This window comes from Rhamphochromis longiceps, linkage group LG8 (assembly GCF_057381845.1).
Source record: "Rhamphochromis longiceps isolate RC_006_pf linkage group LG8, R_longiceps_female_GT1.1, whole genome shotgun sequence".
NCBI classification, from domain to species: Eukaryota; Metazoa; Chordata; class Actinopteri; order Cichliformes; family Cichlidae; genus Rhamphochromis; species Rhamphochromis longiceps.
Window position 1 is genome coordinate 9278687 of NC_140564.1, and position 143855 is coordinate 9422541.

At 41.0% G+C, this 143855-nt stretch overlaps 6 protein-coding genes and 1 pseudogene across 16 annotated transcripts in view; 3 read left to right on the forward strand and 4 right to left on the reverse strand.

The window, feature by feature from the left end:
* Positions 1–16528: 16528 nt before the first annotated feature.
* Positions 16529–42079, forward strand: myocd (myocardin). 6 transcript variants are annotated; one of them, XM_085415653.1, is made up of 13 exons: positions 16529–16945; positions 23206–23271; positions 29177–29332; positions 32634–32818; positions 33723–33827; positions 34217–34554; positions 34964–35120; positions 35219–35761; positions 36167–36670; positions 37419–37565; positions 37918–38025; positions 38697–38754; positions 38884–42079. In XM_085415653.1, the coding sequence occupies exons 1-13, from the start codon at positions 16891–16893 to the stop codon at positions 39495–39497; spliced, it is 3036 nt and encodes a 1011-aa protein (XP_085271779.1). In that variant the 5' UTR covers positions 16529–16890; the 3' UTR covers positions 39498–42079. The 6 variants fall into 6 exon arrangements, with proteins under 6 accessions (XP_085271779.1, XP_085271780.1, XP_085271781.1 ...); XM_085415654.1 differs by having other exon boundaries at positions 38962–42079; XM_085415655.1 differs by lacking the exon at positions 37918–38025.
* Positions 42080–42246: 167 nt separating this feature from the next.
* On the reverse strand, positions 42247–54019 carry map2k4b (mitogen-activated protein kinase kinase 4b). Of its 5 annotated transcripts, none has more exons than XM_085415662.1 (13): positions 53801–54019; positions 51621–51656; positions 50031–50063; positions 48828–48888; positions 47884–48058; positions 46944–47063; positions 46710–46829; positions 46563–46614; positions 46343–46470; positions 45485–45562; positions 45247–45395; positions 45106–45151; positions 42247–44926 (listed from the first exon to the last, which is right to left on the reverse strand). In XM_085415662.1, the coding sequence occupies exons 1-13, from the start codon at positions 53910–53912 to the stop codon at positions 44813–44815; spliced, it is 1224 nt and encodes a 407-aa protein (XP_085271788.1). In that variant the 5' UTR covers positions 53913–54019; the 3' UTR covers positions 42247–44812. The 5 variants fall into 5 exon arrangements, with proteins under 5 accessions (XP_085271788.1, XP_085271786.1, XP_085271790.1 ...); XM_085415660.1 differs by having other exon boundaries at positions 48828–48930; XM_085415664.1 differs by lacking the exon at positions 50031–50063.
* Positions 54020–55526: 1507 nt separating this feature from the next.
* On the reverse strand, positions 55527–58869 carry adprm (ADP-ribose/CDP-alcohol diphosphatase, manganese-dependent). The gene is made up of 3 exons (XM_085415198.1): positions 58132–58869; positions 57659–57781; positions 55527–56399 (listed from the first exon to the last, which is right to left on the reverse strand). Exons 1-3 carry the CDS (start codon positions 58703–58705, stop codon positions 56080–56082), a joined length of 1017 nt encoding a protein of 338 aa, XP_085271324.1. The 5' UTR covers positions 58706–58869; the 3' UTR covers positions 55527–56079.
* A 682-nt stretch (positions 58870–59551) lies between these two features.
* Positions 59552–64232, reverse strand: rsph1 (radial spoke head component 1). Its single transcript, XM_085415199.1, has 7 exons — positions 64066–64232; positions 63860–63973; positions 63464–63569; positions 63221–63311; positions 62784–62919; positions 61740–61811; positions 59552–60788 (listed from the first exon to the last, which is right to left on the reverse strand). Exons 1-7 carry the CDS (start codon positions 64114–64116, stop codon positions 60666–60668), a joined length of 693 nt encoding a protein of 230 aa, XP_085271325.1. The 5' UTR covers positions 64117–64232; the 3' UTR covers positions 59552–60665.
* Positions 64233–70356: 6124 nt separating this feature from the next.
* LOC146663063 (myosin-4-like) lies at positions 70357–85170 on the forward strand. Its single transcript, XM_085417352.1, has 37 exons — positions 70357–70560; positions 70734–70877; positions 72199–72355; positions 72448–72475; positions 72558–72672; positions 72757–72849; positions 72929–72992; positions 73072–73170; positions 73266–73369; positions 73450–73588; positions 73782–73900; positions 75296–75445; positions 75524–75694; positions 75764–76070; positions 76161–76243; positions 76328–76415; positions 76511–76628; positions 76700–76823; positions 77739–77875; positions 77961–78216; positions 78299–78541; positions 78791–78967; positions 79048–79193; positions 79278–79368; positions 79478–79867; positions 80422–80548; positions 80628–80746; positions 81288–81484; positions 81587–81770; positions 81875–82040; positions 82304–82428; positions 82521–82829; positions 82901–83104; positions 84250–84375; positions 84479–84649; positions 84740–84940; positions 85021–85170. The coding sequence occupies exons 1-37, from the start codon at positions 70357–70359 to the stop codon at positions 85168–85170; spliced, it is 5826 nt and encodes a 1941-aa protein (XP_085273478.1).
* An 8761-nt stretch (positions 85171–93931) lies between these two features.
* On the reverse strand, positions 93932–97921 carry LOC146663064 (uncharacterized; annotated as a pseudogene).
* Positions 97922–98055: 134 nt separating this feature from the next.
* gas7b (growth arrest-specific 7b) overlaps positions 98056–143855 on the forward strand; it is a 64299-nt gene continuing 18499 nt past the window's right edge. Inside the window, exons 1-8 of one of the 2 annotated variants that reach the window (XR_014912997.1) lie at positions 98056–98514; positions 122750–122867; positions 129766–129843; positions 131215–131303; positions 132816–132869; positions 136925–137014; positions 140163–140278; positions 140496–140570. Coding sequence is in view for 1 of the 2 variants with exons in the window: in XM_085415669.1 (XP_085271795.1) it covers positions 98335–98514; positions 122750–122867; positions 129766–129843; positions 131215–131303; positions 132816–132869; positions 136925–137014; positions 140163–140278; positions 140496–140570 (800 nt within the window). In the remaining variant the exon portion in view is untranslated. The remainder of the gene's footprint in view (positions 98515–122749; positions 122868–129765; positions 129844–131214; positions 131304–132815; positions 132870–136924; positions 137015–140162; positions 140279–140495; positions 140571–143855) is intronic. The other variant, XM_085415669.1, reaches the window with a different exon arrangement.

The following is a 143855-nucleotide window of genomic DNA, read 5'->3' on the forward strand; positions in this document are numbered from 1 at the left end:
GTCACACAAGAAATGATTAAACTGAAAACATGGTTTGACAGAAACAAGTTATCACTAAATTTGAAAGAAAAAAAACTACATTTATGTTATTTGGAAATTGTAAAAAAAGATGTTGGAGCAAAATTGTTAATAAATAATGTTGAAGTACAGCAAGTTTCTCATACAAAATTTCTGGGTGTGATAATAGACAACAAAATCTGCTGGAGACCTCACATAAAGCATATACAAGCTAAACTGTCAAGAAGCATCTCTACTGAGTAAAGCTAAACATTTTTTGCCTTCCAAATCACTCCGGGTACTTTACTGTTCACTTATATTGACATACTGTGTGGAAATCTGGGGAAATACATACAAAACTTCACTTCAACCATTATGTAAAATTCAGAAAAAAGCAATCAGGATGATTACTAAAGCAGGATTTAGAGACCACACTAACCTTATGTTCTTGAAATTAAAAATTCTGAAGTTTATGGATCTTATAAAATATAAAACTGCAAAGATTATGTACAAAGCCAGATACAATGTTACCAGGGGACTATGAATTGAGGGGGAAATTAAATCTGAAGACTCTTAAAGCACGGACAAAGGTTAAAACCTTTTGTGTTACCATTTGTGGGGTAAAACTGTGGAACAGTTTAACTGTGGTCCTACAGCAATGTTCAAGCATTAGTTCATAAAGATGTTTTGAAAACTGCTTTTGGAAGAATATGAAACTGATAAAGTTGATCACCCATTGTATATATAACTATGCTAAATTGTATCTAAATTATATCTGTCACTGTAGCTATGTTTACACATGTCCTCCTTGTTTATTGTGTGGGGTAAGTGATGATGGGAATTAGGGGTAACAATGAATAGTGGGATTCAATAGAATGTTGAGCATGGGGTAGGGATTAATAAGTATGTTATACTTCTTCCTCCATTTCAGACTTAATAATTGTCATTTCATGTCATTTGTTTTGTCTGAGCACATACGTGTCTGTATTTACATATATATTCGTATTTGTAAATGCAAGTATGTGTACATGTGTATATATTGTTTTTCTGTATATGTCTGTGTGATGGACCGAGCAGTGAAGGAAACTTAGGCACAGGTTAAAATCCAAAAAAATGATTTTTTATTTAACCCAAAAAACATAATTGGTTAACTCATGCAAAAAGAATCAAAATCTTGGGCCCATAAAAGAGGTCAAAATAACAAAACTCCACTCAAAGTTGACAACACAACTGATAATTCATACAAACTGACCTAACTTAACAAGACAAAGGGGAAACTTAAATAGTGGCTGATCAGCCCACAAAAACAGGAGAAGGGGTAAAACACACAAAACCTAACTAAACCAAACATAATGAACTCCCCGTCCCCCCCCCCCCCCCCCCCCCCCCGTCCCCATGGTCCTGAGTTATGGCGTGAACCAATTTGTAGTATTCCTTTAAAGCTCGCTCCGCCCGTTTTCCACCTCTTGGCTCCTTAATCAAGGGACTGGAACAGCTGCAACTAAGGTAACTCCGAAAACAAAAAATTAATCATACATAACAGTGTAAACTAAAATGTGCGCACTTATTTTAGAATGCAGTGTTATGTGGATATGTGAATTAACTCTAAACCAAAGCCAGCTATTTATTGTCCTGTAAATAAATTCCTATATTTAAAGAAAGACATGTGAATGCAATGTTACTTATAAGCCTCTACACTAACATGGTGGGTATTACAATAACAATAACATATGACTAAAAGAAGGCTTCTGTTTAAGTTGTCTTTGACGTTGACCCCTTAGAGCTACATAATACTGAATTTTTGTTTTATTAAGTTTTTCTCCTGAGAAAAACAACAAAAATAATTGACATGCTTAAAAAAACATTAAAAACCTCCCCAAAAAGTCAGTGTTTGCCAAAATATATCTCCAAAATATAGGGCTAGGCTGAGGTTATGGGTAGACCTCAGAGGTTTAACATAAAAGCTCAAGGTCAAAGGTCAAAGGTCAAATTCACTCACAAGAACGTTACATTTGGCGTAGTGCAATCAAATACGTACCATTCTCCTGGGATTATTTGTGTGTAGAAGCAGGTGCTTGATGTCACACATATGTGACCAGGGAAGTGATTGGAACACCTGAATTAAATGATTTGAATAGGTGAGTGAAGACTTTTGGAAATACAGTGTATGAAAACAAATTATCCCACCAGATAGTATGTTAAGAGTAGTTTTGCAAAAATTGAACCCATTCATAAAAATAATGGTGGCTGTCACAGTGACATCTTTTACATCATACAGGCTATGATTTGTGTTGTTTCCCCTCCAGAGAAGTGGTTTACTACATAGTCTTTTAAAGACAGATGTGTTGTTTTTTTGCAAATTCAGTAATAATGTGATTTTTGGTCACTTTCACTTAGTTCTGCTGTCACATCTCCCATTCCTCACTGTTCTGTTGAGATCTTGGGGCTGTATCTCTGACAGGTGATTACTGTACAGTGTCACTTCTTCGTTTTACATGCTTTATTGTGCTTCTTTTTTTAACCTCTTTATAGGCATTTCCACGGCTCCATACAAATACTTGGTTGTTTTTACTGTATACTGGCAACAGAAGTTCAGCTTCATAGTTCATTCTTGACTGCAGAAATATTTGCCAAAAAACAGAATCATCGTCTCTTTCTGGCTTTGTTTCTTGATTCAAAAGGTCAACAGAAATGTATTGTACAAAGCAAAACTAATGGGTTACATCATTAATTTTAACCCCTCCTCCAGTCTCTGTCTGCACTGCCCTTTACATAGCACTTGTTATGCTGATAGGTGCTGTACTACAAGTGTAAATTTCAAAAAGTCAAATGATATCAGACACTGGGTTAAGGAGGAATCGCTGGCAGTGTTTCTGCATCATTTCTTTGTGGTCTAGGACACTGTGGAGTTGTCTCTCCTCTCCTTTCCTGCTGTTTACTCTTCCTCCCTCCCCCTCATCTCCTCCTCGTTCTCTCGGCTCGTGTGGAGCCTGTGAGTCGTGCAGCTTGTGATCATGGCGCTGGTCCACCGCTTAGCAGACAGGCAGCCAATGACATCATACTTCGCTGCGGATGTGTGTGTGGAGGGGGGGAGACATAAAGTGACACCTCTGGTCAGTGTGACACACCATTCGTCTCACCCACCAAGTTCATGCACTGAGTCAGTTCTCGCTGTGGTTGTAGCGGTGTGTTGTGCTGAACTCTAAATGTTATCTTTCTTATGGTTATTCCTGACTACTAGACTCAATCTGCTAGATACAGCAAATTAAATTATAACATTCAACCAAATGCCACATGGAAAAAGTAACAACTATAACTGCAATAGAATGGATTGCAATAGGATTTGGATTTGAAGTGTGTATAATTTCTAATTAGCTGCTGTGATTTAAACTGAGTAAATCCAAAGACAGTGCTGTGTGCAAATACTGAACACTGTGACCGTACACAGCGTGATCATCAGAAGATATGTGAGCGTTTTGTGTCTTAAAGCTGTCTGTGCTACGATGAAATAAAGTCCTGTTGCATGTAAAAGCTCAAACAAAAAAATGTTGGGATCCCATAAAGTTTGTGGACTGTGTAGAGACGTTGTTCTTGCTTGCGCTGACGATCTTACCATGTACAGTATGTCAACAGGTAACGAACAGGTTTTTTCCCGATCTCTGCATTTACAAAGTCAGCGCTCCACATTAAGATTTCTCTTGTTTTTAGTAGTTATGTGCAGGCTTTGCATCTTAAAGCTGAGCTGCAGGGTCTTGATTTAGACATACTTACAGTAAAATACTGTTTTTATAGAAGGTTTTTTGGTCATGCAAAGCTGTTTATACTACCTCTGAGACAAATTACTGTAACTTTGAAGAGTTAGTATCGTAAGATAAAATACAATGCAAAGGACACATTTTGGCCTATGTGAGATATGGGGCATCTAGATTAATAATGATCAAGTTAGATAAAAGCAGCTTGAAAGATCCCAGATCACATCTAAAGCTTTGTTTTCTTTTTCTTTTACCTCACAACAAATGTGCTACTGTCAAAAAGTATTTCTCTGCCATATTTCATCTCATTACAAGGAAACAGGCAAGACAAACACAATAAGGAAAGGAATAGGCAATAATCTTTAAAAAATATTGATGTAATTTCACTAACTTGGACTCCAGCTTCAGCTCACACTTGCCAGTGTTTTGTCTTCTTAGCATCCAGTCTTTATTCAATAAGCATATCCTCTGGACTTCACAAATTAAAATGGTAAGAAACACAAAAGAGATTGTGGACTGTATCTTATCTACAATAACCTTCATTTTTGGAAAAAAGAAAAAAAAGAGCACGGATTTAGTTAACAAAGTGCTAAAGAAAAATTATAAATACAAGGACCATTAAGGAAACAGTCTGAGGTATTGTCCAGACACTTAAAGCTTGAGGAGGATCCCATAAGAGAGTTGGTTGGAATTATTATATTATCAGCATCTCACAGTTTCCAGAAAGGAACTGCAGCTAAAAACCTTGGTGTCTGACATCATGGACCACTTTCAGAGGTCTGTTAGTCCTTCAGAGGAATCGTCATAATATTTCAAGTCTCAGTGTCTATATTTATGTAGATGAAATGTTCTTTAAATTGCATAGATAATTGCACAGATTTTTAAATTATTTTTATTTATATATTTATTGTTATTATTTATTTATTTGATGAACTGTTTTTATATTATAATAAAATATAATAAAATCACTCCAAATAGATGGCTAACTAAAGTAATTAAGCCTGAAAAATATAACTTAAAATCTGCACTGGCACTCTATCATAAGTGAGGTTGTCTCTTTCATTTCCCCCGTCCACAATATCCAAACCCAGGCTACATCTAGGGAAAGAAAACTGCCACAACCAATGAAGCAAAGGTGGTCGTTTTCCACATTTCCCAATCCTGTTAGATGAATCAACAGCATCCACTATCCGATTACTCTCAGTCATGACCAAGGTTTCCAAACCCATACAGCCTGGAAAGGTGTGCTGGGGTTTAATACACACAATCACACCAGAGAACAGGAAAAAAAATGCAACAAAAAATACACATCCAGACCCCTTCAGAACCCTAGAACAACATTTGATCACAACCTACTGAGGGTCCCTGGGGTGTTAAAAGCAAGCAGGACCATGTAGCTGTTGGTGCCCCTTTGTTGATTCAGCTTTTGGAATCGGGCGAGGAAGAAAGAAAGGTTTGTTTGAGCGAATTACTTATTGCGAGAAAAAAAATAATAAAGAAGCCAATGTAGCGAATCAATGGGTTAGCATGACGATAGCATAATTTCTTACTGACAAGTCGCATAAGTCAGGCCTTTCAACATCCCACAGAGTGGCGATAGCACATACAGCTGTGTGTTTGTTTTGAACACCGAATGGCAGAAAATGCCACTCCTGATGAATCCTTCACAGCACTGATAAGGCAACATGCACACACGTGACACATGTGCACACGCAGACAGATAAACAGACACACAGAGATGTAGTCCTCTATAAATAAGTCTTTGGTCCTGGAGGGTCAAGTGGAGTCCATGCCAGCAGATACCAGCTCTGTACCCAGGGATCAGTCTGTGGCCCGTGGCAACCCCTCTGTCTGCTGTCTGTCAGCCACCTCAAATTCTGTTCCCAGATCACATTACACAGCAGTTGGACTCGAGTGAGTCAGTTTTTCGTTTTTGTTTAAGTACACAACTCCGACGTTGAATCGGTGTCTGGAGTGGAATGTTTTACTCTGTCAAACAGACATCAGTGGGTGGAGGGCGGGGAGAGTGGTGGGGTTGTGCAGAGGACGGGCTCGTTGGGGTTGGGTCATACCAACAAAAACAAGGTCCTCATTGAGAGAAAGAATGTGCTGGCTGACAGGTCATTTCAGCCAGGCTGTTTAGGAAGTGCTGGACCAGCTCGGAAGATCTAGATAGCTAAATATTTGCACTAGTGAGTCTTTTCTTACCAGGAGTTGTTACTAGTTCTGCAATGATTCTGCGGTGAGTCTACATCAGGGTGTCTCCCTGTCACAGTCAGGTGATGGAGATGTGGATCAAGGATGACATTTTTAAATGTTTAAACCATGGGAGTTTTTTCTCAATCCTCATATTTAAAGGCTTGTACAATACTCCCCTCTATCTATCTATCTATCTATCTATCTATCTATCTATCTATCTATCTATCTATCTATCTATCTATCTATCTATCTATCTATCTATCTATCTATCTATCTATCTATCTTCCGTTCTTCATCAACTGCGCCATCAATTACTCAAGTTGCTGACCTCATATCTCATATCTCATGTAAAAGAATATTTTTATAAACTATGAACATCATCAGAAGTAATGATTGAATAAATTTCTTTCTACATGATGAATACTTTTCCCAGTATTTTGGTATTTCTTACTATTTTTATTTATCAAGCCTCAAAATGTTTTACTATTTATATTTGAAATACTTATCATCTCAGCTTTATTTAAATAGTTTCCAATAACAGTTTTCTCAAAGTGTGGGAATCCACATGAAAAGATGCCTTAGTATGACTAAGTACGTGGTGACAGGAGGCCTTCTGCCGTGATTGTTAGTGGGTGAAGCCAAAGGGAAGTCCAAAAAGAGGATTCAAAATACAGAAAGGCTGAAAGTAGACAGAAGTTAATAATGTTCTGATATTTGAATATGTGGGGACTAAACGTGCTCTACAAATATGTACAAATTAATTCTTTTCTCTTCTGTGTGAACTCTCATTAAAAATGAGATGTAGAAAAACAAAATAGTGTATCTCTTTTAGTTTTTTAACTAAGCGCCATGCCTGAGCTCTCACCATCTTACTTCATTTATTTTTTCACACTGCAGTGTACTGAGTTCACATATTTGTTTGTAGAAAGTAAAGTTCCTATTTGGAAAGCTTTGAGGCAGTGGCTCTCTGCCTTGTGTCAACACAGCTGATCGTCTCTCCACCGAACGCTGTGACAAAACAGTTTGTCCTGAAATTATTTCAGCTAATAATCAAACATGCTACTTCATCTTCACAAATTTTTACTTAATAGGTTTCTCGTTGTGGCTCCGTCAAGCTTGATGAAAGACATTTGCGTGGCATACCCGGTGGTTCCTCTTGATGGGCCTTTCATCTGGCCTGTTAGTCACGGACACACACATTAACAACAACAAAGCAGACTTTGAGTTATTAAATTTCTGATAGTGAAGTTTTGGGAATACCACATAAAGCCAGCACATATAGGCCTTGGTAATAGGCAGGAGTTACAGTTAAGCTTTAGTGATGCAGGCCCGTCTCTCTGTTGAAGCCTCGCAGACATACACCCACCTCCTCCCAGCTTGGCTGCACGCCAGCGCCTGCAGACTACAGCGGAGGCAAAGTCAATTGGCGAAATCTAAACAACCACAAAAGTACAAAACACTACGTCCCCTCAGCTTTTTACATAATGTGGAGAAAATCTATTTCCCTCACGCTGTTGTTGTGTTTTGGGATTACATTCAGATCGCTCGCAGCGCCAGTGCCTCTCACACATGTTGACATTTCCAACCTGGCGGCAGACATGCGCCGCTCGGACCCCGTGAGGCCCGAGGAGAGAACGCAGAGTGAAGGTGACCGACGCGCAGACCAGATAAAGATGGAGAGAGAGCAGAGATGAGGGATTTGAAGGGAGACAGGAGGGGAGAGTGCTGGCTCAGCCTCATCTTTCTGTCACTTCTGGTTTTGAATTCAGCCCACTCTGACTGGAACTTCATTATAACCGCAGCTCAGAGACGGAGGGAAACGCTGAACCTGACTCCTCGTCTGGCCCGGTCCACATCTTGCTCTTTCTTTCCCAGCCTCCCCCAACTCTTTTTCTTGCCTCTCCCTATATTTCTGTCTCCTCCAATCTCATTCTTTACTTTATGCCCTTTTCTCTTATACTCTTTATATTTCGGCGACTCTGTTTGCATTTCACAGTCGCCTCCTTTTTCAGTCCTCTTTTTCTTTTTAGTTGGTCTGCTTGTGTCGTGAGAAACCCCTCAGCTTTCTGATAAGGCTGATTGGTTGCTGATAAAGTACTGAATCACTCTCAAGACTTTCTGATAACTTATCCAACTGCCATCATCTAACCTTATATTACCCCATTGGCTTTCTCATGTTTTATAGTGGAAACAAAAAACAACTATATATTTATATAAAGTAAGCTAGTTAAGTAAGAATGCTAACAAGTGTAGCTTGCATCGCAGCATCTGTCAGTTAAACCTCAAAGAGACACAAACAAGAGTGCACCCATGTTAGGCATCAGCCCTACAACATGCTGTGGAAGGCTGAAATACTGTATTAGGCAATATTTCAGTAGCCCCTGTCTATTTGGGTTTTTGAACAGAAATGCTAGCTAGGGCTTAGCAAGCTAATGTATGTAGCAAAGGTACATGTAAACATGTTACTCACAGCTTTCTTAACTATCCAAATTCCACTACATCCAGTGTTGGGGAGTAACGGAATACATGTACCGCCGTTACATATTTAAAATACAAAATATGAGTAACTGTATTCCGTTACAGTTACCGTTTAAAAAGGTGGTATTCAGAATACAGTTACTTTGTTGAAATAAATGGATTACACTGCGGTACTTTCCTGTTTCATATTGTGGCGGGTCAGGACTGTTTGGGTTTTGTTTGACAGCTACGTTCTGTTGTTCCAGGCGGCAGCGTTACGGTTGCCATGGTTACAGGGTGACGCTCTCTCTCTGTGACTGTGTGTTTCCTGGGTGAGAGAGCGCCTTTTCGTTGTTGTTGTTGTTGTGCTAAGCTAACAGGCAGAATGCTACAAGCATAGCTCTAAAGAATGTAGCATCATGGGCAGTGTAGTCCGTGCTGCAGGGAGAATGGACTAACATACACGTTATGGGTCTGTGAGCGCGAGGAGGGAGAAAAAGGGGCGTGGAAAGGTACGAGTTGTCATCGAGGAAAAACGGGAGCTGGAAGCATGTAAATATAATAATAACCACTTCAGCCAAGAAGAGTGCCTGACGAGCCCAGTTGTAAGTAAGCTATTAAGACTCGACTGTACACCGTGTTCGTGTTTTCCTCCGAAAACAATAAGTTCCGTTGGAGCAGTCTTTCAACGCCTCTCTCTGTCTCTCGCAAGAAAAGTTGACCCACACAACAAAGTAAAGCTATTTTTCGGCTACGAGCCGACAGGGACCCCGCCGTATTAGTCAAAGGTCCCTTTACTACAGTTCGGAGTTGCGGACCTTCAGTAATAGTAATAAATCACACAGCAATAGTACATTCACGTTGTTGTAAAAAGCATGATAATATATTAAGTAATCCAAAGTATTCAGAATACGTTACTGTCATCGAGTAACGTAACGGAATACGTTACAGAATACATTTTGGGGCATGTATTCTGTAATGGAATACATTTTAAAAGTAACCTTCCCAACACTGACTACATCACAAGTTGATACTATATTTAATTATACTTTGGCTAAACTTTAATAAGTAAAATAAAATATACATGATAGTGACCTGAAAATAGTAGTTGGATATCATCAGTGATAAAAATGCTTGCTGCTTGTTTTGACCGAGGCACAACATGAAAAAGATACTTGCTGTCAAGTCCCAACGGGGACTTGTTTAAACTGATTCATCTTTTCTTGTTGGGATGGGTGAGACTTATTTTAAACCTGCTTGGCTGTATGAGTGCAGGACTCTAATATATCTCTCTAACCGCTTATTTAAATGTCAGTATTTACCCGAGAGCCAACCACCACAGAGACAGTGGACCAAGAGCTGCTGTCTGAGGTAGACCAGCACAAAGGCATTCACACTGATAGGACACAGCTGCTGCCACCAAGGCCGCTGAGACTCTTTAACAAACACATACACACCTACCAAAATAATTGGCCATAGAACCTGGTGTTCAGGTAGTGAACATCCAAGTTTTCAATTGTTGTGGAAGTTTTCCATTTAAACAAAGCCTGCAGACGAGCGGTGAGCGGTAGCTAACATTCTTTAATCAAAACACAAAGAACAGAAAACCAAGTTGGTGGAGAGGCTGCATGATCGCGGGGCAAACGGTCAGCAGAGTCTCTCGAGCCTAACATGGCTGTCAGTTAAATACCTTCTTCAGGAACAAAAGGCAGTACACAGCTGTTTCACACCTTAAGATTCACACTGCCTTGCTACTCCCAGAGTCCTCGAAGAGACAAAGATTCTTCCTGCGGCGTGGTCTGCTTCCCCCCAAGTTCCTTACTACACCCCCACCATTTGTCTTACTGTATGAGTGTGAGACATGTTAAAATCCAGTGGCACCAAGGCTTCATACAATAAAATAATGTGATTAATACATAAGTAAAAGAAATTCCAACAATATATTCATCTTTTCTGTATTATAGCTGTTTTTAGTTCAGGTCAGATTTACTATTTGCCAGTTTGGATATAATGTGGTCCAATGAAAATGCCTCCTTTTTCAGTTAGTCAATTAAGACACACCAGGATTGGCTTCATGTCTTTGTAAATGAAACAGGACTTGTCTTGTTTGCTAGGATATCTTTGGTAGAAGATCAAAACAGACCTTTATAAAAGAATCTAAGCTTGAATTTTCACGAGGCATTATTTTATAGAATACAATCGAATCATGGATGCTCATGAAACGTTAAAATGCAGTTTGAGCACAGATTTGTTCATCTGTGATGAATGGGGTTCATATGATCTCACAACATGACCAAAATTGAATCTTGTGTGTGTGTGTGTGTGTGTGTGTATACTTACTGAGTATAGTGAGTGTCAGGTGTGCACAGTCTGTGTAAGATCATTGCATTAACAAGTGATGAATCCTTTTAAATACTTAACATCAAAGACATATCCTACAGCTTTGATCATGGGGCATGTAAAAAACATAATTATGTTTCCCAGGAAATTGAGGCATTTTCATAAACTAAAATGAGAAAAATACCTAAACAAAAATACATCGGAGCGGTGCCAGTTTGTGGAAGCCAACATATTGAATCCAGTGGCTGAGAGAGACATTGCTGTTCCTCTAATCACATTTTATATATGTGGTTAGAAAGTGGTCACACTGTACATAGTACACCAGAGGTGGAGGAGAAGAGAATTAGGCATTCGTTTGTCGTGGGGGTAAATTTCTTTTAATTTTTAATATTTTGTCGGCACCCTACAGTGGACGGCTATTCAAACACTGTTTTCCTGTATTTGTGTCACTGTTGATGGTATCCTTGCATATAAACCACTACATTGGACACTGATGTGTCACTACATACCCTGCCACGCACTGTTTTTTTAATGTTACCATAGATGTATTACGTGTTTCATTGTAATTATTGTTATTTAACCCTTTCATGCATGAATTATGACAACCTCAATCAGAATTTTTTTTCTGAAGTATTTTTACTCATCAGCACTGCTCAGATATCGTGCAAGCAAAAACATGAAGGAGTGAGACAACAACCCCGCTAAACAACAAAAACTGTTGGTTATATGCATTATGCCAAATAATGTTAGGCTTGAGTAGCCTAAAAATCACACTTTTACTCTGATTAACATACCTTATATCAGAGCTTCCCAAAGTGTGGGGCCTGCCCCCTAGGGGGGCGAAGAGCCATTGCAGGGGGGGCGTGGTGTGAAAAGGAAGAAAAAAAAAACGCTTGGACACTGCTAGCACGGGGCGCCCACACAAACGCAAAGCAGGAGATGAAGCATCGCTGAATATGTTTCCAAACCAACTTCATTCTAAGCCAAAGACTAGAAAATATGGTGAAGCATATCTTCCCTTTGGCTTCACCTGCACAAGTGCCGAGGTAGGTCTCCCCTGCATAACTGCTTTTCGGACATCACAGACAAACAGTATCCTACATTCTTGATTTTTAGTTCACAAACACTTGTTGTAACGACCAACTACTCCTGACATTTAGAGATGTTAGCTCTTTATAACATTTTTCTTGTAAAACAAAGGGGGGCCTAGCAAAAAAAGTTTGGGAACCACTGCCTTATATAAACTCTCATGTGGGAGTTTATTTACTGTTACAGTCCAAATAATAGATCAACTTCAAAGTTTTAGTAACATTGACTAACAGCAGCTAACAGAAATGAACCCCAACAGCAGCATAAAAACAGCAGTGCATCCAGGGAGAAAGGTTATGGATATCCTCAATAACTCATCTCGGTATCACTGTCAGTGGACAGAAGTGGGTTTTTCTGGCTCGTCAGTTCTTATCCACATCTATTTACTCCTCTAGAATAAAGAGACAGGACTACATATTGACAGCTGAAGTAAACAATGGACTAACAACCTACTACACAAGTACACAAGCCATAGTTGTTTATCTATTAGCTTAACATATCTATTTGATATATAGATAGATGTAGCTATATAAATGCAGACTTTATATATGTGTGTGTTTTAAATTCTAAAATATTCTAACAAATTGGCTGATATAAGATGAAATGAGTCATGGCCATAACTAGTTTCCTGGCTAGCTACCAGACACACACAGAATTTAAAACAGTGATAGTTCAGATAAACCACATAATTAAGCTCAGCCTCAACCCTGACAGATCAAGCTTATCTCTGTGCATGCTCACATCACCTGGTGGCTCAAGTGACACCCTTCAGAACCCTGCTGGACAATCACGTAATCAAAGCTCTAGCCCATGACCTGGTGTATTCTAGTAGACAAGTTTGGGCATAAATTACCAAATGACATGTGGTTTTGTAGTATTTTAAGCTTTGTGAGTCAGTCTGTCATAATTCCACCTCATTATGAGACCTAAGTGATGGAAGATAGACGAGACAGGATGGTTGAAGATAGAGGGATGAAGGAGATAAGTTTTCAATTTTTCTCTGAAGTCGGGTGTCATGTAACAGCTGCTGCATGCTCTACAAGGCCACACAATGTCCAGCACATGTTGCATTCACACTGGACAGCGCATTCTAGTACACTTCCTCCTGTGACATTCTGTCAGGCAAATGGCTGCAGGACAGCTGGATTCCACAGATGGCATTTGACAGGAGATATTCCAAGCATTTAAAATACGATGCGACTGCTCCTATCAGCAGAAGGGGCTCCTACAGACCACTGATTCATCATTTACTGGAACTGGTGGAAAAGACAATGTGACGATGTCGTTAAAAAATGTCCAGACACGTCGTGTGTAATAACTGTTTGTACTAGATGTAATTTTTATTACATTGTGTCCAGTTTGGCCATTTTTGCGAGTCACATCTGCGTTATCTAAAACACAAGAAATCACCCAAAACACTAACAGTCATTTTTTGATCTACATGTCTGCACAGTTGGCCAATAAACAGTTTCTCTTGCCTTATGCTCCAGGCACAGACATTTGAGTAATTGCATCAGAGAAACATTGTTGAAATATGCATCACAGAAAAGAAAAAGCCGACCATCAACACACACTCTGCTGCATTCTTATTGTATATAATGTAAAAAATATGCACTCAGAACTGTCTCACGGCTGTATGAGTGTGATCATCTGCTCTCTTAGTGCTTTTATCGCACACGCTGAAACACACACAAACACACGTGCGCTTCCAGACAGTTCAGATGAGACTTGTCACATCCGCTGACATAGGCCCCAATTAAAGGGGAGGATTAAGCCAGGGCTGGGTGACCTCCTCAGGAATCTGTCTGAGACACTGTGTGTACACTGTCAAACCCTCTGACAGAACTTCCCTTTAAGCACTTTCACCTGCTAATTAAGACGGGACCGGTTCGTGTGTGCGTGTCGGTGTGCGTGCACCTGTGTTCATTCAGCGTACTCGCAAGACAAATGTACCTGCGAATGTCGGGGATAGATTTACAGCCCGAGGAGCTTCTATGTAAATATTTGACTTGAGAATCCTATGGCTTTCTTGGAGCTCACTCCAGCACACGTCAGGCACATGGGCTAACAGCAAACAGATAGACCGTATCATTTATTACCTTAAATTATTGCGTGTTTTGGTGTGCGCATCTCACTGGTGTGTGCAGGGGCTCTTCGGCAACAAAAACCAAGCAGTGTTTATGGTGTGAAGAGATTAAAATGGATAGTAGCGAGGCAGAAGCACTGAGCTGTTGCTGGAAAAAAGCTTTCAATGACTGATTAGCCCTCTTTCGCTGCAGTTTTTACACAGTGTGGAGAAAAGGCCTGTAGTAATCACACACTTGTCTTTGGTATTCTCTCTATTTAGCAAACTGAAAACGGGCAGGGTGGGAAATTAATGGAAAAATAACTTTCTAGCCAAAGTTGAGGTGGAGAAAAGCCTATAAATAGGGGGATACAAAGAGAAAGGGTCAAAAGGAGGCGAGAGTTTTCTTAAAAACGAATTCTTTTGAATCATCATATTATAATACAGAATAATTTGCTAGTAATAAACAAACTAAAATGACAATGCTTGTTAATATTTTACAATAAAATCCCTGTTAAGAAATGAAAGAGTATATTTTCTGGACCCTTGCACACCTTCACTGCTCCTGGTGTTTTTCTTTTCATGCTCCGGATCATATTCCATATAACTTTCCATTCAAATCTAAGGATAAACAGCAACGGTGAAATCCTCGATGTGTCCAGCCGACGTCCAATGTCGACAGAGGTTTAGGAGGCTCTGCACCCGGTGGGGCAGCAGTTGGCGAAGGCTGCCCTCAGAGGAGAACGTGCTATGTGGTGGGGATCACATGTTGAGGACAGGAGAATATAATATAAACTGCTGTGTGACTGAGCAAACTCAGTGATTGTACAAAAAGTCAAGACAAGTAGCTCAGAGAGGTTTATTTTAAATGCTAGACAGTTTCAGTGGTCATCAGTGTTGCTGTTGTTGAGGCAGGCATGTCTCATTTACAAGGGACGCCTGTTTGTATATCTCATGGTTTCAGAAGTCTGAAAATTATTCAAATTTAAAGCTGCAAAATAAATAATGTTACTCAGAACATGCTTTAAATCCTCCTCAGAGTCTGCTCCTTCACATACTGTAAATAACGACTTTTGCATTACAGTGGTATTATTTTCCCCCCTTAAGAGAGGATGTAAGTAATTGGTTATGTTTGTTTGTCTGTTTAGTGTCCACAATTTTCAAATTTTGTGTAGTTGTAGATGATTTAATGTTAGCTGGGTTAACGTCCAGGCCAAAGCAAATGTGAAAATCGGTAAAACTTTATATTACCAGCAGTTGTTATGGGTAATTTTCAAATGTCACAATAATATACTACTATTGTTAGTGCCCGAGGTCAAAGTTCACCTTGAAAAAAATCTGAAAGGAGACAGAGAAAGCTGTACGACACACTTCTTTAAATACTTAAAGTCACAGTGACACCATAAACTTTTGCAGCTGTCATATTCATGCTGTTCAGTCCCTCCCCTACGCTGCTCTGGCAAATCAGTCATCATTACTGGGCATAAAATGTATCGATACTGGTCTGTCTGTGCTTGATTAGCCTAATTAGCACTGTGTGAAGTAATTTGGCTTGAATGTGACTGGAAAGTCATACACTCTGGACTTCAAATCAAAGTGTTTTCACAACTGACATATACAGTATTTTTTAAAGTATAAACGAGTATTCAGTTGAAACCCAGCATTTCAGATGGAGTTGTAGTCAAAGTTGCCACAAACGATTATTTACCAGCTTCCTGAAAATGTTTCACAATAAAAGCCCTGTTAAGAAATGAAGGATTTCTTTCCACTTTCTTGGATTTAAATAGGAAACATTCCTACATATTTTTGTGTTTCCATTGTAGCATTGGTTGTGTGGTGTGGTCAGTGTTTCTGGGCCTAACAGATTGTTGGATAATGGATTTAATTAAGCTAAATTTGTCTTTTATTTACCTACATGTTGGTTTATTGAGGCTGTGTTTGCTGAAAAAATATAAAACATATTTGGAAGAGAATCTCGAGTTATGTTAGACTTCTGTCTTACGAGTCACTCATTTCTTGCCAAACAATTGTTAACCATCACCTTAAAATAAAGTTCAGTGAGGCTTAGTACAAGAACTACTTGCTACTTTCTGCAGTTCAGTCACTGTGAGGAAAATAAATGATAAGTAATCAGGTTTTCAGACAATATCTGTTTAAAGTTTTTTAAAAAATGTGGCAGCCATTAATACTTTTATTTATTGTACATTGTCCACATTGTTTGTTTCCTCTGTGTGTGTAAAGCCCAGTCTGATTATACTGCTACATTTGTATCACAAGTTTATTGAATATTGCTTTTATGCATTCTATTTATTACACAAGAATTGAATACTCCAGTGAAACTTGTTGCCACTCCTGCTTTTCTCGCTTTCTTCCTCCTGGCTGTACTGCTACTTCGTTATCTGCTCCTCTATCTTGATATTTCCCTCCCCATCTAACTCCCCCTCTCTCCTCTCTAATGACAGTCAACAAGGCTGATAGGCTGATATATTTACACTGGTGGCAAGGGAGGAAGAAATCATCAGCCAAACCCTGTCCTGCCCCTGGGCTCTGACAGGCGGGGCTTGGAGGAAACCCTGGCCGCCTAGCCACTCCCAGAGCAGGGCATATCTCTCTCTGCTGTCCCTGGCCCTGCTCAGATCTCACAGCTAGATGGGACCAAAGCTTTCTCAGGCCCACAGACTCACAGACACACTCCCACATCAGCTACCGGGGGGAGAGTGAGCGGAGAAGAGAAAGCAGCAGGCAGAGTGGAAGGCTGCTGCTGGTGGTGTGCACGCTGGCTGAGAGAAAGACAAGAAAGCCAGTGTTTGTTTTGTTTTGTTTTTGTTTTTTGCTGTGCCACTTTTCCTCTAGATCTGTTGATGAGCCAGGCTGGGTCAGCTCTGGGTCTCGTCTCAGTGTGGGGTTCAGAGGTCGGGGTCAAAGTGTCACTGCTTGAGTGTGCGTGGCTATTTTGCAACTTTTGAACACTGGAACTGTACTGTAAGCATTATGACTCTTCTGGGCTCTGAACACTCCATACTAATACGAAGCAAGTTTAGATCGGGTAAGTCCAGTGATGACTGAAACGTGACTTTTATTGCTTCTCTGTTCTGTCACAACTTATGAACACTTTCTGTGTACAGCTGTGTTTATTCTCAGAAGCCGCACAAACAGTTTGTCTGCCAACAGCATTTGAAAACAATTCTCCGTACGTTGTGTCATTCGTCTGTCTTCGCGGATGAGTTGTGTTGATACTCAGAATGTGCTCCTCAGTAACAGCAGCCGAGTGACAGGTGTGTGTAATACACAGTGCTGGCATGTGATGGCACAAGGAATAGCAGAGCGAGGTCGGCGTGAGTCAGAAAGCTTCCCGTCACTCTGTCACAGTATGATGGATTTACAGACGTGATGTCCATCAAACTCCTTGTAAATGACACGAGAGAGAATGATGTTTCAGACAGGTTAGTGCACTTGTTCAGTCCCAGTCACTAACCCTCTGCTGCTGCTGAGGAAAGCCAGTCAGACACTGTCGTTTTCAGGCTTTGATAAAAAGAGATTAGAGGTCAAAGGTTATCTAAATATGGCTGCATTGGAAGCTGCGTGTACCTGAGTATATCAAAGCGGGAGGAAGGGTCTGGACTACAGCACTGACTTAAACTCCTTCTAATACACATCAGATGTTGGGGATTTGTATCCATCTGTCTCCTTCACGTACACAGACTCCTTAATTCCGTCACTTTCTTATTCCCACACGCACTTTCCTTAGTTTGAACATACTTTGTCTAAGCTCGCACGTGTGTGTTTTCAGTGTGTTTGTAGTCTGAGCAACACTGCCACCTCCCTGAGGAAATTGCAACTGATCATAGCTGTTCAGCTTGTTCTACACTCAAAAAGCAGCTGCTTCAAAGCGGTGGCTGTAGTGGCTCTGGTTGCTACCTCCAGTGTGCCTGTGAGCTGTAATTGCGTTCCAGAAATGGCAGGCTAAATGATGCTTTTCCTTTGATTTGTTTAGAGCACATCAGTAGGGTGGGAAATGACCCCCGGTGCTCTGGGGAGCATGAGAGGCTGGATTCAAAAGCAGCATAAGGCTTTTCATGAAGGTTGCTCAGGGTCTGTGTTGCTCTAACCCTTGTGCTATAGCTTGTTATAATACAACACAGATGTAGAGATATTGTCCTTATGCCAAAGTTTGCTTGATATTACAGTCACAGGAGTTAATGCCGCCTGATAAAAGCGACTGCTTGAGCTCATTTATGAGCGCATGAGTGAAATGTTGTGCGTAAGCGAAGTAAAATTGCCCGTAAATGTCTCTGTGATAACTGCTGATGGCAGGGGAAGTCGAAGATGATCTGCTGTCAAGGATTTACAGTTTCTTTAACATGAAGTACGTTGACTTACACTACACAGCAATTGTCACTCCTATGCACCATGCTTAAATGACAATCAAACTAATCAAAGCCATGGGAACTGCTACCGCATGGTTGAAGCTAAAAGGAAAGATAAAGATCTCATTTAAGTGCTCCCCACGGAGCGCCGAATCTGAGTGTGTGAGGTACTGACGAGTTCTCATGCTGATTTGATTTAGAGCTCAAATGACCACAGTCCATGCTCTTAAGCTCAAGGCCATTGCATAATATTATGACAGAGACGTCAAATGCAGTGCCACATGTTAACCATATGTAAATCAGCAGTGCATACATGTGCTGTCTTTAATATATAACTATTTCAGACCCATTTTCACTTCTGATCCCAAATGTATAAAACATAAACACGCTGGATGTTTTCAACCTGGATCACCGAGAAAATCGAAATAGTAAAACAGGAAACTTAGTTTGATGTTCTTTTCTGAGCTGGCAAACATTTGATGTGGTATTTGTCACGTTTGAAATATGATCTGTGAGTTTATCAGTTAAAAGCAGAATAAGCCTTTCACTCCACCGGTGTCATCTATAAAAAATAAAAAAATCCATCTGACCCACAGCAAAAAAAAAGAACAAAATAAACAACAACAAAAAAGAAATTATTAACTTAGCTTAAAAAAAACAGGAGGAACCAGCAGTCTGCACTAAATGGATAAGCATACCATGCAGGCAGTCACATGACAAAATTTGTGGGTTTATTCTTTGTTTAGGAAAGTCCGTACTGAAGAAATTATCGCTGTTCTAGAGCCTTCATGAGACTCCTCCAGGCGCTAATTGCAACAGTTATTTTGAAGTATTATTCAATAAGTGATCAGAATAGGCTGTAAGTAAGAATCACTAGTTAAATGATATAAAAAAAAACAACAATTTGCTATAATAACCTACAATAACATTTTAAAAAACACTTTTACTTTTTTTGTAGAAAAAAACACTTTTGCTTCTCTTTTAGTAAATCTCTAATGTTAAATGCTGCACTACACTAGCACTAAATTAGTCTCATCTTGCATTTATAATGCTGTGCTATAACGAACGTGTCACCAGGTAAAATTGCAGCAGAATTCTTGTCTCTTCTGACAAAGTTGGTAATAAGTTACGAAATGAGAGACTACCCCACAACACGCTCTGCTGACGATGATTTGCAGTCTGGCGACACATAAAAGCACTTACCTGTGTTTCTGAACGCAAGTGAGATTTTTTTTCGCCTTCTTCAACATACATCCAAATGTCCTTATTACCCCACTCTTCACTATGACTCACTGTCAATGGAGCCACTCCAGAAACTGTACCTTAATGGTGGAGCGTTGGCTCTCCTCCACACAGGTCCTGGCTCGCATTCGCAAACCTGACTCCAACTGTCCAAGACCGTAGAAATAAAATATGCCAGTTGTGTTTTAAGGTGGATTTTCACTTTATGCAGAGGTATTAGACTAAAATAAACGTAATACTTCATTTAGGAATACCTGTTTATTACAAGTTATACAGTTACACCCATATATCTGTCGTGAACACATTCCTGATTGCACTAAGGGAAAGTTCAGGAGGATTCATGTAACAAATGCAACCAGTGTTGGAGCTTAAGTGTAAAAAGTGAGGTGTTATTATTATCTTGTTTTGTTTTTTGTTCTTTCTTCAGTGCGGTGGCTGTGAGTGTGTGAGGCACAGAACAATAAATCACAGTATCACTCAACTGGCTTGTGCAATTATCAGCACTTCACTGGTGCAAACCAAAGCCAAATGACAATTTATTTGCACTATAAATCTGAAAAATTGGGTTTGTCTGTCCTTTATTGTCAAGAAAGCCCAAGTTAAAACAAGTGTCTTCAGTTTCAAAGTCAACATTCAGAGAGGCGTAGTATGGTTCAGTGATCTGTGATTACATAGCTTGGCTCTGGCCCACTTTCTATAACATGTATACTCTGCAATCAGGACAAGCGAGTCTTTGGTCTCAGCAAAGCTTTTGGGGAGAAAGAGCAGATTACATGGCAGCTGCTGTGCTTTTCCAAGCACAATTATTGATAACCTGTCAGTGAACATAATAAAGAGCAGCTGATGTTTCACCTGGCTTTTTCCAAGAAAATTAGAGACAAAATTTGCACGTACGACCAGATTCAGGCTGTTCAGGCTGATTGTTACGTTAGCCCGGTATCATGACATGATGTTTGGATAGCGCATTGATTTCCGTAAGTCATTTTGTTCATTGTTCATTTTGTTTGTTGTTAATTTTTATGAATACATATAATGCTGTGTTTAAATCAAATTTGTTCATATTTGATCTCTGACAAATGTTTCAGGCGTATAACTCTCTCCTAAAAGTTTCACAGGTTATCTGCTTTTGAAGAGAAAAAATCAAAGAGGAAGTTTCTTCAGCTCACAATAACAGTTATTCTGTCTTTTGTCTGACAATGAAATTATTTTATTTTTTAAAGCCCTTTTTCTAAAGCATATATAGAAGGGGGAATAATTATTTGATCCCTTACTAAATTTGTAAGTTTCCTACAAACAAATGGACAGTCTTTAATTTTCACGACTGTCATTTTAATCGAGACAGAATATCAACCAAAAATCCAGAAAAAACACAATGCATAAAAATAGCAAGTTACTGAGTGAAATAAGTATTTGATCCCCTACGATCTAGACAGAATTCTGGTTCCCACAGATTGTAATCAGTCTGATCTCAGCGCATTACGTGTATAGATTACACTTGTCACAGAATCAATTTCTTCCATTCTAACCTCTCCACCACCATGGTCAAGACCAAAGAGCTACCACGTGTCCCTGGACAGGGTCCCTAGACAGGGACACATGGGTGGAATGGGCTACAAGACCATCACCAAGAAGCTTGATGAGATGGTGGCAACTGTTGGAAGAAATATAAAAACATCATCAGTCACCCTCAGTCTGAAGCTCCATGCAGGATCTTGTCTCATGAGGTGAAGCTGCACAGGAGAAGCTTGTTAATAATATGAAGACGGTTGGACCACAGTCACCAAAAAAATACTATTAGTAACACACTACGCCATAATGGGCTGAAATCTTGCAGCGTCTGCAAGGGGCCCCTGCTCAAGAACACGCATGCACAGGCCTGTGAACGCCTAAATGATGCAAAGAAGGCGTGGGAGACAGCGCTGTGGTCAGATGAAACTACAGTCAAGCTCTTTTTTTTTAGCATCAACTGTACCTGCTGTGTTTGGAGGATGAGAGGATAACAGAAAGAACATCATCCCCACAGTCGAGCATGGAGGTGGAAGCATTATGTTCTGGGGCTCTTGTTCTGCTAAGGGTGGAGGACAACTTCAACACATTGAAGGGCCAACCGATGGCCGTGTATCACAAAATCTTAGACAAGAACGTCCTTCCCTCAGCCATAACTCTGATAATGTTCGTGGAGTCTCCAAACCTCAATCCTACCGAAATTCTGTAGAGGGAGCTGAAGCTTTGAGCTGCCGTGCAGCAGCCAAGAAAAAAAAGAGTTTCTATAAAAAGGAGTGGGCCAAAATCCCTCCTCAGCCATGTTTTCCTTGGGGAACAAATACTTTTTTGACTCAAAATACAACGTCCATTTGTAACTTTTATGTCACGTGTTTTTGGTAAATTCTGGCAATGCTATCAGCTACTTGCGTAGGCTACATTTAACTACATAGATTCATAGCATAAGTATAAATGAATGCTTTAAGGGTTACTGTTACATTACTGGCTTACTGGCGGTGCTAAATTTTAAAACGAAAATGTTGCTTTTACAAGGACTTAGCTACCCTCAGTACTGTTCAACTTAAACTGTTATTTTTAGATTCAAATGAGTGCAAGCTTGTTGAATAAAAAATCATTTAGCTATAGTTACATTCCATCTGTCACCTGGTCTTAAAAAAGAAGAGACAACATTTGCATGCAGGAAAGTGCTCATTTTTCCTTGTCAGAAATTGTATCGGTTACATGTTTTGGTAAGCTTCCAATCGGCAACTAATGCCTTCATTTGCTCTTTGGGATGTCGCGACCGGCAGGTCACGACCCCCTCGCTGTAAACGAAAGCAGATGTCAGATGAAGGGAAGGGCCTGATATTACATAATTGAGGTGCTCTCCCATGAGAGACCTGTGATGTGGCGCCTGAGCTCGCTGACACACAGTCAAACTGTTAAGAAAGTTGTTACATGACATCAAAGCTGGAAGGCTGGAAGAAATTCATAAAACGTGTGATTGCAGCCAGAGCTGCGTGAATATAAACCACCTGAGTGAGATAATTAACAATAGGGGAGACAGAAAATGATTAGGACCGTGCAGGGAAAAGGGAACATTTCATACTTATGTGTCGGATCCAGGATCTGACCGGGAGACCTTCAGATAATACTGGGGAGGGAAAACACACACAGACAAAGAAAGAAAGAGAAAGCAACAAAATCACAGACGCACTCAACCAACAGACATTGAGGAGTTTCTATGTTTATGACCTTAAACTCCCACCTAGACTCCCCCCCCCCACACACACACACACATGCAGGGCACAGTGAAACGTGTGCACATGCTGTGGACCACACACTGCAGAGCAGATCTGTTTAAAAGCCAGGAGCTGTGTTTATCATTCCCTACATCCTGCTCACAGAAATATTTGTGAGCAAGCTGCGCTGTTTTGTGTGTGTTTTCTGTATGCATATGTGCACATACGTATGTGTCCATGTGCATCTGTTCAATGACTACAAATTGAATGCTGGTAGCTTTTCATTCCAGCCCACAGACAGAGTAAAACTATGCTAATTCGACTTTAAGTTTCATTCTGAAATACCGATTTAAATGGCTTGTATTCTCAGCCTCTTCCTGCTTTTTCTCTGTCCCTCTCCTGTCTCTCCATACCTCTTTCTCACCTTCGCTCTTTATCTGTCCTCCTCTTCCTCCTCCTACCCCCAACTTTAGTCCTACAGTTAAGACTTCAGCAGAGGAGGACACGAGAGCAGCTGGCAGACCAAGGCATCATGCCTCGTGAGTAACACCTTCCAACATGGAGCTGCTGCACATCCAAACACACACACACACATGTACTTACATGCTTTCAGACTTAAGTGTGAGTCAGACAGTCAGAGGGAAAAAGTGTGAGAAACTCAAGCATGTCAACTTATCACACTTGTCCCAATTAGCAATTAGATACAGAGGTGAAAGGTCAGTTCCCCTGACTGTCTAGCTGTTAAAATAATGTAGGTTTTATCTGTCCAAAAGATAAATGAGTGTTCTGCTTCCATGCAAATACGAGGTTGATAGGTAACTGAATTTTTTACATTCATTTATGTGAGGCACTCCTTTAACATTAGACTTGTTCCATTACCAACAAAAATATTAGTGAGCTTTAAAACTGTTTTTAATTAATTTGGGGTTTTTTTTTCAATAATTTAGAGCAGTGAAAAAACAAATATTGTGTGCTTTGTCCTCGGGTGTGTGGTGGATGGCGCAGTTCACTGTGGGAAATATGAGCGGTTACTGCATTTTTCAAATTTGCCCTAGGTCCCCTTGGCTCAATCAGTATTATTTTGAAAATCCAGGAATGAGGTTGTGAGAAGCACCAACTGCCCGAGTTTCACATGCATCGGATCCTTGAGTCTGACATACTGCTTGACATTTAAAGAGAAAAGGGAAAAAAAATAGTTAGATGTAGGCCTGAAATGAAAACTATAAAAACAGATACCAGCTGTTAGTCAAAAGAGAGACAAAAAGAAAGAGATCCACAGTCTCATGGACAATTTTTCACAGTACATATATGTTACTGATGGACGTGTAACATGAATCCAGCCGTATTAAAGAGAGAAAGCAAAATGAAACAGGCAGCAAAAACACAACAAAGCACATATCTAGATAGTGGAGATGAATAAATCCAGAACCAAGGAAAGCAGGTGGCTTTATGCTACAGAGCAGAGGAGAAAGAGACGGCCAGATAGTGGCTGCAGCCCGAGAACAGGCAGACAAGATTGTAAGTGACCGCCGAGGAATGCTCTTGTGCTGGAAGAGGACATTCGGCCTCAGAAGAAACAGCTTAGGAGGCCAGATTCACAAGAGGTGGCACCTGTTTACAGCCCGGCGCTGAGAGGCATGCCCAAACACAACAACTGAGCGTGCAGGCCGCATTTACAATAAAGAGGCTTTGTGCTTTTAAGAGCACGTCAGTCATAGTGATGAGAACACATAGACCTGACTGTACTGAGCAACCTCTTAAATCTTCACCCTTGCTGCGATTGATGTTCCCTCCTTTTCTTCAGGTCAGCTTAGTGGATGTTTGCAGCTTTTCGGGTTAGCTGTGACTGCCAACACACGCCACGCGAGAGATAAATTTCAAATATTCATGAGAAAGTAGTTTGTTTAGTGTGCGACATTACAACACAGCAGACAGCTACTCATAAAATCGAGATTTTTATCTATTCCTGTTACTTTAAAGCATCTCGTAAGTCATCTCGGGAAACATGGAATTAGTGAGCCATGCAAGCAAGCTGGTTTTGTCCCCCCCTCGATTCCTTGCATGTAGAAACAACAAGGGGACCGGGTGACCTGGACTACAGGCTGGGGATTTGTTGAATGATATCTCTGGCACCGTTCGCCATTTCACAGAGGCTCCAGCCTCAAGATAAACCTCTGGTAAGTGTGCGGGGGAACGGAATCCAGGGGCCCGGCGAGCCCCTATCAGTTTCTAGGAGTCTGTCACAGATAAGGCAGCAACGAGAAACACAATTGGCCAGCAGGGCTCCAAGCACTCTTTTAAAAAAGAAATTTCAATTGGCTGTTTATCTCTTGATTGCAGGCGGTGGTGCAGATCTGAGAGACGTTGCAAGGACTCGTATTTGTGCTGTTTGTCATACACCCACACACTAGATGTCTTATCGTTCTTCAAAACATCATCCGTCCTCCCAAAAAAAAATCCGGCATTTCTGAGGAGGGCACAACGTCCTCCTCCTCCTGCGACTGCCGCTTCTGCTGCTGTCGATGTGATCCCTCAGATGCTGGTTGACTCTGCCTGGCTGTGTTATTCCTGCTCGGGGGAGATGGACACGGCACAGGGTCTGTGTATATATTACCCAGGGAACATCTGGTGTTTATTAGACTATTCAAGAATCCGCCACGGCCTCTCGGGCCCGACTGGCGTGTGGCCTGCATGGGAGCACACACTGTCTGCCTGCTGGCCACAGGTCTGACTTGACACACACATACAATCTAATATTTCCCCATAAAGATAACAGGCCCGTAGCTGCAGGTTTACTGTGCTCTCTGTTGCTTTAAAATGTTCATTTCCACAGCAGAAGGACTTTAATCCTCAGTGGATGGAACCACAAAAGGAATCATTCCAGCTAATGCACCAAACCTCTCTGTGTAGTGTTTACGCATGACAGTCAGGAGTTAAATGTACTGCAGTAGGTTTAAAGAGCACTGTATGTTTAAAAGTGAGCTTCAGACTCACCCGATCATGTTACATTAGACCAGCGCAGTCGCATCAGGCCAAGTTCTAAACAGACGATAACGCCGACGTGACCATGACAGCAGCTGATGCTTCTCCACTCTCTCTCAGAGGAATGGGGCGTGCAGCCACAGCGGATCATCTGTATTACCCACCTCAGTGTTTTTCCTTCTACTCAAATCAAATCTCTTTTTTCTTCTTTTCTGCTCCTTTTCATGCTCCCAACATTGTTTTTGTTTTTTTGTTTTTTTATTTTAACATCCCTTCACCCCCAACCCCCACTGCAGATGAGTCTGGATCTGCCAGAGCTTTCTTCCTGTTAAAAGGGAGTTTTTCCTTCCCACTGTCGCCAAGTGCTTACTCATAAGGGGTCATCTGATTGTGGGAGTTTCTCTGTATTATTGTAGGGTCTTTGCCTTACAATTATACAGAACTGTGTTGTGATTCGGTCCTATACAAATATAATTAAATTGAATTAAATTTACCTTTTTTCCTGTCCCTCCCCTTTTTGAGTTCAGAATTTGTCTGTGTTGAATATTTTTCTTTTTTTTGCTCTTTATGTTCTTCATTTTCTGGAAGTATCAAAACTTCTAACATACAATGATAATCATTCTTAATCTACTTCATTGTCCTCTCTTTTAACATATTTCTTTCTTATTTTCAAGTCAATTCAATTTTATTTATATTTATACAGCGCCAGATCACAACAACAGTCGCCTCAAGACGCTTTATATATTTGTACGGTAGACCGTAGAATAATACATACAGAGAAAAACCCAACAATCATATGACCCTCTATGAGCAAGCACTTTGGCGATAGTGGGAAGGAAAAACTCCCTTTTAACAGGAAGAGACCTCCGGCAGAACCAGGCTCAGGGAGGGGCGGGGCCATCTGCCATGACCAGTTGGGGTGAGAGAAGGAAGACAGGATAAAGACATGCTGTGGAAGAGAGCCAGAGATTTTATTCTCTACCTCCTGATGCTGCTCCTTCCTTCTTTCTGTGTTTTCCTTTCTCATTCATCCTGTTTTAGTAACGTCTGCCTCTTCCTTTTTTTCGTCTTCTTTTGTCAGAGATTGATAGATGTCTATTTTGACTGAGATCTTTAGCATAATATTTGCTTTATCTAAAGTTTAAAAATGCCTAATATTTGAACATTAATCTTGATTTTGATGAAACCCATTTTTCCTCTGAAGCATTACATTTCAGATCCGTTTTTCATCAGACACTAATACTCTCTCTAACTTGTCCAGCACAAAGCTCAGTATCATTCATTTCTTTGTTGGCGCTGGATCCTATGTCATCCCTCTGAAATATCCCACTAAAATTATATTTGACCAAATAAGTGCTGTTGCTCTTTCTTGGACTCAGATAATCAAACTGATCTGGTGCGCTCTCCGCACTGCTTGGTAATCAGTCCTGCAAGTGCTGCGGACAGATTGTAGGCCAAGCCAGGTTAGCTCTGGCCCTGATTATTTATCCAGGATTTAACAGAGATAGATTGTAGAAAGTTGAAAATCTTACCCACTGCAACCCTTTAATTAGAGCCTCTCCATTTATTTTTCTAGTATTCAGACTGTACTAGGAGTAAAAGCAGCTGGACTGATATTACAGCTGATCCAAAATGTAAATATTGATTATTGAAGGATAAAAGAAGTGTGGAGATAGCAGCTGAATGCAGAAGTGTGTAGATTAATAATGATATGATAAAAAAGGGAACAGAGGTTTAAATGGAAGACCATTTTACTCTGGAATTTAATAAACAGATGAGGAAAAAGCCCTGATATCACTTCAAAATTATTGTAGTTTGTTACTTCTAAACATCATCTATAACTTTGGTTACTGTGGGTGTTGTAACGACAACATTCACAATAAGACGAAAAACTAAAGTCTGTATTAACAAAGCATACACAAAGAGTTATTTGCCATATTCTTATAATTACTGACATTATTGATATAATATTTTTAAATATCACAGTTGTCATCCATACGTGGTTATAAAAATACCCCAATCAAGTTACAGGTAAATGTTCTGTAAGGAAAGAAGGAAAAGTGTAGAAATATTATGAGCAGAATCTCTCTGCGTACAGGAAAAGCAGATCTGCTGTTATGAATTCGTGGTGTGCTGCAGGTGCATTCCTAAAATGCAACGTTTTCTTTTTGCTACTGAAAAACAGCCTTGTGACCTTAACTTGTCTTTCAAGTAGGGCAGTGGAAGTGTGCCAGCTTAACCGCCAAGTTGTGCTTTCTCACAGCTTGCTCTTGAGACGCGAAGAAATCATCTGTGTTTATAGTCGTAGAACAGACACACCGAACGGTGGAGAGGAGGAGAAGGATTGCATAAAAATGCAGACACAGAGCCCACGCTCATTAATTGCAGGACATTATCCCACTTATAGATCACCAGTGACACTGTCAGTTACCTGAATCCTCTAAGAAATGACCGCAGTAACGGTGTATTGAAGGATCGGGTTATATGGTTTGTTTTTAAATGAATTTCAACATTAGTTCAGAATTGTTTGAAAGTTATATCTGGAAGATGCTCAAAATCGTTACTGCATACTTATCAGAGATCTTTTCATGTTAGCATGTAGTATCAGGGTAAGGTGGAGCCATTATTAACTAGCTTATGGAGTCATTATACACTGATCAGGCATACCATAATTCGCTCTGACAGGTGAAGTAAATAACATTTTGATGATCTCTTTATCATGGCGCCTGTTACTGGGGTGGATATATTAGGGAGCGAGTGAACATTTTGTCCTCAAAGTTGATTGGTTAGAAGCAGGAAAAATGTACAAGTGTATGGATTTGAGTGTGTCTGAGAAGGAACGAATTGTGACGGCTAGACGACTGGGTCAGAGCATCTCCTGTGGGAGGCTCCCAGTCTGGAGTGTGCATTGATTAGCTGAACACCAGGATGCACTATGGGAAGAAGGGAAGCCAGCGGACGCAGTGTGATGCTTTGGAAAATGTCCTGCTGGGAAAACTTTGGTAATTCGCCCTGCCACAAAGCAAAATGGTTTGAGGAGCACAAGTTTGAGTTGACTTGACCTCCAAATTCTGTTGCTAACAACTTGGTACCAGATACCACAGCACACCTTCAGGGGTCTAGTGGAGTCCATGCCTCAATAGGTCAGGGCTGTTTTACCAGGCTAAGGCAGACCGGGCAATATTACGCAGGTGGTCATAATGTTATGCATGATCGGTGTAAGTTATTCTGGACAACATAGACCATCTAAATCTTTAAAAGTAATAAGAGTCACTGTCAAACAAATGGATTAAGGATCTTTGTGATCACGGCTAAAGTGCATTATATCAAAGTATACTTTCAACTGCAAACATAAAAATATACTTTTAAGCATGTACTTCATTACTCTCCACTCCTTTAGTGTAGTGTTTCCCTGGTGTGTCCCATGTCGTTGATGTTGTGGTCCTGCTCTGTGTTATCCAGACCCGGCCTCAGGCGGCTCCAATCTGGAAGCCCAGCTGAGGCTAAAGCGAGCCCAGCTCGCCGAGGACTTGAATAAGAAGTTGGCTCTCAGGCCAGGGCCCATGGAGCTGGTGCAAAAGAATATCATTCCCCTAGACTCTGCCATCACGATGACAGGTATCAGTGGAGAGACGCCGCCACGTGGTGTAACCCGACTTTAACACCCGCCTTAGCCTGTGCGTTTATATGCTTGTGTGTTTGGAACTAAAGTTTAGGTGTAGAGTTTGTTTTGTGTAAAAGGGCCCTTCTAACTGACAGACTGTGTGTACTCATTAATGAGGCAGACTGTAAGCTACTCAAACGAGCATTGTACTTGAGTGGACTGCACTGCTACGTCGGTCACATCGTTTAGTCTTCTAACAGGAGAAACGGATTATTCCAAATGATAAGACCTTCAAAGGGTCTGCACAGATCAGAGTCTTCAATGCATCACAACCCCTTTTGTTTTTCTCTCGTGCTGGAGAGTCATGTGCTAAAGTCAAGTTTATAGGTATGAGCAATGATATTTCTCTTTATTTTAACCTGGTCTATTTTTGCATATGTGAACCACGCTAATGTTGCACTCTCCAGCAAAGTCTATTTTGGGAAAATATTACAGTGTTTCAGGAAACACAGGAATTTTAGAGGAATTGTTTTAAACACTAAAATTACTAAAACTATTAATTACTATCACTATTCCTTATTTCTATTAATAAAACACTGGTATTACCACAAAATATGAGGGATATAAACCATCTGAACAAGCATTTTTCACAACCTGCCCATGTGTTCTTGTTTATCTTTCTGATCAGTCAAGCTTTGTAAGGCATATCAAAATGCATTATTCAAGTCAAAATTTGAATTCTGGTCTTGATTAGTGGACCACCTATGCATCAAAGTATTCTTCTTTGTACATTAAATTTGAATGCCTTAACAGGGATGAGGGCTGTTAAAATGAACATTTGTGTTTGTAGCCAGAAAGAAAGAAAGAAAATCCATGTGAAAAAAAAAAGTTGCTTAGCAATCAGCATTTACAAATGTCTATTATGGACTCAAGTGTTTGAGGAGTGCTCTTCGGTGCATCGTGTATGCTTAAACAAAGATTTAGCACTGCGTGAAGCGCAGGGCCGGAGCTGTCCCACCACGCCGCTCACATCTCACACTGTTTGGGTCCAACATGTTACTCACTCTCTCTGTTCTTAGCAGTGCAGCGAGTTTTCTTTCGACTCTAGTGTTTTAGCGGTTTTATGTTTGCCTCCTTAAGCTTCCAGTAAACATGTTGCACAAAGGAGCCGGCAGGCTGCGGTCAGCTGGTTTATAATACCTCTGCCGGAGAAGGGGATCTCCGTTTATCGAGATGAACAGCAGCTGTATTTGGGTCCACCCTTTTTCTTTAGAAGTCTGCGATGTGTGTGCGTGTAGAGTGCATCCTTTGCCACATGTGTGGGCGTACCTGCCTGTATGTTTGGACCTATCTGCTCATCCTCCCCCCCCCCCCCCCCCCCCCCCCCCCCCACCCCCCTCTTTTGTCTGTGCTCTGACTGGCTCCAATCAGCCACCTACAAAACTACGTGACAGGACCAGGCTGTTGTGACCCCCACTCCGCCCCCTTTGCCTGCAGCATTAACCCCTCACCTTAAAGCTCTATATCTCCCTACATAACACTCCCAGTGATTGTTTCAACCTCTGTCCGGTAATTTTGGAAACTGCCTGACCCGCCATAGCTTGTAAACCAGCCATGTGAAAAGAGGAAGCGTACGTGGCGTGCAGATTTCCTGTAATTCTGCCAACTCAATCTCCTGGTGACAACAAATTATCTTAAAGAGTCCTGGACTGTGCAGCAGAGCGAAAATGCACCGAGTAAATTCACACACAGACCGTGTTGGTGTTTTTCCCTACAGACTTAAACATGAACAGGTGGGAGGAAATGGCATTTAGGACAATGCTATTTACTAAGCTGTGCAGTAAGCTCGCCGAGTGTGTGTTTGTGTGTACTGCAAGGTCATAGAGTTGCACAGAATGGACCTGGTACTGTGATGGAAACCAGAATCTGTTCCTGGTTGTCACATGTTTGGATACAAAAAGAGAATCTTATACCTCTCAGCGCGCGCGCACACACACACACACACACACACACACACACACACACACACACACACACACACACACACACACACACACTCCAGCCTTTACCACCTCCTTCCCTGGCTCTGTCCCTTCAGCTCCATTAGATAGTTGCTCTTAACTACCCCAATCAAAGCTGAGTTCCCTATCGGGCCAGCCAATCAGGAGCGTTCTAGAGGTAAAGTGGTTGTGTGAGTGTCTTACCCACACAGCGTAACACCTCCGAGCTGAGTGCTGTACTAGGTGTGAGTGACAGGCAGTGTGTGAATACCTCTGCTCACATACATTGTGTGCAGCATGCAGTATGCATCCAATCAGCCAAGGAGCAGGTAAAAAAAATGTTTCACAAAAACAGATGTGAAAAGGGTCCAGTGGTTTGTGGATTGAATGAAATGTTTTCTTGAAATGGTGTTCAAGGCGCTTTGGACAAATTCTGCTGTCATTTGGTTTGTGGGACAAAGGTCTTACCCTATCAGCAGCACGTGTAACTAAAGCCTGGTGTATTTAAAACTACAGAGCACAGAATGATTGAACCTCCACAGATACAGTGCTGGAGTAACATAACAGCGTGTTAAACTGAGAACCGTTTCCACTAAAACAACAGGTTGAGGTTGAACACAATAGTCTTGCGACTGGTCATTTGCTGTTTCAGATTGCAGATGAAGTAGTTTGGTGGTAAAGTCTGACTGTCAGCCGGCTGGAGGCAGCAGTACTGATTGGCTGTTTCAATAACTGTAATATCCAGGCTATAAAAAACTGGAAGGAACATATTGAAGCATGCTCGGTTATTAAAATGTGCTCTTAGTGTCTTGAATCATAGGTCTTGTGATAATTGTATATCGATGATGACTGTGACAGTTTATACTTGCTTTGCTTTTAGTTCTGGTTAGATTTTGCACTTTAGTTTAATTCACCTATCTACATTTTTCCAAATTTTCTTCACAGATTGTACTAATGTTATGTGGAATTTTTTTGAGTATAGTAATATTGTAACAGCCCTGATGTGTGTCTCAGTATGCAAATGAGTTAGATGGTACATCCCATGTCAATTGTAGCAATGCTGCTAGACACTGTTAGGTTAGGTGATCTTTAAAGTTTCTATGTGGATCATTTCCTTTAGGCTGTAGTCACACTGTGCAGATTTCTGTTATGTCTGATAACAACGCACGCCTGGCAGATTGAAGACGATCCGAATGCATTCTGTGTGCACTTACAGTTTTTGTTTTGTTTTGTTTCTAGGTGTAAAAGGGGTCTAGGCTGATAGATATTACATCGCTGACACCCCCACGTATCTCTGTTTTTGTTCTTCTTGCAGTAAACCATGGTAAGCTCCCTAAGCAAGAGGACTCCTATGCATTTGAGGAGGACAGCAGCAGCGAGAGTCTGTCTCCAGAGCAGCACCACAGTGATGAGTCGCAGGGTTCGGCCTGCCCTTCATCTGAGGCTGTCGGCAGTACGGCCTCCTCCTCGTCCTCACCTGCCCTCACCAGTGAACGACAGGTCAAAAAAACACACAAACACGCCTCCTCTCCTCTCCTTTGTTCTATCCATTTCTTTCACTCAAGCTCCCACACTGAGCAGCTATGATTACCACCAGTTTATTTCTGCTGCCCTCCTGTGGTAGCAGAGTGAGCTGCACATCCTCTGTTTTCCACTGTTGGACTGAGTTGACATAGGCAGGTGTCACATTCCTGCATGCTGAGCCATGCTGGCGGCACAGCTGCCTTTATATGTTTGCTGCTTACCTTTCACTCACGGTGACCTCATTCCAACGGTCACCAACAGAAACGGTCCCTCAACTGAAATTTGTGCCAGAACACAATTGTTTATATCTCTTAGACCTCTGCCTCTTAAATGTTCCAACTGAATCATCATCCCTCTGTGCGTCATGTCAGTCCCAAAGGTTTGTTTAAAGCTTTTTGGAATACTTTTGCGGAGGAAACATCAATACATGAGCATTTTAGGGATAATTATTCTATTTGGATTATAAACTGTCAAGCAGTCTCCCTGTCTGTTCAATTTACCTTTATAATCATGAAGAAGAAATGAGAAGAAAACAGATACAGTCAGAGCAAAATGCATGAAATCTAAGGCAACAATAGCAAAAAAGTTGCCAAAGACTATAAAATAGCTGCGTAAATACAGTCGTTCACTTTTATTACATCCTGCCATGTGCTTGTTTAGTATTGTTTGGAACCAGATGTCTGTCAGTAGAGTGGATACGATAAAACAACTCCAAGGTTAAACCTCTTTGAGTGAAACTGAGCTCAACAGACCAGTTTATCAAATGAAGCGAGAAGAAAACTATTCTTTACGTCTAAACTGAAACACTTTATACTTTAGTAATTATTTCTTTAACTTCAGCATGGAAAAGTAAATGTACTTTGTTTTTATTTGTGGATAGGGTGGTGTAAGCAGAGACCCCCCTGATCAAAGCCAGGATGAGGGGCTTTCTGGTGCTAACAACAGCCAGACTACTCCCCCAATACCTGTTCCTGCTATCGTCAAGGTCAGTTTGTCATTAAACTCACTATCATCTGCCACCTGGCTGTAGCTCAGGTGGCAGAGCAGGTCAGCCACTAACCATAAGGTTGGTGGTTCGATCCCAGCCTGGAGCAGCCTGGGATCGAACTTGGGCAAGATACTAACCCAATGTTTGCCTACTGGTGGTGGTTAGAGGGCCCGGTGGCGCCAGTGTCCGGCAGCCTCGCCTCTGTCAGTGCGCCCCAGGGCAGCTGTGGCTACAATGTAGCTTGCCATCACCAATGGGTGAATGACTGCTTTGGGGTCCTTAGGGACTAAGTAAAGCGCTATACAAATGCAGGCCATTTACATTCTTAACTTTAACAAATGAATTTCTAACCCTAACTCAGACTTTCTCGTCCTCTCTACCACCAGTCTAAATCTTCCGACAAGAACCGTCACAAGAAGCCCAAAGATGTGAAGCCTAAAGTCAAAAAGCTCAAGTACCACCAGTACATTCCTCCAGACCAGAAGGCAGAGAAGTCCCCTCCACCCATGGATTCGGCCTACGCCCGACTCCTCCAGCAGCAGCAGCTCTTCCTGCAGCTGCAGATTCTCAGCCAGCAGAAACACACTCATGCGCAATCGCAGACACAGCAGTCGCAACATCCGCATACCCACACTCCGCAGACACAGGCCCAAGCCCAGTCTCAGGCTCAGCAGAGGCAGCCCACTTTCAGCTATCAACCCCACACACCAGCTCACACCCAGAAGTAAGTAGAGAACATATCTGACGAAATCTCCTCAAATTATCTACTGCAAACTTGTGTAGGGGGGGGGTTAATAAAAGTAATGCTACATCTTACTCTTAAGTGTGATCCAAAACAGTAAATAGCACAAAAAACATGAACTGAAAGACTTTAAAATGATGTAGATTAGGGAAGAAATCTGGGATCTGATTACTTTCTGTAGGTTTGAGCCATGGTTAATGTCAGAACAATAATAAACTCCTTACATCTGCATCAGTAAATATGAGATCCAGTTTTTAATTTACCATCTTACATACTGCAGACCCATGTAACATGTGGTGCACCCACCAATGTAAGCAGTCAGAATGTTTTGGCTCATCAATATATATATATATTTACTTTTGGGTAATCTTCTTCAATTGCTCCATTCCAGAGGAGTCAGTGAGCAACTATCGGCTTGTAGTTCCAGTGCCCCGTCGAGCACAGCCAACAGTAACTCATCCTCTCCAGTCAAGAACACATTCCCCAACCAAAGCAACATCGCACAAGTCAAACCTGGGCCCCTGCCATCTAATCTGGATGACCTAAAAGTAGGTGATACTAGAGAGGAACATTCTGACAATCTTCTCTCCTTAACATACATATGTAATCCTTTTTATTCTCCTTTTTTTTTCTTTTGCCCTGCAAGGTTTCAGAGCTGAGGCAGCACCTGCGTATTCGTGGCATGCCTGTCTCAGGCACCAAGACTGCCCTCATCGAGCGACTCCGGCCCTTCAAAGACTCCAACACCGGCTCCTCGCCCTCGGGATCCTCTGATATCACCACCATGACCTTTCCTGTCACACCCACAGGGTCCTTGTCCTCCTACCAGTCCCCATCCTCCTCCAGTGCTCTGTCCCAGGGAGGCTATTACCAGTACCCCAGCACCTCCTCCACCCCACCCATCTCGCCGGCCTCCTCTGAGCTGTCCCTCAGCGGTTCACTCCCCGACAGCTTCAGCGATGTGCCCATGTCTTCGCCAACACAGTTTGCCCTTCATCCATCTCCTGCCCAGCTCGGCGTGGAGGATGGCTTTGGGGGAGGAGGAGGTGGCAGCATGGGTGGGGCAGGTCAGAGGATGGGGGAGGTTGGTGGTATGGATGGTGTAGAAGCCGAAAAAGACAAGATGCTGGTGGAAAAGCAGAAGGTGATCGAGGAGCTGACGTGGAAATTGCACCAGGAGCAGAGACAGGTGATGATCTGTTTCTGCTTCCTAACACTTCATGGTGGATCTTAAGAGAATGAAGGCATTTCACCTCTCATCCGAGGTTCCTCAGGTCTAAAACCAAAAGCTGGACCCATGACTTTTTTCACAACTTGGGCCATGTGATTACACACTAATTAATAGGTCAGTGCTTCTTGAATGAGAGGTGAAAAGTCTGCTTTTTTTCAAGCTCTTAAACCTACCACTACATGCTTTGCTAGTCAACAGGTGGATGTAAAGTAGAGATGTTAAGAAGGCTAATTTTCATTTATCAAGTCTATGTCATAGGCAGCCATGAAACTGCAGCATCTAATACTAATGCAACAATCAATCATGTTATTATTTATAAAGTATTGAGTTGTAAATTGAATGCTCTGTGATCATGCTTATTAGGTTGAAGAGCTAAAGATGCAACTCCACAAGAGAAAACGTTGCTATGGAGCAACACAGGATACGGTCCCTCCTGCATCTCATCCTCCCATGCACCACCAGCAGCACCAGACACCAGCCATGATGGGGCAGCATTTTTTTGGGGTGACTATCAAGCAGGAGCCTTTGTCTTTGTCCTCCAGCTGCCCTCTGTCCTCCCCTAAACAGCCTAAGTGCCCTCCTGGTAGCTGCAGAGAGGATATGGGACACTGCGGTTCCTCCATTACCAACATGGGGGTCCCCGGGGGACCACAGTGTATGGATACAGGCCCTGCCTCTGGCAGCCCCACCGCTATGTCCACCTTCCTCAGCCCACAGTGCTCACCGCAAGACTCTCCTATCAGAAAATCTTCCAGCAGCCCACAGCCTTCATCTCCTAACAACCCCTACCTGCTGTCTCCTCAACTGGGGAGGGATGGCTGTAGTCACCCCCACACCCAGGGAAACAACAGAGCATGCAACATGCAGGTATGATGCCTTTATATTTAGAATGACCATTTTACTGACTTCTATTAGATAATATAATTAAAACAAGAAGCAGTATTTACTTTTAAGGGAATAGTATTGTATTTTATATATATTTATTTAGTTTTCTTTGTTCTCTTCTAATGTACTTTGAGATGTTTACCTTGAAGACCATGGTGGATTTGAGACAATAATTTAACCAATGTTTTAACATGACCCCACTTTACACCCCTACGAAGTTTTATCAAACTATCCTGTTTAGAGACAGAAAGAATGATATGGACGCAAACAAACGCTACCAAAAACATAACCTAATCAAGGTTTGTTTAGCTTTATATTGCTATTTCTTTATTTTCTATGGATATTCTGATTTTTATTGTGATTTCTTTTAGCATTTATATATTCCTGTATTTGCTGTCATGAGATCACCAAAATCATTAGGCATCATCATCATCAGTGGGCTGCATAAGTAAATGTATATTATAGTATAAAAGTTAAAGAAAACCGACATAATACTTATCTACATTTTTAAATGTGGGCAGCCACCAACTAGCACAGAAACATATGTAACTAGCATTAGCTTTTACAATTTCCCATCATCTGCATCTCTGAAAACATGTTCAAAACAGTATATGTAAATATTTATTTCATATACAAAATATGCTCTCTTTAGTTTAGGTGGGTTTTTTTAGTCTTTTCTTCTTTTGTTGATTTCTAACGTGTTTGGGGCATTTTATTTTTGGCTAACTAGATGCAGCAAAAGAGTGGCGGTCCGCCTATAAACTGCTCCTATCCTTCCAACCAAAGAGGTCTTCAGGGAGTCTATCCCAGCTCAGCTGACTGTGGCCTCAACAACAGCAGCCCTGCTAAGGCTGAGAGCCAGAACATGCAACCAAAGGTAATTTTCTATCCACATGACCAGCATTTTACAGCATCGTCACATCAGCATCATTTACTTCAGCTGAATCATCTCACATGTATGTTACTGTTTTCCTTTCTTCTCTCCATTTGTGGCCTGTCTCTGTGTATTATTGTCTTTTGTTGTGAAGTTCATTTTGTCATAACTTCATATCAGTTTTCATCATATATTCCTTGACATGTCAGTGACATTTCCTTTACAAGACGACAACGCCAAATCATTTTTTAGAGTAAACTTTTCACTGTGATGAGATTTTTTAAACGTGAGGGCCTAATTTGGGTAAATCCCCCTATAATATACTAATATCACTTTTCACCTATTTCCCATATAGATGTCAGTTTTGCCAAAGTGCCAGGTCCCTCCCCCTGCCTTCAGTAGCTCAGATTCAGATGCATCTGACTTAAGACAGCCCCCATGCTATGAGGATGCAGTCAAACAGGTAAACTCAAATCCATGATAAAATTCAGTAGAGATGGCTGGCCAGAAATTTATTTGACCTTTTTTTGGCGTTGCTCTCATTCCACTCTTCCTCCTGTGGTCTGTCTTGTTTTTTCTTTCTTCTATTTTTATCTGTGTTGTAGTTTTTGTTTTCATCCATCGCTTTGTTCACTGCACTTTTATAGCTATTATGACAACAGCGTTATAGTGATTTTATTTTTAACCATCGTAATTATGTAAAAATTTGTTACAGTTGACAAAATATTTTATTCATTATATTAAACTGTAAAAAAAATGCCTACAGTGTTGTGAAATGTATTGTTTTGTTTGCACATAAAAGGGATTTTCCCCCTTAGACATAAAAAGGTTAGTGAATAATTAATAATTATTAGAACACTTGTTGTAGCTCTACATTTTTGACTATGAGCAAAACTAAATTTCTGTTACCTTCTTAATTTTGCCAGCAAAGCAAAATAAAGCACATCTAAATTTTTTAAAGCCAATTAAAATATTTCTGTTTCTCTGAAACAAGCAAAAAAAACCCTCTATCTTTTAAAGCTAGTAAAAGGGGCCAAGTCCCGTTTTAGGAGCTAGAAAGTTTTAAAAAAAAATCAACAAATTCAATTCAGTTTTTTAAGTGTTTAAAATTTCAGCTTTTTGTTACTGTTACAGCAACTGACCCGAAGTCAGCAGATGGATGAGCTTTTGGATGTGCTCATAGAGAGTGGAGGTAAGGATTCATTCTATAGATCCTATTGGCTGAAGACGAAAGCATTTGAAATCACTACCCGTTGTTCACAGTCTTACCTGACACATTGAACTTGCTGTGACCCTCCCTCCTCTCCTCTTTCTCTTCAAGAGATGCCAGCTAACGCCAGAGAAGAGAGGGAGAGGTCCTCTGTAACCAAAGTTATGCCTCACATTACTGTGTCCCCAGGGTGTCCCGGCCTCCTCATCCCGTGGTTTCACCGACATTACGAGCACCTCTCCCCCAACCAGCTCCCTTACGACCACGCAGCCAATCACGTCACTGAGAGCCACCCAGACACTCTGCTTGGCAGTCCCGTCGGCCGCGGAGGGGAGGTACCTCTTCTTAAAATGGCAGCAGAGGATGGGGGCCAGGAAGATGAAGGGAAGCGAGAGGTTGATCGGTACAGCAGCCCTCAGAATCATCATCACTCTCATCATCCACAACAGGACAAACTTCTGAGCAACCGAGATCTGATGGACACGTCTCTCTCGGCCATCGGCAGTAAGGCATCCGCCAACCCCGAGGTGCAGGGAATGGTCAGCATGACCTTTAGTGAGACGGCTTGGGAGACAATGGAATGGCTCGACCTGACACCACCCAGTTCTGCCACTGCCTTCAGCATTGCTCCACCCAGTGCACCAAGCATTTTTAATGCCGAGTTCCTGGATGTAACAGACATTAATTTGAACTCTGCCACAGACCTTCACCTGGAGCACTGGTAAAAACAACACTGTCCCTAAAGTGCTGGTTAGCAGCATACCAGCCATCGAACTCAAGACACCAGCTTGCAACTAGCTGCACGGACTTCTGATATTAGCTATGACAATACCAAAGACCTATTTAATTCTGTTCTTAACAGCTTTAAATGTTCACGTGTTGCTCCTTGCTATGATCCAGTGGAATGTATAACCATTAGCAGATATGCAAAAGCTGAAATCTAAGCCAGAAAATTGAACAATTGTCATATCCCAACCTTTCCACTTCACTGAAATGTGGTTCTTATGTTGTCGTCATACTCAAAAACTAAAGCCCTTGTGCTTTTTGGCATGATCTTGATGTGCACAACTACCAAGTACTTATGACAGCGGACATAGTGTCAGAAGAAACGTTAATGTAACTTAAAAACCTGATTACAGTACTTTACGCCAACATTTAATACAGTATCAGTGCTTTGACTTGAAGACACAGTTTGACTTTCATTGTGTACTTTGAGTTATATATTTGTACTGGAAAAAAAACCCAGAGAGGACTTAACAGGTGAATTGGATTGCTTAGTAATGGCCATACTGTAAATATCAAAACTGACAGAGATAAGTTGCCGTCTACATATTATGTCAGAGGTGTGGAAGAACATACAAACAACAAATCAAATGCTTTCTGTAATCACTTCATTATTTGATGTAAATATGATTTTTTTTTAATTCACTGTGCACCTCTAGCTTAATAAACACTTGTCACAGTTTGCTTGAGCTTAGTATATGTGTATAGGTTAGGTCATTTGAAGGAATCTTTTTGTACTTATTTGTTTTCCACTATTATCCACAGGATGACACCTTTAAAAGAATTATCTTATCAGTTTATATCAGCAGCCAAATGCTGCCTTATTTGCAAAAGCTTTTTATTCCCAAATTTTAATATCAAATGACTGCTCCCCTGGAAGTTGTTGACTGATGTGATTTAGATGGCTCCACCCATGTAAAGCTCACATCTAGTTTTTTCTCTCTCTTTTTTGGTCATTAAAATGCCAGCATTTCTGTTCCCATTTACATTTATTTATTTTGTGCTTTTGTATTTATAGTTGATCCTGTATTTATACATTCCTTTAAAACAGATTGGGGCTCTATATGATGTATGAAAAAAGTACCATTATCGATCACTGACATTTCTTCATTATTAGTTCTCTTAAGAATGTGATACAAAGTAAAAGAACCACTTTGAAAAGCCATGTTTTCCTAACTTACTTTAAAAAAAAAAAAAAAAAAAAGATTTGTAATTGACAATTCTTAGCACTTAATAGGATGATGTAATATAATCAAATTTTTACTGTGAATACTGGATATTAATAAAGAATAGACTTTCACAAAAGCCAGCCGAGATAAACCTATTATGCACAGTAGTTATAGGTGAGAATGACAAACTCAGAACCAAATAAGGTTTTAGTTTTGATTAGTAAATGCATTTTTATGCACCTAAAAACTTAGATTAAAAATTAATAAATAAGTATAATTTCTTGCATACCTCCTTTATATCTGTCCGCTGACTGTAAAGCTACGGCTAGCAGTTTGTTAGCCTAAATTGCATAAAGACTGACAGATGGGGACAGACCGAAGTGGCTTTGTCTTCAAATCACAGAATCAGCCTACCAGCACTTCTGTTTTATGTTCCTAGTTACATCTGTTCATTCATTCTCAAAAGACCCAGTAAGCTTCATTCATTGTTCACAGTACTCACCGTCTTTTCCAAATTAGCATTATCTTAGCTAGCTCATTGGTCATTAACTTGAAAATATGATATTAACTTTACTCCACATAAACTTGTTCTATTTAATGTGAGTATTAGACATAATACAAGTTTTATTAGCAAAATGCTAAAATAAAGTACTTTTTTCATGCAGTAAAATTAATACTAGCAGAACTAGCAGTCTAGATTTTGTTTGTATGTTTTTTTTTCCCACTCAGAACACCCGAGGAGACAGAAAACTTTACTAATATGTATTTTCTCTTCATTCATGTTCTATGCTTGAGCAAATTTTTAACGGCAGTCCGCTTGCTTTTACACTTGAACCAGAAGTGCTGGTAGGCGTTAGCTACATAAAGTGTTTCTACCTTATTCCAGTCTTTATGCTAACATTACCACCTAGCTATTTTACAGACAGATGTAAATGGTTTTGATCTTAGAAAGATGTATGTCATTTCCAGTAATATAAAATTATGACTTCAGTTCCTTGGCTAATAAACCTCGTCCAATTATTCGTGTCCTCTGTAACCATGGTTCTCATGTCATGTTGACCAAATTGTTGTTTTTTGTTTTGTTTTTTTGTTTGTTTGTTTGTTAAAATGAAGTGTTGCACTTGAGTGGCTTCTCTGGTTACATGTTAGCTATTACCCAGCTTCAGTATATGTCAAAGCTAATACTTTATTTCCTGTCTTCTGTTGTCAGAACAATTACTGTCCTTTTAATTATTTTTGAAAATTTTTTAAATAATTTTCCCTAATTAAGAGAAAAGTAATCTGACAGAAGCTTCCATGTTGCTTGGCCACTGACTTGCCCAAGTCCCTGTATACTACAAAAAAAGACAGCAATAAACTTATCACTTATCAAAATTATTTTGGCAGTTTTTTTTCGTGTCTAAATTACAAGAAACACACAATACAGGTTTCCAATCTTTTCCGTGGGAACTTTATTTGTAACGATCAATGAAGATACAATATAATATTCATTGCCCTTAATAATATCTTATAATCTAATATGAACATTCTAGTAATTTTGCAATTTATACAACATGTACCCTGGAGATTCACCAGCGTCAAGTTAGCTTCCTGGAAACACATGACAGACTACAACAGCTCTAGAGACAGTTTGAAGTTAAACGGCTCCATCTGTGGGCTTTCTCTGGGGTCTGCACCATTTCGTGTTAGACAGAAATGGAAAGTCGCTTACCAAAAGAATCGTGTGGGTTCTACAACGTCGCCACCTATGCGGTTGTAATGTGTTGCCCTCCCAAACAGGCCAAAAGTATTCAACATTTAAACAAGCCACACTGAAACGTCCCCAACCCACTCCAACAATGGTGGTAGTTTCTGGGAGACGCATGTAAAAGTCCCTACAGTGTCCCACACTTAAAGGACCATCATCCATACAGTTTGGTTAATAGCTATCGCCAAGTAATGTGATATTTGTCTCGCCATTCTGTGGATAAGAGGCCCCGCCTGGTAAATGTGGCTTTCTGAAGAGAAATGACAACGGGTGCATCTCAATAGTCTCAAAATTGTGGCCTCCCATTGACCTTCTGCCACACAATTATGTAAAACTCCAGAATATTACTATAACTGACAAAGGAAGACAGATGAGGCATTTTGGATTATGGAGATGCATCCGAGTTTAATGCATGGTAATATTCTATCATCAGTGCAAGCCAGAAAGACATACTAAGTCATGGAGAAGCATGCCGAGTCCGTGGTGAACTTAAGGACGAAAACGTGTAACTGTGTTGAGTGAGATTCCTCTTCTCCCGACAGTTCGGTAGTTGGTATGGAAGTCAATAGTTTGTGATTTAGCAGCATTTACAGTTTTTATTTATTTTTTGACAGAACTCCCATGCCTAGACTTTTAAACTTGTAGTTACTGCTGCTATATGGCAGCACGGTGGATCTGTGATCAGTGTGGATGAGAAGTTTAACTGTACAGCACTATGACAGGTGGAATTAAGGCTCATTCCTAAACTAAAAGAATTTGCACCTGACACCTATCTTGGTGCTTGGATCTGTGTTTAGGAATCAGCCTTAACTGTTGAGCAGAACCTGCCAGTAACAGCAGGTTAGGTGTTCTATGTACATACACATTTACAGTGGACATAATGTCCCAAACTAACTTTACACCAGGGTAGAGGGCATCTTCCACTACTCGCAAGGAAACGAGGATGTTTTTGTGGGACAAAAAGTGTGTAGCCTGGGAGACTTCTGGGTGGTCCTGAAAGAACAACAGTATGCCTTAATGCAAACTGATTGCATTTAAAATGCAGGTGAAGGCATTTATAAAAAAAAAAAAAAAAAAAATACGGTTAGCTAGATGTTAAACTTGAATTTATTAGCATGATAATAGCGTAACAGTCTTTTCTATTTCCTCATCCATTTGACTAGAACTATATAGTAGAAAAATATACATTTCTATTGAGTTAGTATACCTTACTTTACCAATCTTAACCTTTTTTTTTTTGGACAGAATTATTTAACATATATTTTGCTAGTCTGCTTCTCATCTTAGCTAGCTATTGTTACATCATCTTGTCCTTTGTCTTTTTTTATTAACAAAAACCTATAAAGGATATTTGGAAGCATGCGTTGTTTTTTGTTTTAACCTATCAGTTGTCTTTAGCTGTAGCTACCTCTTTGAATGACAAAAATCCAGTTGCATTAAACCAGGTGTTGCCATTTGATATTACTTCTAATTAGGAGTTTCTACCACCAGCTCTGTTCAACAAGACTAACACAGGAAATTCTCAATCAAAAAGAGATGCTTAGTTTTATAACTCAAACACAATGATAACAAAAGAGATGAACTGAGGCCAGTTTGTGAGAAATGGCAGTTGTCTTATGTTTCTATCAAGACAGCTTCTCACAGATTGCATATTGGGGGAAAGTGAAAAAGAAAAGAAAAAGAAAGCTGCGCTACCAAATCCACGAGTGTTCCACACAGAAACACTCTTGCATACTCAACCATTTGCTGTGAGTAAAGGTGCTCTCAACCAAATGCATGAAAAGACTGTTGAGACAGCAGACCTATCTGCATACATTTGTACATGTCAACAGTTCAGAGGTGAACACACATATGCAAACATACAGTCCACAATGTACAATCCACTGGGTGGCTATTTTTGTTCATACATCAAGAGCGTCACTGCTCACCACTTTATTTGGTAAATTCTGTATTTGTGTACAAATTCAAGTACATATGAGATATATATCTATATCTATATACACACTCTATTCCTTTTTCCTCCTCACATACACAGATACATTGCATTTTACTAAGACAATGTTCTCGCTTCAAGTTTTTCTGACTGAAGATAAATGACAATATTATGGGATTTTAAAATGAGGTGATGGGAGGTTGAAAGGTTTGCTTAAGGATATTTGTCTCATTGCACTGAGCAATTTAGACTTCCTTTGTTCTTTGGAACACGAGAAAAAACTGGTGATCCCACCTAACTCTTAGGGCTAAGATGTCAAACGTCGCGTCACAAAACTTGGTGTCCAACCCACTGTTGGCTAACGACCCCCCTCCCCCAACCCTCACCCCACCCTCCCTGGACTAACTGTCAGTCGACATACATGGGCGAGATAGGAGAGGCAGGGATCTGATCCAGAATGCGACACACATAGCTGGCAACGTCCACAAAACGCTCCTCATACATCAGAATGAAAGGGTGTTTCTACAGGAGAGATACACAAAGCTGAAGTGACAATTCATCCTGTATGAGGCAGCTAATTTAAAGTTGGTTTAGCCTAAATCCTCAAATATCACAGAGCTAGGAGTTGGGGTAAAATTGTATTTACTGCAGCAAATAAAAATGACTTTTACATTTCAATTTTAAGTAGTATTGAAACTCACCAGAAGCTCCTTGTACTTTGGCCTTTTTGATTCATCCTTTGTAAGGCTGGACAGGCAAAAAAAGAACAAATCAGAGGCAATGTGCCAAATGTAGTGGGCATAAAAATGTTCCCCAATCAATTTTTACGTGATTGTGCTTACCATAGGTTAACAAAGTTGGTGAACTTGGGGGAGAACTGCCTCTCCTCTGAGTTGCTGAGCTGGGGAGGCTCACCTTTTACCACCTGCGTCAGCTGATCGAAAACACTATTCCACTTAGGGTAGGGGAATCTTCCTGTTGCCAGCTCATACTGATAACAAACAGAAAGAACTGATTGTCTAACACTGTGGATTTATCCTTATCGCAGCAGCTTAACTTAATAAAACCCTTGAGTCTTACCAGGGTGATTCCCAAACTCCATACATCAGACCGGACATCATAGCCTTGTCTAGAAGCACTGGGGTCTATCCTTTCAGGCTGCAAAATGCACAAATGGAAATATTCTGTGATACACAGATAATTCACTAGACCCCATACGACAGTATTTCACTCTATCATACAAATGCAAAATACATGTCAGTCACAACAATTTTAAATCCAATGACACGTGAAGTGAACTTGTCATTAAATGCAAAGTTCTACTGAGGATGCCCATATAAATGGCATATATGGAATTACTTTAAGGTGTACTGCCGACCTAAACACTGTCAGAAATCCTTCATAGACTCGCTCCCAACTGCAACACCCTCTGTGCAGTGAAAACTACCGAGGAATGACTTGACACACAGCTTAAGCCAGGGGCAGACAATTAATTTTCCCAAAGAGTCACACGAGAAGCTGGACTGTTGCAGAGGGCGATGTTAATAAGCTGAACTCAGTTCTGCTCAGTATTAATTTGATCTCTCCACAACAGTTCCACTTCTCATGTGGCCGCTTGGGAAAATTAATTGCACACCCCTGGCTATAGGTACTGAACTGGTCTCCAACCTCTTTTCAGCAAGCCTGATTTATTACAATCCAAAGGATCAGTTGCTCGACAGCACAGGTCTGTGCCCCCATTGGTCAGAACTGAACACAAGGGTAACCCATGCAATATTAAGCAGAAGATTTAAATGTTTTGGCTGCTTGGGGTGCACTCTGCAAGGTATGAACAACTCAAATGAAGGTTCTTAATAAATATGATAATAACATCAACCCGTTTTACTCCTTCACATGTAACTGATGCATATTTCTTAATCAGTGCAGTTGATTACTTACTGCCATGTAAGGCCTGCAGCCTGCATCTCTGGTCTTGGCTATGGAGTCCACCAGCTGGCCGCTGATGCCAAAATCGCACAGTTTGATATTCCCCTTTCGGTCCATAAGAATGTTGGAAGGTTTGATGTCTGCAAACACAGTAAAGGACGACCTAACTATAATGTAACTGGGACGAGAGTTAATTAGTAATAGCTGATCAGAATAAAATGAGAAAACTTACCTCTGTGAATTATTTTCAAGTTTTCTTTTAAGTGGTTCAGTGCTTTAACAGTCTGTTAAAGAGAAAAAAAATCTTTGGTTAATTATTTGATGCTATGCATGCCATTACAGGAAAATTACATTACATGAATATGAAATCGTTGCTTACTGCTAATGTTATTTTGCCTAATATTTCCTCTGGAATGACGTCATCTAATGCACAATATACATATTTGTAGAATTTGTCTAATGAGGTAGACATAAGTTCCATACAAATCCAACAGTCCCCCTGAAACAAAGACATAAAGGTTAGACTCCTTCAAGAATTTGCAATCAACTGAATGAATCAGGTATATTTTGTTTCTGTAACATAAAAAAAGACAGGTGGGTGTGTTTTTCAGACCTCCCTGAAGAGGGCGCCGTAGAACTGCACAATGTAGGGACAGTCACTACTCCTCATCACTACATCAAGGTCCATCAGCAGCTGCTTCTGCTCCTTCTCATCCACAGTGGAGCGAATCCTCTGAGGGACACATCAGAAAACAGACATGCATGTTTCAGCCTCACACTTTTAATCACATTTCTAACTTTAGCAGCATTAACAAGAGAATTCATTTCTGAGAGAGCAATGGACATGAATTGAACAGCCTTCATTTTTGTTATTTATTATACCTTGCAAGTTCACCTGCTATCACCGTGTGCATGCTGGGTTCAATAAAAGTAATGCACATAAACCACTCAAGCCATCCACATCCACTTAACAGTGAGAGGTCATTTGACCACAACACTGATGCTAGTTCAGTAAACCTTTGTTTCAGTCAGAAATGAAACTGTTCGACCCTAAAATGCATCGGCGAAACTAATTCCAATGAGCTCGTTATCATGTTATTCAAAATTCAACAACGCATTTTTCCTAAAATCAGAGTCTGTCAGTATTTCATCTACACAATGAATGCTTCTAAAAAGGCTGTCAGAATAAGCTAACATGTAACCACCTGCAGTGCACACTGCATGCCATCCAGGTGTGCGGGCAGACTGCTGCTGCTTGCACGGCTAATGTTAGTCACACTTTGAGACTGTCAGACTCGTTTTAGTACAATCGACTAAAATATTAGTTGGTTGGGACGTCTTTGCAAAACTGAGTTCAGATGCCTGTTGATCAGTAAAGACTGGCCTCTGGTGACGTGACATTTTCATGCAGTACACTACAATATATGACCTCAATACAGCAGCTCTGCATCAGCTTAACAAAAAGTAGAGAAGCACCTAGAGACTGGCCAGAGACTGGAATTGGTTGATTCCACAAACTTCTCCAGATCACTAATAGTCTATTATTGGGCTACCTTGACAGCCATGATCTGGCCTGTGGGTTTGTGGACCATCTTGTTGACGGAGCCATACGCCCCACGGCCGATCTCACCAAGGTCTCTCAGATCCTCTGCAGTGAAGTCACAGTGCTGCTCAGGGGAGATCTTCAGCTTCCCAGATGACTCAATACTGTGTGTCCGTAGGCGCTCTCTGTTGAATGTGGGACGATGACAGCATTTAGATTTAATCACTTATATTTTAATCAGAAATTAATTCTATGTGAACTGTAAAGTTTCCATGAACCGGCTTTAAAATCTGATCGGGTATGTGGGATTTGACAAGATGGCAAAATATGAACATAGTATTTGTAATATTTTTATCATTAAAAAAATCCCCTCATGATATTAAAGGTGCAGGATGCATAAAGATTAGACCACCATTAGTGCTATTAAGCAGTATTTCTAAGGATATGCCCCAACTTAGACTGCATGTTGTGCAACCAGAAATATGAACATGTGCTGAAAAACAGTCGTGTCAGTGATTTTGTGCCATTGCACAGCACTCAACAAATTGCCAGGAAATGTAGCAACATGTCAACTTAAAAAAAAAAAAACAAAAAAAAACAAACTGCTAGCAAGCTAAGGTGGTTAGCATAAAAACCAACTCTACAAATGTTTTACACAGAAGCAAATGTTGTCAGTGCATTTCTGTTGTCATAGTAACTTGAAGAGATTTTGGAAAATTGCTCACAAAGAAACTTAATAATCAAAACGTACTTCCTGAGGTTATGAAGCAAATGAGCAGTGTTGTTTCTCTGTAAACGTCTACACAACAGGACTACTTTTTGCAACCAGGCACTGCCCCCTGCTGGCCTGACAAATTCACTCTACTGTTATCAGGTCCAGAGGCTATGTTCAATTTCTATATACAACCTCTTATCTAGTTCCAGTGACATCATGTCCCAACTATCTTTACTCACATGTGAGGGTTCTGGAAAGAGGGAACTGTTGGATTGAGTGGGAGCCTGGAAGCCGGTTTCACTGGAGGGTTGGCAAAATTCAGTTTCAGAGCTTTGCGTTTACCTGGTAGGACAAAGAGAGAAACAGATGCACAGTGCCACCACATGCACACCAGTCTGTGGGTTCAACCAACTGGTGAAGACAGAGGATACACATGGTGTGATAAAATGCCTTTCTTACCTCAGTATTGTCTTTCTACACTTGAGATAAGTCTCAATATGCCACAGCAACTTAATATGATCCAAGTATAAACACATTCATATGCATTATGCAGTTGCATTTGAAAAATATGACTATGAGGGAAGGGTGGGAAAAAAAAATCTGTGGCATGAAGTTTTGGAGTTCTCAAGCTCTTCTCAAGCTTCGAGAAAGCAAAAAGTTTTGAACACAAGCAAAAATGTACAGGGGTTCCCAGTGTTCAGATAGGTGTACTGCACAAGCCCTTTTAGCTAGAACCTTCTGAACAAATGGCATGCAGCATGTGTGCAAGCTATCAGGCTAGTATGCTGTGCACTAAGCAGGGTGCTAACATTGGGAATCCGTGTTCAGAATGTTTCCATCAATAATCTTTATAAATGTGCATGTCAACACTAAACAGTTCCCACTGACATGTGAAAGCGACCCAACACTCAAGACAGCACTTCGTTCAGACTGAGGACACATAGGTTGAATTAACTGTTAGGTGCATGTGAGTATATGAATGCATCACCCAAATAGAGTTGGTAATTAAGTTTAGGCATTGTTGAAAGTGCTGAGTTCAAGTGTTAAGTTGTCTCTGCCATGCCCTGTCCAACCAGCTCCTGAATGCAAACAGATCCCTTAGCCTTTTAAGCCCCAGTGCAAATGAATCTTTCATGGCAATAAATATATTTGTGACAATTAACAGCAGTGAACAGTGGACAGACTCCCACTACCAGAGCACCACACAGGCTGTTTCAGTAGTATACAGTGGCATCCTCTCACCTGTGTTATCCAATTACGCACGTGCATGTATATAATAGTATAAACCATGAATCAAGACTGAAGCTCAGTAACAGGAGGCAAGAATGAGCCCAGTCTTGAATATGGCTACAATAACAGAGGGAAGGATGCTCCTTTACACTACTGAGGTGTCCCCACAAAGAGTAGAGGTCGTGTGCTTTGTGTGCAAGTCTAATGCTTACTTTGGGGTATTCCAGACAGGCTTATCTGAAACCCTGAAGTAAAGAAAAAAACATTTTTACTACATTTTCTTGAAATGTGTTGTTAAGAGTTTAAATGGGCCACGTTTGATAAGTGCCGTCCCAGCATGATTCAATGCTGAAAATGGAAAACAGGTCAGGATACTGAGAACGTGCTTTAGCTGGCAAAAGATGTGCCACATATTGGTGGGTCTTGCTCAGTGCACTGCCATATATAACCGATGTAGTATTTGCTGTATTACTGGCAAAATAGTTCAATTTTAACAGTCATTTCAGTACCATCTTACTTTCAATTTTGAAAACCAATGTTCTGCCAGTCTTGTGGCACTGTGCATATGGCACTACTTTCTGCTGTTCCACTTGCAAATACTACCACCAGAACAATAATCAATTACATGTATTTGTCACTGCTGCCTATATAAAACTGTTTTAGGCTTTTGCAATTACTTCCTGTGACCTCTCTAATAGATAGATAGCAATTGTTGTGCCAAGCTAGGTTAGCTGGCTGCTAGCTTGTTAGCAGTACTAAAAGCATATGGCAAAAAAGCAAATAGTTCAATTTTCCCATATTGCCAAGATTATTATTAAAGTTGAATACTGTATCATCAGTGTATGAAGTACTATAGAAGAATAAGTGGATTGTATTAAAAAGTGACAGTAAAATTAAAATAAACTATATTGTTTCCTATACTTTGTTTGGCATTAGCCCTTTTTGCTAACGTATGCTTAGCACTACAAAGTCAAAATACAGCTTATTAAAACGAACTCAATGTCACTGTTTGCCATTGTACCTTAAATGTAAGTATATAAACTAATATCTTAGAAAATTACATTTTTGTGGGGAAAAAAAATAAAACAAAGGGCTACACGTTAAAGCTAGCTGATAAAACAGTCTTAGCAAAAAAAAAAAAAAAACCCAAACAAAAACAGTTTGTATTACAAGAATATATTTCATGCTGCAAATTCTTGGTAATAAAGTTAATTACATGCAACTGTTGAATTTAATCACAATGGGGAGTGGGGTGGAGGTAAATAAAATTAATACTAAAAGCTACGATGTTTGTTAGCTTTATAAACAGACAGTAGTAAAATACTATGAACACACTAGTGATGACTGGTATTTGCCGGTGGAACAAGACTGATATTCTCTTTTTGTTGGCTTAGCAGAACACCACAGTTTCACAGTGGCCAGCCACTAAAAACTGGCATGTGCCACTTCAACTGGTATACCTTTCATACAATGGAAACCACACTTAACAGTGTCTCATCAAATGGGGTCTGTCTACATCAGGTCATTCTAACATAGAAACTCAGTTGAAAACATGCAGAAAAAAAGATGATACAATTACAGGTATTACAAAAATGGAAAAAATGGAAAACAAAATAACTTTATGCGAACAAAAGAAAAAGACCAACAGAGGGAAGCGATGGGGACATTTCAATAAATTCCTTTGCCAAGATTGGCCCTAAAAATTAAAAAAAAATAATAATAATAATAATTTTTTTTTCAACTCAACAAAAAACGAAATCTCCCCAAATCAGACTAAAACCTTATAAAATAAGTTTGAATACCTGTTTCATTTTGACATCTCCAGCAGGTGTTGGTTTCTGCAAGGTTTAGATAAAACATTTGATACTGCCACAGAGCAAGAAATTACAAAGTCAGATATGGCTGTTGAGGCTTAAGATTAGGCGCTTAATAATCAATAAAATCCAGAGTAAAGCCCTCCTGATATACTATGAGCACATCCATTACTACATGTAAGTCTGTCTAACCTGCTCTGCTGGCTTTTTCCAATGAAATGACAACTCTTGGAAGAAAACACAGCTTAATGTATGTGAAGCACTTTACATGTGTGTGTAATCAAGGTTTATGAATGACAATAAGAATTCTATTTAACCCCCCAAAACACCCATCAGCTGTCACTACATGACTCCCTGTATATCTGCAGAATTTCAACTATAGCGGAGAACTCCTACTCTGAGGACTGAGGGTTTCATAGGGGGTGACAAGCAAGTCAGAACAAATAGCATCCTATGGAGCTGTAGCCCAAAAATTGACTTTCCCCCCCTCCTCTTGTAATTACACTTATATGGGGGGTGTTAGTCTTCCATATACCACAGCACCAGGAGCAACTTTACTCCTGACAGCAGTCACCTTCAACCGCTCCTTACACACATTCAAAAGTTTCTGTGGTGATTTATCTTTGCTTCTGAAATCTAATTCTAATTTGTAAACAGAAGTAAGCAAGACAAGGCCTAAACCCTCAGGTCAAAGAAGGTGCTTTTCCTGTAAGAAAAACCCTACGGACAAAAGTTCTGTTTGTTACTTCAATTTTAACATAATGTCGATATTGCATTCGCAAAAACTAAACTAATACGTTGTCTCCCTTTTTTAGTTAAGTATTTTTGTCAAGTGTTAATAATTATTTTGGCGATTTTATTCCTATTCGTTGAGGACTCTCTTGCGATCATCCTCTTTTATATGCCCAGTGGATTAATGTAGAATAAGAAAATTTGATTTTATGTATTAAGTTTCAGTAGACGTTTCTGTTCCTCACAGCACATTATTAAAATGTGTGACCTCACTAAAACAAATCTTAGCTGACTACAGGTTTTGTCACGAGGTCTGCCTGTCCGATAAGAGATGACAGTGTGCGCTTAGAGGCATTAACTAGATAGAGATGTACACTTAACAAATATAAAGGCTTAGACTTTAAATTTATTTTACAAATCGAGGTGATTTGTGTCAACACGTTATGAAACCACCGACAGAACTACCGTTAGCAACACAAGGAAGACAAGTAACGTTATGTATGGCCTGAAGCCAACAGAATTTAATGTTGACACTTAATAGAATTGATAGCCCCAACTTTAACTTTATTAGCTCCATCATTTCTTTGCTACTCGGAGCAAAGCACTGAAACAGTGGCCTGACCGGGGACAGAAGTACACTTCAGTGTAGGCCTTGAGGCTACTTGTAGCAGCCCTCTGCTAATAACAAAGACGAAAAAGTTAAAATAGTTGGAGAACTCATTTTTTTAAACAACGTAATACTTTTAAGGTAGAGTCGAGATGTACGATTCAAACTTCAGGAATGAAAACACTTGACTATGCCATTACAGGCCCGTTGGTACAACAATTAAACTGAAGCTTGTGCATCATTGCTAGCCTAGCAGCAGTGCAGTTTCAGGGAGATGGAGATGAAGCTAAGCGCAGAAAGACAGAATTAGCGGAAGTCTCACGAGTCAGACGTCAAAGTAAAAGCGCTGCTTGTCAACAGACAATTACTCAGATCCTACAGTAAAGCCTTTGATTAGTTTAGGCTAATCAACTACATGGTGTGAATATTTTTTTAAATCTGATTTAACATGTAAAAACTTACATGTGTGATGCTTGTCACTAACTGCTCATTTTAATTTTAATTATGATTAACCAAATAAGTGCACAGATTGACCTTACTCAAAGAAAAGGCGGTTCGGCCACTATTTTGGCTTGTTTTAGCAAAAGTGTGCATTTTGCATTAACATAAGCGGAGCATCTGCAACAGATGCATTAAATTGATCACGTTTCCAGACATGGGCCGCGTAACATAATTTATTTTGAAAGTTCTGACCGAAAAGACTTACTTATTGGGTTTCTCTTGGCTACAGTGTTTCTGCTTTTAGGAAGCTAAAGGCTACCCTTTCCTACAAACTCTTATGTCCCCAGTAGAAATATGAAACTGTGAACTGGAGCCAGTTCTCGCCTACCTTGCATGCTGCTGCTCTGTGTTTGCTGGTGGAGTTGGTGCAACGTTGATCCTACGATGTTGCTGTTGTTGCTAGAGCTAGTGGAGTTGCTGTTAGGACTGGGAGTCGCCATTGTTGTGTTGAATTCCAGCAGCAGCGCTCAGGCTGCAATGCAGAGAGTGAAACTTCGCCCGCTCTGCCTCCAGACGGGACACTGCGCCACTTGAACGCAACAGCCGCAACGACGGCCACGTCTCTGCTGTTGCTGCTTTTATGGACAATCGGAAATAGCAAATCACGACTTCACAGTTGAACGTTTGACCTGCATAAATAACAAATGTATATAACATATTCTACATTCTGGCTAGTTTGTATCGACTCAATTCTATACTTTTGTTTTATATTCTAAGCGATTTAACACAATATGATGGACAAAAGACGATCTAATGTATTACATTTTTTATTTCGTGTTGAATAATGAAGCTTCCTTTTTTAATTTGTAATATATTTTACTCAGATTTTTATAGTTGGATTTACACTGTTAGATGTGTCAGCTCATCAAAGATAATCAAGGATCACATAATATGTCAAACAGCCTTTGAAATGATACGCAAATTTCTGTCCAGGAAGTTTATGCTTCATTTTTGGTAAAATAAATTCTGGTGTTTTATTAGTCTGTTGCTTAGCACAAATTAACATATGTGTATATGTATCGGTGCTTTGAATGTAGCCTGCTAATCAGCAGTAGCTGCTAACTAGCACTCCAACCTCACCGGTAAAAGTCTGCCAGTCTGTTATTACAGTCTAAGCTAAAAATGCTACACTTTTAATGTTCAACTCCATAACTACATTTATACCAAAACAACAGAGACAATGGTTACGCCAAATTGAGTATTTATGATGAGATACTCAAGAAACAAGGGCTTGTGTTTGTGGCAGTGAGGCAAATGTAGTGGTCAAGCTTTTTTCTCATCCCTTTTTTGTAAAACAAATGCACCACTACTTTTTCTGTTTCTGGACTGCTGCTACATGTTAACCACAAATCATCGGTGATCAGTATGGGAAACTGGCTCCTTCCTTTTGATTGCATGTGTTACTTTCTCCTTTGGGGAGAGCTTATAACAAATACAGAACTTATAAAACATGTTAACTTCGATTTTCTTATTAAACAAACTAATTTATTAATAATTTAGGCACTCTGCATGACGCAAATTTCTAAAACGTAAAATAATAATCCTTGTGCCGCCGCAGTCCTCCAAAGTGTCCCATTTTAAGAAATACTGCTCTAATGAAGAAACACAAGTATTAGTACGCATCTGTACATGGTAAAATTTCAGGATAAATCTGAGGGCCAAAATGAGTAGCTACATAACATGTCGGGTAGATTTAGCCTTTTACATCTGAGGGGTAAAAACTGCATATGTAGAACCAGCAGTCAAATCAAAAAACACATTAAAACTTTGCTTTGCAATAAAAGTGTCGTTTTTTTTCTCCCCTAGGTGGCACTCTTGTTCCACAATGGAACTGGTTCTACCATCAGGCTCTTTAGGCTTTCAGTGTGAAGGAAGAGATGGTTAAATAGGTAATCGACAATGTATATGGAAATACCATACCATACACTGGGGCCTGCTATCACATCATTATATTTATATAACTCCACCCCATGATGAATAACTTAAGTCTCAATTTTTAATTTACCACTAACTTGAACACATCACACAATGCAAGAAACAGTAGCATTTAATGTATCCACTGAGCATAGATAGGTTTTTATTTTCACTTTATTTCATACAGCCTTAATCAAACACTTTCAATCAAGTGTTGTCACCAATTTGGTGTGTTATCATTCACACGCTGTCATAAATTAAAAAAACAACATAAGTGTCAATAAAATATCTGAGCTACTGTATTTGTAAAGTATGCTGCTGTTTTCATATTATCATATTACAATCCCTTAAATAGTTCCTAATTTGTCAGTGTTTTTCCATTTGAAAATAACTTAAAAAGCTCAGTGCTGTAAAGTGGAAAGCAGCGAGAACACTATCTTCTTGTAAGGTGTACTCATAATATTCCCACTTCCTCAGCGAAACATCCTTCAAGTTCCCAGTCTGAAGAACATTTCTCAAAATCCAAACAGTTCCATCACAGCTCCAGGTGTGATTAAACACAAAAGCACACTTTCAAAAATCTTCTACATTAGTTCCTAGGTGTATCACTAACTAACTGGTGGACTGGACTCACACAAGAAATAATTCTTCAATAATTCTTTTTCAAGACAGAAGTGATAAAGTTGTGATTCTTTAATTACAGTATGTGTCCTTTTGTCTGGATGGAAACAGAAACACTCGATCTGTGATACTCCCGTATCCTTTCAGCTCCATCCTGTCTCCATATACAGAGACTGTGGCGAATGCATTGCTGTCAGGTGGTGTCTCAATCACCCCATCAACCGTCAGGTGGTGCACTCCTGTATCTTCGTCTTGGCAGTATCCACCGTCGTGGGCGTGTCCCGCCATGTAACACACCACACTGGTGTGGGAGCGTATGACGGCCAGGAGCTCTTCAAAGTTCCATGCGAGGCAAATGGTGTCTGTGCAGTCTGGGTGGATGGGGAGGTGACCTGGATAAAGGAGGAAAAATAAAAACACATGTGTTCTTTTAAATTGTACTAGAAGCACTGGAATGTTGAAGATCAGGCTCTGATCAAGCTGAGCTGGGATCAGCATACGTTCACTTTGGGTTGTTGGCTACCTTTGTGTTAGCATGCTGTTTGTTCAGATGCTTGCAAAGGGCTGGTGTTTTGTTAGCAGTGTAATGCTCTTGGTTCTGTGCTGGATGCAGTTTGCAAACCTAGAACCAAGGAAACTGACTGCAGCAGCAGAAGACCACACCAGGAACCGTTCCTGCTAAGAGCAGGAAACTAGGGCTCCAGTTTGCATGAGCTCATTAAAACTGGACAGTAGAAGATAATGCAAGATAATGTGCCATGTCACAAAGCTCAAATCATCTCAAACTACTTTCTGGAACATGCCAGTTAGTTTACTGAACTCAGATTCGCTCTTTCAGGATGTGGTGGAACAGGAGAGTCCCATCACAGACATTTTGCTGACAAAGCTCCATATTAAGATAAGAAGCTCTTATCTTAATATGGACTGAAATCTCATAGGAAGGTTTCAGCACCTATGCCGTGAGAAATTAAGAAATTAATTAATTGTTTTCTTTTTTCTTTCTCAGCAGGTGACCCAGGTGATTGATATATGCATTTTTTTTTCTTCTTTTTTTTCTTTTTCTGCTCATTCTGTTGGTTTTTGGTTTTTGCCCTTCTCCCCCGTCCCTCTTCTCAGCTGTTTCTCTTTCCCTCTTTCTTTCTCCCCTTCTTTCCCCCAGTCAAGTCTGTCCCATATTCAGTAAGTGAAAATAAAATAAACAATAAAAGGTGAATCAAATGGACCATTATGGCAAGGCTGGGATGGTCAATTTGGTAAAGTAAATCCGTTGGGCATCTTTCTTTGCCTTTAGACAATAATTCTGATGGCAAAAGAGCCAAACGGGACAGGCAAAAAAACCCAAAACTGGACAGTAGAAGATAATGCAAGATAATGCACCATGTCACAAAGCTCAAATCATCTCAAACTACTTTCTGGAACATGCCAGTTAGTTTACTGAACTCAGATTCGCTCTTTCAGGATGTGGTGGAACAGGAGAGTCCCATCACAGACATTTTGCTGACAAAGCTGCAGCAACTGCATGAAGCTCTTATCTTAATATGGACTGAAATCTTGTAGGAAGGTTTCAGCACCTATGCCGTGAGAAATTAAGGCAAATCTTGGTCCTGTACTAGCAAGGTGTCCAGTGAACGTATTTAAAAGTTTTACTTACTGACAATTGTGACCTTTTCTTGTTTCTCATCAGCTGATGATAGAAGAGAGTCTAACCAGTCCAGCTGGTCCTTACTGAACCCACCATTGAACATTGTGAATCTCTGCGTGAGATTGTTAAATGCTGAAACAAAAACACAAACCATCATCAACTCAGTTGTTGGGTCGCAAGCTAGTTTAGTCAATAACTAAGTCAATAAATAATAAGTGTAAATCCATAAAACCTGTTTTCTATCCTTTGGTCCTCATTTACAAATTATGCTACTAAAACACATAACTGTCCTACTGGATACCTTCACTGGTATAAATTACATTTTCATCTAAGAATTGTCAGTTGTTTAAGGAAGGCAATAAATAAACTAAATACATATTACTGCATTTTATACTGTGTACATGCATATTCCTGTTACTTGATATCTGGGCTAATGTAATTACATTTGTTTTATTAACGTTGTAATTATCAGTAAAGCATACCTGGAGGGCAGTTGAGATCTTCGTTTTTGTTATACTGCTTTATCAAATTCATAGCATCGACATATTGTTCACTGGCCTTCTCTCTTCCCAGCAGGCTCACATCATAGGCATCCAGGACAACAAATGTAAACCCGGGGAAAGGGCTGAAACTGTAAGCATATATGCCGGAGCCGGCCGGGGCAGTGCTCATGCTCCTGTCAGTGTGGAGCGTGCTGTTGAGCTTTGAATGCAGCAGCGCGCTCCTGCTGAAGTTATAAAACTCGTGGTTTCCCCATACATGATACACCTCCGCGGGGCAGGAGCTCAGCTCTCTCAGCACGGTGTCCAGCGCGCGCTCCGAGGCGTCCTTGGGCTTGTTAAAGCCGTCGATAATGTCTCCCAGCTGGAGAATAAATGCTGGCTTGACAGCTGATTCCGACCAACTTTTCCGAGCATTTCTCAAGAGCTGGAGACCGCTTCGGTAGTATCGCCTACGAGTCCGAGTGTAATTGTAGCCGTCGTCGATGTCTGCGTACTGAATGTCAGCTATCACGCCGAACGTAAACAGCAGCGTTTGCTGACGACAGTCGTCCATTCTTGGTGTTGTCTTCGAATCAGCTTGAGTGCGCCCCTTATATCTACCGAGGAAGATGAAAATACCGACTCCACGCAGGTATCCTGTCCACCCCCTCACATGCTGACTGCCTGCCAGAATTTCTTCCGTTGTCTAGAATGACAGCGCAGCAGCCAGCGCGTAACCGAAACTGACGGCAACAAAACAACTTCCGGCATCCTTCGAAATAATGCTGAAAGCGAAACTGACTCATCGCAGCACACGTGAAGTGAAAATGTGGAAACTGGCTTTAAAAACTACTCATAAATTGTATATTTTATTTCATAGGTGAGAATACTACATTTTTCTTTTGGTTTATTTTTCTAGATTTGTAGAGAAATTTAAAGACAAATGTATTTATTTTATAGAGAATATAAAGAAACATTCATTTACCTATGCTACCCCTGCAACAAAGGTCTCCATTATAAAATATATAGTGTTTGAGTTCCCAGCATGTTTAAAATTTTGCTCTAACTTTCACTTGACAGTGCATGAATCAAAAACATCTTTTCCATCTTACCTCCACTCAGGTATTTATTCCAACAGGCTATACAGTAGTTTGGGGCGTGTTGTTTGTTTTGTTTTTCAACAAATTTGACATAGCTATAAGACTATAATGAAGGAGAAGGTTTAATCTAAAATAGTATAAAGCAAAGACAACAGACAAAAACTTGTATTCTTTTTTCTTTTACATGTTAGAGAGAACAGTTCTGTCTTTCAGCAGAACTGCAAGTATACTCAAAAGATTAATAAAAAAATGAAATATTCTTCTGAAAGCTATATAGATGAGGAAGTCCTTAGTAAATATACCTCAGATGAACAACAACATATGATATATTACACAGTGTAAATGTTTATTAAACAAATGTACACCAAAATACAGAAGCAGTTGTAAAAATTAAATACATCCTGTGATTCAACAGCTTGTAAAACCACCTTTTAGCAGCAATAACTTGAAGTGATTTCTGTATAACTTAATTAGTCTCTTGCATCTTTCTGAAGCACTCTTCTTTACGGCGTTGTTTCAGTCCATTGAGGTTTATGGCCAAACCTTCATGGCAATTTAAATCAAGCTAAAACAATCTCAATTTGAGGACTTTTACAAACAGTGATGTATTTTCAGTGAGGTATTAGTACTTTTTACTAAACAGCATAACGGATCAATACACCTTCCACCACAGCTGCCCCCTTAGTTTAGTTTTGATCTGCTTACCACAACAGAAATGTCACAAACATGAAATGACCCCCTCCAATTCTAAGGACCTATGTTCTTGATGATTTATGATGTCACCCTTTGGTTTGTTAAGCCATCTTCATTTTTATTGGTCCCGATTATTCATTTATTATTTATTATTTCTAGCACTGCTTTCACATGCTCACATCTGTGTCTGCATCAAAATAAAACTCGTCTTCCTTATTTGCATCAAGAAAAAATATATATATACCAAAACTTAATGCAAAATTAAAATCAACAAGGCTGTTCCAGGTGATCCTCTTGGAGGCACAAGCTCATAATGTGGAGGAAATTTCAATTTTGGTGATTTTTAAATTCTTTTAACATAATGTTAGTCGTCTACATTAGTCCAGGAAACTGCAGGGAAAAACTATGATCTGCACAAGCGGATGGTCCAGCACTGATTTAGGGAGCAACTGATTTGCTTTTGCTTTTGCATTTTAACTGGTGAAGCATACATTTAAGTATCAATCAATCATGCTTGCCCATGCAAAAATCATTATCAAAATTAACTTTTTATTAATTGTGCAGCCCTAAAACAAGTATATTGACAATTATTTATAAAATTTTAGCCTTTTACTGAACATTTTTTAAAGTTTTACTGAACATTTTCAGTGTTTTCAAATTCAAAATCTCTAGGGTTGCAAGAGTAACCTTCTGTATGGGGTTCTGCTATCAGACAGTAGTTTTACAATCATGGCTTGCACGTCACTGTTGAATTTCACCTGAAGTCTCTTTCCCAGGAGTTTCTGTTGTTAGGCCTGTGACACATTTGGGAATCCATTTGAGGACAGTGGCATCCCACTCACCCTCAGCTCTGTCCTGCAAAGGCTGGAGAGAGGACAGGATGAATCCTACAGATAGAAAATGCTCTAAGAACACACTTTGGCATGTAATTCAGTCAGAATGCAGACATATTTCTGTGTTTCCACAAATAGCAGCATGACTATCTGTAGAGTGAGCTGAGCATGACAACATCTGCAAACACAAGGCACATCTGCAGCCAGCACACAGCCACTCAAGTCAATTTGATTATAAGCAGATTTTAAAACAACAAGGGCTGACCAAATTTCTGTATGACTAAAAATAATAACTCAGAGCAAACCAGAAAGAACAAAACAAACAAAAAACAAAGTGAAAGAAAAGTATCAAAAACTAATTCACATTTAAATGCAAGCATGTAAATATGCTTCTTCAAGCAGGTTTTAAAGACAATTTAAAGAAGTGTTGGTGAGGTCCTGATTTGAAGAGGCAGACTGTTCAAAAGTGTATGTGCAACTACAGCAAAGGCCTGATCTCCTCTGTGCTTTAATAATAATGGATTGCATTTATATAGCGCTTTTCAAGTCCCTCAAAGTGCTTTTACAATTCATTCACTCTCACACACTGGTGGAGGCAGCTACAGTTGTAGCCACAGCTGCCCTGGGCCAGACTGATCGGCCCCTCTGGCCAACACCAGTAGGTGAAGTGTCTTGCCCAAGGACACAACAACCAAGACTGTCCAAGTCGGGGCTCGAACCACCAACCTTCCGATTACAAGACGAACTGCCAACTCTTGAGCCACGATCGCCTTTAGTCTGCTTCTCAGAACAACCAGAAGCTGTGACTTTTTTCCCCTTAATAAATGAAATCATTAAAAAAGTGCATTTTGTTGGTATGTGGGCTAGCTTTGTCTGATACTTGTTCGATGATCTGAATGTGTGAAAAAAAAATAGTAGCTCAGGAAGGGGGCAAATATTTAACATCACCGTGTTTCTGTTCAAGTGAATCGAGTGGATTTACCTGCTCTGCTTTCTGGTATTCTCCATGCTGCTCACAGCCGATGTCAAACACATACTTCCCCGGGCCAAGCGGCTACAAAATTAAAACCGAAGATAATAAGGGAGAGAGGCACAGACTCATCCTCATTTACAATGACACAGACCACAATGATATAAGAACTGATTGTTGTTTCTGTTGATTGACACTGAAAACACCAATCTATGTCATTTTGGAACAGTGGGGCAAAAAACAAAACAAAACAATACACAAGGCAAGAATGGAGCCGCATAATGTAACTTTCTTTGTGGTTAAAAACAGAAAAATGAGTTTTTTGTTTTTCCTTAAAAAGTCTTTTTACAACACTTTGACCTTTTGATTATGTGATGAATGAAGCGATTCTGAGGGCTCTATAGAAGACGCACCTATCCTAAAGCCTCTACTTATATCAAAGTAATAATGCTACAGTATACATACATTCTTTAAAATTAGACTTACGCTGAAGTACAAATGTTCTGCATTAAAACATACTTCAAACTCTATAGAACGGTTAAATCATGGAGATAGCTGGAGATAATTCACTATAGCTAAAGCACACCATAATTTAATAGTTTATATATATATACATACATACATATATTAATCTAATTCTGCTAAATAGAAGTACAGTAAAAGAGTACAGTCCATCAAACCGACTAACTAACTAAAAAAACTAACTAAAATCCCCACAAAGCACGGTGACTAATGAAGCCTCCAGGAAAATGGTTAACTCACTGGACAAATGATGTCGTCCCCTCACATAAATATACACACAGGTGCAATGAAAAGAGTGAATGATGCTCTGAATTTAGGGGAATAAGGAGGACGGTGTCATAAAAACATTTATGTCACTAAAAACAATGAATAGTGATGACAAATAACACATAACTTAACAGTGATCACAAAAATCATGATAATCATTTTGGCTATTGTCACTTTTCACACCATGCACAGGCTACATTAAAACATATTCAGTATTTTGATCGATCACTGACCAATTTGTGAGAATGTTATAAAAATAAAACTTACATAGTTGTTGATAAAGTTGCCCATGAATCTGTGGTTAGTATGGAGGTACTCTCCAGCTGACTCCATCTTGCCGTTCACCCAAGTGCCCTTGAACTTAGAGCCAGTTTCTTGGTAGTGGTAAATGCCCTGTCCGTGCCTGGAAATCACAAAAACAGCAAAGATTCAAGTAGCTTTTAACATATCTAGTTACAGCTAACTTCAAAGTAAAAGCATGTTGGTGCAAAAAAAAGTTCAAACATCTCAGAAGTTAAAGACATGTGACAGCATTTCTGGGACTACATTTCAACATGAAAAAAGTCCTGCTCTCTAGAGTATTAATACTGTTGAATCAAAGTAAATTATCTTAACATAAAAAAGTGTATATATAATATAAACCCTGACTCCTTCTGGCATTACAAGTTGTTATAGCAATTGTGATTGCATTTCTTGTGACATACCTCAAATTTTGCAGCCACTCTCCATCATAGGTGTCTTTGTTGGGGTAGGTGTAGACACCGTGACCTTGTCTCATACCCTCAACCCACGACCCTGGCAGTCAGAAGAGGCAGTGGTAAGAGTTTTGCTTACAGAAACCAACATCAGAGCTTCAGCTGGCTTTAAAAACGTTCTCAGGACTGTATAAAAATAATTTTGATTGGTAGAAGTACACAACACACTCATGTAAAGCACATTTGTTATACCTTCATATTTGGACCCATCGGGATAGTAGAAGGTTCCCTGTCCATGTTTCATGTTCTGCTGGTAGTTCCCTACATATCTCGCCCCATTCTTGAAGCGATATGTCCCCTAGTGGAGAAAGCAGTTATATTTAAATATATATTAGTCCTTATCCGAGTAGCATCAGGGAAAAGCGTGAAATATTAAGAATTTTCTTTGGGACTAAATATTTAAATAAAATTGTAATTAGAGGGTAAGACTGCTTTAAACTGCTTAATGTTCTCACGCACTGTCCACACTGTTATCTAATTTAGCAGCTTTTTCTATATCTAAAGGATAATGTCTTTATGTGCTGATATGCACATACATGCAGAATGTTGTGTGCTTTGGACTGCAGGGGTCCAGCTCAAACGTCCTACCTGTCCGTGTCTTCTCCCGTTCTGATAGTCTCCCTGATAAATGTCTCCGTTGGGCAGAATAGCTTTCCCGAATCCGTGCCTTTCTCCAGCTTCATTTCTGCCTCCTTCATACTCCTGCTCGGGTAAAAACAAAATAGGGTTTTACCATTAGCTTTAGTTCATCGTCGGCAGCAAACAAACTTAACACGATAATTATATTCTCTCACCCCGAGTTTATTTTGTTCATCCTCGAACTCCTCAGATCCTACGTCCGACATGTTTCTGTCAGTTTCTGAACGACTGTGTTGTAGTTTTAGTTGAAACAGAAGCGCCAAAAACGGGGAAAATCCTGCACCTGCTCTTTTAGCCTACTAGTTTACAGTTGCTATGACAACCGTCGGTCACGCGAGCTAAAGACCCAGGCGCGCTCTTGCCTGAGAAGACTCTTGCGCAGTATTGATGTTCATTTGTGTACTGGACGGACGCAGCCACAAGAGGGCGCCCGTCTGACTCCGATTTTTTTTTCCAAGCTAAAAATGTTTATTTTGGAGAATACGTTGTAAGTTACTATGGGTTTTTTAAAATGTGATAGTAGCTTTTTATCTCTACTCTATTAAACTTTAAAGCCAAGTTCCCCACTTCTCCATAATGAAAAGCAACGAGTGTATTCAATGTAGTTCAGTCTATTTTGGAGGGTGTTATTCTAGCAGTAAACATGGTGAGCCACCCCTCATTTCTTTATATTTTAATTCCACAGGATTGGACTTTCTTCCTTTAATTGGTTTGAAGAGTTTTCAAGTCAGTTAACAGATAACTTCGCAAAGAACCATTTTTAAATGATGTATTAAGGTACTTTGTTACTTGTGGCAAAAATACATGACTGGGACCCATTTAATTGAATCTATGAAAAATGTCAAAGATCACACCTTGACAGATATATATAGTATTTTTGTATGAGCAAGGTAATTCCCAAGGGGCTATTAGCCAACAAATATACCTTAAAAACTGGACGAAAGAAGAAGTGGCAGGCCTAAAAAACTACAGAACATCAACAGTGTGTGACAGTCATGTTGTAAAGTGACAGAAAAAGGGCTTGACACAGCATGTGAGAGCTACTGCACTGAAAGCTATTCGTCAACAATAATCTCAGTGGAAGGGTATGAGGTATTACAAACTACCAGTGTTGGTCAAGTTACTTGAAAAAGTAATCAGTAACTAATTACCGATTACTTCCCCCCAAAAGCAATCCCGTTGCTTTACTGATTACTAATTACTTAGTTACTTTTTAAAAACATGATTTACAACCTGAATAAATCTAATAAAACTAGTTTTAATAGTTTTAATCTTTTAACTTTATGCATCAAGCAAAAATTCAATTATATGCAGCATTCTCTGACTGGAAGAAATTTGTTTAACATTTTAATAAATTGTGTCAAACTTAGTTCAGTTTTGCTCTTTTAAAATCTGCTTCAAAGCTCCAAAGGGCTTTTTTATGACCACACAATCAAAAAAAAAATTCACAGCATTCCAATAAATGATTCATGAAAAAACATTTTTCTTGATATCTTGGCAAATCAGTATGTCCATCAAATGACACCAACATAATAAACTTAATGACCTCTCCTTTGCAGCTCTTTATTTAGACAACTTGAACTTGTTTTGACATTAACTCATAAGCCCTGAGATTTTGCCATCTGTTGCATTAAAGATTAGAATGAACTCTGGTTGTAATCCACTGTGTTCAGCTGTTCCCTCTGTGACTCAACATAAGGTGCCGTTTAAAATTTCTGAAGCAGGTATTCAATAACATACATAATAAAGATAAATGAACGGCAGTTTGTGGCCGTGGTGATAATCTCTGTGGCATCATTGTCCCTTTGAGGACAGTTCCTAAGAATATCTCACTCCTGATTAATTCCTGAAACAGTGCATATTTAAGAAAGGGGCAGCTAATACCTGGGTTCACTGGCTGCTTGTTCGAGATTTAGCACCTCACTTGTCAATTTATATCCATCTAATCTCTCTCTCATGACGCTGTCACTGGTTTTTAAAATAAGTGACAGTTTAACAGCCTATTATGACCTGTTTCCTGGGCATGATTAAACACCTGGCACCATCTGCCTGCATACAGAAACATTATACCAATAATGTTAAAATGTTGACATATCTGATGTAGATAAAGTTGCCCAGCACAACTTAGTTAAAAATAAAAGTTATACATTGATTTGCATGCCCAAGCAAAAGATGACTTGTGGAGAAATCCTTGTTGGCAAGCACAGCGGTAGTTTGTCACTAGATTGGTGCACATCTCATGAGGGGTTTTGGGACACTTCTCTTTACTTACTTACTTAGTACTTAGTTCCTCCTACGCCGAGCGGCGCATCAGGCAGCTAGTGATCTCCATCGATGTCGGTCAGCAGCGACTGCTTCAGCTTCGTCCCAGGCAATGTCGACAGTTCTCAGGTCGTCCATAAATGTTCGACGCCATGTGGTCTTTGGTCGGCCTTGCTTTTGCTTGCCAGTTCGTGGACGCCATGTCATGGCAATCTTAGCTGGGCGATGAGGGGGTAGGCGTAAAATACACTCAACAAAAATATAAACGCAACACCTTTGTTACTGCTCCCATTCCCCATGGGATGGACGTAGAGACCTAGAATTCATTCCAGATACACAATATAACCATCCCTCCCAAACAGTGGTCACAAATCAGTCCAAATGTGTGGTAGTGGGCACATCTGCCATATTGAGATAATCCATCCCACCTCACAGGTGTGCCACATCAGGATGCTGATCTGACAGCATGAGTAGTGCACAGGTGTACCTCAGACTGCCCACAACAAAAGGCCACCCTGGAATGTGCAGTTTTTTGCGCTATTGGGGGTCTGGGGACCCAGAACCGGTCAGTATCTGGTGTGACCACCATTTGCCTCATGCAGTGCAACACATCGTCGCATGGAGTCTATCAGATTGTCAATTGTGGCCTGTGGAATGTTGGTCCACTCCACTTCAATGGCTGTGCGAGGTTGTTGGATATTCGTGGGAACTGGTACACGCTGTCGTATACGCCGGTCAAGCACATCCCGAACATGCTCAATGGGTGACATGTCCGGTGAGTATGCTGGCCATGCAAGAACTGGGACATTCTCAGCTGCCATCTGCCCTGAACAATGTGAACCATGATTCATCCGTGAAGCGCACACCTCTCCAACGTGCCAGACGCCATCGAATGTGAGCATTTGCCCACACAAGTCTGTTACGGCGACGAGCTGGAGTCAGGTCAAGACCCCGATGAGGACGACGGGCATGCAGTTGAGCGTCCCTGAGACGGTTTCTGACAGTTTGTGCAGAAATTGTTTGGTTGTGCAAACCAATTGTTCCAGCAGCTGTCTGGGTGGCTGGTCTCAGACGATCTTGGAGGTGAACCTGCTGGATGTGGAGGTCCTGGGCTGGTGTGGTTACACGAAGTCTGCGGTTGTGAGGCCGGTTGGATGTGCTGCCATATTCTCTGAAACGCCTGTGGAGGCGGCTTATGGTTGAGAAATGAACATTCAATGCACGGGCGACAGATCTGGTTGACATTCCTGCTGTCAGCATGCCAATTGCACGCTCCCTCATTGCTTGTGGCATCTGTGGCATTTTGCTGTGAGACAAAACTGCACATTCCAGGGTGGCCTTTTGTTGTGGGCAGTCTGAGGTACACCTGTGCACTACTCATGATGTCAGATCAGCATCCTGATGTGGCACACCTGTGAGGTGGGATGGATTATCTCAATATAGCAGATGTGCCCACTACCACACATTTGGACTGATTTGTGACCACTGTTTGGGAGGGATGGTTATATTGTGTATCTGGAATGAATTCTAGGTCTCTACGTCCATCCCATGGGGAATGGGAGCAGTAACAAAGGTGTTGCGTTTATATTTTTGTTTAGTGTATGTCCCGCAAAGCGAAAGCGTCTTTCTGCAACAACATCGGCTAATGGGCGGGTGCCTGCTCTTCGTAGGACCTCCTCATTTGTTATTCGGTCCCGGTAGGAAATTCTCAGGATTCGCCGCAAGCCACGTTGTTGAAGCACGTTCAGGTGTTGAATAGTTGCACTTGTTGAGCGCCAGGTTTCACTAGCGTAAAGTGCAGTAGGGAAGACGATAGAGTTCAGTAGTCTGAACTCTGCCATTGCCGGTCCCAAGCCCGGATGAGAAAGGAGGAGGGTTGGGCGTGGGGCTAGCAACCCCACCCTGTAAAAACTCCAATCGCTACGGAAACAGCAACTTCTCTTTACAGAAACTCTAAATCTTTTAGTTTTCTTGGTTGCCTCTTGGGAGCTCCCTCCATAGATTCTCTGTAAGATTGATGCGATGAAATCATCCTGTATCTTTAACAGAAAAAAGACTCAAAGGAAGTTTCCACCTCCGTGCTTGACTGTGGGGATATTGTTCTTTAGGTCATACTCAGCATTTCTCTTCCCCCAAACACAGCGGGTCAAGTTGATGACAAAGAACTTGTAGTTCTTCATGTAGTTTATAACATTTATGTCATGTGTTTTTTCTCAATTGTGCTTGCTATCCTGTCTCTCTCCATTAAAATGAAACTACCATAAAAATGAGAGACTATTCATTTCTTTGTGAGCAAAAGCAGAAATTTAGCAGGAGATTGAAGAATTATATCCTCCACTGTATGCCCTCTGATCTCAGCCAGAATTGACATATTTTTCATGAGGTTTTTTTAATAGCCAATAAAATGTCATTGAAAACTTTTTTGCATTTTTTAATGTACTATCAAGGTTTAACAAAAACGTTTTAAAGCTAAGGCAACCTCTTTCTGCACTAAAGTGACATTGGGTTGGTTTTTTTTGTTTCTGTTGCATCTGTCATCAAGTGTCCCTCAGACAAGATTCTTTGGGACAGGAAAAAAAGAAGCCTCAGATTCTCTAATGTGACCGCTAGTCCACTGTGATCTCTAAAGCCATCCCAGAAGGATCCTGGAGGAATTTCTATTGAGGGCTTTATCAGCTATGACTTTATTTATAAGCCTGTCATGACTATCAGAAGTGTCACCGCGCACCATTAATGGTACATTTCAAAACAATAAGCTTTGGAGATAAGTGAAAAATGCATTTTGTTACATTGCTGTGAAGACAGAAATCCTTGCCATGACATATGAAGTGTATTCACCATATGAATTTTTGAAATATGTAGGAATGTAAGTAAATCAGGACATAAAATAAAACCCTGTAAAACACAGTTTCACATTTTTTATGTAATTGTTTCATGACTTTATTTGTGAGAATATTTGTGATACCACACTCATGTTCATCTGAAACTGGAAAATTAATACACACACAAACACACACACACACAATAGAAACCGTAGAAAATGACAGATCTTTCAGTCAGCTATGCGTTCTAATGAGCAGTGCCAAATCCATTTTAAAATTTCACATAAGTAAAAAGTTAGCTTACAGTATTTTACTCTTAATGTCTTGAATTGGATACAGAAAAAAAAAAACGACACCATCTTTTTTTTATTCATAAGGACATAATAAAATCATTTGGTCCTTATCACGTCTTAATATTAGATAAATACAACCTCAGATTAGCAAAACATTTTACACCATCTCATTATTTATTTAATTTAAAAAAAGTAACCCTCACTGCTTCCATATGAATTAAGAAGAATAAAGAGTAGTAGTAAGTAGCAGGCGATGCTTATACTTGCAGATTGCGGCTTGAGCCTGGTTCTGCTGGAGGTTTTCTTTCCTGCTGTCACCAAGTGCTTGCTCATAGGGGTCATTTGATTGTTGGGGTTTCTTTGCATTATTGTAGTGTATTGCACATAGACATTCCAGTTGTAAAATAAAATCAAAATTCACATGATTTTCAGTAATGAGATTAGACTTGAGCAGTGACTGCTTTGCGTTTAATAACTTTGTGTACCACCAACTATTACTGGCTTACAAATGCATTCTTTGAGCTTAAATTGTTCAATAGCTGCTTTTAAGTCTAGACACATCCTTAATGTCAAATCCAGTTATAATCTTGGAGATCAGTGCCCAAGATAACAAACACTTGGAAAGTTTATCATCTGTGTGAGCTGTATCTCTGGCAGAGGTCACCCTCCTTTGGCATTCATTCTTTTCTTGAGCTGCAGTTGCTCCACGGCACGGATTTATAACAAAAGCTCAGCACCATCTGCATGACATCACATGCCAAGCTAATCACTTTCCTCCACCCACGTTCAATGGGGGATTTGACCTAAATATAGTTGTTTGCTGTCTATGCTAATGCATCTTATAAAAGCAGTAAGCGCCAACGCTTCGTACATTTTTCTGCTTCATTGTCTTCTGGCTGTGACGGCTACTGACTTAACCAGCAGGAGCTTTGATTCAGGTGTCTCTAGAAGGAGCCATACGCTGACTTTCTGGGGTAAGATTTGATCAGGATGATGATCAAATTCATTAATAGATGAATTCTAACATTAACCCTGGATGTTTTAGTCCCCTGGGGTGTACACTGCAGAGATGAGTTCAGACGCTGACATGGCTGTTTTTGGGGAGGCTGCTCCATATCTGAGGAGACCCGAACGAGAGAGGATTGAAGCTCAGAACAGGCCCTTTGATGCCAAAACTGCAGTGTTTGTGGTGGATCCAAAGGAGCTCTTTGTTAAAGGCACATTTCAAAGCAAAGAGGGTGGCAAGGCGACTGTTAAAACTCAGTCAGGACAGGTACATCTGCTCCATGTATCTCTATACTGGAGATTTATAGGCATCGTTGGCACATTTTATTTAGATTGTCCACTGATGAGCTTTTTAATGTACTTTACATTGTAGAAGCAATATAGAGAGCAGGCTCTAACTTCATATATTTCTTAATGAAGATGTCTTTCTTACCGTCACAGGTTGTAACAGTGAAGGAAGATGAAATCTTCCCTATGAACCCACCCAAGTTTGATAAGATTGAGGACATGGCCATGATGACACACCTTAATGAGGCGGCTGTGCTGTTTAACCTCAAAGAGCGTTACGCAGCTTGGATGATCTATGTGAGTACTGCACCAGATAATGCCTGACAAGCTGCTGCTCAACTGAAGCATGCAGACCAACAGCAGAGGTGCAGTCAGCTGAGGGTTTATTTGGTCTGACAGTAGCTACTTTTTCTTTTCTTTTTGTCTTTTTTTTTTTTTTTTAATGCTTTGAGGTTATAGAAAAAGTCTAGAGAAGTGTATATCCAAATCGATCCTCGAGTATCTTCCTGGACAAGTGAGCCTATTCTCTTTTTCAGGAAGTGTTATAAATGAAACTAAACATAAATTAATGTTAAAATGTTCTTCAAACTAATAACAAAGTCTTACAAATTCACTGAAATTTTCATGATTTGCAGGCCAAATGCAAGTTCACTGGCAGACAGACTCAAGCAAAAAGCAAACTTCATTCGGGCTGATCTCAGAGTCCAGACTTGCACCATGCAGGAACACACAACAGGACAACAACAATAAACAATGAGGGAACAAATTAGACTCTAAATTAAGAGTAACATATAACAAGAACTACAAGTTCCCAGAATGCTCAAGAATAAATAAAGAACAGTAAACAAAACTATGAACACCTGGAAAACAAAGAAATGAACTTCAAAAAGCTCAAAAACACAAAGTTAGGCCCAGGATCATGACAAAAATACAGGTGAAAACACCTGTATAAATATAGTTAGCCTCAGCGTTTAAATAATATGGCCCAGTTTTGGCCTAATTTTGTCCAATACTCATAGTTTTAAGTGATGGAATTTTACAAAATAGCAGCCAGTCCAACATCCAGGTAAAATATATGTTTAAATATAAAAATTACATTACTTAAGTCAAATCAAATTCAAATTCAAATTCAAATTTTATTTGTCACGTACACAGTCATACACAGTACGATATGTAGTGAAATGCTTGGACAACTGCTCGTGACCTAAAGTCATCTAATGAATGATGACAGATCACTGTGTGAATTAAAGCATCTCATATTCTAAAACCCACTATCCAGTGTTATTTACCAGAAAAAAGAAAACAATACATTTGAACCATAAACAGAACAACACAAAAAGAGAAAATCCAATTAAATTAAAATGTTGTTTATATACTGCTTCTGACTTTGGAGTTAAGACTTCATAGTTACCACTTACTCGCCTGTCCTTATAATCCATCACAGCCTGTGTCGTGAGAATCAGTGTCACCTGTGTCCTAAGCTGCCTGGTCAACAACATAAATATATGGTGTCCTTTGAGACTAAATTCACCAGGCTGACTAATTAAAAAGCAATAGTTATTCTGTCAGATAAAGCTAATAAGCTTATATTGACCACAGATGTTGCTTTTGGTTGTAGACCTACTCTGGCTTGTTCTGTGTCACTGTGAACCCTTACAAGTGGCTCCCAGTGTACAACCAGGAAGTGGTGGTAGCCTACAGGGGTAAGAAGCGCCAGGAGGCTCCACCACACATCTTCTCCATTTCCGACAATGCATATCAGTCGATGCTTACTGGTAAGCTTAAAAGTTATATTACCATTTTTATGTAATCCAGTGCACCTCTCTAACATGACTGTTTGCTTTTTTGTTTGTTTGTTTGTTTTTAGATAGAGAAAACCAGTCCATCCTCATCACGTAAGCTGCATTTAAAAGATTGTACAACAGCCTGTATTTGTTACTTGATTAAAGATTTCTGATTGTACTTTATGTACTGTAGTGGAGAATCCGGTGCAGGAAAGACTGTCAACACCAAGCGTGTCATCCAGTACTTTGCGACAATCGCAGGCTCCGGGGACAGGAAAAAAGATGCTGCTGCCACTGGAAAATTACAGGTAATATTTAAATATATATGGACTATTCATCAGCTGCCTTGTCTGTATTTTTAATATTTTACATTGTTCATTGTCTTACTTAAGGGGAATCTGGAGGATCAAATCATCTCTGCTAACCCTTTGTTGGAAGCCTTTGGAAATGCCAAGACTGTCAGAAATGATAACTCTTCACGCTTTGTAAGTGAAGACTTTTTTATTTATTTTAATTCCAAGTCTTCTTTTGCTCTCCATAGATAACGTTTCTTTCATTTTTCAGGGCAAATTTATCAGGATCCACTTTGGAACCACAGGAAAGCTGGCTTCTGCTGATATTGAGACTTGTGGGTATTAATAAGTAATACAATCTTGTCAGAATTTGTTGTATTCTTTATTTAAGCCAATTTTGTGTGTTTTTGGTAGATTTACTGGAAAAATCCAGAGTAACGTTTCAACTGGCCGCAGAGAGGAGTTACCATATTTTCTACCAGATAATGTCCAACAAGAGGCCTGAGCTCATAGGTGACACAAGAAACGACAGCATTGCAACAAAGTCATATACACAATGTGTGTATGGTGCAAGGCACCAAATTGAGGGCTTGTTATGTTCTTTCCAGAAACTCTCCTCATTACCACCAACCCCTATGACTACCCATTTGTCAGCCAGGGGGAGATCAGCGTGGCGAGTATTGATGACAGTGAAGAATTGATGGCCACTGATGTAAGTCAGATGAACATTTCCTGCTTTTCCATCACTGCTAACTTTGCTCTTAGATCAGCTCTACTTTCATGTGCATTCAGAGTGCTATCGACATCCTGGGCTTCACTGGAGAGGAGAAGATTGGCATCTATAAGCTGATAGGTGCCGTGATGCATTATGGGAATATGAAGTTCAAGCAGAAGCAGAGAGAGGAGCAGGCAGAGCCAGACGGCACGGAGGGTAATTGTTATTCATAATGTTCCACCTTAATGATTTTATTTATCTTGATATAAATATATATCTCTTGTGCTCATTATCGTTTGTTTTTGGTATGTGCAAATATAGATTTTAATCTTTTCAAACCTTAGAATCTCAGCCTCTTTTATCACACTCTGCCTTTATTTTTTCTTCTCTTCTCTTTTTCTTTGACAAGTGGCTGACAAAGCAGCTTACCTGATGGGTCTGAACTCTGCAGACCTGCTGAAAGCTTTGTGTTATCCAAGAGTAAAGGTTGGCAATGAGTATGTGACCAAAGGGCAGACTGTTCAGCAGGTAACTTGCAAATTTTAGTGTTAACGGACACATAGAAAAGTTCATATCAGGTGCACAAGTGGAAATTCATCCTATAATAATAATAATAATAATAATAATAATAATAATAATAATAATAATAATAATAATAATAATAATAATAATAATAATAATAATAATAATAATAATACATTTTATTTATAGGCACCTTTAAAGACCTTCAAGGTCACCTTACATTAGTATAAAAAAAAAAAACAAGTATAAAAACTCAACAAGGTAAAAATAGACTAAGACGGAATCATGATGAAGTGTGTGCAATTGTGAATAGAAGGGTTTTAAGGTGCAATTATAAAAGTGGAGAGAGAGTTTGTAGTCCGGAGATCTGGTGGCTGAACAGCTAAAGGCTCTGAGTCGTATGGAAGTCAGACGAGCAGGTGGAACAAACAAAAGGGAAGCTGAAGAAGAGCGGAGTGTACGAGGGACTGAGGGCATATGGAGAAGATCAAATAAATATGGGGGAGCGTGGTTATGAAGCGGTTTGACGTTAAGAAGCAGGATCTTGAAATTGACACGGAGGTGAACTTGAAGCTAATGGAGCTGTTTAAGAACAGGTGTTATATGTTCAGTCTCATCCTCTTATCTGCTTTATCTTCAGTGTTTGCCTTGGTACAGGTTTTTGAAAAACTATTGGCACTAACTTAATCAGCGTTGTGAGGTTCATATTGTGTATTGATCATTTTTATTGTTAAATGACAGGAAAGCCTTGTCAAACGCTTAATGTCTTTGAATCCATCAGTTGTGTTGATGCTAGAATATAGCTTAGCTCAGTACATTGAGTGGGCAACCACATGCCATATGACTGAGAGTGCCTGGCCTGGGTTCGAGTCCACCCCTTGGCCCTTAGCCACATGTCTTTCCCGTTCTCTCTGCCCCCGCTTTCCTGTCATTTCTTCACTGTGTCTATCAAATAAAGCTGAAAAAAGGCCAAAAAAAAGAATATAGCAAGAAACTCTAACCTTACAGTCCTGAGAACTCTGACATCTAATCCTGTACTTTGGGGGGAAAATAACATCTTGGAAAAATGTGGGTTAATTGTTTTTGATGTGTGCTAGAATTACTTTTTTCTGGTTCCCTGATTGTTATGACCTGGTAGATCATTCTGAAATGACAACTGTATGTATTTGGAGAGCTCAGGGTTGGAGTTTGTGTTAATCAAAGAGGACGGCAGGCACGTGTCGTCTGGACTAAAAATGGCATGTGAAATAAGTTAAACATCTAGCAAACATAGTTTTATCAAATTAACAGTAATCTTGCTCTGTGTATAGATATTGTCTTGAAGTGTGTTGCACACAACAACCTTACAACATGATGATATTAAAGTTGCTGTTGAAATCTACAAAATGTCATTATGTACAGGTCTACAATTCTATTGGCGCTTTGGCCAAATCAGTGTATGAGAAGATGTTTCTCTGGATGGTCCTCCGCATTAATCAGATGCTTGACACGAAGCAACCTCGGCAGTTCTTTATTGGAGTCCTGGACATTGCTGGATTTGAAATCTTTGATGTAAGTTTTCTTTCTACGGTCCATCTGATTATTTGTAGAAAAATAAATAAGCTCTACAGTAAATTCCATGTTTTGCAGTATAACAGTCTGGAACAGTTGTGCATCAATTTCACCAACGAGAAACTGCAACAGTTTTTCAACCATCACATGTTTGTGCTGGAGCAAGAGGAGTATAAAAAGGAAGGCATCGAGTGGGAGTTCATTGACTTTGGGATGGACCTGGCTGCCTGTATCGAGCTCATTGAGAAGGTTTGTTTAGTCAGATGCAATATGACCCTGTGATCCCAGCAGGATTTTCTGACTCACTATCTTCAACAGCCAATGGGCATCTTTTCCATCCTTGAAGAGGAGTGTATGTTCCCTAAGGCTTCAGACACGACCTTTAAAAACAAGTTGTATGACCAGCATCTAGGAAAATCAAGCAACTTTCAGAAGCCCAAGTCTGTCAAAGGCAAGGCTGAAGCTCATTTCTCTTTGGTGCACTATGCCGGGACTGTGGATTACAGCATCACAGGCTGGTTAGACAAAAACAAGGACCCGCTGAATGAGACTGTCGTCCAACTCTACCAGAAAGCCAGCCTGAAACTACTGGCTTTCCTCTATTCTAACTATGCTTCTTCTGAGGGTAGGAGTATGAAATACCTAATATTTTATTCTCTATTAAAATGGCCTGTTTTTAATATTCTAAATAAATAAAACAATGATTATTTTGAAGAAAACACAGGTGGAAGTGGTGGTGTTAAGAAAGCAGCAAAGAAGAAGGGCGCATCGTTCCAGACTGTGTCAGCCCTCTTTAGGGTAACTTTCTGAAAATCTGATCAACAATAGTCTGAAAAAATATTCTGATTGAAAAAATAAATCATCACTGATCATTTCTAACAGGAGAATCTGGGAAAGCTAATGACAAACCTGAGGAGCACCCATCCTCACTTTGTTAGGTGCCTGATCCCAAATGAAACTAAAACTCCAGGTATTCCTCGTGACATTTCAGACTATTTTACTTGTACTGTATGTATGGCAGCCTGAATACAGCCTAAAGAAAGTGTGGCTCTACCTGACTTGTAGGGATTATGGAACACCATCTGGTCATCCATCAGCTGAGATGTAATGGTGTGTTAGAAGGAATCAGGATCTGCAGGAAGGGCTTTCCCAGTCGGATCCTGTATGGGGATTTCAAGCAAAGGTAATCAACAAAAGTCTGTTTTTCTGAGAATACTTTAAAAATTGTGTGTAATAAGAGATTTCTTTGTTTAGGTACAAAGTACTGAATGCCAGTGTGATTCCTGAAGGACAATTCATTGACAACAAGAAAGCTTCCGAGAAGCTCTTGGGCTCTATCGATGTAGATCACACACAGTATAAGTTCGGACATACCAAGGTAATTCATTTTGAGTGTAAGTGAAGGCTTCGCCATATTCGAAATGACATATGGTAGGGTTACCATATTTTGATTTCCAAAAAAGAGGACACTTGGCCCAGTCATGAAGAACTTTTAACATATTTAAACAATGCCTTCTCTGTGCAGTTAATAAATGGTGAAATAAAAAATGTCATATAGGCTTTTACAAGTCAACAAGTGCAAAAAAATTACTTAAAAACCTCTGGAATTAAATAATGGTACAGAAATAAGGCCTCATCTGTATAAGAAAAATTACAGGACGGTGCGAGGGAAATTTCTTTTGCAGTTCGTCTGAAAAGCTGCACTTGTGCTTTGGCATCTTTTAAACATCATCAGGCATGCTGTGTCCCATCTGTAAGGCAGAACAGCTATTCACAAAGCAGCAGCTCGGGGATGACGTCACACATATGGGTCCTCTGTGGGCCCATAGAAAAACCCGGACATTTTCATCAATCTCGAAAATCCCCCCGGACAGAACGTGGAAAGTGGACCTGTCCGGGGAAAAGAGGACGGTTGGTCACCCTAACATACGGTGAAACTGAAACTTACTGTTGGAAGGCGGACAGTATTTATCCCACATTGAACATAAGAGTAGGGGGATTGTCCACTTAGTTCAATTGTTGGTACCTAGCTAGCCCAGCTACTCCCATCTCATGTTCGTATACCACTAAGCAGATCATTGTTTTGATAGTACCAAACTTTTCCCCACAGTCAAACAAACTCCAACATCATCGTCTTCAACTGTAGTCAGCAACAGTAATCCAAGTACTAGTGAAGAACTGTTATGTTGTTTGTTGTAACCAATCATTTTTAGTATCATTGAGAACAGTGGGTCTGAACATAGTGTTGTAGTTTTTAAGAGATATACAGACAAATGTTCCTTTTCTTTTGTAGGTGTTCTTCAAAGCAGGACTTTTGGGTCTGCTGGAAGAGATGAGGGATGAAAAACTTGCCTCTCTTATCACAATTACTCAGGCTTTGTGCCGTGGCTTTCTCAGAAGGAAGGAGTTTCAGAAAATGATGGAGAGAAGGTAATTAAAATGAGTCCAGAGTAAACTCAAGGTCAATGTTCAGCACACTAAATACAGTAGAACTTTTTGTTCCACCTCTTTCCAGAGAGTCTATTTATATCGTTCAGTACAATATTCGCTCCTTCATGAATGTGAAACACTGGCCATGGATGAAGCTCTACTTTAAGATCAAGCCACTCTTGAGGAGTGCTGAGACGGAGAAGGAGATGGCCATGATGAAAGTTGAATTTGCCAAGTGTAAGGAGGATTTAGCCAAAGCTGAGGCTAAGAAGAAGGAGCTGGAAGCCAAAATGGTTTCTCTACTTCAGGAAAAGAACGACTTGTGTCTGCAGATTCAAGCTGTGAGGAGAGAAACTATGAATTTTGCAATACACAAGTAGAGTGCAGTCTGCATAAATGCTAAATGTGATTTTTGTTAAATAGGAAAGTGAGAGCTTGGCAGATGCTGTGGAGCGATGCGAGGGACTGATAAAGAACAAGATCTTGCTCGAGGCTAAAACCAAAGAACTGAGTGAGAGACTGGAGGATGAGGAGGAGCTGAACGCTGAACTGACTGCCAAGAAGAGGAAGCTAGAAGATGAATGCTCTGAGCTGAAGAAGGATATTGATGATTTGGAGCTCACCTTGGCTAAAGTGGAGAAAGAAAAGCATGCCACTGAAAACAAGGTGTGTTTTTGGTGGTCACCTAACCCTAAAAGAAGGCAAAATTGACTCATTTTGAAAAAACATAAATAGTTTATCATGTGTTTGTCAGTTTCGTTTGTTTTCCGATTGCCACAATTAGAAGAACAATAAAAAAAAATATAGATATATATATTATGCAATCTGATTGATTAGAGTTGCAGTTACGGTTAGGGTCATCACTGATGACAACTTCGACCTCAGAAGGTTAAGATACGTGTTTTACACATTCAGGTGAAGAATCTGACAGAAGAAATGTCGTGTCTTGATGACACTATTGCTAAGTTATCCAAGGAGAAGCTGGCCCTCCAAGAGGTCCACCAGCAGACACTAGATGATCTGCAAGCAGAAGAAGACAAAGTCAACTCTCTAACCAAAGCTAAGATCAAGCTGGAGCAACAAGTTGATGACGTAAGTCTATATAGCCAGTAGTTGTTTTTAAAAAATTCAAATCACACATCATGTATAATGTGTATATCCCCATGTATTAGCTTGAGGGCTCTCTAGAACAAGAAAAGAAAGTTCGAATGGATGTGGAGAGGGCTAAAAGAAAGCTTGAAGGAGATCTGAAACTTGCTCAGGAATCCATAATGGATTTGGAAAATGGCAATCAACAGCTGAAGGAGCATCTCAAAAAGTATGGATGGGCACATCTTTGTTTAGGTATAATTTTAAGCTTCTAATGTTTGCTTATAGAAATAGATATGATTTTGTGCAACAGGAAAGACTTCGAATTAAGCCAGTTTGTATCAAAAATTGAGGATGAGCAAAGTGCAGCTGTACAATGTCAGAAGAGGATCAAGGAGCTTCAGGTACCAACAGCAGAAATCTATTGAATTCTTTTTTTCTTTTCTTTTTTCAAATATCTTGAAATCTTGAAGTCAGTGAATGTTAATGGGTTTTTTTTGTTGCTTTAACAAGGCATGCAATGAAGAGCTAGTGGAAGAGCTTGAAGTTGAGCGTGTTGCTAGGGCCAAGGTGGAAAAGCAAAGGTCTGATCTTTCCAGAGAGCTTGAGGAGATCAGTGAGAGGCTGGAGGAGGCTGGAGGAGCCACGGCCGCTCAAGTAGAACTGAACAAGAAGCGAGAGGCTGAGTTTCATAAATTAAGACGAGACCTCGAAGAATCGACCCTACACCACGAGGCCATCGCTGCAGCTTTAAGAAAGAAGCACGCTGACAGTGTGGCTGAGCTGGGAGAGCAGATTGACAATCTGCAGAGAGTCAAGCAGAAGCTAGAAAAGGAGAAGAGTGAGTACAAGATGGAGACTGATGATCTGTCTAGCAACATGGAGATCATGGTCAAAGCAAAGGTAAGCTAAGTTAAGACATTCATACTGAATGTCAAATATAATAATACAAAATCACCATTACCTACATGATGCAGGTTCCATGTGTTTTCTGCAACTAATCTCAGCAGATCATTTAACCTTCTGAGATCTAAGTGGCCATAACCCTAACACAGTTAGGATTATCATCTAATTAGTGTATAACTTGGACCTCAGAGGGCAGAGTTGTGTGCATTCAAATTAGAAGGACCTTTACACTTACACTACAGAGACAATCTGACTTGATCATCTGGACGTAACAGTCATTTGACATTTAATTGCTCTTTACCTCTGCTCATTTTTGCCCACAGCTTGACTCCTAACCAACTGTTCCCTCACTGTTTAAAGTTCCCAAATTGATATCATGTTTTGCCGTATCATTATATATACAAAGATACCAATTTTGGTAAAAAGTTTGGCCTCTGAAAGTAAAGTGGGAATAGTGCATTCAAAATAATGTAATCAGCAATTAGTGGATTGTGTCTTGCATATAATCAGTATGTTAGAAATACAAATAAAACTGTTATCCATATTATCAGATTAATTATGAAAAGCTGTGCCGCTCTCTGGAAGACCAACTGAGTGAATACAAAACAAAACATGATGAGAACACACATCTGATCACTGAAGTAAATGCTCAAAAGGCAAGACTTCAGAATGAAAATGGTAAGCTGCTGATTAAAAGGTTTTTGGAGTGAAAGTGCTCTTGTTTTTTATGCCTTATTTTCTGAACCCTCTCAAACAGGTGAGCTCTCTCGTCTGCTTGAGGAGAAAGAAGCAATACTCTCTCAGATGTTGAGGTCCAAGCTTGCCTTTACCCAGCAAGTCGAGGAACTGAAGAGACAGGTTGAGGAAGAAATAAAGGTTTGTTTCCACCGTGCCAAACAGTACCTGTTAAGTTAGTGCTAAGTTATGCTATATCTTAGCATAGCTTAGATTAGCTTAACTTAACTTAATTCAGAAGGTTAAAAGTGCATTCATCATCTTGGTCCCCTAAGTTGACTCAGTTCGATTTTTTTTAACAGTTGTGGAGAACTGGTTGCTACACTGGTTTTAAAGGAAAAGTCAGACGTTTTGTAGAATAGGTTTGTTTACTAGTGGATAATTAGCACAAGATCAGAAACCAGTCTGTCTGTGTCCAAAGTTAAAAAGCTAAATGTAACTAGGCTAAAGCTAAAAACAGGAAAAGGAGCAATGCAATCGTTCGGCTTCTAGTCCTTATATTATAAAACTAACTTTAAAAGCTTTAGTTTGTTGCACAAATGTTTCCAACTAACATGCTAATAAATGTACTTTATATTTAAAAAAAAAAAACATTGAACTTGCCAATGCTTACAGTGACAGGATTATTTGACCCTTTATGTGTAGTTTTGTAAATAAAAATCCAAATCTGCCTCCATGTCAGGCAAAGAATGCCCTGTCCCATGCTCTTCAATCTGCCCGCCATGACTGTGATTTGCTGAGGGAGCAGTATGAGGAGGAACAAGAGGCCACGGCTGAGCTCCAGAGAGCAATGTCCAAGGCCAACAGTGAACTGGCTCAGTGGAGAACCAAGTATGAGACTGATGCCATCCAGCGCAATGATGAATTGGAAGAGGCAAAGTGAGACTTTTTCTCAAACACATACCGTACATATGTAGATTTAAAAAAAAAAAATTATAGAGTAAGAAAATTGCCATTATTATGGATTCCCAACTTTCTCAGGAAAAAGCTTGCACAGCGTTTGCAGGAGGCTGAGGAGGCAATTGAGGCTGTGAATGCCAAGTGTTTCTCTTTGGAGAAGACAAAGCAAAGGCTGCAGGGAGAAGTGGAGGACCTCATGGCTGACGTGGAAAGAGCAAACACTCAAGCAGCTGGTCTGGATAAAAAGCAGAGGAGCTTTGATAAGGTAACTGAAGCATCTTGTAACCCACTGCTGCTAAGAGTCAAAGCATTTCATAAAGGCCTTTACAGATTCTGCCTTAGACAAACTACTTTTTGTGTTTTCTATAGATTCTTTCTGAGTGGAAGCAGAAATATGAGGAAACTCAGGCTGAACTGGATGGTGTACAGAGAGAGTCTCGCTCCCTCAGCACTGAACTCTTCAAAACAAAGAATTCTTATGAGGAAGCGTTGGAGCAGCTCGAAGTCCTCAAACGAGAGAACAAAAACCTGCAACGTATGTGGATGATTTCTTATAGATGGTTCATCACATTTATTTAACTATGCAATCATCCATGCATCCATCTGTGTATCTGTCCATCCAACCATCCATCGATTGCTCACAGTAGCTGTGATCGCCTGCTGTTTAAACATCATGTTTGCAGGAGGCAGCCAATCAGAAGATAGTAGATTTACCATGATAGCTCCCTTTTTAGAAAATAACTGATTATTTTTCATGTGATCAGTAACTGAGCGTTACATGTTGTTTTACATTTATAGAAGAAATTTCTGATCTGACTGAACAGCTCGGAGAGAATGGCAAAGCCATTCATGAGCTGGAGAAGACTAAGAGGCAAAGTGAAACTGAGAAGACAGAGATTCAGACTGCTTTGGAGGAAGCTGAGGTGACCTAATCTGATTTTTTTTAAACATAATTCACACAAACCTTATTATTCTTTTTTCCCTTCTGTGTAACCGTTCAGTCTTTTTACTCTAGGCTTCTCTGGAGCATGAGGAATCAAAAATTTTGCGCATTCAGTTGGAGCTCACTCAGGTCAAAGGGGACATCGATCGCCGGCTGGCAGAGAAGGATGAGGAGATTGAGCAGATGAAACGCAACCACCAGCGTGTTTTGGAGACAATGCAGTCAGCTCTAGATGCTGAGATGCGGAGCAAGAATGATACCATTCGAATTAGGAAAAAGATGGAGACTGACCTCAATGAGATGGAGATACAGCTTAGCCATGCCAATCGACAGGCTGCTGAAGCCCAGAAGCAGCTGAGGAACATACAAAGCCACCTCAAAGTAGAATATGAAACGCCACTTTAAGTACATCGGTTATGAATGTCTAATCATGGGTAAATTTCTCTCTGTAGGAACAAACCATTCACCTGGATGAGGCTCTGCGGACCCAGGAGGACCTGAAGGAGCAGGTGGCCATGGTGGAGCGCAAGAGCAGCCTGCTACAGGCAGAAGTGGAGGAGCTGCAGGCTGCTCTGGAACAGTCAGAAAGAAGCCGGAAATTGGCTGAAGGGGAAGTAGCTGATGCCTGTGAGCGAGTCGGGCTGTTACACTCTCAGGTAACTCGTAATAGTGAAAAAGCTCTTCGTATATATCCAAGTTATAAGAAATATTTCTCCATATCAGCAAATAATAGTGTCAAGCAATGTTCCCTCTAATTTTTCATGTGTCTGAGCGAACACACAAACTCTCTTAGCGATCCCTTGGACCACTGTGAGCGACAGCAGACGTGTGCACTGTGGTCACGCCAGCATCGAATGCATCCAAGTTACATGGTTTATTAAAATAATCAAATTACAGCATTTATGTTAGACTACTTTTAATTAACTGCTTTAGCCCACTTACAATGAAAATTAAAAAAAAATCCTGTTCATGACCTGTGCAGTATGTTAACACTATTGGAAGTAAAAATAACTTGAACTCCAATTTTGAAAACACAACTTTCTTTTCTTTTTCTGACTTGTATCATGAGTCTGAGTCTGTGGTCTGGGAGAGAGTCTGTAACTCTCTGTCTGCAAAATACAGTATATAATGACCAATGTTGGGCAATTAATTATATAGTTACTTCTTTAAAAACGTTACTGAGTTTTGCAAACAAAGTTTTTTGCTGCTGTTTACCTAAAAATGCAGCCAGAGAGCGTGCCAGCAGTGCGCAATTGCGCACACGCGCAGCTTAGAGGGAACAATGATGTCAAGGTGCGTGCTGTGTGGCAGGCAGGACTCAGAAACAGATGGTTAAACACAAAGGTGCCGGGAAAACTCAGATGCTAAAGTACAGAGAACCGAACATAATAACTGGAAACAGAGAACTAAGAGGCTAGAGACTATGAGACGGTAAGAGTGTGTACGTTAGCGACGCGACAGCAAGGAGTGAATGACAAAGGACTAAAATACACAGTGGAGTAATCAGGGAACAGGAGACAGGAGGAAAACACAGCTAGGACAAATCAAGCATGAGGAGACAAGGGAGGGAAAACTAGACACGCTAACAAAGCACACACGTCTATCAAAGTAAAACAGAAAATGTGAAACATACAACAGACACAGTCAAACCAAAATACAATAAATACAAAATATCTGCAGGTGGGTAATGGGGCTGCTGATATAAAATTAAATATGTTGTTGGACTTGTGAGAGTTCACGCATGAATTGTTAGCACAAGTTCGCTTTTATTGACAGCTGGTTTGTTGTCATTTGGCTGCAGAACACCAGTCTGCTCAACTCTAAGAGAAAGCTGGATGCAGATGTCAGCCAGCTGCAGGGGGAGGTGGAGGATGCCATCCAAGAGGCTCGTAATGCAGAGGAAAAAGCCAAAAAGGCCATCACCGATGTAAATGTCTTTATCCTTAATTTTATTCAGCAATCATTCATTTTCCATTTTTCAATGACAAGGTAGACTTTGAACATCAACCTAACCTCCTGTGCAAATGTAGGCAGCAATGATGGCGGAGGAACTGAAGAAAGAACAGGACACAAGCAGTCACCTGGAGAGGATGAAGAAGAACCTGGAGGTATCTGTGAAGGATCTGCAACACCGCCTGGACGAAGCAGAGAACCTGGCTCTGAAGGGGGGCAAGAAGCAGCTTCAGAAACTGGAAGCACGGGTATCATAGCCTTTCATAAACAGTACCTGAGAAGCATCACTTAGAACGATGACCACAGTTGATGCTAAATTTGTTGAGTGCTGACTTTAGGTGCGTGAGCTGGAGGGGGAAGTGGAACTTGAACAGAAAAGAGCCGCTGATGCCATAAAAGGAGTCCGGAAATACGAGAGGAGAGTCAAGGAGCTCACTTACCAGACTGAGGAGGACAAGAAGACTGTTTTGAGACTACAGGACCTCGTAGACAAGCTGCAGCTCAAAGTCAAGGCCTACAAACGACAAAATGAAGAAGCGGTAAGATCTTCCCGTGAAGTGAGAAATTTGATATTCTCATCATTATTATTCGGTAGCTAAATTTCAGACTTTTCCTACAGGAGGAGCAGGCCAACGTTCATCTTGCTAAGCTGAGGAAGGTGCAACATGAGCTGGAGGAGGCGCAGGAGCGTGCAGACATCGCTGAATCCCAGGTTAACAAGATGAGAGCTAAAAGCAGAGAGTTTGGAAAGGTAAAGTTAGAAACCTGAATATTTTGTTTTCTCCTGCAGTCATTCACATTTACATTATCAAGCTGTGTTTAACCACCAGTTAAAAAAGCATACTTGTTGCCTATGTGTGGCCTAACATGGATGGAAACGCTGGGAATGGGCATCAGTGGCTACGGAGACTGCAGCAGGAAATTAAAAAAGAATAATAAGAGTGGATTATTTTATATTTTTACATATTTTATTTTATTTCCTTTTCTTCTTGTCTCAGGCTGCAGAATCCGAGTAAAACATCCAGCGAAGGCAGAACTTATTAGCATAAATGGAAATGAACAAACATTTGTTGTTTTGCTGTGAAACTGTAGCAGAATAAAGTGATTTAAAGCATAACGTTGTTTAATGTTGTTAGTTTTTTCTCTGCATTCAGTATCAGCCATCACAATCAAGTGAATGTTCCACCAGCCCACGCAACAATCTCAATATTTCATATTATATCTTAATATTAGCAGAAATGAGTGGAGACCTTTCCTTGATGTGTTCATGAGCTTGTCTAACTTCTTTTTGTGGTGCTAATTAGCCAGCTAGCGACAGCACTCTAACAGATAATCAGTTTCACAGGAGTGAGAGGTTTATATATAAACTGCTATGTATGTGGGCAGTTAGCATCTAATTAGAGCAACTGTTTGCAGAGATTAGGGCCTGGTGACATTTACATTCTGTGTTAAAATAGCCATCTTCTTCACTGTCACTCATCTACATCTACTTAATCCTCAGAAGGCTCTAGAGGATTACCACAAGATGGACTATTAGGGTGTGCCACTCAATTCTCCACAACACATGGATCGTGTTTTTATTCATTGTCAGTGCTTTAAAGTCCTCATCATTGCAGGTTGAGTTTGTCTGGGGGAAAGACTGAAAGCCAAAGTCTGACATGTTATATATCAGAAAGACTGAATGGAGTCAGAATAAGACTCTTTCCCTTCGTTTGGTTACGTTTTTTATTGGTTTTCCAGCACTTGATGAATTCCAAGAAGCTTTTGTCCTGTCTCATTCGTAATGTCATTTGAACTTTGTTTACCTCATGAACTAAGAAAGACGTTTGGCTATTATTTTTTTTTTTTGCTTAAAACTTCAAGGTCAACAGCTAGATGATAACACTGCCTACTGTTTGTTTGCTGCTGAGTAATAATAGTCTGCATTTGGAGATTGCTGCTATGAATAATAACGCCTCTTGGCCATCGCTCTCTGAGACTGGTTCTTCCTGTTCAAAGGGAGTTTTTGCTTCCCACTGTCGCCACAGTGCTTTCTCGTAGGTTAACTGATTGTTGGGGGTTTCTCTGTTTTCTCTGTATTACTATAGGATCTTTACCTTCCAATATAAAGTGCCTTTTGGCAACTATTGTTCTGACTTGGCACTACAGAAATAAAACTGAACTGAATTAGAATATGAGTTGTACATGTAGCACTGGGGAGTTTCATGTGAATATGATTGTATAATGTTTCTTTCAAAATGTACCTGTCGCTTCAGTTTATTTCTAAAAAAAAACCCCAATAGCTTTGTCAAAACGTGTTGGTTTAATCACACAAACACACTGTATGTTAATAAACGTGAATAATCTGAGAGCAGCTGCTGTGATTCATTTCTCTTCAAACATCTTTTTCCAGAAGTGTCTGCAGGCTGATCTCCATTTTTGTTCCCTCTTTGTCCTTTTTTTTTTATCTGTAGAAGAAACAGGCACCCAAATATTAGAAAAAGAACATGAGTTGAGTGTATGAGGTGAAGTTTTGATTGATATATAAAAAACACCCAGCACGCCCCTGCGGGCGGTTTATCCTTCAAGCTCGGGTCCTCTACCAGAGGCCTGGGAGCTTGAGGGTCCTGCGCAGTATCTTAGCTGTTCCCAGGACTGCGCTCTTCTGGACAGAGATCTCCGATGTTATTCCCGGGATCTGCTGGAGCCACTCGCCTAGCTTGGGAGTCACCGCACCTAGTGCTCCGATTACCACGGGGACCACCGTTACCTTCACCCTCCACATCCTCTCGAGCTCTTCTCTGAGCCCTTGGTATTTCTCCAGCTTCTCGTGTTCCTTCTTCCTGATATTGCTGTCATTCGGAACCGCTACATCGATCACTACGGCCGTCTTCTTCTGTTTGTCTACCACCACTATGTCCGGTTGGTTAGCCACCACCATTTTGTCCGTCTGTATCTGGAAGTCCCACAGGATCTTAGCTCGGTCATTCTCCACCACCCTTGGGGGCATCTCCCATTTTGACCTCGGGACTTCCAGGTTATACTCGGCACAGATGTTCCTGTACACTATGCCGGCCACTTGGTTATGGCGTTCCATGTATGCCTTGCCTGCTAGCATCTTGCACCCTGCTGTTATGTGCTGGATTGTCTCTGGGGCATCTTTACACAGCCTGCACCTGGGGTCTTGCCTGGTGTGATAGACCCCAGCCTCTATGGATCTTGTACTCAGAGCTTGTTCTTGTGCTGCCATGATTAGTGCCTCTGTGCTGTCTTTCAGTCCAGCTTTGTCCAGCCACTGGTAGGATTTCTGGATATCAGCCACCTCCTCTATCTGCCGGTGGTACATACCGTGCAGGGGCCTGTCCTTCCATGATGGTTCCTCGTCTCCCTCCTCTTTCTTGGGTTTCTGCTGCCTGAGGTATTCACTGAGCACTCGGTCAGTTGGGGCCATCTTCCCAATGTATTCTTGGATGTTCCTTGTCTCATCCTGGACTGTGGTGCTGACACTCACCAGTCCCCGGCCCCCTTCCTTCCGCTTAGCGTACAGCCTCAGGGTGCTGGACTTGGGGTGAAACCCTCCATGCATGGTCAGGAGCTTTCTTGTCTTTATGTCAGTGGCTTCTATCTCCTCCTTTGGCCAGCCTATTACCCCAGCAGGGTACCTGATCACGGGCAGGGCGTATGTGTTGATGGCCCGGATCTTGTTCTTACCATTCAGCTGACTCCTCAGGACTTGCCTGACCCTCTGCAGGTACTTGGTGGTTGCAGCCTTTCTAGCGGCCTCTTCATGGTTCCCATTTGCCTGCGGGATCCCCAGGTACTTGTAACTGTCCTCTATGTCTGCAATGTTGCCTTCTGGTAGTTCAATCCCCTCAGTTCTGACTACCTTCCCTCTCTTTGTTACCATCCGACTACACTTCTCCAGTCCGAACGACATTCCAATGTCATTGCTGTATAGCCTGGTAGTGTGGATCAGTGAATCGATGTCTCGTTCACTCTTGGCATACAGCTTGATGTCATCCATGTACAGGAGGTGGCTGACAACTGCTCCGTTCCGTAGTCGGTATCCGTAGCCAGTCTTGTTAATGATCTCACTGAGGGGGTTCAGGCCTATGCAGAACAGCAGTGGGGACAGAGCATCTCCTTGGTAGATCCCGCACTTGATGGTAACTTGTGCTATGGGCTTGGAGTTGGCCTCTAGTGTTGTACGCCACATCCCCATTGAGTTCCTGATGAAGGCTCTTAGGGTCCCATTGATCTTGTACAATTCTAGGCATTCCAGTATCCAGCTGTGGGGCATTGAGTCATAGGCCTTCTTGTAATCAATCCAGGCAGTGCACAGGTTGGTCAGTCTGGTCTTGCAGTCTCGGCTGATTGTTCTGTCTACCAGTAGCTGGTGTTTTGCACCTCTGGTATTCTTGCCAATTCCTTTCTGTGTCCCGCTCATGTATTGACCCATGTGCCTGTTCATCTTAGCCGATATGATGCCTGACAGGAGCTTCCATGTAGTACTGAGGCAGGTTATTGGTCGGTAGTTGGAGGGGACCGCTCCCTTCTTGGGGTCCTTGGGGATCAGGACCGTCCGACCTTCGGTTAGCCATTCCGGGTGTCTCTCGTTAACTAGCAGCTGGTTCACTTGTGCTGCCAGACGCTCGTGGAGTGCAGTCAGCTTCTTCAGCCAGTAGGCGTGAACCATGTCGGGCCCTGGTGCTGTCCAACTCTTCATACTGGAGACCCTTTCTTGGATATCTGCCACTGTGATGGTTACTGGACCCTGTTCAGGGAGGTCGCTGTGGTCTGCCCTCAGATCCACTAGCCACTGAGCATTGCCGTTATGGGTTGCATCCTTCTCCCATATGCTCTTCCAGTATTGCTCCGTCTCCAGCCTTGGTGGTGCTGTTCTCTTATTGTTCCCTTGCCACTGAGAGTACACCTTTGCTGGTTCTGTGGAGAACAGCTGGTTTATTCTCCTGCCTTCTATCTCTCTGGTGTACCTCCTCAAGCGGCTGGCCAAGGCTGTGAGTCTTTGCTTGTTTCCAAGGCCTCAGGTATGGACAGCTTGCTGTATTTCTTAGGCACCTTATTTGTCGCACCTTTCTGCAACTCTGTTAGTTGGCTAACCTCCCTCCGTGCTACTTTGATCTTGCCCTCTAGCCTCCTTCTCCATGGAGGGTACTGCCCCTTGTGGCTGTTCAACTTGTAGCCAAGCATCTCACTGATGCCGTATTGTAGATCAGCTTGTTAGTGTCGGTAATCGTGGTTGTAGGTATTGCCCGTAGTGCTGCATTAACATCATCTAGCAGACCTTCTGAGGGTACTTCACGTAATCTTGGTAACCGGCTACGGGGGATCCAGGTTTCAAGCTTGGCCATGATCCTATTTTTCAGGTCAGTTCCTCTCGCACTCAACGATCCTTCTCCTATCGCACTTGGGGCTATGTACCCAATCTCGGGTGGGGGTGATGATATCTCCCCCCTGACCTGGCGTCCTGACTCCTCCTTGCCGTAGCATTTGTGTTGTACCTCGTCAATCTCTAGCTGTGAGAGCAGTCCCTTCTTTCGAATGTTGGAACACTGAGCTACTAGTTGTTTCACTGTCATTGTGGATGTTGGGTATCGAAGAATCCATAGGTCCCTCATCCTATTCATGTAGCCCCTTCCGCCGGGGTTACTTGCGTAGTAGCATTCCAACAACGCCCTGTTTTCGTCCCTTGCCCATCGATGCCTTCTTGTTCCAGTAGCCCACTTTTCGTCAGGGTGCCCTGGTTCCTCAACACCTGACGCGGACCTTGTTGATCCGGGCAACGTCCGAGCCGGCATGCCTTTATATTTATCTGTCTCGCTCATGTCTGCGGTAGGCTTGCTTAGCATAGGGGGTCTAGCCTTAGGACCCTTACTGGATACAGACGCCCCAGGCAGGAATCGAACTTGCGATCCTCTGTTCCAAAGGCGTGTAGTTCAACCACTACGCTATCCAGCTGATATATATATATATAAATATATATATATATATATTGCAGACATAGAGGACAGTTACAAGTACTTGGGGATCCCGCAGGCGAATGGGAACCATGAAGAGACCGCTAGAAAAGCTGCAACCACCAAGTACCTGCAGAGGGTCAGGCAAGTCCTGAGGAGTCAGCTGAATGGTAAGAACAAGATCCGGGCCATCAACACGTACACCCTGCCCGTGATCAGGTACCCTGCTGGGGTAATAGGCTGGCCAAAGGAGGAGATAGAAGCCACTGACATAAAGACAAGAAAGCTCCTTACCATGCATGGAGGGTTTCACCCCAAGTCCAGCACCCTGAGGCTGTACGCTAAGCGGAAGGAAGGGGGCCGGGGACTGGTGAGTGTCAGCACCACAGTCCAGGATGAGACAAGGAACATCCAAGAATACATTGGGAAGATGGCCCCAACTGACCGAGTGCTCAGTGAATACCTCAGGCAGCAGAAACCCAAGAAAGAGGAGGGAGACGAGGAACCATCATGGAAGGACAGGCCCCTGCACGGTATGTACCACCGGCAGATAGAGGAGGTGGCTGATATCCAGAAATCCTACCAGTGGCTGGACAAAGCTGGACTGAAAGACAGCACAGAGGCACTAATCATGGCAGCACAAGAACAAGCTCTGAGCACAAGATCCATAGAGGCTGGGGTCTATCACACCAGGCAAGACCCCCAGGTGCAGGCTGTGTAAAGATGCCCCAGAGACAATCCAGCACATAACAGCAGGGTGCAAGATGCTGGCAGGCAAGGCATACATGGAACGCCATAACCAAGTGGCCGGCATAGTGTACAGGAACATCTGTGCCGAGTATAACCTGGAAGTCCCGAGGTCAAAATGGGAGATGCCCCCAAGGGTGGTGAAGAATGACCGAGCTAAGATCCTGTGGGACTTCCAGATACAGACGGACAAAATGGTGGTGGCTAACCAACCGGACATAGTGGTGGTAGACAAACAGAAGAAGACGGCCGTAGTGATCGATGTAGCGGTTCCGAATGACAGCAATATCAGGAAGAAGGAACACGAGAAGCTGGAGAAATACCAAGGGCTCAGAGAAGAGCTCGAGAGGATGTGGAGGGTGAAGGTAACGGTGGTCCCCGTGGTAATCGGAGCACTAGGTGCGGTGACTCCCAAGCTAGGCGAGTGGCTCCAGCAGATCCCGGGAACAACATCGGAGATCTCTGTCCAGAAGAGCGCAGTCCTGGGAACAGCTAAGATACTGCGCAGGACCCTCAAGCTCCCAGGCCTCTGGTAGAGGACCCGAGCTTGAAGGATAAACCGCCCGCAGGGGCGTGCTGGGTGTTTTTTTTTATAAACACCCAGCACGCCCCTGCGGGCGGTTTATCCTTCAAGCTCGGGTCCTCTACCAGAGGCCTGGGAGCTTGAGGGTCCTGCGCAGTATCTTAGCTGTTCCCAGGACTGCGCTCTTCTGGACAGAGATCTCCGATGTTATTCCCGGGATCTGCTGGAGCCACTCGCCTAGCTTGGGAGTCACCGCACCTAGTGCTCCGATTACCACGGGGACCACCGTTACCTTCACCCTCCACATCCTCTCGAGCTCTTCTCTGAGCCCTTGGTATTTCTCCAGCTTCTCGTGTTCCTTCTTCCTGATATTGTTGTCATTCGGAACCGCTACATCGATCACTACGGCCGTCTTCTTCTGTTTGTCTACCACCACTATGTCCGGTTGGTTAGCCACCACCATTTTGTCCGTCTGTATCTGGAAGTCCCACAGGATCTTAGCTCGGTCATTCTCCACCACCCTTGGGGGCATCTCCCATTTTGACCTCGGGACTTCTAGGTTATACTCGGCACAGATGTTCCTGTACACTATGCCGGCCACTTGGTTATGGCGTTCCATGTATGCCTTGCCTGCTAGCATCTTGCACCCTGCTGTTATGTGCTGGATTGTCTCTGGGGCATCTTTACACAGCCTGCACCTGGGGTCTTGCCTGGTGTGATAGACCCCAGCCTCTATGGATCTTGTACTCAGAGCTTGTTCTTGTGCTGCCATGATTAGTGCCTCTGTGCTGTCTTTCAGTCCAGCTTTGTCCAGCCACTGGTAGGATTTCTGGATATCAGCCACCTCCTCTATCTGCCGGTGGTACATACCGTGCAGGGGCCTGTCCTTCCATGATGGTTCCTCGTCTCCCTCCTCTTTCTTGGGTTTCTGCTGCCTGAGGTATTCACTGAGCACTCGGTCAGTTGGGGCCATCTTCCCAATGTATTCTTGGATGTTCCTTGTCTCATCCTGGACTGTGGTGCTGACACTCACCAGTCCCCGGCCCCCTTCCTTCCGCTTAGCGTACAGCCTCAGGGTGCTGGACTTGGGGTGAAACCCTCCATGCATGGTCAGGAGCTTTCTTGTCTTTATGTCAGTGGCTTCTATCTCCTCCTTTGGCCAGCCTATTACCCCAGCAGGGTACCTGATCACGGGCAGGGCGTATGTGTTGATGGCCCGGATCTTGTTCTTACCATTCAGCTGACTCCTCAGGACTTGCCTGACCCTCTGCAGGTACTTGGTGGTTGCAGCCTTTCTAGCGGCCTCTTCATGGTTCCCATTTGCCTGCGGGATCCCCAGGTACTTGTAACTGTCCTCTATGTCTGCAATGTTGCCTTCTGGTAGTTCAATCCCCTCAGTTCTGACTACCTTCCCTCTCTTTGTTACCATCCGACTACACTTCTCCAGTCCGAACGACATTCCAATGTCATTGCTGTATAGCCTGGTAGTGTGGATCAGTGAATCGATGTCTCGTTCACTCTTGGCATACAGCTTGATGTCATCCATGTACAGGAGGTGGCTGACAACTGCTCCGTTCCGTAGTCGGTATCCGTAGCCAGTCTTGTTAATGATCTCACTGAGGGGGTTCAGGCCTATGCAGAACAGCAGTGGGGACAGAGCATCTCCTTGGTAGATCCCGCACTTGATGGTAACTTGTGCTATGGGCTTGGAGTTGGCCTCTAGTGTTGTACGCCACATCCCCATTGAGTTCCTGATGAAGGCTCTTAGGGTCCCATTGATCTTGTACAATTCTAGGCATTCCAGTATCCAGCTGTGGGGCATTGAGTCATAGGCCTTCTTGTAATCAATCCAGGCAGTGCACAGGTTGGTCAGTCTGGTCTTGCAGTCTCGGCTGATTGTTCTGTCTACCAGTAGCTGGTGTTTTGCACCTCTGGTATTCTTGCCAATTCCTTTCTGTGTCCCGCTCATGTATTGACCCATGTGCCTGTTCATCTTAGCCGATATGATGCCTGACAGGAGCTTCCATGTAGTACTGAGGCAGGTTATTGGTCGGTAGTTGGAGGGGACCGCTCCCTTCTTGGGGTCCTTGGGGATCAGGACCGTCCGATATATATATATATATATATATATATATATATATATATATATATATATATATATATATATATATATATATATATATATATATATATAACCATTCCACTCTTCAGTCTCCACAGAGCATGACTCTGCCATCTGAGAAAGTTAAATATATAATTGAAATTAACATTAGGAAAAGAAAAAATGCTAATACATGTCATTTTCAGACAGCTGGAATTAACATAACTTCACTCTGAGTAGGAAGCTGATTGAGAGTCCAGCTGGATTCAGCCTGCTTTGCTCTGTTTTCCATGTCATGGAGTGCAGAGATGATGCCATCTCTAGCCGTTGTGAGGTTTTCATCAAAGTCCATGAGGTGGAAGGATTTTGAGTGGTTAAGAAATTTTTTGTAAATGTCTTTCACCATGTTCCAGGCCACCAATGTGCAGCCCCGGTTGAAGTAAGCCCATGTGAAAGATGCAACCAGGGAGAAGCAAGCAATTGCTGCGTCAGCCAGCAGTTTACAGATGTGAGCAGCAGCTTTTTAGGCCCTGCTTTTTAGAACCACAGTCAAACTGGAGCTCTTCTTTGTGGCCTGAGGATGTGAGGGTGTGACTTCCACAAGTGAGTCATCCAGAAAGAGGAACTCAAGAACAGTATTTACCACCAAGCTGTGGTGGTCAGCTGCAACTTGATGAAAAGCATCCGTTTGGAACGCTTGCTTGTGTGAGAGCTTGTAAAAGAGCTGAGCAGCTTGTTGGACAGGTGTGTGAGGAAGGTCCATCAAACCTTAGGGCAGGGATAGCTCAGTAGGTAGAGTGGTTTCCCCCTGATTGGAAGGTTGGGGGTTCGAATCCACTGAGAGCCTATCCTGTGGTACTCCTGAGCAAGGTACCATCCCTACACACTGCTCCCCAGGCGCTGCACTGGTGGCTGCCCAATGGGTGAAATGGAGAGGAGTAATTGTCCTACAGGGACTAACACATTACCTGCTCTGCTTTAGGTTGGAGGACTGAGGGACACATTTGAAGACCCTCCACAGCGACCTTTATGTAGCAGGTAGAGGAGAAGTGTGAAGGACTGTGTTAAGGATAATTACTGGTTCATTTCAACCTTGTGTATTTTCTATTAATGTAGCTGCTTTGTATCTACGAGTCAGGCCAACTCCACACTCTCCAGCTCTCATGTAGAGATTCAAGGCAGAGAGCGTTTTCCTCTTTTAGGACAAAAAGTGGAAACTGCCTGAGGCTTTTTTTCAAACAAAGCTTGTGCATTAAAAACACGGTCATGGTGACATCAGCCATTGTTTTCTGGTTAGAGATCAGCTTGCTTTAAAAGTTTACCTAAACCACTGCATGTATGTGCCAACCACATGATATATTTATTGAGATTAGCGACTGAGACTATAAGCCCACTATAAAAGTGTTTATCGAGGTCACAAATCAAAGGAGCATTTGGACGTTGTCCCATAGACCAACTGGACTTCTTTTATAAACCGTTAAAAGCAATCCAGTGTTAAGTCCCACATGGGCTTCATTGTTCAGAGCTAGTCTTTTATATTCAGTCTGTGGAGCCATATCAATAGGCAATAACCCAGACTGCAACCAAACCAATTCTACATTAAATTCTTTACTCATGAAACACCACATTAGATCGTTACCTCTCTTCTGAACAGCTTTGTGAGACATTTCTCTTCTTGAAATTCCTCCTGGAGCTCTTCTGAGTCTCCATCTGAGTGAGACAGAGTTGCTGTGCAGAGGTCCAGGCCTGTGCAACAGGCAGTACACCGTCTCAGAAGGAAGACTTTACATTTCTGCAATTCTCAAATATCTGTCAAGCACTATGCGAATGCACAATAAGGTTAGGTGAGATGGTGCCATTCTATCAACATTAAATCCTTTGTATATGTCTTCTCTCTAAGCTACCGCTACTGCTTTAATGAATTGTTAATGTACTGATGCATTACAGAACAGCTATAAATTGCTCACAGGGGCTAGTTGTAGGTTAGATATCCTCCTTCACTTCAAGAGAGACTGACAGTGTTATTCCAAACGCATTAAAAAAAATCATGCTCAAAAGATCTTGGTTTATTGACTCTGGGTACGCAGCACTCCATCAGCTCCATCTGTTGTCTAAATTCTCCCAAATAAGCACTCTCCAAATAATAACAGGTGTGTTTTCTGATGAGAAAAAATGTTTAAAGAGAGGTTAATGACAAAGACTTTACACACCTGATACAAAGACAAAGTTACAGCAGTCTGAGTGAAGGACGTGTACTTTCAGGTTATATCAGAGCTGCAGTAAGAAAGAGTATGTGATCTTGCGTGTCTTGATGTGTGTGTATTTGTGTATGTGTGTGGAATATGCAGCAGATCGCATGATTCTGGAACTTGACATGAAACCAAATAAAAGTCTAAATGGGACCAGTTCCAAAAATAAACAAAAACAAAACAAGAAAACCCCCCCCAAAAACCCAACAACAGTGTCAAGTCTTGTTGTCACATGAAATGATTGTGGGCTTAATTTAAACAGTTGTTTTTGCAGCATTTTTGTGAAGCAATTAAAGTTTCATGTTGTGCTCCACAAACTCGCACTTCTGCTTGATAACCAGTAGTCTGTAGCAGAGAGCCTTTTATTTGTGGCTGCATTATTGCTCAAGACTCTTCGATGATTGTTTACTTTAAAAGAACACGCCACTAATTTAAATCATTGAAATCTGTTAGCTTGTCATCTACAGTTTGAAAAGGATGAAAGAGAAGAAGCAACCGAAGAGCTTTATTCAAAGTAACTCTTTATTGATTTTTTTTTGTTTAGTTATTTATTGTTTAGCTTATTTTTGTATTTTGAACAGCAGTGTAGTGAAAGTGTGGCCATACGAGGATAGTAATAAACTGCTGTACTAATCCTCTAATTACATTATGTCACACAGCCTTGAGTTAACATGTACTTGTGTTGTTTAATATCTCATTTTTTGTCTTCTGATTTGTGAGTGATCAGCTTTCTTTTTTTGTGAAATATGGTCTCTGCTTACTGTGCCTCATGCTGATCTGATTGTGTTGCCTGAATAATCAATGATATGCCATGACACAGTGGAATAGGGTAAAGGAAGGAAGTCTAAGCTCATGTGATCATGTTCATATTGAGGGCAGCATTGGTTCCTAGTACAGCTGCTTCACTTCAAGTGAAAATAAACAGTTTAGGTAACTAGACAACTAGCCTCCGCTGTTTTACTAGACATGCTTTCACCTCCAGTAGTATTCTACTGATCGCAATGATTATTGTGGTGCCAACCAACTTCCCAAATGCAGCAACAGAATTGCAAAACTCCTCAGTGCAAACCTAATAAACTCACTGAAAGGTAGATAACACAGATTGATGAAAAGATAAACAGTCGCATTGTTTATTTATTTATGTAGAAATAAATAAATTCACAAAAACTAACCCAAAAAGTTAAAGCAGTAGAAAAACTATGACTCATCTTCCTCATTTTAATGAAATTGAGTAAAAGTGGAGATACAGCCCTTTCTTCTGTCAAGTACGCTATGATAAAAGCTTTCCGGTTAAGCTTGTCAAAGTAAAACATAAAAGTGCCCACGTGCACATACACCAGGTTTCTGTGGCGAAAACAGATACCCAACAAAACATCTGAAAACATGCACAGAATGACGTCAGCTACTCATGTGAGTCAAAAGCTCAGGTTTCAGATTGCTTTGTTTCAGTCATTTTTTGTCTTTGTGATATTATAGAAAGGGGATGTCCCGAATCTAGTCATCTCTAGGGACGGACTATGGGTGTGAGCACAAAACCCCCCACCCAGCTGGCTTAAAGGTAGGTGGGGAGGCTTGTTTCACAATGAGTCCCCAAAAGTTTATTCTGTTCATCTGGACATACCGTCTTCAGTGGAAGAAACGTTTCGTCGCTCATCCAAGTGACTTCTTCAGTCTCAGCTGACTGCAGGTCTCCCCAGTCTTATAAACAGTCAAGATTTACTCACCTGGATGATTGAGCATACATCAAGACGTTTAACAATGAGAATAAATCCGTCCAAACATAAAAAAAAAAATTGTTTCACTTTTAATGCTTTGAACTAAATTAATGATGAACAAACTCTTAATTTCATCGTTTCAAAAAAACCAAAAACTGAATGTTGTTTTCTTGTGCAGTGTCCCTTATTTTCTCGGTTTGTCTCATTCGTGTGTTTATTTACCTGCATGGCATATAACTAATATATGTATAACACACGTTGCTCAATTACAGAAAAAAAAACCCGTGGTGAGGTTTGTGCTTTTATTTTAAAGGGAAACTTAGCCAACTTCCGCTTTCCTCTGCCTCGTTCTTCCTACTTGACAGCCTTGTAACGAGTTTCTGAGACAGCATGCAGGCTGGCAGGCACACTGGCGGAGCAGAGCGCTGAGGGGCGTCCTGACAGCAGCAGCGGTAGCGGCGGTACCAACAGTGGGAGGAAAACAACCTGTTCTCCAAGTTCTCCACAGTTTCACTCCGCCTCTCTACAGCCCTAAAAACCAAACTCCAGTTCCATTAAAAAGTTTGCTCTTTCCTCTGAGGGTGGTGGAGATCATCATCATCATCATCATCGTCGTGTGGCTTCTTGAGTGAGCAGTGGTCATGTCGGGATCGCACTGCAAAAGTTTGTACCCCTTCAGCGGGGAGCAGCACCAGCAGGGACTGAGCTTCGAGGCAGGGGAGATTATTAAGGTGGTCCAGGCTCTGCCTGGAGGCTGGTGGGAGGGAGAGAAGGATGGAGCCAGGGGATGGTTCCCCTCCAGTTACGTCCAGGTCCTGGAGGTAAGGCTGCAGAATCGATTGTTTTGACTTTTTACTGCATTGGACTGCATTAGATGAAAATGTGCTTGAGTAAATTGAACTTATTTGGCTTTAATTTTGATGAAAACAAGCAGAAAAGTGTATTTTTAATGCCTGTGTGACTCTTGACACACACACACACACACACACACACACAGTAACAGCTTGGTTTGAACAACAGATGCAAACTTGAAGATAAAGACAGCATTGAATGATGCTCTAACAAATAGTTTTCCCGTGCTGTGCTTATCAGATTAACTCAGACCTTCCCAGCAGTCACCTCTCCGCCTGGCTGAGCGGCTGCGCACTTCCTCATTCCATACGCATTCCAATGAAGCGCTCAGGTCTCCTCTCTGTGCGCCTGACTGCTCTTCATGGTCAAAACCTTTCAGTCCTCGCCCTATCTATCCCCTCTGTGGGTTTAGCCACACTGCTAGATCTCATACCTTAACATCGGCATGTATGGCTCTGAGAGGAGTAGTCGGTTTTTGACACCACCCTGTGTTCTGAGAGTTGGTTACAATCCTGTTGGGCACTAAGCCCAGCATTCTCAGCGATGGCATTTTTATCTTATCTAGATAGCATATGCAGAAACTTGATTAGTGACAGCTGAATGGTGCTGATGAAAAAAGGGCCATTTGCAGGGGTAAAACAAAAGACCGTTCAAGCACAGCATCTCTTATCTGGTCCCAGACCAGTTTAGGGACAGAGCTGATGGGTGGGGCAGTCGGGTGGTGCAGGTTGAAGAGTTTCATCAAGCAAACCACAGTGAGCTCTAAAGGTGCAACATGTTGGAAATGAAATGGCAGAAGGGTGATGTTCACATGTTAGTGTTTTAATCATGAGTTTCAGTATGATATGGCTCCAAATAACTTTAATGAATCATGACACTGAAAGGTGTGAAAAGTTGCCTTTTATAATGAGTAAAGGCCAGGCAGAAGTCAGAACTACAGCCCCACACACTCCCATGTTACACTGCTAACACAAACCCCCTTTGGGGTCGTGTCAGGGAGGGGATCCGATGTAAAACTGGTCAATCAAACATGTGTCGCTAGCCGCTGTGTTGACCCCTCATAGCAAGGGAGCAGCAAAAATAGCTTTTTAAAAAGATCTCTATGGACAGTTTCCCTCATCATAGTCAGTGCATGATGGGTAGTTTGTTTTTAAATCTAAAATATCCACATGTGCACTGGTAAGACCTAAATGTAGGGACATTGCTGCTTTGACTGATGCATGGACAGAGGTAGCTAAAGCTCCCTCGCAGACTGATCAGCACCAGAGCCCAGATTACTGTAAGAAGTTTGAATACTGAAATAACTCGAAATGATTCACCGCGGCATGTGCATGTGTGTACATACATGTGTGTCATCTAGGAAAAATGTGGTCCTGGAAAGAAGTACCACAAACATAGTTTTGTGTGCTCTGGCAGGTGTCTGTTTGTCTGACTGTCTGCCGGTCCACGGGCAGATTGTGTCAGCTTTGTTTGAGATGTAATTACAAGACTTCACAGGTGTGTAGTAGAAGGCTGCATTCCACAAGGATGTGTGATTCCTTTTTGTGTCTTTGACATTGACGACATTTCATCTCATTTTGATTTTATGTGTTTTTGTATCTTTAGGTGTTTTTTGTTGTCTTTGAAGTAATATTTTTCTGGTTTTTCTGATCATTGTTTCTCTGGACTTATTTTATCCCTTTTTTTGTTTTTTGGTTGTTTTGTGTCTCTTTGTGTCTTTTTGCTGATTTTGTCCCATCCTGTAGTTATTGTGTCTTGTATTTTTAGGATTATTTTGCATGACTTTGTAGTCATCTTTGTCTGGCTTCAAACCTTTTGTTTCATCATGATAACACAGCAGTCCTTTTAAGCATAGTGCAAATTCTACATGTCAGTCGCACAATAAACAAACATTTGCTTGTTTCTTACTGGTATAATCTTCATTGTTGCTGTTATTCTGTGGATGAAGGATGAAATATAGTTGCATCAGAGCTAGACTGAATGCACTACGATACGTTATAGGCCAGAAATCACCTTTGAAATGGTCTTAAAAACTCTGATTAGGTGCAGTCCTCATGGTAAGAATACTAAAAAGATGGCAGAATATATAATTTTGTAGAACCGGCCAGTCTTCCCCTGCTGGGTGCACTGGCACTTTTTGTAAATCTCTGATGCAATGTGAGGAAAGAGCTCACCCCTTAAACACGGGTGCATTTGGAAACAATAGCTTGCTTATCTGAAACAAGGTGTGACTCATCACACAAATAAAATTTCTCCCCAGTTTATTGTGAACCCACAGAACTCTGCGGTCTGCAGATCATGTTTGATATATTCAATGTTGTGGGTACAACCGCCAGAAGTAACCGCTTACCCACAGTTCCTGTCTGCACCGGAGTGGAATCTTCTAAAAATAACCTTACACATCAGAGAAATGACACAGGAGTAAAGTGAGGAAAGTCACTCATCAGTTAGCTTTGCTGGTTCAGTATTGAGCTGGTAAGGTGTTTTTCCCCCTGTTCTCTAACAGCATGAGTCAGTCTGTTTTCCCCAACAGGCCAGTGACGTACACTGGGTTATGTTAAGTAGTGATTCTAAAGCCGACCATAGGTGTGAATATGAATGAGAATATGAATAGTTGTATGTAATATATCTTAGTTCTGCAACAGATTGGCAGCCTGTCCAGAGTGTACTCTCCCTCTTTCCGTATATCAGCTAGGATGAGCTCTAGCCCCCTGTGATTAGCAGAAAATGGGTAGAAACAGTTAACTTTGAGTGAACTAACAGTTAGTTGACAATATGAACTAAAACTAGCATCAATGGCATTTTATCCAGCATCAACAAAAAGTGCAGGTACTCCCCAAATTAATTTACTTGTCCAACTATGATTGCAGGGGGATAGTTATAGTGGGATTAACCTAAAAGTTAGCAAAAGTACCAGTTCCAAGAGTGAGGTAAAAACAGAAGTCGAAGTGGCCACAACCCTATAAAATACATTTTAACTTTAAAATTCAAAAGGGATATATATATATATATATATATATATATATATATATATATATATATATATATATATATATATATATATATATATATATATATATATATAATATGCGACAGACTGGCGACCTGTCCAGGGTGTACCCCGCCTTTCGCCCTATGACAGCTGAGATAGGCCCCAGCGCCCCCCGCGACCCTGAAAAGGATAAGCGAATGGATGGATATATATATATATATATATATATATATATATATATATTCTTTTTTTTTTTTTCTTTTTTTTTTTTTTAAACTGCCATATACACTTAAGGTGATCGTAAACATATAAACCAAGATAGGTTTTGCACTAAACATTCCTTTCAATGTTGTAAAGATTGTCATTTTAACATAGGAGTCTGTGATCATTGGCTTTCTTTTAGATGTTTAGATGGCCATTAGATTAACTGCAGTTTTGTTTTTTTGTTTTTTTTTTTACTCCTACATTTGCTTCATTTTTCAGCTCTGAATTTACAGCTACGCCTCATTAACTCAGCCGGTGCCGTTTGCATGTTGTGAAACTGGTGTCATTAAAAGTTGCCCAATTAGTTATTGGAAGTAACAGTTTGCAATGCACCCATGCATGCACAGACATCATTGCTGGGTTTATCTTGTATGAAAGAAATGTTAAAAAGGTAATTACTCTCAGATAAGATTTAAATTGTTTCCCATATTTCCTCAGAGTTTAAAATTCAGGGCAGAAAAGCAGTTAAGATATCAGTGATTAAAGAAAAGATTTAATCCCCCACCACCTCTTTCCACCCCTGTAATGTTAATCCTGTCCTAATGAGCTTAATGCAATATTAGGTTAAAGTATACCTCTGTCAACACAGACTCTACTACCAGGATTATAGCATTATAATCTGGAATGAAGGTTGACCTCCCACTTCATGTAAGCTAAAGTACACATATTGAAACTTGAGATTTCACAGTCAGTGTGTCATCTGGGCTGTAGGTTGATCAGACATGTTTTGAAGGCTGTAAGATTGCACAATGAAACGACTAATAGTGAAAAAAAAGCCACTTCTGTATTTTCCTCATTTAGTTTACGTATTCAAACCTCTGTCAAAAAAAAATCTGTTCTCTGGCGCAGAGTAACTCCGCTCCCTAACCTTCAGAATCATAAGTGATCATAAATACAGGACATGCATTAATCCCTTTGTATAGCTGGCACATTTAACAATGCAGCTGTGACCTGGCTCTGTTGTCATCTTCAGCATTGTCGCTTTGTTCTACAAACAGCGTCATTCTTTTGAGCATAATGAATCATTCACATTGTAGTTCTGCTGTTTTTAACAGACCAACACTTGTTGCTGCTTTAAAGTTGGGCTAATATTCAAAACAACTGCCTGTTAAAGACCAAAAGCTGAACTCTTAGCAGTAAAACACATTTAATATTTGCTTGTGTTTATCTTACGCTGTGTTTTCAGGATTTATTTTCATCTATTCTTTGTCACCGTACAACTTACGGTCTAATTTGAAATTTAATTACAATGGTTACTACAGCATGGACCTTTTCTAGACTTCTTGTGAACATATCATTAGTTATTGTAACATTGTACTCCCCAACGTTATTGCAAGGATGTTGCGACATAACTATAACGTAGTCCGACTGAGTCAGAGACAAGCAGTAAGAAAATGATACATGTTATAAGTAAGCTTACAAGCTTTGCTCTTCAGGAATGTTGATAACAATTAGAACCCAACTGATACAGGATTTTTAAGAATGATACAAATACTTCAAAAAGCCAATATTCTGATATATGGCCCTATTGACATATAAAACAAAAGCAGATTTCCCTAACATCTGTTTTGTGAAGATGGGATACAACGCACATCATGGTGACCAGGGTTTTGTAGGAAAGGAGAAATCACCTTGTTGGTGCAAAAATACTGGTTTATGGCCATCAGACTGTATTAGTTTTGGAGGCTTTTGTAGATTCAACCAAAGAAATGGGAACAAATCATGTCATTGCAACAGGCAGCGAGTAACAAAGTGTTTAAAGAGACCATTTTAAATTGGTTATGTTATGTGGTTCATTCATTGACCTCGGTGTTTCTATGCTTGACATATTCATAGGTCAGTGTAAGTGGCTTAACAAAGACAACAGAAAAAATGGTCAGGCAATAGCCAGTGTGCAAAGAGGAGATCTTGAGAAAGCCTGGGGAACGATTGTTCAAGATCACTATAAAAAATTACAAGAAAGTCTGGCTGCTTGGAAGCAAAATATAAATCACTGGTGTGTGACTCAAGACTTTTGCACAATACTATAGCTGCCAGGTGATGTCATAATAATAAAATCAGGACTTAACCGCTATAAAGGAGCCACTTGGCAAAGGGTTGGAGGTACCTGTTACCTTTTTAATGTAATGGCTGTATTACATATAAAATACATATAAAATTGAATTAAAATGAGTTCAAATGTGTCCAACTGCTCCTAAAAGTGTTTCCCACATAGTTACCTGCAATTATTTGGCCAAATATGAGAAACAAAGTCACGCTGTCATGTTTTTTTAAGATGACATCCTCCCACAGTTATCTTGCAAAATCAAGTTTTTATTTGATAAGAAATTATAAAATTGCTGTTCCCAAAGACGCTGTGACTAAAAACAGTGGTATGACACATTACATCACTGTTTGGCTCCTTAATGTCCAACTATTAAAGAGGAAATGAAAGAGCAGGTCGTTAAAGAAGTGATTGACTTTTTTCTATTAGGAGTTCGTGCATGGTTCGTGAATGACATCACTGCATAGAGTTTAGATGTGAGGACTTTTGTCAGCAAATGAATACCATCCTTCCGTCTTTTTAGAAGTTCCTTTCATTCGTTAGCACATTTCCATCTCTATTCTTAATCACCCCAACCCGCTGCACATCCTTTCCAGCTTGATCTCCCTGCCTAGCCAGTCAGTGCAAGTTCTTTTCCCCTTCCATTCGGTCCGGCCTCACACACACTTCAGTAAAAGCCTTTTCTGCCTTTGCAGTACGCCTAGCCTCCCAGCACTCCTGTCTACTTCTTCATCTCTCTGACTTTCCTACTTTGTTAACCTCTTCTTTTGAATGCTTTCCTGTACTTCCCCTTGTGTCACTTTGTCCACGTTCCTCTCTCCAAAGGATACACCAAAAACCACCTTGGCGGTGTTCCTCACTATTCCGTCTGTCCTTTCTCTTCCCTGGCATCCAGAGTCTGTCTCCTGAACTCTGCGCAACAGTCTTCAACTTCCACCTTTTAATCCTCACCTCTGCTTTCACTTGCTTCCTCTTCTTAATTTCCAAAGTCATCCTATAGGCTAGCATTCATTCTCACCTGCTACATTCTCTCCTGACACCATATTCACATATGAATTTACTTAATAATTGGGTCATGATGAACTGACAGGCTTTTTTTTTGCCAATTCACACACCGGTTGAATTTGTTTATGCAAATAAGATGGCAGGTTAACTGATAATAGAATAATTTGTAGTTGCAGTCCTAGCTTCAGCATAAACAGACAGAATCCAGGCCATGCTGAGGTGACCCTTCTAAAATGGGTTTAATAATTCACTGAATTGTTGACACAGTGGGTTATAGCCCTTAACAACTGGGCAGAGGGTACTTATATGCTCTCGTTACTCTGGGGCTATATATGACATTTCCATAACAAATCAGGGCTCCCCATGAAGTGTTACACTATCAACAAGGGCACTTAACATGTAACCAAAGCCTTGCAGCTGGGGGCTGCCTGGGGCCACCTGGAGGGAGACTCCCCACCCCCTCAATTCCTTCATATAGATAAAATATTTTTAGTGTAGGTTTCCCAGTAACTTATGGTTAAGTGCGAGTTTTCTTCCATGGAAAATGATGTAATTCTAATTTTCCTATATTTTAATATCAGTATATATTGTTTTTCCTCCAGCTTAAATGCTTTATTATTAAGTCTTCATGTAGCCAGGGGAACTACTGTAAGCAATTTGGAACAAGCTGAAAATGGTGGAGAACCACTTTGTCTACTTAATGCTTGTCCCAGCAGAGAGTCAGCTGTGTTTATTGTGAAACCGGAGCGCTGAGAGCTATTTAGGGGGCTTCTAGTAGAGGTTTTAGGACGGTGATTTAGGCTGGCATAATCCGTGGTGTGGAATGCCGGGGGTCAGACGACTGCTGGCGAGTCTTCAGCGCACAGCCAGGTGTTTCCCCTGCGTGCTGGAAAAGTAACACCACCGCTCCTGCGCTGATGTCATTCTGAAATATACGTAGTCACTTGTTGTCACGGAAAGCAGTTTGTGTGGAAATATCAGCTGGATAACTGTGAAGCACCCACCTTCACAATCACACCTTATCAATCACAATCTGTTGTTTGTTTTGACACTGAAGATGAGCTGTGTTGTTTTTATATATCTCCTTGCAGAAATAATAACTCGGTGCATTGGAACAGACCTAGCAAGGTAGAATGCTTTCATTTCTATCGTTCTGCTGAACTCACGTGCAGCTATTTTAAATTGTAGCATGAGACACATTAGCTTAGTTAAAGTGCAATCATAGTTACTTTCACTTAGGCCTAATTCAGCCAAAATGTGTTGACACATTACTCCGTAATAGTGCGTAAATCTGTGTGCTGGGAAAACTCAAAATGAATGAACATATTAAACTGTTGTTTAAATCTGACTCTCACTCATGTGTGTAAAGCTTCTTTGGACTGAGCTCGGCTGAGGGTTGTGCTGTGAAGAGTATTTGCAAGCACGCATTGTCTGAGCTACATGGAAGATGGATGGTGTTGGTAATAGTTTATGTATCGAGTGTTTTTGTTGCTGGGATTATAGACTTGTTTAGGCATGTAAATCATATGGTCATGTCAGGAAAGAAGGTGGACTCCCATGGGAACTCCTGGGATCTTTAAAATCTGTTGCTGCTGTACAGCTCCATCTCCAGGCAAATGTTGCTAATAGGTATAACCATACCTCTAGAAACTTAGTTAACTGTACTAAACCTAAAGGGTGGAGTCCCTTTTTGTAAGCTACAACTGTCTAGTTTCTGTGTGATGAGATTATACTGCTAAAATAATAACATAAATCTAACTTCCTTCCTTACTATGAGATTGTAATCACTAGAAGATGTGGAGGTGGTTGTCAGCTTGTTAGTTTCTAAAAGGTGCTGCAAGGGGATGTTTTTCCCTCTGTTCAACAGTGTAATAATAAACATGATGTCTACCCTTCAGGTCAGTGCTGAGACTCAGAGGCAATGTTTCTGTTACCTAAAGCTTATTATTTTGCATCCAAAGTTTATGGTCACAGCTGAGAGTTGGAAAATGTGTTGATGCAATGATAGTCAGCTCCTTCTTTCACTCCTACTTTCTAGTGCAGGGGTGTCAAACTCCGGGCCTTGAGGGCTGGTGTCCTGCAGGTTTTAGATCTCACCCTGAGTCAACACACATGAATCAAATGATTAGTTTATTACCAGGCCTCTGGAGAACTTCAAGACATGTTGAGGAGGTCATTTAGCCATTTGAATCAGCTGTGTTGGATCAAGGACACATCTAAAACCTGCAGGACATTGGCCCTTGAGGCCTGGAGTTTGACACCTGTGCTCTAGTGCAGCGGTCCCCAACCTTTTTTGCGCCACGGACCGGTTTATGCCCGACAATATTTTCCTGGACCGGCCTTTAAGGTGTCGCGGATAAATACAACAAAATAAAACTAGTACCGGTACCGAAAAAAAGAAACTTTATTCATAACACACGTGAAAAGACCAAGGAAAACCGAGTAAACGATAAAAACGATAACAAAATAACGCTGAAAACCGATTAAAAACCCTGAAAACCATACATTTCACACCTGAGCCTCAACTCTCGTGGCCCGGTACCAAACGACTCACGGACCGGTACCGGTCCGAGGCCCGGGGGTTGGGGACCGCTGCTCTAGTGGATCAACTGTTTTGAAGAAATCCACCAATTTTGTAGGCATTATGGATTTTATTATGGACTTTGAGGTGGAGATCTTCACAGGACCAAAACAGTCTCTGAAAAAACACAAATCCACTGTAAGTAGATTTATAGATCCCAAGCACCGCAAGACCCAACCTGAATAGACCAGAGAATAAGAGAATTTATCCAAAATGATGCTGACCTAGAAACCCAACCCAAACTCTGCTGGTATTTAGGTATTGAACATGTTGAGACAACCCAATTTAAACTAACTAGAATTTGGTCAATTTGGAATTGGGTAAGGTCGGAACAAGTCAGTTCAGGTGGGAAATGCCAGATAAATTATAACATCTATAACGAAGTCTATCAGTAGGTAATTCCCAACATGACACACACAGTCTTAACCAGGAGGATTAGGTGGGACAACCTGTACTAACTGGAACATTTATGACTCTTTTCCACTAGCCCCTAGTGGGCTTGACTTTGCTCTACTCTATTCAGTTTCAGTCGTTTTCCATTTCAGTTGAGCACCACCTCGCTGTGGGTGGGATCGTTATAGCAAGGCGCCCCGAAAGTCCCGTGACGTCTTTTGTATGTAGTACAAACACAGCACAATAATGGAGGCGATGTTTTGATACGTACTCAATCATCCAGGTAAGGAAATCCTAAAAAGTTTATGCCCTTCATCTGGACATAGAGTTTTAATACGCAACGTCGAGATGATCAGAATCAACTTTTTGGGAATGGAGGCGAAGGTATAACTGCTATAGATATAGGTGTATAGATCTGTGTCAGACTCTAGGTAAAAGACGAGAGCCAGAGACCACACTGTTGGTTTGTGGTCAGCCATTTCCTTCATTGGTTTGATTCTTGTTAAGAACTCACTCTCATGATTCATCCAGTGTCATGACTCCCTGGCCAATCAGTGGCATGCAGTCTGATGGCGTTGCATTTGTGGCTCGACGTAGCTCGGGGTTGAGCATGTAGTGAAAGGTATCTGGTATCAGGTACTGCCACCTAATCGTAACCCTAAAAACCAAGTAGAGTAGACTCGAGTTGAGTGGACTAGGTAGTTTTAGGATGGCACAGTAAAATCTAACGCCTCATTTCCTCTAGCGCCAACTATCAGCTGGTCACGGCAAGAACTGCATTCGTTTCCGTTGAGAGCTCAGTGAGTTTAGTACTCGAGTGGAAATTGGAATAGAGGATTGAGACCATATCCGATCTTGAGATAAGCAGGCTCGTGCAGATAAGCTCTGCACGCTGGTGAGCACGTTCCTCCGCATGCAGAACATAGCATAGTAGGACATTATTTGTACGGGTGAAGTAGAAAAGTCACAGGGCATGTGAAATTCACATAAACTTGTAGAGGGCAAGATGTAACAGAACGGGCTTTGTTTGTTGTAGTGAAACACACTCTCACACACACATATATGCATGTGCTCAACGATGAGGCATTGGGCAGACAATGACAGTTTGTGGGAGCATATGCACAATATCTCTATGTGACTGAGTGCATGTTTAAACAGGCATGTGAATCCCTCCTCCTCCCCGAGTGTCTGATGTGTCTCTAAATCTGGGAATGTGGCTTTGCTTTAGGCTCCCACATCTGCCCAAACCAAAACAATGTCTCCCAAGTAAAGATATGGTCTGCAGACCCTGTCACTCTGTTTCCCCCTTCAAGAACTGTTTAATTCTTTCACTGCACCACCCCTCCTACATTTACTTTCGCTGTGTCTTGACACTTTTTTCTCCTTAGGTCTAGTAGGCGGCGGCCCAACACGCATGTGAGAAATTTCTCCCCCACTGAGCGAGCCCAGAGGGTGAGGAGGTCAGTGGTACAGTCTCCTCTGAGGCCCATTCATAACACAGATGATAAGATATGTTTTCAGTGGTTCGCATGTGAGTCTTAAAGTTTTTGTTTCACATCAGTTTTTGCCAGTTCCCAGTATAACTTTCATCTTTACCGTTTCCTTTTCTTTTTCCCAAAAATGTTTAGTTTGTATTAGTTTCAGTCTTACTTTGTTTTGTGGATGTCATTTGTCAGGGGAAAGAATATCATCTTTGTGACAGTTTCACATTTTGTGACCACACCTGGCTGGATCATCATCAGATCATTTGGTCCCGGGTGAAGGTGTTGATTGGGCATCTGTTGTTCTTTTCACACAGACATCAGTGTCAGCATTTCATGTGTGAACCCAGGATGTGCAGACATGACAGTGTCGCCCTAGAAAGGGAAGGTGGAGGTATTTATGAGTGAATAATAGGAAACAGACACTTCCACTTGCTGTTACACCTTTGTTCCCATGCCTCTCTGACATGTAGCGTTAGGAGATGGAGTGAGCAGGGAAACAAGATCGCTGCTGCATGCCTCGCTACGATTCTGCAGAAACTCCAGACCAGAGATGGCCCCCACTCTCAGGCTGCATCTTAGAGTTTGTGTATGTGGCTTATGCTCACTGGTGGCTGTTTACGACTCTGCTCCAGTGTGTGTACAGATGGAATTTGTTTGTTTTCTCCTCAAGACGTGCCCGACTGTATGCAGCAGGAAACGACTAAACTCTGATGCAAACTACAGGCTGCATTTTATTTTGTTTTTGAAGGTCTAATTAGAGTAAGGATCAGGATTCTTGTAACTTTGTTATTATCTTTGGTAATAACTGAAGCAGACATGTACCAACCTAACCAACAGATTAAAAGCAGGGATGAATTAATACTTCATCATCATAGGTGGTAACCTTAATCCTAATCCTAAAAAAAAATACAAACAAGACAGCACAAGCGAGAATAGCCCACAGACGTTGTTTGTGAAACATAGGCAGCTGATCTGTCCGTAGGCTGTGCTTAGAACCACCACAGAAGCCTATTGGATCAATCTAATCATACTTAAAGTTGGGTTTTGTCTTAAGTGACTCATATTCTGCTAACTCCATAGTTCTGATATTTGCACCTTACTAGTGAACTAGCTTTTCCTGATTCACAGACCAAGATAAACCTTATTTGCCTCACACTGGGCCTCGATGCAGCCTCTCCATTTACTGTCTATCTGAAACTGCTCGCTTTCCTCTCCCTTTAAGCCACCTTTTTTCTGATTGGCTGCGCCTCACAAACAGGAAGGTTGAACTGCAAATGGGCAGCGCTTAGGTGTCCATATAATGGTAAATGGACTGATTCTTATATAGCGCTTTTCTACTCTCAAAGCGCTGTATACAACATGCCACATTCACCCAATCCCACCCATTCTCCTAAGCACTGACTCTAAACTGAGTGCTTTTCTAACAATATTCACACTCTGATGGACGCATCGGAGAGCAACTTTGTTAGGGGGTTAGTATCTTTCCCAAGGATACTTGATACTTGGCATGCAGACTAAAGGAGCCAGGGATCAAACCACCAACCTTCCGATCAGTAGGTGACCTGCTCTACCTCCTGAGCTACAGCCACAGTGGGAGTGGATATCTACTGACATCATAAAGCCAGGAGTAGAAAGGGAGATCTTATTTCTTCCTGCCATTGTAGTCTTGTCACAGAAATGCAGAGCAGACTATACACTGTACGTATTCTGTGACTTGGTGAAGAAGTATGATTAACATGGATTTCATTTGTTAGAAATACCCATAATTCTTTGTATCAAGTCAGTACAGCTGACCTGTTGCTGCCTGCACTTGTTGCTGCAAATCCACATGTTGCTGTGAGGGCCAGTACCTCCTGAAATTACAGCACCGACTCTGTGGTGCAATTTACAAAAACAAACAAACAAAAACAAATATTGAAATTCGTATTGGCCGTCCTGTTACCGGCCGTAGCGCCTAATCTGCCTCCTCGGTCTGTATCACGTGTAACTCTGTATGGAGTCATGCTTACATTTGCAAAACGGTTTCTTAATTCACAGACAGAGAACTACAACAGCAGGCTTTGGAAAACAGGAACAACTTTAAACAGCAATGTTTGTGTTAGCTTCTGCAAAGCCAATTTCAGATGATGTGTTCAGGTCATATGTTATTAAAAAATATTCATTTTCAGTTTCAATTTCATCCACTTTCCTTAATCTTCAACTCATCTATTTTCTTCTTTCTTGTTCTTTTGTGGCTACAAATGCAGTATTTACACAAAAGCCAATTCATTTTGTTTGTTACTGAGACTAAATCACACTCATTTTTGCAGGTGCTGGTAGTGTGTCCACAGTGGGCACAGAACAGGTGCTGTACCTTCAGAGTGTGGTTAGCAAGCCTGTTCTGTGTGGACAAATTCTGTTTCACTGAACTGTAGTTGGTTTAAAACACTATCTTATGTAGGAGGTCTTCCAGATGAAGGGAATCTAAGTAAAAGTATGTGGGAAGAGGGTGTAGGGGATTGGAATTCAGCCTATATATAGCACCAGTTATCCACTTGCTGGATCATCTTTGAAATTACAGTAGTCAAGCTTTTCTCTCATGTTCCTCTAATCCAGGGGTCGACAACCCGAGGGACGCTTGCAGGGTTAAATAATGGCACGACCATAGCTGGACTGGCCATCGGGCATACCGGGCATTTGCTCGGTGGGCTCATGATTTTTTGCTGGCCGGTGTGTAAAAATAACTCAGTTGTTTGGTGGTGGCTATGGCGTAGCTTCCACAGGTTCAGTAACATTAACAAGTGGTGGAGACCAGCAGGTGTATTTTCGTTATGCTGACTTTTTACAGTCAGTTACAATAACTCGTACTAGCTAGCATGATGGAGTTTCTATACAGCTGGGTGGGTGCTTTGATGTTACTGATAGTGAACTTTATTTAATTCATAAGGTTAATTATTAGAGTTGCCAACCGTCCCGGAATCGTCTCGTATTCGGAGAAAATATTACGCGTTTCTTATTGAGGTGAAAAGGAACACAGTTTGTCAGGTACTTCAGCTACAATGAAAAAGACACAAAGCTGGAATTTTTCTGTGTCTTTATGCTGCACAACTGTTTGTTCTTCTCTTATTCTGTCCCCCCGGTTGTTATTTCAATCATGAAACTGATCAATGATCAGCTGATCGACTTTTCTCTCTTGTTTGTTTATCTCCCACTTTGTTCCAGAAAAAGGAAACCAGTGGATGTCGCGCTAAACAACAGCAGCACGTTTAAGCTTGATCAGCTGTTGTTAGAATTTATTTGATATTCATTTCTAGTATCAGCTGATGTTTGCTGGAGCCACAGCTGTAAAGCTGCTGGTCACGATGTCGGTTTGAATATGTGGTGAGAGGGAAACATGAAGATGAAACCAGGAGATGTCCTTACTGAATCATCAGAGCTGAACAGGTGATGGAGAAACAGGTTTACCTTTTAGGTGACATGAATGAGTTGAAGGGAAGTTATGAACTGTTTCTGAGAGACAAATAACACCAGGAGCCTTTTTTATGTAGCTGACAGCTGGTAACTGTGCAGGGGCGGGTCTAGCAAAGTGTTGCCAGGGGGGCAGGTAGGGAATTAACAGGGAGAGGGGGGCACAAAGAAATACTTCCTTATTCTCATTTAAAATGTCTGGCTGCTATTAAATAATTATCTGAAGCTTACAACCAACGTTTTTATCTGATGTAAAATGTATAGAAATCATACATATACCAACAAGATTGTCACAACAGCGTTTGTTTTCATTCAAAGGCTTTATGTCTTTAATACCTGGTGGGCCGGTCTGTGGTCAAAATGCCCGGGCCGATTTTTTTGTCCCAGTCCAGCTCTGGGCACTACACGCAGTGAATTAATCTGAGAGGGTGCATTAAAAAATAAATGGCCGCGCCAGCGGTGCACATCGCAAATCAGCTCGCATAGACACATTAGTTGTGCCGCTTCTTAATGACGGTATCTTAGCTAACAACCCCAACTACCAGATTCAACTTGTAATTGGCTAAAAATAACTTAGCCTACTGGTGAGGGGGACGTTGTTAGCTTTCCGCATTTCCGCTCAGCGCAGCATCAGCACCACGGAAATGCACGGATACATCCGTAGACTCGAGACAGAATTCACAATGTGTTTTTGGGACTTTCAGGTGTTTGGACCAATGTTTTATTTTTCTGATCAAACCAGAAAGCTTTAATGAGCAGCTGGATTTGTCTCATAATGCCAGTTAATGCAACACCGAAATGCAGCTGGAATCCATAGCTGTCTGTGTTCATGGAGCTGCATGTTCACCTGCTGGACATCACTACCTGACAAGTTTAACTGTCTTCAGAACATTGCAGAGGCCTTATTGACAGTATTTGGCTCTACATATCTGTGTGAGCAGATTTTCTCTCACATGAGTCCTCAGGTAGCCTCTGAATGCTGGACACTGGGAGACCTGTGTCTCTGAGTGGGAGACCAGAGATCACATTAACATGTGTGTCTCTGTATTAACAAACATGCCATATTGGCCCAGTTTATTTTTCTTATCATTCTTGTGAGGAGACCATAAATAGCATTTGCATTTTCTGTTATACAGTTCATTTGCTGTTATGGATAAAAAGTCTTGTTTCAAAGTAGCTGATAACTATTCGCTGATAGCTGCCAACATCTGCAAACAAATATAATTCTATAAAGTGGTTCTACATAGTGTGTAACTGTTCATATAGAGCGTTATTAAATTTATTGCTAATGCAATCATATGGCACATTGACTTCTGAGGAAATTTTAGATGGCACTCGTCATCAGAAAGGTTGCTGACCCCTGCTCTAATCCAACCACATGTGATGTTTTTCACTCTTTCACAGCCTTTGCGTTTTGCCTGCTCCTTACCTGGTTTGCCTACCTGTGCATGACTGCTGCTCGTTTAGGAATGAAAAATATGGATTTTTCCTGCTTTCCTGTGTTTCAGTCCTCTCTTGCTGTAGTTTAGAGTTTCTGCCTTCAGGCTAAAAACACATCTCTGGAAGGCTTGTAGCTAGCTTGTGACAGACAGCTTGGAAATAAAGTTTTTTAAATGTAGTGTTCTTGGAGCATAATTCCCCCTCTTTGCCCTTATTTTCTTTACTGGTGCATTTATGTGGATGTGGAGCTGGAATCTATACATTTTGCATAAGATTGATTGGATGATTCAGCAGTAAAATAGTGTTCAGTGACATTTTTTTGCAGCATTCAGTGTATCTATTAACTCCACTGTTCCATGTTTAATAAGATCCATTTGGTATTATCAACTGAAATCCCTGGATTGTCTTTGATTGCGCGAGGCTGTTTTCGGTGCTAAAACATTTGCAGTTGGATTAAAGAAAGAAAAGAAAAAAAAGGCAAATGTTCACGACAGAGCTGTGATTTTGCATGAACTCTCATGGGTTCATTGAAAATCAGAGCAGTCTATTACATTCTTACTTTCTGATTCACAAGATAAAGGGTACTTAAGGTTTAGATTAGAAGAGCAAGGATCTGTAACTGATGGTCTGACCCCCACAGAGTCACGACATCATGGAGTCAGTCTGGGGTTACGTGAAGAGTCAGAGGATACTCTCTTCTGATACTGTTTTGTTTATAGGCTTTCTACAAACTATTTGTTATATAATTGTTGAAAACATTTTACTTTTATTAGGGTAAAACCTTTACGTGGAGGTACTTGACATAAATCTGGGGACACTGAGCTGTGTAAAACTGTGTCAAGGGGCTTTTTTAAATAGATGACCCCTGGTTTTGGAGTGTAGGCTCATCAATTACAGCTTACATATGAAATATGAATACTTGAAATTATCTCTGTTTCTGGATTCATCCTGCTGAAAGCCAAACAGCTGCTCTGACAAAGCCTCCTCTCAGACATCCATGTGCTTCCACAGGGATCACTAGAGGTCAGCGATGCAAGATCAAAAAAACAAACTCTTTTTTTCACACATCCTGTCACGAATCGGGAGAGACTGAGTCACTCGGACATGTTTGATGACAGCTAAGCAGTAGTCCTGTCCAGTAATCTGTAGAAACTCTGGATCAGTAAGGCTGCGTGTCGGTCCTCCTCCACACAGCCAGTGTGTGGGTGACCAGCGTTTCTCAAACCATGTGATCCCAGCGAGTGACAGTTTCATCTGATGATTCGCCTTAGATGGACAGTCTGATGTCTGTGTTGTCAGGATGCTAACCTGCCGAAAGCTTACAGATGGATTTGTCACTCAGACTGTTGCTCAATGATGGAAACAGCTCACAATCTGAAAAGATCATGTCTGATGTCAGTGGAAGGTTATTCTGCATTTTCAAGTTGCTCAAGTCAGCAAACAATTTTGACATCTTAGGGATTTTTAAAATAGCATAGAAGTTGAAGTATACCTCATTTTCTCAAAAGTTAGATCATGAACAGAGTCTGAACTTCCTTTGAAATGTTTCTAGTATTCCCCTTAGTTCTCAGCTGAGACTGTTAAAGGGCGGAGGGTTAACTACCTAGTTTACTAGGCTGTTTTTCTCTTACTGACCTCAATGTGAGACAGCTATTTATTTAAAGGCATTTTCCAAGGGAATTTAACAAATTATTCTTGGTTTTCCAGGCAGGAAGCCAGTGTCCCTGAAATAGAGAGACCATGAGGTATTTTGTTTTCCATAATAAGAGATGCTGCCTGTGTTTGGGGATTTGTGGGAAATGTCTGTAATCGGGGGGAGAAAATGCTGGGATCTGTTTATGATAGCAGCGCGGAGCATTTCGTGGCTTCGTTTGGAAAAGATAAGATAAAAAAATATCCAAATTTCAAAAAGTAAAATTTAACAGTTGTGGAAAATATGATTAAGGCTCCATAGTTCATTGTAAAACAGCCGTAATCACAATTTCAGCTTCCACTCTTTGTACATTTAAGCACATTAAACTTGTGTTATGCTTTAGATTTATGACGATAATTCAAACATTTCTACTCATATTTTATTAACAAAAAATTTAAGCCACTCAAGAACAGCACAACAAGTTGTAGACTAAGCTAAACTGCCCTTTTCTGTTGTATTGGTTTTATAATTACAGTCACACATTCAACAGACAAAACCTTCTTTTCTGAGACTTATAGTGACAAACCTTACTAATTGCTAACTAGTTGATAACTTTATCTGACAGCCACTTGGTGCTCGACAGACGGAGTGGAGTGGGTGTATTGGTTGTTTGGTTTGTTTTTCTGAACAAACACTTTCTTGTCCAAAAAGACTAGCTAAAGTTGCTACAGAGGTAGCAAAGAAAACCTTTTAGCTAGGAAAAAGAAATGCTCTAATAGCTGTATTAGCAAAAGACCTCAAACTCGTCAGACTATAGAGCAACTTCAGTTGGAATTCAGCGGCAAATATCGCAGTTTATCAACTAGAACTTCAACATCAATTTTAAAAAATGCAGCATCACTCTGTGGCTTTGAAGCCTTGATGGATGAAATGTGGACAAAGGCTACGTTCACACTGCAGGTCTTAATGCTCAATTTTTTTGATCAAATCCGATTTTTTTGTCTGCTTGTTCTCACTACAAATAAAATGTGACAGCAAACGCGCTCTAGTGTGAACCCTCAAAGCGTCCCGCATGCGCAAAAGAAGACGTCACACACAACGCGCTCTGTTCAGACCCAGAGCAAACAGTATTGTTTGACTGATGGCCCTTAATATAAAGACTTCGGACTTTACGTTTCCCAATTTTGCTTTAAGTTATAAAGTTATTTTGTTATTTACATATGGCCTAATAATGATCCTTATTGCTGTTTTAGAGAGGAGCGGTGCTTCAAAGGATAGCTGCAGATTTCTGTCAGAATCTGCAGATTATACAGTTCAAATAAAATGTTCACGTTTCTCCAAGTTGTCTTCCCAACAGTTTCACTGGAGGGCCAGGAAGCATTCACGATGTCTTCTCCGGCGCTGATAATTGGCGTCTGTCTTGTGTCAGTGACGTAAGAGACGGATTTAATTTGACGTGACCATTCAAACAGCAGTCGCTTTCTAAAACATCAGATATGTATCGGATTCAGTACCACATACAAAAGTGACCCAGGTCGGATTTGAAAAGATCGGATTTGTGCCGTTCACACTGTCATACCATGATCGGATATGTGTCGCATAGGCTCAAAAAAGTTGGATTTGATGCGCTTTCGTCTGCAGTGTGAACGTAGCCTTAGTGTAGTTGATAGTCCCAGTCTGTTGTAGCTGAAAGCTGTCAGATCAAATCACTGTAGTGTATGACATGTAAACATTTTTAGTCATCAAATCCAGTCGCTGCCAGTTTTATCAGTTGTGTGTTAGTCAAGGTAAATAAACAACTTTATCAGAAGTTGGCTTCATTTTACAAACTCTAGGATCTACAGACATCAACCGTATACTCACAGGTATGTTTGCAACTGATGCCGGTTTATACAAGAACACACAAGGTTGTCAGAATAGGATAATAGGTTGTCTAGAACTGGGATCCTCAGAGATACTGGTTTTTCAACTTTAGTTTGTAGCAGAAACTGATCAGACGCCTGCTTTTCGTTGAGTATGTTCTCTTCTTCTTCTTTCTTTCCCAGACGAATGTAGAGTTTATGCAGACTTCCCGAAAATGTGTAATGGTTATTTCTCAACTTTGAGATAAGTCATCTTGGAAGACCACGTGTGTTTGGTGTTTTGAACCTTTAGAAACTCATCTTGGTGTGTATCATATTGTGGGTCTGCAGAATGTGCTTGTGCATGTTTTCTACTATGGAGCTCAGATTATCAGATTTTCCTTTGTAAGTTGTATGCTCCGCCTGGACAGCTACAGTCTTAAGACTTGTGTAAGTTGGTAAAAACTTGTTGTTCTGTTTAAGGTGTGTTCCAAGCTTAAGAAGAATACCATACCCCTCTGTGTATTTCCATGTTTTCTGTCCTCTATTGTGACAGTAAACAGTTGAAACGATAGCCTGGAAAAGATGAGACAGAATTCAAAAAAAGCAAACATGGTATTCATAACTTCAACCTGATAGTGACATTTTAATGAAACCACAATTCACTCGTTTAGATCATTGCTCAAACTAATATTTCTCTTATCTTCAAGATTCTCTAATGACATCTGAAATGACTAATACGCCTTCAATTAGAGGTTTATCTTTTAAACTGGGGTCTGCAGAGCTCGCAGAGTGCTGAAACGATTATAGTGGTTGCTCATCAGTCATCACAGGCCCTGATGAGTCCTTGCTTTCGCTACCAGGGGCAATTCTGGCAAGACATGAGTGTGGAGCCAAAGGCAGTCTGGGGCTTGGAAGGTTAACCATCTGGAATGGTGCATTATTTAAAGTTGCATATGCCTAGGCAAGCTGGCTCTCAGATTCTTAATATTTCCCACTGCCAAGGTGTTCCCATTCTCTCATTCACATCTGATTTTTATTTTTTTTCCACGACAGGGCTGTCAGATCTGTCACAAACTTCTGTCAGGAAGGAGAGTTTTAACTTGTGCTCTTGTGGCTCGGTCCAAACTTTGCTCGCTTGTGAAATTTGTTGATGTTTGAAGAGACTGAAATTTAATACAAGACTCAGAGACACTCTTTTTTTAAATTGTTGTGCTAAAAATGAACTAAAATGTCTTCGTGGCCAAGAGTTTTTGCATATTATGTGTCCTCAGCTCAAGCAGCCCACTCCCATCTGTCTTTGCCTGCTACTAAGAGCCATATCTGCTCAGCTCCGAGAACAACAATACTGGCCTAACATTTCACTGATAATGAGCATGTGACCTAACAACAGAAAGACGCCAACAGGAAAGCAGCCAGGAAATGCAGAGAAAACTCCAAGGGTGTTTTGTTAGTGTAGTACATGAGATCTGTTAACCTGGAAGATCATTTAGGCTTTGGAGATGTATCGATGGTATGTAAATGAAGTCCTCTGATAAAAACAGACCAGAATCTCGTTCCGATTGATGCTGTAAGGTCAAACTTGGAGGGCAAACATTCTGGATGTGAGTTTAATTTGCCCATTGTCCAGTGTTATTGTCGAGTGTTAATAATATACATATTACTGGGTTGCTAGATGAACTAGTTAAGTGCTGTCGTTGCTTATAGAAGTGTTTAAGTGTAATAATAAAGTTAAAAAAATGTCTACAGGTCATTCTAAAAAAATTGTTTGGGTCACTGTAGCTAAGGTTTACCTTTACAACAGCTGTATGAGGTTGATTTTTATAAAACTATAAATGTTATAAATGTAGAAAGTTTATATCAGTGATCCCCAACCCCCGGGCCACGGATCGTTGCCAGTACCGGGCCGGGAGAGTTGAGGCTTGGTGTCACGGTCTGCGGCGGGCGGACCGTGTGTGGGAGTGTGAGGTTCCAGGTGCAGACATAGACGAGGAGACAGTACTGAACTTGAAATGAAAAGCGAGCCTTTATTTGGGCTGAATAATGTGGCAAACAACAGAAAGCACTGAGGCAAAGCTAAACTAGAAGCTGAACTGGGAAAACTAAGAACTGACACTTAACTCAGACAGCAGGGAAGGCTAAGACAGGGTGACAACGATGCATATGACGGAGACAACTATGAACAGGACTCTGTGCTGGAACAACAAAGAACTGTGAAACATATACACGTAAGCAACGTGGACATGACCAGCACAGGGTCCTGAAACCTGGCGTAACATGGGGGAAGTTGAACAGACGACGCAGCGACGAACAAAACAAGACTGAGGACTTAAATACACACATGAGGTGATCAGGGGAAGTGGAGACACATGAGAACACAGCTGACAAGAAGGAAACATAATGACAATACAGGGGAGAGTAACACTAACTACAGTGAACAAAGAACACCATACTCTTTCAAAATAAAACAGGAAACACAGAGACCTAGACATGGAGATAGAACATGAACTTAACCTAACCAGAGACATGAAACATGACAGGTAGACACATGGACCAGGGAGAGATGACAAAAGGGACTAAGAAACCAAGGACTAAACTGCAAACTAGAAAATAACTAGATGCGTTAAACTACACATGTGGATACAAAAATATGCATTAGAACGTAAACCCTGGGCCTCATGGCCCAGTACTGTGACACTTGGGTGTGAAATTTATGGTTTTCAGGGTTTTTAACGGTTTTTATCGTTATTTTTTTATCGTTTTTATAGTTAACTTGGTTTCCCTGGGTCTTTTCCCGTGTGTTATGAATAAATCTTCTGTTTGTTTGGTACTGGTTTTATTTTGTTGTATTTATCTGTGACACCTTAAAGGTGAGTCTGTGAAAATATTGTCAGACATAAACTGGTCCGTAGCGTAAAAATGTTGGGGACCACTGGTTTATATTATTTGGGTTGTGGCGTCTTTGAATAGCATGTGGATGCCACCACAGATAGCTGTAGCTGCTAGCCGTCTATTAAGCTTTACCCTGGATGAGACGTCTTGACAGATGATGTGGTATTAAGGTTTTATGGAGCATTTCTAAAATAATTATCTGGCAAATGGCTTTTGTGATGTTAAACATGGTCACTTGATGCTCTAAAAACCAACACGGTAAATCCAGAAAGATTTCGATTCAGGATTCTTTTGAGTTCCATGTTTCTATCTGCTCATTTCTCTTCCCTGGATAAGTTATTAGGTCTCACCAGACAGGAACTTTCACTAAAACATGATTAACATCTAGACAGCCGGGCCCAAAGGCAGATTTACTGTGTCACAAAGACCAAATAACAACGCAACATGATAAGAGCCCTAAGCTGGCTCCTGCATTGCTGCTACGTCAGACATCGGGTCTTGCTTACACCCTTGGCTTGGTCTCGTCTTGTTTTCACAATTCTACTCTGAAACTGTGAAAACGAATTTGCAAAAGCACATGTTTGACTGAGAGATGTGCGAAGTAAATGAAGGCCGTCTTCCCTACGCAGGCACAACCGTACACTGTAGCACTAAGCTCTGCTGTAGCTGTATCTGTGGTTTGACTGTCATGTTGTCTTTTACACTCTTTCCATTTCTTTTTCAGTGCACAAACCACACTCTGTCACTGCTGCCACTGGAAATAGCTCTGATTTTCTTTTGTAGCATGCCGTTTATCCATCGTTACTTCTCTGCGACCACTTTTCATTTCTGTAAGAAATTACCAGACGATTTTTCAAAGACACATGAAGGACAAATATAAAAGTGACCACCGAGACCATCAAAGAGAAAACTTAGCTGAGATGCTGTCGGAGAGTGTGTAATTACACATAGTCGTAAGTCTCCCGAGGTTGACATGTGTTCATGCTCTCGAGCCCTGTGGGACCACAGAGGTCTGGGTTTTATCCTTCTTCCTTCCTTTCTATCCTTCTGCTTCTTTCACTGAGGGCAGCAGTTACATGTAATGGATTCATTCTCCAGGGACATTTTGGGCTTAAATAGTTACTGACTAGCAATTGATTACCCCTAAATGGGTAATGAGATGGTTTCCATTAAGAAATGTGTTGTCTGTCCTCATCCCAGGTGCCTCTAATGATAATGAAGTGCATTCCTGTTTCCTGGATTCCAAACTCGTACCCAGAGTGGCCTTTCAGGACAGTTAGTTTCACTCATTACTGGTTTCCCCAGTGCTTCCTGTTGTCATTCTCTCACATAACAACACTTGAACTGACCCAGAACCTACTAGTTTGTTTAGATGCAGAGAGCATGCTTTTTCACCATCTGAGTTTCACAGTGATTAATACTTAAAAATGCATCATTTGAAGACCAAGATCAGGACTTGTAAATGTCTAGCAAATACAATTGGTCTTATAGTTTAAAAGGCTAAGTAATGCCACCCTCCATGCCTAAATGCATAATGTTTCTCCTTCTCCTTAAGCATGATTATAAATTCAAGGGTTTAGAGTCAGTATTCAGAGATGGAGTTTACTGTGCGGTTTGTAAGTGCTCCAAATCTTTATCCTTCAAAGACATATCCATTTACCACCAGTGATTGGCTCAAATATCTTCGCAGTTTGTAAAATGAACCTCTTATGCCAGACTTTCTGTTGAGGAATAGAGCTGGAATTTCATTTGGCTCTCTCGGGTCTCCAGACAGCATCCCCACAAAGTGTTACAATAGTCTCAGCCCTTTGTTTTTCTGCTAATCAGTAGCAGATGTGCGCAGTTTGGCTACATGTTCTCTCTCTCGATCGTGTTCTTCAGCTGTCGGCTGTGTGTGCTCATGTGCTGACTCTGGAGCTCTGGAGCTTTCCGTCCAACCTCAGGGCCATGCCAGTTTCTTGTTTTCTGTGTAGCAGCGGCAGCAATTCCGCCTGCTCCGCTATGATGTCATCGATGGTTGCGAAATGCTTGAGGAAATGAGAACCTCATTGAACCCAGGCTGTACATGTCTTCTGCACCAGTAGTATAGCCTAATCTTTCTTTTAACTCTAAACGTTAGGTTAAGAAACAGTGAGTAAACTAAGACTCTTCATCATTATTGACATTTCTTACTTTTCTGTTTTGATAGAGGACAGCATCTCTGAGTCAGATTCCTGTTGAGGATCTCAAAGATCCCCTGCCTCCTCACTGGAAATGCTATATGTCTCCACAAGGGCGGCGATACTATGTCAACACCACAAACAACGGTAAGCGAAAATGTAATGTGGTTTTTTTAGACGTGCTGTGAAAAGAAGCCGAAGCAGGAATATCACTAGCCTGGCTTTTTGTGGCTTGCTTTCCTATTCAAGCCTAAGGGCCCTCTTCAGTTTTTGTTTTCAGTCCCAGAGGTCACTGCTTAAATGGTAAATGGAGTGGTACTGATGTAATGCTTTTCTAGTTTATGTGAGCGCTCAAAGCTCTTTCTTACTACAAGCCTCATTCACCCATTCACACAGGCCTAAGCGCTTTTTAACCTAACACTTACACTGCAATGGATGTATTGGGGAAAGTCAGAGTTCATGTCTTCCCAAAGGATACTTTGACATGCAGATGTGAGGTGCTATAATCTAATCACTGACCTTACGATTGGTAGACAACCAATTGTTAGCCTAAGACCAGATTTACTAAACAGAGCAAAATAGAAAATAAAATAGTTCTCATAGGTGTGGTTAGTTTTACAGGCGACTTATAAAAATTGAGCTGCTTTGTCCATTAAATTTAACATCAAACGCAAAGATTAAGTCAATTTTTTCAGCGATAAGTATTGACACAATTAACAGTAAATTGCATATCATAAATGTCAGTAAATCAGTTTGTGTGTTTGATCTTGTCATGAGGTTTCATTATTAGCTTTAGCACGCTATGGAGTCAAGCCTAGCAGTTTCGCTGTGTTTCATTCCACATTAGCTAAAAAATCAGCAGATGCAGCTTTGAAAGGGTGGTGACCTTCCAAAACAGAGAAATGGAGACCTGAGTGAAGTAGTTTTTAGCTGTTATTACTTATTATTATAAGCTTCAGAATCTAGCTAGCTGGTGCCCCCTGCCTACATGCTAAGCTAGGCTAATCACCTCCTGACTTGAGAACCATACTTGGCACAGTGTTGCCAGGACCAAACACACTACCATTTGATCAAAACTCTTTACTTCTGAGTTATATTCTGAAACCACATTCAAAAGGCATCACACCAGAACATTTATAACACTGTGCCTTTCCTCCTCTAGAAAAAAGTGCCAACCACACACTTCCTTCCAGTTACACAGTGAACGTCAAACTGTGCCAAAGCTTCAGTTTTCACTTTGTATACTACACATGATAGTTAATATTAAAAGTATGCTGAATTAGCTATTAGCAGTTTCCGTTTGGAATTTACCCCTGAATGTAGTTACAGCTATAACCAGGCGTTCTGATACTAGTTACCCTTAAGGGCAAGTTCTGTAGTTACAATAATCATCACCTTTTGGTTGTCAGTGTGTAAATGTAATGGAGCTATAACTCAGAGAAGTATTGGTATTTTTTGCAAAACCCACTAAATCAGTTTACTGAGAAAGTAAAACAGGTTCACCTGGGTTTATTAGTTGGTTTATTTCTGCAGATTTATTTCTTCAGCTGCCATTATTAATTTTTGCACTCTGACGCTTGTGCTGTCTGTTGGGGTTTCTTTGTTAATACATGTCTCTAAAAGACATGCTTATAAACATTCATTTCCCATTTGCCACATTGAAGTAAAAGATTTCCTGCTTTGCTCTCAGACCGCTCTTTGAATTCTCAATAATATGTTTTCTTTCATGAAACAGAAAGCTAGCAGAGCTCTGTTTTGATCTTTAAAATGATACCTGCGTGATTTCATGTGACTGTAATCCGGCTGAATGTTCACTCAGTGTCTGTTGTAGTCATGGTACCAGAGAGAGACGCCGTCCATCAGGGCCTGTAAGGACAGACCCTGCTGATAGTGCCTTGTTTCTGTCAACACAATCACCTCTCAGTGTCTCCCTGATTAGACACACACACTGACACACTGGCACAGAAACAGCTTAATACTATCCCAGAGTGAAGTCACTATAAAACTTGTAAGATATTAGTATCATCAGTCAACTCTTGTGTGCCTTTGGGTTAAATAATACAGGTAAGAGTGGTTTATACATGCAACTGTCACACAAGCAGCATGACGACATTACATTCACATTTACATTCTACAGCAGTGCGCAAACTTGTGTAAACCATGCATACATTTAGTCTTACTAGCATCCTTTACCTTCAGGTGAAAACCAACAAAATCAAGAAGTCAGTAAATGAAAACAATCCTCATTTCCTCCTACTGAGCCAAAATAAAAACAAATTATATTCAGTACATTTTTCTGTCACTCAACTTCAAAACAGTTTGGCAGGGGCTCTCGTTTCCTGCGCTGCGTTCAGACTGAGAGCTGGCTCTCAGGCGTGGAGATTGGACCAAACGCTCACTTTTCAGTGTGAATTCCTACCAGAACACATAACCACGTGTCAGTAATAAGACCTGACAGAACAGTTAGAAACATTATTCATACTTGGCCTTGTGTTGTGAATCAGCTTGTTGTACTGGTTTCACATGTGCACCTATCTCCTTCATATAACTGGGATTGTGGCCTAGCAGTCACTGATGACCCTCACATCAAACCTGCTCACAGCATGCTCGCCTCTGATCACGGCTGCGGCGGTCAAGTTGCGGTCATTAGCACGGATCTAAACTTAGCTGAGGTCTCCACCCAGGCACGAGCCAAGGGTTTCTCCTTCTGCTCCTTTAGGATTTAATGAGGTGCTTAAGTGCTGCTGTCTTAAAAGTTGGACCCAACTCGCACTCTCACTGGATAAGACTGTTGTTGAATAGTAAAAACATCTATTTCTCCCTTTCACATTATTCCACTGAGAAGTCAGCAGATCTTACTTGTTTTTATGCGTTTGGTGCTATAAAAGGAGTCCCACAATATTTCCTATGAGAAAAAAAATGATTAATTTTTCATAACTTTTTTTGTTGTTATTTTTTTCACACATCAGCAGCATCTGTATCCTGGCTCATAAAAAAAGCAATATTGTTGCTATGGTGTTGTGAAACTGGCCTCACAGGGCACGGGAAAAACCTGCAGGACTTATTTTCTGAGTCTTAGCTGCACGATGACTAAAAGCTTAGAGAACGCTCGGTCCTGACGCACGCACACAACCGCTGTACTACAGGTCTTGTGGTTTTTTTCTCTTCACTACCACAGCAGCTGTTTCCAAACAAACACATTTGATACAATTTTTAGGTATTTATAGCAACTCTGCTATTTTCTTTGGACTTCCCTTTGGTTACGCTAAAGTTCAGCGAGATTAGATTGTATATGTGTGTGTACGTGTGTGTATGTGTGCACGCGTGCGTGTGCATTTGTGTTTCTGTGTCACCATGGTAACAGCAGAGTGCGTGGGTGAGGGCTGCATGTCCTTGTGTTGGAGATTGTTTTTTTTTTTTCTAGGTTTTCCTTCCTGTGTTGCTGGGTGCAGCAGAGCCGCGGTGCTGGCTGTTGCAGCTTGTACCCGTCTCCTCAGAATCTCCACTCATCCCAGTGAACCAGTGGGCTGCTGGATAAACATACTAAACCAAAGTCATTCCAGCCAGAGCACACATGCTGTAGATACAGATTCAGTCCCAGGATTTTTAAGGCCGAATTGTAAAAGCAATTAAATCTGCCCTGTTACAGCATACCCTGTTTTGTGAAAACATGCAACATTAAATGTGTATAAGTTACTTTTCAAATACAGTAAACTACTAAAATTCAGCTCAACATTCAGTTAACAACATATTTGATTCACTTTTTCCATGAGATTAAGTGAACATGACTAATAAGTAGTTAAATGATATAAATAAGAGCCTAAAAGTCTTATCAAGGTGGCTACTGGCACGACTGCTTCTAAAGGACTTTACTTGAATCTGACAAAAATGACTTTACAATGTTATAAGTTCACATAAGGTACACAGACAGTGTACAGTATTTATGTTTAGTGTTTTTGATTGTTTTCCCCATATTTTTCTGCATGTTAGGAAAAGCACATGTCAGTGCGTCTACAATCTGGAGATAACACAGTGAGTGAACGGGCTGCTTGGACTGATAAAAACCAGATACAGGAGGTAGCTAATCCATCAGGGACCTGTGTCATATGGTTATGAATAAAATATAGCATCAGTGTCAAAGCTAACTAGGCCATTCTCCTTCTCCCTGTTTCGAATCAGGGATCTCTCTCGGTGTGGCGTCGTGGACAATAAGCTGTCGGCGTGTTGCTATCGGACCTGCTGTCGACTAGTTTCATTCATTCATTTTTACTTTTAAGCATCGCTGTCTTCCGTTGTCAGTCACACTGTGCAAAATGAAAATCCGAGACGTTTGCTCTATCCGAAAAGAAATGAATGCTTTTATGATCCATAAATGAGCCCGTGCTGATGCAGCTTGGATCATTAGATGACTTCATTCTGTCATTGATTTCATGAATCTGCTTCATTAAGACCCACGTGAAACCTGAAAAGGGCGGATAGAAAAGCGAGTAAACTGCACTCTTTGGTCTCTGTTCTGTAATCCAGGCTGTCAAAGTAATTTAGGATGATTGACAGCTTTTTAGACTTCATCTCCTCTGTGACAAGGCAGGCTGATGAAAATCACTCCTGCTGCTGCATATGTATCACTGTATCTGTATGAACGAATGCAGCAAATGTTAAGACTGATGTGTGTAAAAAAAAAAAACAAAAACAAAACAACAAAAAAAAAAAAACAGGTTCATGGAAATGATCAGAGCCAGTTGCCTGGAAACTCAATCTGTCCCTCTCTGGGATTGAACATATAGTAAATATGTGGGCTTTCGCACCTTTTAATACAAATAAAAGTGCTATTTGGTTGGAAAAAATATTTACGGGCAATTCATGCTGAAAATGATTGTGATAGCCTTCGTTAATTTGTAAATCTAGTTTAAATCTGACTAAGAGGGATTTATGAAATTGTATTTTTAATGATGTTTTGAATGCTATTCCTCTGGCAATACATAGAATGACAATAACAAGCAATTTCCCTCTGCTAAGAAGGTTATACAATAATTTTCTGCTTTAATATCCCATTTTTCTTACTGTATCGATTTGTTTGTGACAGCCTAACAGAGAGGAATTGATACATTTATGGCCAGCGAGTGCCGGCGCTGCCCCGATGTTGTACATCAAACATGAAGGCACAGCCTCTCTCCATAAGCTCGCTGCCAGTTATCCCCTCCATGCGTGTCATTTGAGCTGATGGGCTTGGCTCAGTTGTCTCCTCTGCTGAGCAGCGCCAAATAGAGCAGGGCCGGCCTAAAAGACCCGAATGAAATGAGAGCTCTTTACATGTTTGTGCCTATTCTCTCTGTGATCATAGAAAATGGCTAATTGAGCCCAGCACTGTGGTCAGAATGGACATAAGGGAGTTCAAATGAAAGGGGTATCTTCTAGGATCTGCATTGGACTTGCTTTTACAATCTTCAATTGCCAGCAACTTTTCCAGCAGGAATGAAACGGGGATAGATGTTGGGAAAGTATCATCAGTACCTCTGAGAAGCTTCATTAATACTTTTTTTTTGCTTGGTTCAAAGCTTGAACCTTTTGTACAGGTACAGTTCAACCAGGAAAAGAGAACAGGTGGTTGATAAAAGACGTGTATATATATATATTTTTGTAGCAGCCAGAACAGATGTCATTAAAAAATAAAGGCTGGGTAGACCTTCAACTTCCACATGACTTCAAGTGGGAGTTCTTGCATTTCAGTTGGCCTGTGACACGTCTATAGCTCAAGTAAAGTTTACTCTGTGATGTTTCCATTATTAAGTGTATAGTACTTTTTCTAACTCTGCGATGCAAAAAATAACTAAACTTTCACCACTGGAAAGAGGACAGCGTTTCCTCAGTGGGTGTGTTGAAACACATTCTTGTGTTTGCTAGCTTTTGATATTTCTAATTTTCCAGAAAAACATGCTAGAACTGACAAAAGGCAAATATTTTATATTAATATGGCATACTATATTTCTACATATTTGTGTCTGCATGAACAGAGACAGTGGCTTAAATCTCTATAGTAAAATCTTGATATTTGGCAAACATCCTTCCACTTTGACTGCATTTGAGCTGGAAGCATCGCCGATAGAAACACTGTCCCTGTCCTTCCAGTGTGGTAAATGTTCATCTTGTCCAGTGCAACAGGTTGATCCAGGAGGTTTTGATGGAACAAGGTTTCTGTACAGCTGTAGCTGCCACGCAGCAGTCTCTGATTTTCTGTTGCTAAGTGATCCTGACTCTTAGAGGAATATGAATCAAACAGACTTCACTCTTGTCCAGTTTTTCTGGGTGTGATGAGAGGCAGAGCAGGTCAGAAGGTTGTTAGTTTGATCCTCGGTTCTTCCAGTCGGCATGTCTTAAATTTCTTTGGGCAAGATGCTGAACCCCATGTTGCCCTGACGTATCCGTCCAAAGAATCAAAGACGTATCCTTTCAGTTCTATTCTGAGCCTTCAAGACTCAGAATAAAAGAGGCGCATGAAGGTGAAGTCCATTTGAATACTGACAAAATAATGTCAGTAGTCAAAAAGTTATTAGTCTGACCTACAGACCTAGACCTATCTAGCTACATCTTAGCTACTAAAACAGTGACAGTTACATTTAACACATTTGCAAATGTTGTGGTCAAAATAGAAATTGACACACATTATCTCTTTGATTATAACAGGTCCTAGAACACTTGCACTGTTCCTGTGTTGTCAACAATGACTCTTTTTTTTTTTTTTTACTACTCGAGAATCAAAAGAGGCCTCACGTTAAAAATACGAACACTATAAATCAAAATTATAGCTGATACACGATGTAGAAGTGAAACAGAATAGATGCCCTCTGACTGCGGTCGAGATGTGGCTTTTTTTGAGTTTAACTGCTGACTACGACAAGAGCTAAGTTCCATCTGTGAATCACTTCTTCTTATGGTTTCCAAAGTTGTTTCCAAAGTTGTCAACAGAATAACAAAAGAATGTAGCAACTGGTGTTACTTTGTTAATGTCATTGTGTTCTTTTCTTCCCCTTCTCCCAAACACCAACAGAGACAACATGGGAGAGACCGTCGAGTGCACCGGGGACGCCAAAGAACTCCTTCCGACACAAGAACTCTCTGCCAGCAGGTACTGAATATTTATTTCTCCAACTCAGCCTCTTTTACTTCAACTTCCTCAAGTTATAATGCCACAGGGCTGTGAATTCTCTGAAGATTCCACAATGGCACAAAGCACCCACTCACATACACACCACACACAGTCACTTCCTGTAACTAACTTAATCTGGAGCCTCAACTAAAGAATTAAGGCCTGCAGTGTCCCTCTTTTGGCTCTGCTCCTAAAAGAAGACAGAAGGAAAGAAAGAAGCAGTAAGGTTTGTAAGTGGTAAAATACAGGAAGCGGGCTATGTTCATTCACTTTGGTTAGAAATTACTTTTCTTTTCTTGCCTTGTTAAATAAAAGAATGGAGAAAAGGTTGGCCATGTTGACTGTGTGAGTTACATTAGTGTTTAGTAAGTGGACGTTCGCTGATTCTTAGTAAAAGCCATTTAACGTCTCTTTTCAGTGGTTGGAATTGTTTGGATTGTGGTTGTTGTTGTTTTCACAGGCAATCCTGCATTTTCAAATGCACTATGACCAAGATTTTCAAAATAGGTGTAATTTTTTATTCAACATGATCCAAAATGAGCAACTGACCACATAAAATATTTACCGAGGTCAAAACAGAGAATAGTTTTCTCATATCTGCTGGCCTTCAGGTAAAATCCAGGTTTAAGACACTTCGATATTGGCTTCGTTCTTCTGACCCAGAAGCTACGTCCATGTTTTTCTTTAGGTTCTTAAACCAAATGATCAATTAAAATTTGTTAAGCTGTAAACATTCATACTATTAGAAAATCTGTTAGGTTAGCATAAATTGACATTTCCTGTAAATTGCATTTTAAACTAAATGAATACTTTTTAGATTTTCTTATGTATGAAAAAAATAAATAAGTCAACACACTAATGGATCATTAACAATAAAGCACAACTATTTTCTTTTTATCTAACAACATGAACAACGTTTAGCTGTAGGCTAAAATTGTTAGCTAATTAGCTGCTATAGCAGTATCCTCTTTCTGGCTAGCCACTGATCCATTGGCTTTGTTATTCTAAATCTCTATCTGAAAATATGTCAATTCAGTGATTTACTGTAAAACTGAGATTTTTACATATATAAACCTTTAAGACATTCCCATGTAACCTGGTGGTGGATTTACCTATACCACAAGCTAGTGTAATGTAGCTAACTGATTATGTGTGTTTGTTCCATTAAAGGCATTTTCAGACCACAAAGCAGAAATAAGTTCAGTTCAGTTGTGGTTTGGTTCAGCTCTTAAAGAGGAGGAGCAAACTCCCTTATGATAAGAATAAGTTTACATCTTATCCATAGAATCCTGAATGTCTTTCTTTCTGCCTGTCTTTATCTGTCCTGGTGTCTCTCATTTGTTTTTCCAGTGAATGGATTTCACTCAGGTGGTAGTCCCTTGCATCATGTGGAGCACTCACACAACAGTCTGGTTAGGAAGAGCAATACAGAGCCCCAGGTAAAGCTGTCTGATTTTATTATTTTTAGTCCTTGACTATATCACTGAAAGCATAGATGCAAAAGATGTGGATATTCAGCTGTCAAGGCTTGCTTGTTTGCTCCTTTCGAAGAAAGTCTGTCGCTGTTTTTTAAAGTTTTACTATCCCAAAGACTCAAAAGCGATGTGAGTCCCCCAAATTTAGCACAAAAGTTGTGAAATGTCACATGGAGTGAAATTAACTAAAATTAGTGGTGTTGGTGTCTTTCCAAGGTTTGAGAAAACTTGTCTCACTGCTGTTTCTTCGTGCTCTAAATCATCTTCCACCCTGCCAGGTTTTTCACAGGCATGACATTTAAACAGTCTGTTTGTCCTGCTGTATGCTCCCCGCCACATGTAGATAACTGCTTATTTTAAGAACAAGCGTACTATGACTCAGTTTTGTCTCATAGTGTATCAGTTTAGGACACATGAGGACAAGAAGTTGAGGTTAGAGCTCCACAGGTGCAGTACAACTAACCAAAGTACTTGGTAATGGCATTGGAGTGCAGAAGAGATAAATAACCCCTGTGAGGGTGGGACGAGGCTGTTTAGACGCTTTGATTAAGACTTAAAACAATTTCCCAGTAAACTGGTGCGGCTCTATCAGGACGTTATTGTGGATATAATAATAAATGACCCTGCTTCTGCTTCTCTGTTGCAAAATCATTGCTTTAGGTTAGTTTGTCTGCCAACACAACTCGATCCATATCCAGTGTTTAGAAACAATTAAAGATGTAATGATGTACAGCTATACTGATGATGCATGATGTCATGATCAGACCACCTCTCTCTTTCTCCGCTCGGTATTAATGGAGCAGCTGATGGCAGTTTGAGCACATTAATCCCTCCTACAGTATCTGCTCCCCTGATCATAATTAACCAGGCACTCAGGGTGCAGTTATACAGGATCCACCCACCAGTTTTTCACTCGCTGTCACCTCACTTCTCTCCTTTTCTGCATCGCAGACTCGTGTACACAAACCCGCTCATTCAAAAACTGCAAACACGCACATGATGCTAATGACTCAAGGTCCTGTTCCCTTTTCTATCTTTAATTATTTTGTGGGAAAAGAGGTGATAAACTCCCTATACTTTCCATCTAGCTTTACTGTTTAACACTTATTTATTTCACCCACTGCTGCTTCAGCCCAGAGCACTGGAAATGACTCTATTCTGAGCTTAAGTGTTGGAAATCACACACACATGCATCAACATTCACACAAAGAGAGAACGCAAGCCGTGCTTTGCTTTGCTCTGCAGAACTATCCTCCCTACTCTGCACAGCAACACACACACACACAAACACACATCCATACACACTAGCAGCAGCAGCACCAGGAGCACAGAGAGCGCCAGACAGACGCTAACAGCGCTCGTCTGGAAAACAACTGTGTTTGCGTGCATGTGCGGGTGGCGGTGTGTGTACGCCGAGCAGTCATGTCTGACACGGAGGATGGAGTTTTTGACGGAGCGTCCTTCTTCTCTCTGCAGTGCCCAGGATCGACGTCGCCCACGAGGAAACACAACAAGGAGACCACGGTCACGGTGAGTGGGGCAACTACTGGGAACTCTTAACTAACCATGAACTCACCCCAGAGCACTACAATAGTCCCAAAGGACCAGCAAGGAAGAACTTGAGTCTTTATTTCTGAACTTATTAGCTAAAAAAAAAAATATGTCTAATGCAGACGTCCCTCCTGGTGGACTTTTTATCCAACCTCATGATTTCTGCATCATTTAAAATACATCAGTGCATATACTAACTAACTAAACCTTAACTGCATTGTAGCTGTAAATGCTTTTCATTTTCTCTTCAGGCTTGCTTTGTTTGTTTGTTTGTTTTTTTTATCTGTCCGCTCCTGTGAGAATTGTTCGATGCTTATTTTCAGTTGCTAGTGTACAGATACACAGTGACATCATCCTGTTCAGCATCCAGATGATTTCTCCTCTGCTGTCAGGTCATTACTTCCTGTTTGGCCTCACACTAGGAAAATAGCAGACGTCCTGCTCCCAGGAGGTCATGGATTAAGCCCAGGCTTTTATTTTCTCAGGATATATATATGTGTATAAAAAAACATGCTTGAAATGTAAGGGGGAGGGGGCATTTCTTGGCTTCCATAGCAACCAGAGCGATGCTATTGATAAGCAGATAGTTATAAGAGGAAACAGGAGTGAGAAAAGGGAGGTGAGAACAGCAACAGTCGATATCAAATAGCTACTACTGATGCCGTCTGCTGACAGCGAAGTCTTGAAGAGGTCAGGTGACCTTCAGAAAAGTCACGCTTCTCTTCTTGCACAGGAGATACACACTTTGCAGTGGTAGAGACCTGTTGTTTATCTTTTTGAACATCACAGTGAGGATAAAAGGATGAATAAATTAAAAAAAGATGAAGCTAAATAAATAAGAAGTATTCTCATCACCAGACCAGTTTAGACTATAATACTATAAAACATGTTTCAGTAACAATATCAAATTTAGATTTAAGTTTTTAAGTGTATACTTTGAAACACTGTTTCATTTTCAGCCCTCAGGCTGATGGGGCATTGTTGTCAGGCGGGCAGGTGGGCGACGTTGATAAATGGCAGGATTGTCAACTTGATACCATAGGTGTATCTACTAAAAATCTCAGAGAAGTTCAAATCCCTGTCACCTCGGCCTCGAGGCCTCGGTTAGAGATCAAGATTTGATTGTAAATGCAATCAGTCGAAAAGGAAGATTGATTGATTGGTGAATCTACTAAGAGGCTGAAGCTGAGCTTTTATTTTTGTAAGACAAAAAGTCTTTATTTTAGCATAACAAGAACAATTTGTCCAAGATTGCTGGATTGTAAAAAATCAAAACAAAGCAGTGCACACTGATTGTAAGCCTTATCGCTGATACGGTAGTATTCAGTGACATGATAACACCAAACACCAACCAATCCAGCTAATGACATGTTGTAACTCTTGGCCTCCAAAAGAACGTACGTTAGAAAACTAACAGATTATTGTGCTAATTACTGGACATGCTGTAACTTGTTCACTTATATTAAAGCAGATAAACACATGGTCGTCCATGTGTGACGCAGCAGAGGGAAAGCCAGCAACAATGCTGACAGAGAATCCAAGCTGCGCACTAAACAGCCAGGCAGTGATGCAATCAACAGCTGGAATTTCCACAGGTTTTTTTTTTTGGTTTTTATCTTAACTTTACCGTCTGCAGCAACTTGAAAAACTGTGTTCTTGAACAGTTTCTGATGTATTTTGCCCCAAATCCTTTTAAGCTGTGAGCGCTGTGAGTATGACCTGACCATTCAACCAGTGAAATTTGCCCCCTTAATGATGCTGGCAACTTTTCCATCTTTGGCTTGTGGCGATTACTCGATTGGGATCCATTGATGGTTTCTTGTAAACGTAGTGGAGTTTTTAGAAGAACTTTAATCCTATGAACATGCTACAAGTGAATACTTATCTTTACACATTGTTACTAAACCACAATATTCAAAGAAAAGACACAGTTTGACATCTTCAATCGTTTCTAGAAAAGAAAGATTTATTAAATCTAAAATCGTACTTGTTATTAATCTCTGGCTCTCATCTACAACATGTCTGTTATCCTGTCTTCCTTCTCTCACCCCAACTGGTTGCCGCAGATGGCCCCGCCCCTCCCTGAGCCTGGTTCTGCCAGAGGTTTCTTCCTGTTAAAAGGGAGTTTTTCCTTCCCACTGTCGCCAAAGTGCTTGCTCATAGAGGGTCATATGATTGTTGGGTTTTTCTCTGTATCTATTATTGTAGCGTCTGGGTGCTGGTTTAGCTCAGTGCGTTGAGCAGCTGAGAGCGGACGGGTTCAAGTCTGGTCCACGTCCCTTTGCTGCATGTCTTCCCCTGCTTTCCTGTCCTTTCTTCACTGAGTCCATCAAATAAAGCTGAAAAAGGCCTTGAGGCGACTGTTGTTGTGATTTGGCGCTGTATAAATTGAACTGAATTAAAAGTCAATCTGAAAGTTTATGAACTAAGTAAAACTTTAACATTTTGGAGTTGAGGTTTTCACATGTTGCATCATATTTTTGGTAACTTCTAGCTTTAAGACAACACCTTCAGAATTCTATAATTAGGTGGAGCTATGTGTCTGCCATCACACTGCTTCAAAATGTGAAGAAATCCCAATCTGTGCCCACTGTGAGTGTTGAGCTCAGACTGGATATTGCTGGGAGGAGGGGCAAGTTGTTAGGGTCACCAAAGGTCAGGAGAGAAAGTGCTGGAAGCAGTGCCTCGTGTGTGTGTGTGTGTGTGTGTGTGTGTGTGTGTGTGTGTGTGTGCGTGTGCGTGTCTGAATTCAAACAAACTAAGCCTTTCATTGGATACTTAGTTGGAAGTCTCTTTGCCCTCATCTTCACCAAAGGAAAAGCAGGGGTCAGTTTAAAGCCCTGGTAGCTTTCAACCTCTGGACCTCCACAGCGATTAAATAGGAAGCCATTACTTCAAACAAATTATAAGCTTCATAAGCCAAGAAAAGGTTAAATTAGAGGCCCCTTTCTTCTAACTCATAGCATGTCAGACTATTGGCTCTGGAAAAGACATCAGCACAACCATATTTGTTGAATTCCCCTGAAAGGCGTGGCTTTGGTATTAGACCAGGGTGCCACTGAAGTTTGTTAAATAGCAACTGTGCATCATCGCTGCAGGCTGATTACCTCCTGAGGTTAATGGGAATGTGAGAGAAAGCTCCTGTTGTTTGCTCTGAAGTGAAAACTTGTGTCTTTATGTATGTCTTCACTGTGGAGACGTGTCTACTTTTTTCTGGGCTCTGTCTTTTCTGCTTCTTTTTCTTGTTGGCTTGACAGCAAATGAATCTGCAGAGCGAAGTGTAGATTTTCATGGCAAAGCAACGTTTTTGTTCTGCTAAACCTAGAAGCGATGAATTGTCAAAGCACCTCTGAGATCTGAGAATCTATTATACTATGTGAGTTCACTCCTGAAAGCGGTGAGGTTACCTGTGGTTGTCTGCTACCTTTCCACACTAGTGTAAAAGTTTGAAAAAAAACCCCAATAAGAGCAGAGAGTAGTAGAGCATCATCAGTTGTGTGCAGTCCCTCTGCTTATGAGTGCTTCACAGCGGGGAGACTTGAAGCCAACAAACTCAAGAACACTGCTGCTGACAATTTACACCGCCGCGATAATTAAAGGCAATTTTCCGGAATCCATCCCACTGATTGCTCTGAAACCAGAGTAGAGCAGAGAGTGTCGGGCTATAGAGCAGAACAATGTATCCTCAAAAAAGCTAAGAACCACAATGTCGCTGTGTTGACAATGCTGTCCCTGAGGACAGCGAGCGCTGAAAAAAAATAAACGAACAATGTCAGCTTGACTGTAAACGTTTGGGCTTTTTTCACATCGGCATCTTCTCATAGCTGCACGGATGAGAGAGGGTTGCCAGAGCAACAGAACACGCGCTACCTTGAATAGCAGTGCAAGTGTCTGTGTATGTGTGAGAGAGTGCACGTGCACGTGTGAACTGCCTGTCAACACAAGGAGCAATCACAGGTGTGTGAAATCAGTTATTCGTCATGATCCCATAAACTGCCCATTAAACTGCGCTTGCTCCCCCCTCTCTCCTGCAGATCAACTGTGTGACGTTCCCATCACCCGCCTGCATGCCCGAGCAACAGCTACTGAAACCCAGTGAATGGAGCTACTGTGACTACTTCTGGGTAAGTTTACCTGAGTAACTATTTTCTATAGATCAAGTCCAGAACCTACAAAAACATAATCTTTTCATGATTTTAGTTTTTATATAGAAAGATTTGCAGTTGACCATCCTTATGTGTCCATGTTATGAGAAACAACACTGGATCCTCTTCATCTTTCATCGTGATTTCATATTTATGTCATCCTGGCCCAACTGCACGCTGGGAATCAGTATTGGCTTTAATAACATCCAAGACACAGCGCAGCAGGGAAACACATTACATGTAACTGGCTGGAGCACAGTGAGGCCAGCTGGCCTCAGCTGCTCTTGTTTGGACATCTCCTTCCCCTGCAGTGTAATTTCTACCAGGTGCAGTTTGTGTGGTAACACACTGTAATCACAAACACAGGTGACAATGCAGTAGAAAGAAAGAGAGAGTGGAGAAAGTGGATGGGAGAGTCCAGGAACGTCTGGTTTTCTGTAAAATGTGCAGTTCCCAAAATTCAGGATTATCTGTTCTCTGAGTTCCGATGTCAGTTTGTCATGTATGGTGTAGCTCCCAGTCTACTGACTGCTTTCTGCAATTAAAGCTGTACGCACTGTCCAGTGTTTAAGTGATTTCTAACAGGCTTTAGAAGACGTTAAGAGACTTTAGACACAGTTTTAAATATAGCCTGTATATAAAAAAGGTACAACTCAGCACCACTTCATTGAAATAGCTACTGCAATATTATGCGTGGTCGTGTCCAACACTGAAGATGTAGTCCTGCTGTCGTGTTGACTGTCTAGCCATCGCAGTCTTAGCTAGCATCGTCTGCTTGCTGTCTAGCTCACTATCAAATGTCATTTTATTATGTCCTCCATTAAAACTCTAAAAAATTAAGAAACACAGTCCTAATCAGTGTTGGTCAAGTTACTTGAAAAAAGTAATCAGTTACTAATTACTGATTACTTCCCCAAAAAAGTAATCCCGTTACTTTACTGATTACTTATTTTCAAAAGTAATTAATTACTTAGTTATTTAGTTAGTTTTTAAAAACACGATTTACAACCTGAAGAGGTGATAAAGCGATAGATCTTTCAGCCCAATTCTACTTTTTCTACATAATCCATCATACAAAATGTAATCAAATGGAAAAGTCTCTTTTTTTTAACTTGTTTTATTAGTTTTAATCTTTTAATTTTATGCATCAAGCAAAAATTTAATTATATGCAACATTCTCTGACTTGAATAAATTAGTTTAACATTTAAACCTATTTTCTACACATTCCAGCACATAAAATAAAATATTTTTTGTGTTTACACTCAGTCTTTCAAATAGATGCAAGTAAAACACAGCAGAAAATAAATAAAGTCAAAGACTCAGCGGTCCTTTTGCTCTATTTTCACCTGTAAAGCAGGAGTTGGGTAGGCGGAGGTTTACCCTGGTGCAGGTGTGCCGCAGCGGTCAGTTGAAGAATCCGCGAGTTTCTATGTGAATTTCCCATTACGTCGTAGCTACTCGGTGCTTGCTTGGAAGTTTAGGGGGTTTTTTCGCTGTAAAAAGAAGTTTTCTTCCCACACACGATGGACACTAATGTTTTTGTCACTTTTTATAGAATCAAACTCAAAGTAAGGTCAGTACTTCTACGCTTTAAACGCTGCACGCTCATACTCTCTCCCGCACTCGATATATGATCCATTGTTGATCTGCACACAGCTGTTGTCACGAACGGCGCACTCGCTTACATCACTGTCATGAGACATTCTCGCAAAAAAATCACGGTTTCAGTAACACAGCGTTCCTACGTGAAAGTAAGTGTAATCTAATTACCGTTTTTGCAATAGTAATCCCTTACTTTACTCGTTACTGTAATCCGATTACTTTTTTCAAGTAACGCGTTACTGCCCATCTCTGGTCCTAATCAAGTGTTTTTAATCCAATATCAATTTAATTTTTAAAGCGCTCAATCTTTTAGTTCAGGTCGCTTCATACTGTAGGGTAAAGACCCTGCAATAATACAGAGAATACCCCAACAGTCAGACGAATCCTCATGAGAAAGCACTTGGCAACAGTATTCTAGGGTTTTACTGTTGGGGTAGTCACCGAAGACAACTTCAAACCTCAAAAGGTTCATGTCAATCGAAAAAACAGGATGAATGGATGGATTGGTCATCCCATGGATGCTGGGCATCGGAAATATTTATGTACTGTATCTGCTAAGGTAAGCGTGCCAGCGCACTTTTAGAAGCATGTTACATGTCGTCCCTCTCTACATTTTTACTCATGTCGTTGTAACCAATGATTAAAAAAAACACGACTTGCATTTTAAGGTGCTATTTGCTGCAGTAAGTGAGTTGCTCACCCCAAGACGAGATAGCATACAGTGGATATGTGACATTAGAGCAACATAGTACATCTGGAGGAAGTGAAACCAAGATAGGAAGCTGAAAGCTGTTAAAATACTCTCTGCTAAAAAACCTGGTGCTTGGAAGGTAATATCCAACTAGTTTAGGAAACACATGTCCAGCAGCTGTTTGCAGAAAACAGCTGGTGCGAGCTCTGATAAAGCATTGTAGCAACAGCAATGCCATCGATATGGTAACGAAACTGGTGGTTGGAGACAAAAGTATAATCAGAATTCTTGTGACTGTGTGCAATGAATTAGAAGACGGTTAGCAAATCCGACTGCTCAGAGTGATACAGCAGTAATAAAAGTAAGTCATGATATTCATCATGCATATAATGATCATATTAATCATGCATATAATGATCATATTCATCATAATATTACATTGTTGTTTTGATGGTCACTGCAACTATTTGCAACTGGTTGCCAATCACCAACAACTCATTTTACTAAGTCGCAAGACGGCTTTTTGCTCTGATGTGACAGAGCCATGAATAAGTGAGCAGAAAGAAGCTAAAATGTCTTTTGAAGGTGAAATTTTTCACAGAAAGATTGAAGAATGAGGACGATGGTGGCAGAATAGCGCTAATCAAAAAGGGTTCTACAGTTTTCAGTGAAGCCACCTGATTCAGTTTCCTCTGGTGTCATCTCTTTGAGGGAGCGTGCAGCATGTTTATTTTACTTAGCAACTTTGTTGAGGTCTAATGTTCACGTGTGTGTTGCTAAGCGTTTGTTTATTCACTGCATTTCTCGTGTGTTCGCCTTGTTTATCTCGTTAGGCTGATAAGAAGGATCCCCAGGGCAACGGCTGCATTACAGGATTTGAGGTTTTGCTGCAGAAACAGCTGAAGGGGAAACAGATGCAGAAAGAGATGGCCGAGTTCATTCGAGAACGGTATCTGCTACGTTCACTTTTTTAATGTTTCATTTTGTTCACACTTTGTCCTCGGGTTACTGTGACAACCATACAATTGTCATTAAAAACAAACCATTTCTCCTTTTTTCATGCTTGCTCTTTCATGTACATCAGTGCATTGCACAATAAAGGAAATGAACATGGAAACATTGTTGCGTACATGCCGTGTGGTAATCACCCTCTACTTCCTTCTCAGGATAAAGATAGAAGAGGAGTACGCTAAGAATCTCTCCAAGCTCTCACAGATCCCTCTAGCAAGCCAGGAAGAAGGGTGAGTGGCTGTGAAGAAGAAAGACACACAACCTGCCCTCATCACAGAGCGCCCTGTCACACATGGGTGCATGGATCAGTATATAAAAAAAAAAAGCCGCATGTCAACATTTGAAAAGCACTGTGCCAGGCTTCTCACTTTGAAGCTGCTTTAGAGTTGTGCAGGTTGTAAGTACCGCGTTTTAGGCTCCTTCCTTAACAGTGTATTCTGTAATTGTATTGCACAATAGAGGGTACATCTCTTTAAGATATTTCAGCTTTAAACATTAGAGCTGGTTTAAATTAAGTAATTTACAATGACAGTGAACTTTGCTGATAATTTATCCCCTACATATATTACATGTAGGATACAATAAACATAAAGTTATTCCAGGTTTAGGTAACAAGCTTATACATCTACTTACTCTTAGCTCATGTGCTACGTGTCTGATCAGGTAAGACTGTCACATCAAAATTGCAGAGTGTTTAAAACTATACAAATGTGAATTTTATTTCTTAGGAATCAACTTGTCCCTTATAATTATTTTCACCTATTTTATACTTTTGTACTCAGTTTCCACAATCGAGCTTTAAAGTCTGCCATGAGTGATATTGCTAGGTGTAAATTGACGCTAATGCCGAATTAGTCGGCCAATTAGACAATCCAGCAGACAGCTCCTCAGTAGGGTTGCCAACCGTCCCTTAAAATACGGAATCGTCCCGTATTTCGAAACAAAAGTACACGTCCCGTATTGAGCTAATAAGGGACGCACTTTGTCCCGTAATACAGTGAGAATCAAAAGTAGTCTATAACTTTTAATGGAATTAACGCTTTGTTTGAAAACATAATTCCCAGCCCCTCTCCTGCTTTGTGACCAATGAGCTGACAGCACACTTACGAGTATGACAATTCAGATTACCGCTCATCTCATTGGTCAAGGAAAGGTCGCTTACGGAGAAAATACCGGAAGACAACAGATGACCACAACAAGAAGCATGGCCAACAGGGAAACAAACGCCGACTCTGCGGTGCAAGTCTCGGATGACAGTAAACCTAAAGCTGGGCAAACACTGTGCGATTTTTTCAGTCACGTTATTCAGCTCCTGCTCAAACTGCACGATTGACTCGCAGGGGTTAGAAGTTCGTATGTCACGATGTACTCTCACACTATACCGCCCGATGCTCTGATGCGACCTGAGTGCTCACACTGTGCCTCCATAACATGAAGGTTATAACAGAAAATCTGTCGCTCGCTCTCTCTGTCTCTCACTCACACAGACACACCACCATCAACTTTGCTAAATTGCTAATGAAAAACATTGATCGGGCAGCTGTGATTGAGCAGCAGTGTAGATCCAACTATTTTCACGGTTGTTGTGTCGTGATAATTTCTGAGGCCACATCGAAAAGGCTCGGATGAGCTTTCCAAAGTTCTACAAGTTGTACCTCCATCGCTTGTGTCCAGATCACACGCTGCACTGCCGTGTTGCAGCGTCTTTTTCGCCGACATTTGTGTTTGCGCGTGAGCAGTGTGACAAACTGCGGTGACACCCTCCCGACCAAGCGATTGATGATCGGGAGCTGGTCGTGAGGTGTTAATCGCGTCTCGTTACCCCACGTATACTACACGATACACGACGCACGATGAAGGCCAAAATCGGGCCGATCGCCAAAACGGTCGCACGACTCAAAAATCGGCTCAAAATGGGCCAAAAATCGCACAGTGTAAGCCCAGCATTACACTCACACAGACACACACACCACCATCAACTTTGCTAAATTGCTAATGAAAAACATTGATCGGGCAGCTGTGACTGAGCAGCAATGTAAATCCAACTATTTTCACGGTTGTGTGCCTCCATCGCTTGTGTCCAGATCACACGCTGCACAGCCGTGCTGCTCCATCTTTTACACCAACGTTTACGTGTTTGCGCGCGAGCAGTGTGAGCGGCTGTGGTGAGACCCTCACGAGCGATTGATGATCGGGAGTTGGTCGTGAGGTGTTAATCACTTCTCGTTACCCCACGTATACTACACGAGGCACGATGAAGGCCAAAATCGGTCCGATCACTCAAAAATCGGCTCAAAATGGGCCTAAAACCGCACAGTGTGAGCCCAGCATTAGAGCAGCAATGTTTGTTCAGAGAAAGGGAAAAATGGGAAAAGGAAAACACCTGGCTGGAAAAAGTTAATATGGGCATGTGCAGTGAATATCAGTGCTATGTGGCCAGAAGTGTGATAATATAATTTATTTTGTGTAATAAACAACTGCAAGGATAGATGATTACAACAAATAGATGACTAATACATAAAAGTAATACATAGATGAATAATGATGATGAGTTAAGATGCGTAATCATGGGAACAAGCGGGTTTACAAACAGGAGCAGCTGATTAGCATTAGAAAAGCTGAAATAATACCTCAACTGAAGCCAATTGTACTAAATGCACTAAATGTGCACTGTTACAAGAATGTTTTTCTTTCTATTGTTTTCTATTATTTTAAGTTAAGCAGGACAAAGTTCTTTTAAAGAAAGATTTACTTATATTCTCAAAAGTTAAGCATGACAGGCTTCTGTTTAAGAAGGAGACCTGTTTTATTGTGTTAATGTTGTCATTTTGAGCTAAAAATAAATGGCTAAATGATCATTTGTTTCACATGTGTTCATATCACAAAGAATACACATCTACTTAAATCAAATTCAAGTCAAATGGTTAAAAAAATAATTTCACACACAAAAAAAGAGCTAGAAAATTCACCACACTGGGAAGGGTGAAGACAACTGGGTCGCCCGGCCCTGGCCACGAGGTGTCCCTTATTTATTTTTCAGGGAGTTGGCAACCCTACTCCTCAGTGAGCAAGCCAATCGCGCGAGACATCCCGATGTGAGCTGGAGTCTGGAGGCCCTGTCAGTGAATCTGTGGCCATCCTGTAAAACCACTGCATGCTTTGATCTCCATCCTGCAACACATTCCAGCTATTAAAAGAAAGCACAGGAGAGGAGACACAGACGCATGCGAAGAGAGGGGGTGTGTTAGGAGATTGAAGGGGAGAGGGGAGGGGAAGGTGTGAAGCCCTGCTGGGGGAAAGAGAGTTTCCAGCCACTCCTCTTTTATCCTGTTTGACAACACACAGGATATCATGCTGAGGTGAGAGCAGCTCTTTGTCTGATTCACCGAGGGCACACAGGAACATGTATGTGAATCTCTTAACCTCAGCCTTTAATAGAAGCTCAGGGGTTAACGCAAGTTAAACTGCTGATTATTTGATGTTCACACTATCTAAATACGGATGAAGCACAATTT

Excerpts from the sequence above, each read along its gene's own strand:
- map2k4b (XM_085415660.1), bottom strand. The coding sequence starts at position 53,912 with ATGGCGACTCCCAGTCCTAACAGCAACTCCACTAGCTCTAGCAACAAC. Across the intron at positions 47,064-47,883 it reads GCCAGATCATGGCTGTCAAG|AGGATTCGCTCCACTGTGGA; the intron begins GTAGCCCAATAA and ends TGTGTCCCTCAG. Across the intron at positions 45,396-45,484 it reads GGAGTTTGGGAATCACCCTG|TATGAGCTGGCAACAGGAAG; the intron begins GTAAGACTCAAG and ends GTTTGTTATCAG.
- myocd (XM_085415653.1), top strand. The coding sequence starts at position 16,891 with ATGACTCTTCTGGGCTCTGAACACTCCATACTAATACGAAGCAAGTTT. Across the intron at positions 36,671-37,418 it reads ACAGAGCATGCAACATGCAG|ATGCAGCAAAAGAGTGGCGG; the intron begins GTATGATGCCTT and ends TTGGCTAACTAG. Across the intron at positions 37,566-37,917 it reads GCCAGAACATGCAACCAAAG|ATGTCAGTTTTGCCAAAGTG; the intron begins GTAATTTTCTAT and ends TTTCCCATATAG.
- rsph1 (XM_085415199.1), bottom strand. The coding sequence starts at position 64,116 with ATGTCGGACGTAGGATCTGAGGAGTTCGAGGATGAACAAAATAAACTC. Across the intron at positions 63,312-63,463 it reads CGATGGGTCCAAATATGAAG|GGTCGTGGGTTGAGGGTATG; the intron begins GTATAACAAATG and ends TCTGACTGCCAG. Across the intron at positions 61,812-62,783 it reads GCAACTTTATCAACAACTAT|CCGCTTGGCCCGGGGAAGTA; the intron begins GTAAGTTTTATT and ends TTAATTTTGTAG.
- LOC146663063 (XM_085417352.1), top strand. The coding sequence starts at position 70,357 with ATGAGTTCAGACGCTGACATGGCTGTTTTTGGGGAGGCTGCTCCATAT. Across the intron at positions 72,476-72,557 it reads AACCAGTCCATCCTCATCAC|TGGAGAATCCGGTGCAGGAA; the intron begins GTAAGCTGCATT and ends TATGTACTGTAG. Across the intron at positions 75,446-75,523 it reads CTGGATTTGAAATCTTTGAT|TATAACAGTCTGGAACAGTT; the intron begins GTAAGTTTTCTT and ends CATGTTTTGCAG.
- adprm (XM_085415198.1), bottom strand. The coding sequence starts at position 58,705 with ATGGACGACTGTCGTCAGCAAACGCTGCTGTTTACGTTCGGCGTGATA. Across the intron at positions 57,782-58,131 it reads AGATCTCAACTGCCCTCCAG|CATTTAACAATCTCACGCAG; the intron begins GTATGCTTTACT and ends TTTTTGTTTCAG. Across the intron at positions 56,400-57,658 it reads AGAAAAGGTCACAATTGTCA|GTCACCTCCCCATCCACCCA; the intron begins GTAAGTAAAACT and ends TCCTTTATCCAG.